The sequence below is a fragment of the Nyctibius grandis genome, chromosome 9, assembly GCF_013368605.1.
Source record: "Nyctibius grandis isolate bNycGra1 chromosome 9, bNycGra1.pri, whole genome shotgun sequence".
NCBI classification, from domain to species: domain Eukaryota; kingdom Metazoa; phylum Chordata; class Aves; order Nyctibiiformes; family Nyctibiidae; genus Nyctibius; species Nyctibius grandis.
Genome location: NC_090666.1, coordinates 11537922 through 11682100, shown reverse-complemented (window position 1 = coordinate 11682100; position 144179 = coordinate 11537922). Strand labels below are relative to the sequence as shown.

General features: G+C 39.1%; 3 protein-coding genes across 4 annotated transcripts; 1 reads left to right on the top strand and 2 right to left on the bottom strand.

The window, feature by feature from the left end:
• Positions 1-29919: 29919 nt before the first annotated feature.
• On the top strand, positions 29920-67313 carry ITGA4 (integrin subunit alpha 4). The gene is made up of 28 exons (XM_068407654.1): positions 29920-30104; positions 30199-30320; positions 37257-37363; positions 37461-37590; positions 38923-38990; positions 39667-39796; positions 43295-43380; positions 43717-43776; positions 43869-44006; positions 45033-45144; positions 48191-48285; positions 48663-48753; positions 50128-50173; positions 50556-50710; positions 52185-52339; positions 55560-55709; positions 56571-56647; positions 59344-59494; positions 60182-60280; positions 60716-60795; positions 61119-61205; positions 61761-61851; positions 62554-62661; positions 63412-63531; positions 64940-65059; positions 65580-65678; positions 65888-66007; positions 66879-67313. Exons 1-28 carry the CDS (start codon positions 29920-29922, stop codon positions 66969-66971), a joined length of 3075 nt encoding a protein of 1024 aa, XP_068263755.1. The 3' UTR covers positions 66972-67313.
• Positions 67314-70987: 3674 nt separating this feature from the next.
• Positions 70988-132596, bottom strand: CERKL (ceramide kinase like). Of its 2 annotated transcripts, XM_068408137.1 has the most exons (14): positions 132554-132596; positions 132284-132466; positions 102250-102492; positions 94279-94410; positions 88225-88288; positions 83728-83870; positions 77570-77644; positions 75943-76120; positions 75598-75666; positions 75224-75252; positions 75031-75139; positions 73258-73354; positions 71852-72027; positions 70988-71069 (listed from the first exon to the last, which is right to left on the bottom strand). In XM_068408137.1, exons 1-14 carry the CDS (start codon positions 132594-132596, stop codon positions 70988-70990), a joined length of 1623 nt encoding a protein of 540 aa, XP_068264238.1. The 2 variants fall into 2 exon arrangements, with proteins under 2 accessions (XP_068264238.1, XP_068264237.1); XM_068408136.1 differs by having other exon boundaries at positions 132284-132596.
• Positions 132597-142770: 10174 nt separating this feature from the next.
• Positions 142771-143851, bottom strand: NEUROD1 (neuronal differentiation 1). The gene is given in 2 exon segments (XM_068408012.1): positions 142771-143202; positions 143204-143851. Coding segments are annotated over 2 exon segments (1080 nt in total).
• Positions 143852-144179: the final 328 nt, after the last annotated feature.

Here is a 144179-nt window from a genome sequence, read left to right as displayed (position 1 = left end):
ACAAAAGAAATATTACAGGATGGCATATGCTAGTTGTAATGTTCTGTGCACTGCTAAACATATTCAACACATTTTAATATGAGCTCACATTTGTTTTTATAATTCTCTACATAGCAAATAAAGAAATGTACAGTAGAAAAATAATGCTCCTACCATTGCAGATGTCTAATGGCAAAAATTAATTTTTTCATCTAGTTTAGTGAGGATGAAATAATTATAACAGTTGTAATTTTGTGGAACTAAGGAGAATCTTACTCTTCAGGGATTAAAAAAAAAAATCAAGAAAGGATAAATCCAGAAAACAATCCAAGGGAATCAAAAAGGACATGTGGATTAATACGGAGCAAAATTAATTGGAGCATTAAATGTTAAAGAAAGCATGAAATGGATAAACAAGAGAGATCTCTAACTTATCATGTTGCTCAGGAATTTATGTGCGGGTCTGCTTAACCATAGCCCAATTCATGGGTTTAGGCTCAGTTTCTCTTGAGTTTAGGGTTAATTCTACGGTACATTTAAGAACCCCTACTAGGGTTACAGCACATGTGAAGTGTCAGAGAGCTGGTTGAAACAGTACATTTAAAGGAGTGTGGAGTTGGGAATAGAGATGCTGTAGTGAAAGCCATTGCCATGATATTAGACTGTATTTGAAACTGTCTCATGGAAACTGAGTTGACCATGCCAAGCTCACTTATACAGATTGGTGTTTGAGATAATTAAAATCATAAGTGGGGTTATCACTAAAACTAACTCAGGAAAGAGTGAAAAAGAATTCCTCATAGTCTGTAAACCATATTTACACACACAAATTGGGATCTTGGGAACATATTTGCTACTAACCCAATTAGTACAGACCCTCATCTCTTGTTCCCTTGCATCACAAGGAGGAAAGTAGCCTGCTGTTCACAATCTCCTAGTATATCATATACTAAACTTTTCTTGTTTTTTGCATGCATCTGTGTGTGGGTAGATGACTGAGAGAAGTCATTCCTTCTAAATTAATTCAAAATGACTGAAGCTAACTTCATAGTGAAATGAACTGTGGAAAAGAATTTTGGCACCAAAGAAATGGTAAAATATGTCTGACACATTTTTCTTTAATGTCCAAGCACAGCTGAACTATAATAGGGCAAGCCATTAACTATGATTAAAAGGTGATGTCATTAATTTTTTTAGCATATAGGAAAAAACACATTTACTCAATGCAAAGGAATTTTTAACCGACTGAGTGTTAGAGCCTTGCCTGTCCTCTGCTGCACAAAAAGCATCAAAATAACTCCAAAACAGGAAGAATAATGATCAGTGCTTTACCCTGAAGGAGATTTCACACCATTTTCCCTTGATGAGGGAAAGCTTACCCTCATCATGTAGCTTGCTTCTCTTCCAGGAAAAACAATGAAAGCCATTAGCCTAATATCCCTTCTGAGACATACTGAGGAAGCAGGGCACTGTCCCCAGAGGGCATGAGGGGCCAGCCCTAGGGAGACAAGAAGAGGAGGCAGCTGCATGCCCTTATGAGCAGCTAAGAGTGGTTCAGTCTGCTTCTTGTCATCAGTGGCATCAACTAGGCAATAACAGACAAGAGCTTTATGAAATAAAACCACCTGACTCCCTGTTCTCCGTATTGCTGAACTCCATATTGCTTTTCTTAAATAATATGCTCCAGTGACAGGAATTTGTCCAAATCTCTTTGCAGAGCAGTCCCTAGTTGGTGGCTTTGCTGCAAGCCCCAACAAAACAAGTAATAATGTTTTCTTTATAGCAAACCAAGGATCAAATAAATTTACCTCATCTGGTCCATAGCTCCTCTTTTCATTCCTCAGAGATGATACACCTAGCCCAGCTTGCACCTGGTGAGTGGTGAGGATAGGTAGGGAGTCCAGGATCACCCATAGACACCAATCTCTCACATTCTCAAGAGATCAGTGCTTCTAAACTTCATCACAGGGCACACAAAAAAAGTCCTACTTCAATTTTCAGTATGTCTGGAATGTTTAATTTCACCTTAGGAAAAGCAAGGGACACAATAATGTATTTCCTAATCCTTGTCTATTTTTATTTATAATTGTTCTGCTCTTCTCACTCCTCTTCTACTACTACTCCAAACAGCAGAATGCAGCCTGGTTTTTTTAAGTTAAAAGAGTTTCAGCAGATCACAAGACTATTGAAGACATGAACAAAGCCTGTCCAACTTTGCAAGCATGGATCCAACATTTCTAGCTTAGACACACCTCAGATTTACAGGGCTGGAGCTAGGAGTGCACCATTTGGGTCTCTGATGTGACTGCTCGGGGGCAGATCACCTGAGAGCACAATCCAGGCAATTTTGGAGAGACCTTCACAGAATCTTTTTTCTTTCCTGGCCACACATTTTCCTGAAAGTTAGAGGGGTTTCAGGTTTTGTGATTCCTATTCTTCCAACAAATAAAATATTTAAGTTTCTCCTAAAACAGCAGGCTATAGAATTTGCAGTAGAACTTTTTTTTTAATTAACACATACTACAAATTAACATAGTCCATTGACTGACATGCACCTTTTGATAACTAATCCCTTATTTACAGTGTTGCATCTGCTAACCAGAGCGGCCTCATTGACACATCTGGTCCTTTATTATTGTTTTATTGCATGAGTACTATTCAAACTGCAAATTACTATGGAATGTTACATCATGTTCATCTTTTCTAAATTAACGTACTTCAGTATGCCTCTTTGGTTAATGCAAGGAAGGCACGGATTACAGTCTTTCCCATTGGGTATAAGAAGGGGAATACTTCGTCATAAAATACCGGTCTGGAATGTATTTGGCAGATTTATGGTGATGACTTTGGGAAATGCTGGTTTAGAAAAGTAATTTCCAGCATTCTTTTCAATTCAAGCAACTTGGATGCTCTTGGGAATTTCCTCTTGTTAGTACCAATCTTGACTGTATGAACTACAGGGAACTGGGAGCAAATACTTGGATGTGCAAAAATGAGATTTCACGAAGGCCGTATAAAACAAGCTATTGTCACCTTATGGTTGTAAGTAACAGCATCAGATTTGATATTTATTAAATGTGCTAGATCCAGGGGAACGTCACATAAAACATCCTTGTGGAGGGATAAGAGCTGTAGGATGGCTCTGCTCTGTCATGACCCTCAGGCTGATTTACACAGGCTCTGTCCATGCCACAATTTATTCTAACTTGATGGCCAATGAGATCAGTACTGAGACAGCAATAACAAAGCTATCATTGCTAAATGCCTTTTTTCCTTGGGCATTCCAGCCTGGGTGGTTGAGGAAACTTGAAGAGAAATGCTGACTTCTTGACTTTCCAGTTTCTTGTGTTCAAGTCAAGAAGGGAAACAGAGAAGGAACAACAAAAATAGTGTATCAGACAGCAATCCTCTTAAGTAGAAGTGGCCATTTAAACCCACCCTGGAGCTGGCCTGCAGAACCAAAAGAAGCTGAATGTGCTGGAATATTTAAGAGGAGGATTCAAGCTTATCTTTAAAATGTATGATTGATATTTGAAATTGTTGTTGAATCATGCAAGCCAAAACTATTCCATGTTTCTAACACTGCTGGAAACTAAACCTTGTCCTTGTTTGGAATTATTTAAATTAACCAAGTTGTTTCTTTAAATACATATATATCATTTATAAAGACTTGTCTATCATATTAGGTTACTCTAAGATTCGAGGACAATAAGCAGATGCTTGCCACTGTAGGTCTGTCTCGGGTTAACAGGAGTCTGCATGGTTAAATATCACTCATTGCTTTGACAGTATATAATGCCCTTAATTCTTCACACACAGATCAGATGTTGGTAGTGGAAAACATCTGTTTCTGATTATATATTACAGAAAAAAACCCCAAAGATTCGAAATTGGTAGCAGAGTTGCAAAATTCTGGCTCAGAACTTAAGCAATCATAATGCTAGGAGTTTCTTCTTTCCTGGGTTGCCTGGGCTTTATATTTTTTTTAATATTTTAATAATGACCTATTGTTTAATTCTCTTTTAAAATTAAGCAGCAACAGATATTCTTGCTAATATGGAATGAATATATTTCATAGTTGAATTGTTTGAAACTTTCAACAGGAAAATAAGATATTTGAAGGTCCATTCAGTCCAATTTAGGAGCATCAGGTTATTTCAATCTGTCATGGGGCGTTAAGAGAACAGCAGTAGCAGGAACCAAACCACAGCACTCAGTGGCACAAAATCTCCAATTTGTCTACTAAGCAGAATGGGTATAGCAGGTAGATGGCTATTTCTGTTGCAAGATTTCTGTTCCACAACATTCACACACTATGTGCAGACACACAACAGCCAAGGCCTTGCCCCATGACTCATCGGAGCATGAGGCTTGCTCCAACATGCAACACATATACATCCACTCAGACTTCCAGGCATAGTACTCCCTCCTCTGGCTCAGCCTTCTGCATAGGGTTGGACCTCTGAGGAGGTATGCCCTTGGTGAACTATTTTTCTGTGATTTATTGATTTCTAAGTTGGATGGTCAGGAAAAGCCACCAATGGCCTTATTAAACCATTTGACCACCTGGCATGGTCATTAAAGGGGACAGGTAGGAATCCATGGAGCAAGGGCCTAAGGATGAGGTAGCCCCATCAAGTGAGCCTTTGTCTCAGCAGGCCACTCAGCTCTGCAGGCCTCCAGCCCTCCCACTCAGAAAGGCAGCAGCTCTGAGGTGACCAAAGTCCTCAGGACACACAGGGACAAGCCTCCTTCAGGGACGAGGTCCCTGTCTTTGAGGCAGCCCTGGCTCTGCAGTGGCTCTGCTAGGTGACCAGGCAAGTGTTCAAAAGTCCAAGGAATTGCATGTTTCTTTTTTATTTCCCCAGTGAAAATGATCATGAACACTAAGAATTTCAGTTTGTTTGACTGAACTAAAACTGCACTTCTCAGCAGAAAAGGATTCTGACGGAAAATTTCTGGCCAGATCCAGTAACTTCAGCTTGTGACAGAGACAGTTTTTCTTTCTAGCTTTTCCATGTGACTTCTGAATTCCTTTTTTTATTAATTTATCCATTACATCACAGTAAAATTGTTCTCACAACAGTGGTAGTTTCATATGACATTCTTTTCCACATGTATGTCATGGATATTGATTTACTAAATTAAGGTTTTTCAGCAGTAGCCTAGTCTCTTTTGAATTCAATGAGAAAACTCCAGGGTCCCACCTCCACCATTTATCTGGATTGTTTAAACAATTTAAAAACACATTATTACATACTGTATGTTCTATTTATCACAAATGGTAGTAAATTGATTTAATACTGTAGCTATCCAGTTTGTATATTTTTATAAATATTTAAAAAATTATCTTTCCAAAAGTGTTCATGCTGTTTGTTCTCATTAATGTTTCATTGCTATGAAACTGTTGATTAACATAATAAAACAATTGTTATAGCAAGCAAGAAATTAAACATTTTATTAGAGGTATCTTCTGTGAGTAAGCCACATATTACCTCCTAGATAATAATTTATTTGCAGATGAAATACCTTCTTGTGTGTCCTTCATTCCTTTTTCCACCTAATGCTACTGTATCGTACTTACAGGAAGAAAAAATTGCTACAGATAACTGAGGAAATACCGGATCAGCCTCAACATTTTCTGTCCTTTTTTTTCTGTATCTGATTCCTATTCAGTACTACAGTCATACTTCCAGCAGATGTCATCTGGACATTTTTCATGTAAGGTAGAAGGTTATCATGTAGATAACCCCACCTAGATGTAATAATGCACATACCTCAAATTATTGCTTATATAATGTCTTGTCTTCAGAGAGGAAATGCACCAGTGTAGGTAACTGGGAACATTTATTGAATAAACAAGCTGCGTTCTTTTATTCTAGTTCAAAACCAAAACAGCTTGCATAGTTTTAGATTTATTTCACAGAATCACAGAATCACAGAATCACAGAATGTTAGGGATTGGAAGGGACCTCGAAAGATCATCTAGTCCAATCCCCCTGCCGGAGCAGGATTGCCTAGACCATATCACACAGGAACGCGTCCAGGTGGGTTTTGAATGTCTCCAGAGAAGGAGACTCCACAACCTCTCTGGGCAGCCTGTTCCAGTGTTCAGTCACCCTCACCGTAAAGAAGTTTTTCCTCAAATTTAAGTGGAACCTCCTGTGCTCCAGCTTGCACCCATTGCCCCTTGTCCTGTCAAGGGATGTCACTGAGAAGAGCCTGGCTCCATCCTCTTGACACTTGCCCTTTACATATTTATAAACATTAATGAGGTCACCCCTCAGTCTCCTCTTCTCCAAGCTAAAGAGACCCAGCTCCCTCAGCCTCTCCTCATAAGGGAGATGTTCCACTCCCTTAATCATCTTCGTGGCTCTGCGCTGGACTCTCTCTAGCAGTTCCCTGTCCTTCTTGAACTGAGGGGCCCAGAACTGGACACAATATTCCAGATGCGGCCTCACCAGGGCAGAGTAGAGGGGGAGGAGAACCTCTCTCGACCTGCTAACCACACCCCTTCTAATACACCCCAGGATGCCATTGCCCTTCTTGGCCACAAGGGCACACTGCTGGCTCATGGTCATCCTGTTGTCCACTAGGACCCCCAGGTCCCTTTCCCCTACGCTGGTGTCCAACAGGTCTGTCCCCAACTTGTACTCATACATGGGGTTGTTCTTGCCCAGATGCAGGACTCTACACTTGCCCTTGTTATATTTCATTAAATTTCTCCCCGCCCAACTCTCCAGCCTGTCCAGGTCTCTCTGAATGGCTGTGCAGCCTTCTGGTGTGTCAGCCACTCCTCCCAGTTTTGTGTCATCAGCGAACTTGCTGACAGCGCACTCTAATCCCTCATCCAAGTCATTAATGAATATACTGAATAGTACTGGTCCCAGTACCGACCCTTGCGGAACTCCGCTAGACACAGACCTCCAACTGGACTCTGTCCCGCTGACCACTACTCTCTGGCTTCTTTCCTTCAGCCAGTTCACAATCCACCTCACTACCCGATCATCCAGACCACACTTCCCCAGTTTAGCTGCGAGGATGCTGTGGGAGACCGTGTCAAACGCTTTACTGAAATCGAGATAGACCACATCCACAGCTTTACCATCATCTATCCACCGGGTTACATCCTCATAAAAGGCTATCAAGTTGGTTGAGCAAGACTTCCCCTTGGTGAAGCCATGCTGAGTGCCCCTAATGATCCCCCTATCCTTGATGTGTCTAGAGACAGCACCAAGGACAAGTTGCTCCATCACCTTTCCGGGGATGGAGGTGAGGCTGACCGGTCTATAGTTACCCGGGTCCTCCTTCTTGCCCTTTTTGAAGACTGGAGTGACATTCGCTTTCCTCCAGTCCTCAGGCACCTCTCCCGTTGCCCACGACTTTGCAAAGATGATGGAGAGTGGCCTAGCAATGACTTCCGCCAGCTCCCTCAGCACCCGCGGGTACATCCCATCAGGGCCCATGGATTTATGGACGTCCAGGTTGCTTAATTGGTCCCTCACCCAGCACTCATCTACCAAGACAGATTCCTCCTCTATCCTGACTTCTTCTGGGGCCTCAGAGGTCCGGGGCTCCTCAGGACAGCCTCCAGCAGTAGAGACAGAGGCAAAGAAGGCATTCAGTAACTCCGCCTTCTTTTTATCCTCTGTCTCCAGGGCCCCCACCTCATTCATCAGTGGGCCTACATTGCCTCTAGTGTTGGCTTTACCTGCAATGTATTTGAAGAAGCCCTTTCTGTTGTCCTTCACCTCTCTTGCAAGGTTTAATTCCAAGGAGGCCTTAGCTTTCCTAGTTGCCTCCCTACATCCTCTGACAACAGACTTATATTCCTCCCAAGTGGCCAGCCCCTCCTTCCACGATCTGTACACCTTCTTCTTCCACTTGAGTTTGCCCAGCAGTTCCCTGTTCAACCATGCAGGTCTCCTGGTACCCTTCCTTGACTTCCTACTTGTTGGGATGATCTGATCTTGAGCTCGGAAGAAGCAGTCCTTGAATGCTAACCAACTATCTTGGGCCCCCTTACCTTCTAGTACCCTGTCCCATGGGATTTCCCCTAGCAATTGCTTGAAAAGGCCAAAGTTGGCCCTCCTGAAGTTCAGGGTTGTGATTCTGCTAGCTATTCTGGTCCTGCCACATGAGATCTTGAACTCTACCATCTCATGGTCACTACAACCAAGGCTGCCCTCAACCTTCACCTCTTCAACCAGACCCTCCTTGTTAGTGAGGATAAGATCCAGCAGCGCTCCTCTCCTAGTTGGCTCATCCACCATTTGCATCAGAAAGTTATCATCAACGCACTGGAGGAACCTCCTGGACTGGGGATGGCTGGCTGAGTAGGCCTCCCAGCAAGTATCAGGGTAGTTGAAATCCCCCACAACAACCAGGCCCTGTAATTGAGAGACTGCTCTCAGCTGCCTGTAGAAGGCCTCATCACCCTCCTCATCCTGATCCGGTGGCCTGTAATAGACACCCACAACAGTATCACCCCTGCCAGCCTGCCCCTTAATTCGCACCCACAAACTCTCAACTCGCTCCTGATCCGCCTCTGGACAGAACTCAATACATTCTAGCTGCTCACTCACATAAAGAGCAACTCCACCACCTCTCCTTAGCGGCCTGTCTTTCCTGAACAGGACATAGCCATCCATGACCACATTCCAGTCATGCGAGGCGTCCCACCAAGTCTCTGTAATTGCCACTAGATCATAGCCCCCCGACCGAACACGGATTTCTAACTCCTCCTGTTTATTCCCCATGCTGCGTGCATTGGTGTACAGGCATTTCAGGGAGCGAGCTGGGCACACCGATTTCATCCCAGATTCACCCCCTGATTTCACCCCAGGGGGATGGGGGGCCTCCTGGTCTACCTCAACACTAGAGCGTTGCCCCAGTGGTGCAAGCCCAGCTACCACCCCATCCCCCTTCGAATCTAGTTTAAAGCTCTCCGAATGAGCCCTGCTAATTCCTGTCCCAGAACCCTTTTGCCCCTACGACATAAACCTTTCCCATGTATCACTGTCACGCCTGTTGTCTTATAAAACCAGCCATTATCAAAGAACCCAAAGCCCTGCCTGTAGCACCAGTCTCGTAGCCAGGCGTTAATAGAGAGAATCCTACTATTCCAAACAACGTCATCACCTGAAAATGGAAGGAGGGAGGAGAAGACAACTTGTGCTCCAGACTCTTTCACCAACCACCCTAGGGCCTTGTAGTCTTTCTTCATCCCCCTCAGACTACGGGATGCAGCTTCTTCCCCACCTGTCTGGAAGATCAGCAGGGGGTAGTAGTCTGTGGCCTTCACCAGGTTGGGGAGTTGTCTGGTGATATCCCTGATTCGGGCTCCAGGCAGGCTGCAGACCTCCCTGTGATGGGGGTCAGCTCTGCATATTGGGCCCTCAGATCCCTTTAGGAAGGAGTCTCCAACCACTAAAACTCTTCTCTTCTTCCTTGTGGAGGAGGTAGCTATACGCCTGTCAGGTTTTTCTGACTGTGGTGGGACCTCTGATATAGGTTGCCTCTCCACCACATCCCCATTGGACCGGCTGTATTCCACTAGGGTTTCATATCTATTGCTCAGAGGCACCTGTGGAGGCAAGGTAGGCAAGGAGGGCACTCGCCTTTTGCCACGGCCATAGACTTGCCTCCACTCACTCCTCTCCTCTAGGTTATCGTTTTCCACCTGAGAGGGGCAGAGTACAGGGGTCCCTCCATCCTGGGAGCTCTCCGGCAGAGAGAGCTCATATACTCATGCAAGCTGATATCTCCGTATATTTTAGGGGGGCTGCTAGTACTGAAGCCTTTACCTCAGACTACTTCCACCTAGTTCCTTTTCTAACTCAGGGGTATGTGACATGCCCAGACCTTTGGGTTAGAAAATCGTTCCTGTTTTTTCAGACCATGTAACTTCATCCTAATTTCTGTTGATAGCAACCATAATTGTATCTAACAACCACTCTGACACAACCTCTGAACATACCAGAAAAAAATATTATATATCAGAGAGCCTGACCTTCTTCCTCTACCTCTTTCTCCCACCCATTTTTTACTGTGTCCTTCAGAAATCAGCCCACTTTACCATTTACGTACAATAGTCTCTTTGTTCTTCACTGACTTCATATATAACTTTCATTTATAAGCACTTTCTCTGCTCAGTACTATCTATCTAAAGGATTTTAAGCCTTCTTTTTCCCATAGTCAGCAGGAAATAAATATGGTACTGATTAAGAAATCTTCTCAGTATTTTTATGTTCTTATTCAAGACCAGTAAATAGAGTATTGGTTACACTTTCTTTTCTTTCTCTGTGATAGGAGAATAATCCTTCAGATATGCTTGGTAAAACTTTCAGAAATTGTATGTTTGCATATTGTAAAAAAGTTCTGCTGGCAAGTACATTACACTAGAGACATAGAAAAGAGTATATTGAATTAACTACAAGATTTTCAAGAGCACTTGAGGGATATTAGGCTGTATGTCTAAAAAACTCACAGGAGCTAAAGATGTGGTCAAAAACAAGCTAGAAAATTTCACTCTAAATATTTAACTAGAAAGTAATTGATCTTATGAGTTGGAATGTAACATAGCAGAATTTTTCCAGTCATATGAAATAAAATAAATATTAGTAATAAACCATAACTGTTTTTCTGAAATGTCCTAACCCTTTCCAAAAGCCTTCCTTTGCTGTCAGGATCCAACCGTGGCTGTAAATGGAGTCCCTCACAAAGCTCTCCTGGTTTGAGCTGTGTTTGCATCAAGCTTCCGGTTACCATAGTCTCTGCGGAAGGGTCTTGTGCAAAGCATTGCTGTTGGATTGTGAAACAGAGCTTTGCAACGGCATTAAACTGATACTGAAAACAAATATAAGGGGAAACAAATAAAGGGGAAAGAAGTATATCTTGAATTTATCTACTTACATGCACTAGATTTTATAAAGAAAATGTTCTTGTGATGTCAGTAAGTCAACTAAAATAAGATATGCAACTGGATTTTGTACATTTTTCAGCTCCTAGGCTCATTTGAGTTTATGTTCCTGAGAGTATCAAATTAAAACTAAAATCTAGTGAAACTACTTATCCTCTAACAAACCATCCAGATTTATGGCTGTTTCATGTAACTAAAGTCTCACAGTTACATCCAGGCTCCTTCAGGAAATTTTATCTCACTCCCAAGGTGTATAGGAATGAAAATGCTAGCAATCCCAGTCCTCCAAATCCCCCAGGCCTTGTGGAAAAGTGGAATGATATCTTTTCCTTGGATCTCTTCAAGAAGTACTCAACTATGCACACTACAGGGTGGCACAGATTAAATTCTCTCAGGGCATAGTTCAAGGTAAAACAGAAGACAGTAGGAACAAAGAAATGCTAATAAGAAAGGAGAAGCATTGGTAAAAGTAATCTGAAAAAGGATATTCCATCGCTTCTACTCCTTTCTCTTAGCAAATGTCAACAAAACTGGAAATAGAATTCTCCTAATTTTTTTTTGTAATGAAAACTTTCTAAAGAAGATGGACAATTATGTTGTATTGTTTGAAAACAGCAATTCCCGTTGCAAAAATACTGCTATACTCAAATGGGAGTTTTAAGTCCAGGTGCTTCACAATTTCCCCTGCTTTGTATCGGCTGAACTGCTGATTTGCCTGCACCTTCCTTAGTGCCTTTTATGTTGTTTAGTGTCCTCTCACTTTGAAAGAAGGTGTTTGCAAGACAGAAGCCTTTGTTCTAGAACATCACGGGAAACATAATCTAGCTAGTATCTATGCTTATTTGAGCATGAGGAGCTTGAGGAAGTCAAACCACATCTTTTGAGGAGGCCAGAAAGATCTATCCAAATGGAAATAGTTCATTTCAGCTGCTGAGAAAGCACATGTCCTCTCATTCCCCTCTGAGATGGTTTGAGTATTGGCAAATTCAGCTTAGAAAAAGTCTGATTACAAAGACATTAGTTCCAGAACCTAAAATACTAACAGTGAGCAAGCAGTATTTTTCCACAAGCCCCACAGAAAAATTAATCTTGCTTTAAACATTTTCAGGAAGACCAAAAGAAGCATGAACATTTGGGTATTATATCCTCCAGATGGCTGTGGTTTTGCTGGTTTACAAGTCAAACTTAATTCAGTAAGTGCTTGTAGCTTTGGTTCTGTTGCTTTAAATATACTCTGCCTAATAATAGACGAGAAAAGTACTGTAACATACCAACGGAAGATACAAGTTCATCTTCCCTTCTTCTGAGCCATCAAACTGCAGAAGCTAAGATGCTTAGATACAGAGCTAAGATACTAAGTCCTTTCATATTTCCCATATGCATAAGAGTTATTTATTATTGTAGTTGATAAAAAAATCCCAAATGCCTTACCTTCCTGGTGTTGCTGTACTAAGCTATATGGTCTGAGCGTGAGTGTAATCACGCTATACTTCAGTTAGTAGGGAAAAACATAAATTTGCAGTGAAGTGAAAAATATGCATCATAGAATACAATAAAGAGGCAACCTGCTTTGTTTTCTATTTTATGCTGTACTTTCAGATCAAGAACTTCCTAATCTTTACTGAAAGAAGATCACAAAACTGAGGACTGTTTTAGTATAGATGAATGACTTGATAAAAAACACTTACTAGCAGAAGTGGTGCTTTTTCTTTCAGAGGAATTTTCCCCAATTCATTCAGCTTAAAATTTGTATCTGAGTAAAATTTGCACTAGGGTATAAAAATTGGTAAAAAACACACCATATTCTATCCTAATAACTGAGATACAACAGTGTATAGCACCCTTCCACTGGAGGACAGGAGAAATCCCATTTCTATGGAGTTGCAGTTGATACTTCTGGAGCTGAAAGCAGTGCCTATGCGAAGAAAAACTGATTCTGCATGGATATCAGAGCACGCTTAACCTTGGCGTCATCCAGGAACAGGGTCCATAAAAGGAGCAGATCCCTACCATCTGCTTTTTCTCTAATGCGAGATGATAAAAAGGATTAAGCAAAAGTTTGTCATGCAACCAGCCTTCAAGTCAAGGGTGGCTGAAGAAGAGTTTTGTGCTATTCAAAAGGTGAAAGGGCAGACTTGGGTAATATGGAACAAAAGACAAACAACATCACTAGCTATTGGCTGAATGTTGTATTCACTGCCCATACTAATTAAACAATGTTAACAGATAATTTATGCTACTGTACACCTCTCAGGTCCTAGGACTTTCATTCTAAGTTTCTGAAATGTCAGAAAGACACTACTTAAAGGATGTCAGATAATTTGGAGTGCTCTCCAGTATACCTTGCTCATGGAAACAAAAACCTTTAGGAGATGAAAAGTGGAACCATGTGAAACTGACAAGAAACGCAAACAAGAAAACACTATACAACCGGCTTTTTTGGATTAGTGCTGTCACCAAAGAATGTTTTATTGTACACACCGCTAGAGTTGCTCACGTTGTAAGGGAGAACATTCCTGACTTGCTGTCTATGAGCAATACAGAAATGAATTGCTGAAAATGAGAATAGAAACCTTGTCATCTTTTCCCTGAGAAGCCTTTTAGTAGAATTGGATGAACCGTTCAAAATTAACACTCTGTTTACGACATGTCATTTTCCCTGTTAGAAATGAACCACAAACCAATGATGTTGCAGAATTTGCTCGTTATTCATCACTGTTCACTGACACTTGTCCAAACAAATTACTGCCTATGGATTATCTGAAATGTAAGGCTATTATTTGCATATAATTATATGTGATAGATCACCCAAGTCACATGTTATTTAGTTGTTAATTAGATGATCTCTGTTTCATAAAACTGAGCATATCTGAAAATCATTTACCTTTAGAATCTCTAAGTGGTTAGACAGAGATCTAATTTGAGGAATATTTTTTTTTCTGTTACAGGGGAAATCTGACTAACTAGAGACATCTTTGCTGGTAATACATGGAGACCTCAGATTTCAAAGCTCATTCTGAGTGAGCTGCCTAACAAAACTTTCGTTTCCTTTTTCCTTGACATTCAAGTCTCAAGTAACAGTGGAGACATGTGTTTAATGCTGTTTATATAAACTGTCCACAGAGCCTCATCTCACTTTGCCTGTATGTGTACACAGGAATTACTATAACCTTTCTAAATAGCACACTATTTCAGACACCTGTTTCATGTTTGGCCTGAAGCCACTGGCCTTTGTATTAACTTGAAGAGTCATACTTAATGCTGTTCTTATTTTTGCTCATTTTCCATCTCACTACACATGCCCTGCATAAAAAACCTATATGTAGTGGTTACTAGCCTAATGGGTGTAGCCCAGTAGTGGTTACTGTACTAGTGGTTACTAGTTCCAATGGCTGTAGCCCAGAATCCTGCTGGAGCCCTGGGAATCCCAAACAGCAGCGATACTCCTCTCTTCCTGCTAGTCAAAACTTCAGGGCAGAAAAAAGGGAAAACCTAGTCAAATGTTAGCTTTAAGATTCTCTCTACAACAAAATAATATCCCCAAACATGGTTTTACTGATGAATGGCTGAAGTCTTTTCAGCACCTATTTATTTCTTCTTTTCAGCAATCACCTTGAGGATGGGATTTTACTTTGGATCTGCTGCATGGATCTGAGAGGGTTAAACATAATTTGTACTTGGAGTTCCTTACAGTTGTGGGACATTATATTTATTTTAAAGTTACTGTAAGCAGTCTGTTTCACCAGGCATTTCATTCTGCTCCCTCTGACTTTCATCTATTCAGGCAAAACATTCACTTCAGTCAATGATACTTTTGTGGAAGAGCTAAAAGTATGAGCCCAACATGTAGCTTGATGAAGATAGCCTTCCTTCCAGGATGTTACAATGGTGTGTCTATACTGCAGACGTAAAAGAAACACAGTTTTCTTTCTTCTTGATATGAAGAAAATTGAAGCAATTTTGTAAGTTCCTTAACATAAAATAATGCAAGTCAAATCCTAGTACTCGTTTAAGTGAATGTCATTTACATCTTTTATATGGAGGGTTGATTTGATGTTTAAAATCATTCCAACATGATTTAAGTTAAAACTATTCTGACACAAAGATTTCAATATATTTCTTTAAGTATTCTCTACCTGTAATATTTCTTCTTCCTTAAATAAAAGATTCAGTGGCTACATGCTGTGGGCATTTCTTCTGATTTTTCAGAGTCATTTCCAAAGCTATGTGATTATTATATGTGTATGGGATAGTGATTATAGCATAATAGATTACTGAAATACAATTATTTTTAGACTTCAGGGAGTTGTACATTGTTCCTGACTACATCTGTCAAGATCCTGTAAAAACTGAGCCAGATGCTGCGTGGTATGCAAACACTCTGAGTTGCAGAGATCACATGTGCAAAGACTACAAAAATACTCTCTAAAAAGTAACTGTGATTATGATCAACGTGATAGGCAGCTAAAATTGCATTCTGTCCATTTAAATTGCATAGTCCACACAAGTTTATGGGAAAACTTCAGCTGTCACTGAAACTAGCCCTACTTGTGACAAAATTGCCCTCAAATATTTAATGTCAGCAACCACTGCTGAACAGGGGCAAGTGGAGAGGAAAACATTTTAGAAAGATAAAAGTATATATCTACTGCTCAAGGAGTGATTGGAAATAATTCACCACACCACATTCTCAGCTAGTGTAAACTAGTCTAACTCCACTGACCTCTCATCCCCCACCATCCCTCAGGCATATACTATTTAGCTTTGAGACATGGAATAAAAGTCTGCAGTCTGCCTAACAAACTGTATTGCTGCATCTTGAAGTTTTTAATATATGATCTGCATGATTTACTAGAGCGTATTTCTCTGCAGGTCACAGCTCATTATAAGCTCTGCTGGCTGTTACGACCTAAGATGGCAAAGAGTTACTTACTCCTACACATACATCTATTGAAGTCAGACCCTGTGCTCAACTGATTAGATCCAGAGCTGTGATTTTGATCCAAATACTGGAACTATGCATGACACTTCCTTTGTGCTTACGAATCTGTCGTTCAGATATCACCCCAGACTTAAACAGGCTTTTCCTCACTCGTAAGTAGCACAGTGCTTGCTGCATTCTCTCTTCAGTGGTTAGAGCTCTTGTTGAAATGCACATTTTGCCATGTTGTAGATTTTAAATGATGCATAGGCACCAGTTTAAACCCTTGAAAGAATAGTATTTTCACCTTCATGGTTGTATGTGTGTGTGTGTATACATCCATATCTATATCTACGTTCTACATCTATCTTCCTGTACCTAAAGGACTCATTACAGTAACAGACTCCAAACAATCAATGATTATAAGTGAAATGCTTTTGTTTCCAGAAGACTTTTTTTTTCTCTGAAATTTTAATGCTAATAATTCTTTTTGCTTTATCTTTTGTACAAATGAATATGAAAACGAAGGAAAAGCAACATCCCTTGTGAATAATTACCTATTGCTTATATTTAACACTTAGCAGGCATAAACAATGATTAATAGGAAAAAAATGAAAAGTTCATCTCAGAAAGCAGTTTCTAGAAGAGCAAACAAAAAAAACAAGCTTCAGGGAACACTAACATTCACACTGAGTTTCCCGTCAGCCAACTTGTTACTTTAAACATGGAGACATTTGAAAAGCTGTAATTCTTTTCCCGTGTGGAAAGCAGCCCTCTACTACCATTAACTTCTGGGATTGTTCTATTCTTCTCTATTCATCTACCATAAGCCTGAAGTCCAACTGTCATTGCAGTCTCCTAATGATTTCAGAAGCACTGGATTGCCCTTTCTATGGAAAAGCCTCATGGAGATTTCTTTAAGAATATTTAGCATTTTATGAGTATATTAAACTGAGTGACCATGAACATTGGACCCAAGTATATTTTTTGGAGCAGAACTGTACTACTGGACTGACACATCTGGCTTCCTTAATTTCAAAACACCAGGCCCCCTGGAAATACATAAAACTAGAGGTATTTGATTTCACAGTCTTCATAAACTGCATCCAATGACATTTTCAAGATCTAAACCATGAAAGATGAACAAGCAGCCAACACAATGTGAATATTCAAAAAGCTTCTGAAAAAGGAGATGACACAAGTCTATGTTTTGGATTTTTTTTTAAAAGAAGTAGACCTTACAGGTCTTGAAAACTAGAAGTATGTGAAAGACTGGATCTAGACAAGAAGAAAAATGGAAAACAATGCAGACATCTCTGCACATGATCGAGTTGGGTTCAGAAGGCTGCAACTATATTCATTCATATACTCAACTCATAAGCATTCCTATTTATAAAATGTGGTCGATTGTCAGGTTTGCTTATGTAAGCCTTACTTACGGTTTCAGATAAGCTATAACTTTGAAAATTACTAAGTGGCAAAATGGTCAAAATTATTTGGAACAGATAAAATTACCACAAGCAAATTCACCCTTTTTTTAAAAAACCTGATGACTGCCTTTTTAACTCTATGTTTTCATACATTTTATGTTTGTAAAGACCTTTACTCTTGACTTTGACAGTTTTGCTGTCAACACATCGATCACTGGGACACGAGGGGGGCATGTTTAGTGACTTATTCCTCACAGTAATTGCTATACATTTATGGCAGAAACAAAGTTTGTTCAGAAAGAGATGCACAACATTACACTTCATTCTACTTAACAAGAAAAAAAAATGTAACTTCTTTTTACAAAACAGAAGGTTGATGATACTGATACAATATAGCAAAGACATTAAAACACACTGTATCATTTCAAAATAGATCTTGGGAAAACTCATTTAAATAGATAATCTATCTTTCATACATTGTGTCAAGTATTTATGTAATCGTATTTTAAGTAAATATGCCAGAGTTTTTGTGGGGGTTTTAATGAGAATATAAATTTTCATTAGCCAGAAAGCCTAAAAAAAATTCACACTGCAAAGCACATTAATCTGATTCTATCTAATGATTATGCTTCAGTCTTCACACAGTCCCAGACAAATACACAGATGGGCCAAAATGTAGCCTAGTTGAAAACAATGGAACAACTCCATTAGCTATCAAAAGAGCTAGAATTTCAAACCGAGTCTAATGTTAAATAATTAATAGTACAGGCAGCTCTCTTTGCTTTATTAAGTAAGTGAAATGCCAAACAGCTTTTATGACTACTGAGTGTTACAGAGACATGGCCCATTGCTGAAGATATTCAGCATTTGTTAGCTCTAGATCTGAATTTGTTTTTCTGAGAAACACAATTTTGTCTTAGCTACACAAAATACATATTCAACATCTTATTTTTACCCATCTGTGATTACACTTAAATTCTGTTTTACTTTTCTCTGAACTGCCTTCTGTGAGCTCAGTAAGCAGAAAAAAATTGTTTAGATAAGCAACACTCATTTCTCAAAACAGATATTATGTCTTATCCCACAGGCATGTCTATGATGCAAACTGCCTGCTCATTTATGGTCAGTTTGCATACATGAAATAATCACCTTGACTGTGAGAATAAAGAGAAAACTGTGGTTCAAATATGTCACAAGAAAGAAGATGGCTCAGCTATTATTGTTCTCTTCTTATGTGGTAGGTTAATACCCATATCACTTTTATATAGAATTTTAAGTGCTATCACATATGGCTTATAATGATGCTTAAATGTAAGTATGGGGTTTTTATTAGTCCATCTTTTCACTTGCTCTAAAATTATGAGAGACCATAAAAAGATAACTGTACCCTGCCTAAAATAAGAAAATCCTTTATTCTTAAAATTATGGTGCATTTTCGTATCTCTAATCATTATGTAATAAATACTATGCTGTGGATTCTTCACTCACCTTAACTGAAACTGATACAAATTCACATATTTAGGACAAGATCCTCAGCCCTTTTTGAACTCTTCAACCCTCTGTACAGCCCAGGGAGGATTCTCATGGGGAACACATGGTAAGGAAGGGTTATCAGAGGCGAGATCACACAGTATAATACTGAGCTTGTAATAGCTGTCAACCCCAGTGAGATATCTGTGTAACCAAGAGCTGGATCCTTTGCTTATATAACATATGAGAAATTCCACATCACTTTAAAGTCTGGAAAAATCAAATAATGTGTGGTTTCTTACCGCTCAGTTATGAAGAACTAGCTTGACTCTTCCGCAGATACTAGACCTTGATTAAGCCTTCTTTCATTGTAAGCTGCACCAAAAAAGTTAAAAAAAAAAAGCCAAATCAAGTTTTAGGAAAGAGAGTTAAACAGAGAATATTTACATGCTATTATATAAATCCACTCACTTATACCGTGAATATTGCCCTGAATATTGATTATACCTCGAATTTTACAGCCCTAGTCCCCTTTACACTGAAAGCAGTACAGTGGAACTGGAAAAGGTCTGGAACTTTTTGATGGGCTGACCTTGTCAGGCTGCCAGACATCCACCCAGCCGCTCTCTCACTCCCCCTCCTCAAACAGGACAAGGGAAGAAAGTATGATGAAAAAGCTTGTGGGTCAAGATAAAGACAGGGAGATCACTTACAAGTTACTGTCATCAGGAAAAGAAGAACTGACTTGGGGAAAAACAATTTAATGCCAGTTAAAATAGATTTGGAGAGTGAGAAACGAAGACAAATTAAAACACCACCTTCCCCACCACAACAAATTTTTTCCCCAGCTCAACTTTACTCCTTAATTCCCAGGTCCTCCACATCCCCCGCCCATGCCCAAGAGATGCAAGGGAGATGGGAAAGGCAAGGTTACTGTGAGTACATAACAGTCCCCCTCTGCCTCTCCTTCATTCTCACATTTTCTCCGGCTCCACTGAGTTCTCTCCATGGGCTGCAGTTCCTCTCCATCGGCCCCAGTTCTTGTCAGGAGAACCTGCTACAGCATGGGTGCAATTCCTGTGAGGACCACTTGCTACAGTGTGGGTTCTCCAGGGCCACAGTTCCTGTCAGGGTAAGCAGCTCCAGCATGGGCTCTCCATGGGCCACAGTTCCTGTCAGAAGAACCAGCTCCAGCATGGGCTCTCCATGGGCCACAGTTCCTGTCAGGAAAAATCTGCTCCAGTGCAGGCTCTCCAGGGCCACGGTTTCTTTCAGGAGAACCAGCTCCAGCACAGGCTCTCCCTGGGCCACAGTTCCTGTCAGGAAAAATGCGCTCCAGCGTGGGCTCTCCAGGGCCATGGTTTCTTTCAGGAGAACCTACCTCAGCGTGGGCTCTCCAGGGCCACAGTTCCTGTCAGGAGAATCTACTCCGGCATGGGCTCTCTAAGGCCACAGTTCTAGTCGCTACCTTGTTATAGTGTGGGCTCTCCATGGGCCAGAATTCCTGTCAGGAGAACCAGCTCCAGCATGGGCTCTCCTTGGGCCTCAGTTCCTGTCAGGAAAAATCTACTACAGTGTGGGCTCTCCAGGGCCAGAATTCCTGTCAGGAGAACTAGCTCCAGCATGGGCTGTCCAGGGCCACAGTTCCTGTCAGGAAAATGTGCTCCAGTGTGGGCTCTCCAGGGCCACATTATCTGTCAGGAAAATATGCTCCAGTGTGGGCTCTCCAGGGCCACAGTTTCTGTCAGGAAAATATGCTCCAGTGTGGGCTCTCCAGGGCCACAGTTTCTGTCAGGAGAACCTATTCTAGTGTGGGCTCTCTGTGGGCCAGAATTCGTGACAGGAGAACCAGCCGCAGCATGGGCTATCCAGGGCCCCAGTTCCTGTCAGGAAAATATGCTCCAGTGTGGGCTCTCTAAGGCCACAGTTCCTGTCAGGAGAAGAGGCCTCAGCATGGGCTCTCCACAGTCTGTAGTTCCTTCAGGGCACATCCACCGGCTCCAGGGCGGGGCCCACCGTGAGCCCCAGTTTGGATATCTGTTATGGCGTTTTCCTCTCCACTGGCTGCAGGGGAGTCTCTGCTCTGTCACCCGGGGCTCCTCTTCCCCCTCCTCCTTCCCCCACCCTGATGTTCACAGGGCTGTTTCTCACTCTTTCCCCCTCACTCCTCACTGCCTGTGCAGCGTTTTCCCCTTTCAGAGGCGCCTCCTGCCCCCTGACGGGCCCAGCCTGCAGGGAGCCCCTTGAGGAAATGGCGGGAACCTGCTGGAGCCGGCTGTGTCCGCACAGGGCAGCCCCGGGCCCCCTCCCGCAGAGGCTGCCCCGCAGCCGCCTTGCTGCCAGCACCTTGCCACGGGCACACAAAATCACCTTTCAGCAAGCACCCATTAAAGGCATGACGGCTTCCGTGCAAGGAGTTATGAATTAGGCCAAGCCGCTTCAGCCTGGGGAAGAGACAGGGGAGCAGAGCGTGGGGAACACGCGCAGGCCCTGGTTACCCCTCGAGCCTTCCAGGACAAGAGCTCCAGTACAAATACAGCTGGGGGGAACCAGCTTCAGAACAAAGGTCAGGAGCTTGTTCTTCAGGCATAATCAGGAGAACCCTAAGTGGAAAATATTTTTGGGTACTGAGATCAGGAAAGGGTCTGTGGGGGAGTATCATATCAGTTTTTCCTGCCCTTGCCGTGGTCTGCCCCAGCAGCCCCTGCAGACAGGAGCACTGGCTGGGGCAGACCCTTGGTCTGAACCAGAACATCCATTCGTAAGCATTTAAATGACTAGCAGATTTCACCATCTATTAAAATAACGGTGGTCCCAGGTGTGCCAAAAGCCAGTGAAGCTTGGATACTCCCAAAATTTGCACAACTCAGTTCACGTATCAATCATTTATTAACTCAGCTGGTTTTCCCCATTTAGTAGAAGGCAGGAGAAGTGTAGAAATGGGTCATCTAGTTTCCACGCATGCAAAGCTGATTTGAAAGAACTAGCTAACACGGTTCACTGCAACACTCTAGAAAGTAAAAATCTCTGTAGGTTTTTTTAGAAATTAAAAAGGAATAGATTTCAGCTCATAAATTAGGCAATATTCTCAGTATTTCCTGTGAAATTCTCTAAACTGTACAAATTCAGTCAATGAGTCTCTAATCAGGATATTCACGGATGAGTAGAACTTTAAGTTCACTAAAATTCAGGACTCTGCTACAGCTGAACACATGCTTGCATGGTCTTCCAGGACATGAGTGATTTTCTGAATCATTTGTGTTATTTGAGCTATTAAATAATCAGTTTCACTGTTCATTCTGCTCCTATATAAACATTTATGCATTTGGCATAAAATAACTGATACATATGTCTTTATGGCTCTCCCCTACAAATAAAAATATTATCATGCTTAGTTGGAGGCAAACCACAACTATGTGGGAGACAGACATATGGCCTTTCCTTGACTTTTGGAAGTACCATCTCATTAAAAGGAAAAAATATGGTAGATCTTACTCCTTCCTTAGGAAATCACCGATGTCTTAGAATTATAATATAATCTTGTTTTTATAAGAAGGCTCTTTTGCCAAAGCTTTTCTTTGTTAAAGCACCTTATTGTGTTGCGGTAACATGCAATTGTTTTGGAAGTGATATATTTTAGCAACAAAGAGCTGAATATCAATATTCTTTGATAACAGGAGGAGCAATGCAGTCAGGGTATTCTCTTCTCAGTACAGGCTATACTGTGGGGCAGCTGCTCAGGTATGACAAGCACTCACTGAAGAAGGAGAATAACTTTTTTCAGACCTGATTCCTTTGTATACAGGGTGTGCAAATTTTTAGAGTAAGTAAATGAAGGAGTATAAGAGTATGCTATGAATGCTCCAGGTCCATTTTGCAACAGAAGACATACCCATGGGAATATGAGGTTAAAATACATATATACATAGCTCATACATGTACTCTGGGTGTTGAGTCTGTAGAGCTTGCAAGCGTGCAAAAGGCTACATATATTTCAAATACATCCAGCTATGATTACAACAATTCAGAAAGAAATTGAGAATTGGGACATGTCAAAACTAAAGCCTAAGAAAGGAAATATTAAAGCTACTACATGTACTCCTCAAATAGAGCCAAGCAACTCAGGGAAACTTCTCTAAGTAGGACAGCAGCTGATTGTTTCATTTCATTACAGGTTTTATAGCAACAACTTGTAACATCGTTGATGGTACCTGTTACATAGATCACTATACATTAAAAAAACCCAGGTACATAGACACAGCCTACTTCAGCAAAAACCAGGAACCAGGACAACTTAAGTTTACCTGTAAGTGGGTGAACTCTTAATAGTATACTCTCTATATACTTTGTTTTCTGCCTAAGTCTCCATATTCCTACATTTTTCTTGAATATGAGGCTGTAACTTTAAAAAACCTCTCTTGCAGACTACACTACAGTGATATTCAGATTGGTCTTGTTCTGCAAGCCAAGAAAAATTCTTTACACTTAAAATGTGAGGGTCTAAACCCTTATTGGACCTGATTACTAAGAAATCACAGATACACAGCTAGTAAATAACTACTTATGAAGGTAATGCCAGTAGCAATGACATTTAAAGTCAACATTTTAACAAGTAGAGCTCTGATAGCTTGCCAGGAAGTTTTTGTTTTCCCTAATTTTTAAAGAGGTTAATAAATCCATGAAAATGCATTATGGGTAATGGTTGGTTTTTGTAATGATACTAAGAGTATCCATGGAAGGAGGGCTAGAACAACATTAATATACATACATAACAAGCTAGAACAACCTCTTTTTTTCCTCTCCTCTGAAAAATTCCAGAGGTCTCACATTGCATACGGCTATAGAAAATCACTGAATTTTCACTGCCTTCTATCGTAATTCCTTCTTATCACAATTTTGTCCCGGGTTTAGGCTCCTGGTTAGAGATGCCTGCTTCCATCCTCACATAGATTCGGAGTTTGTGGTGTAATCATTTTTGTGCATATCTAGGATTCCATATTAGCATCAAAGAAACGACCAATGAATGAGAAATAGTTCTAATTTATTCTCTCAGGAAGCAGAATCAGACATAATGATTACCATGCTTCATAAAGGTGGCCTGGAGTCCACATTCAGAGGTATGATCTCATTGTGATGTTGTCTGATGAAGCACAGTATCACATCCTGGAAAATGTAAGTTATGGTATCCTGAAGACAAGATTGAAATTGGACTGGTATTTCCTCCAGATGTTTCCTTTCAACAGTTCTCTTCCAACAACAGTTTTGGGTTTTTTTTCTTGCAAGAAATAAGGGGGTCTTATGAGTTTGTTTCCTATCTGAAACATAGCCATCACTGCTGAAAGAACATGCTCTGCACACAACCAAAACCTCCATAGTTTGGGGTCTGTTCTCATAGTGCTCACTTTTCCTGTGGAGCCAAAGGCTTTCAGCCTCAGCATCATTTGACCCACAGATTCTAAACTATTAATTGTCCAACTTTCACCAATCATTTACCATGACTATTTTTTGTTACAGATTATTTTTAAAAATTTAAAAAAGAAAAGAGAGAGAGAGCAAAGAACACCCCCACTCCTCTCAAAATATTCAGTCATTCAAGCATCCTTGAATGGACACCTTTGGAAAATAACAACTACTAAGGCAGTCCTGTGTAACATAACAGTCTCATTGTATTGACATATGCACATACTCAAAGGCTGATACAAACTGAAACTATCATATGTCCAAGTGATTTTGGCCTAGTGATGACAAGTGCTATATAAATTCATACCTGAGTACAGAACTGATGTTTCTTGTCAGCAAAACTAATACCCACTTTGGTCTACTTTGGTTAAATAACCAAAGCTTGTGCTTTTAGCTTGTCCTCTGGTTTATATTGCCTACCAGAAGCAACAGACCAATGTTTAACTTAAAGTTGCTTTGCAGCTAAGAAATAAATCTAGGCAAAGTCCTTATGGATTCTGTTCCATTCTCATTGCACTCAATCTCTTCAGCAAACATGTGGAACCAATGGAAGAATAGAAATACAAAAAAACTAGAAACTCGCAGTATCAAGAGATGGTCAGGAATTTTTCTCTGGAGAGATTAATATGTTGAAATGGAAATTAATTGCAGGAAAGGGTTGACTTAAATAAATTATTCATTTTGAAAAAAATGAAAACTGAATAATATTTTATGGTTAAATTCTCTGAACATACATATTTGCTTTTCATGTCATACTAACTGTATCAAACCTAAAATATTTGTTTTAAAATGTGAAAATAATGAAAAATGCTACAACTGTGCTGATCCAGACTTTTGCAATGGAAGACACAGAGATGGCACATTGAAATGCTCTTTGTTTGAATTTGAGATGGGAAAGTTTCAAAAGCTCAGCAGTTCCTTTGGGATGGGAAAAGAGGTTGCTGCCCAGCTCCACTCAAAACTAATTATTTATGGTTGGATGTGGTCTTGCAACTCAAAAATCTTAGACAAAACTCTAAGAAAGAAAAAGGATAGGCAATGCATTTATCACACATACACACGTAATGATTGATTTCCAGTCTTACCTATCTATAAATCAGAATGCAGTCAATTAGTTAAGCTGTTGTTAACTATAATGATCTATTGCTTTCTTCTCACAGTCAGGTTGCCATAGTCATTGTCTGTATGACACCATTATAAGCTTAAATATTTGAAAGCTCTTTTGGAAAGCCTGTCTTTACTTCACCAACACAAGAGTTCAAGGGAAGAAAAAGCTTCTTAAAAGTATTCCCTAAAAAGACATCATGTGAGCATGAAGATATTATTGGTCAATTAAATGAAAAGCTTCTTCTTCTTTAACTGATTCTAAACAACATTCAGTTCTCTAAAGACAACATAAGCAAAACGATAAAAATTAAGATCCTTGCTAATATTAGCTGCTTTTTGGTGCCTCAGACATCTGTGCTTAATTATACTTGTCAGTGGACAATATATCCTCTTCGTGCAAGCTCACATATATCTTACAGCAGAGGGAAGATGAAGTTTCTTGAAGAGAATCTTAGGGGTAAGTGTAAGAGTATATTTGCCTTCTATAATTTCTCCGATGACAGCATATGAATAATAGACTTTTTGGCTCACTGCCATTGTTGGGGGGAAAAAAAAAAGCTTACACAAAAGCAAGACATAGTTCTGGTCTGACCAAAACCCTAGATTTTCCATGTTTCAGTGAATTACAAAGGTTTAGAAAATTTCAATTTGAAATACCAATATTTAAGTACTTAGACAATTTCAAAATGAAAGTTTCAACTCTTTCTAATTAGGAACAGGAAATCAACTGCTGATCGTTTTTATTTCTAATTGAGAGTAGATTTGGAGACAGTCCTCCCTAAGCAGTGGTAGGCTTACATCACACAAAGGAGAACAAGGACAGACACAGCTGGAAGCAGGCATATGCATGAAGATTTTCAGGAACGTGTGTTTTCCCTCGTATTTGCAAACCAGGGAAAGCACTCATGTAATCAGGTACCCAATGTCAGCCCGTACACAGGGCTTAATTTAATACAAGTGACTTCCAAGTTAGGGAATCAAGAAGGGAGTAGCACAGGTTATGCAGAAGAAAGCTAATGGCAGACATTCAGAATGAATATGTTCTTCCTATGGTGATTCTCTTTCTTCTCACCAGCAGTGGGATGTATTACAGGTAAGCAATGCTGACAGTGATTAAAGATCCAAACCATCACTTTTCCCAAACTGAACAGCTATGGGGAAGGCAAGTTGGTTTTTTTCCCAGCAGCTTCCTTTCATACACCTTTCAAATGCGAAAACTAACACATGAAAACCTCAGCAGTGGTTACTACCTCATAATTTGAAACATTAAATCTTGAAGGAGCATATATGATCCTGTATAGAACTGTATAGTCACCTTCTTCACATGATGTTGTATGTTGACATTTATGGCATCAGTAAATCAGGTTTACTCTAATATAGCTCTTTTTAAGCTGGACCCCTCAGGCAGAAGAGTATTTGGACCAAGATCCCTGAACTCCAGCAGGATATCAGTGCTGGGGAAAATGATTTCTGCTTCCTTTTTAAGGTAGATGTGTAAGCTTTAACTTTGCAGATTCTTCCCACTTCTTCTAGAAAGTTAAGGCTGTTGCCTGAGAAAGCTCCTAAAGTAGCAGCACCAGCTTAAACCACCCTACTAATACAACCAATACAACTAGCCAGCCACTCAACATATGCACTGCAAATCTGATCTAGGTTTGGGGGTTTTGCTGGGTTATTTTTAACCCAGATCACTCCTCTGATCTGGTTGACTGCTCAGACACAGAACAGCATCAGTGTAACAGAGGCAGCAGTATGATTCAAGAATAAGCAGCAAGAGAGGAGGACAGTCAGATGAAGTGTACGCATCAGCTATAAAAAATGCTTGTAAAACTGTGTACTAACATACTCTCTCATTTAACAAACCATCCCAAGACCTTCTCTGAAATTGCCTTAGATGGTGAACCAATGTCAAGCAGAAGAGCAAGTCACTGTGATATTTTGCTTCCGGTGTTATCAGCCCACAGAGGACTATGGCAGATGTGCTGTCCAGATTGCATAGTGGCAAGATGTTTTGGGAAGAATTTCTTTTTATTATTTCAGGATAACTTTATATATATATAAATATATGTTTTCTTTGTAAATACAGGCACTTGGCTTCCAGTGTTGGTCCCACCTTTTCTGCAAGTTCTCCTAATCAAAAATAAAGCTCAAGTTCTCTGCCTGGTCCTGCACCTGATCGGTACTAAAAACCTCAAACATTTCTCAAAATACATATTTCTCACACTCCAGTATATTTATGTTCCACTGATTTCATTGATGTCTGGTGGATTATGATCACATCTGCTCTAGCACAGCCTAGGAGACAACAAACATGTTCCCTCCCGACAGTTCTCATCTGCATCACATAAGCAGCTATTTATGTGCCAATAGCTGAATACCACAGCTTTATGATCTTCCTTTTCCTATCAGCTATGATCCCTGCTACCAGCTCGATGCCCTCTTTAGCAGCCCAGGGGCCACTAGACTGGAGGTTCTACAAAGCCCCTATAACTTTCCTCAAACTCTCCCAGCAATATTAGTCTCAAGAGACAGTAATTTGTCTCCGAATACCATAAGCAGCTTGCACACGTTTACCCCTTGCCTATATGACACTCACTGATAAGGTACAATACCGAGTGTGAGGAACAAGTCATCTCATCAAGGGTTAGGGCGGGGTTCTCTCAAATGGTTACACATACAGCTGCAAGGAGATTGCTCAGACTCAGCCGCATCGTGCCCGCATCAGCTACTTGCAAAATGATAGACTTAACATCGGTCTTGAGAGAGAGCAGAAAGAACAGAGATGTTTAGGACATGAACTTGTAAGGGAAAAGGAGTCTGGGGAACTGTTCCCTTCTACGCCATTTATGGGATAGAGCTTTGTGTCCATTTTTGTGAGTAAGAAATGAAGCCAGGAATTGTAATGATCTCTTGGAGAGAAGCCTGAAAGTTCCCCAAAACTGGCTAAGGTGGTCAGGGTGGCGGCGAAACAATGTTAAGACTTCCCACCAACTAAACCACAATTTAGCATTTCAGTTTTGAATCATGCTTGTTTTGCTGCTTTCAGAATGACGGTGAAAACTTCTTGACTGGTCGAAATGCAGATTCACAGCTGCTGTTGATTGTTGTAACTCCTTTGATGTCAGTAGTTGGAAGGGAGATGAATAGCAGCTGAGGAGCTGTTTAACTCCTTTACACGAAACAGCCACTGCTCCACATCAGTGGGATCCAGGGAAGCCCTCTGATGGTTCTAGAGATGAGGACTTAAAATAAGATACACTGCTGACCGACTGACAAACTGTCAGGTCTTGTAACATTCTGATCTCATTCCAGGAGCTACACATCGGCATGTGCTTCGGATGACAAGATGTATAACTCCTGAGTTGCCTCAGTGTCCCGCTGTGGTAGTTGCTCAGCATTTTGCAGAAGTGTTAAACTTTCCACATTTCTACCAACGGAATGGAAATTAAAATGGGGTTTATTCCAAGAAGTTTAAAATGCTATGTTCTGAATTTCCATTAGGGGATGGTACTCTACCATCTCACAGTGATTTCTAATGTGTATAATATTCGATAGCTGAAATGATACTGGATTTGTCTTCCACATACAAAAAGTAATCTTTGCAACTAAATTTTTCATTTTGAAGAAGTGCTTATGTTCTTGTTGCTCTCGCTCAAAATACTGTTATACGTAAGTTATCCATACAGGTGGATTGCTACAGCAGCAGGGAAGCCCTGGTATTCAGGGGGGCTCAGGGCTGTCCTCTGCTGCTAGGGCACTGGTTTTGGGCCTCAAATACCCCCTGCTGCCCCAGAAGGGGGTGGCAGGGAAGGCCCCCTCAGCACTGTGGCAGTGTGGCAAGGCTTACAGCACAGGGGTAATTGGTGTTTTTTCTACATTTGAAAGGAAAACGCGAGCCTCGCCACACAGTTTGCTTCCCAGAAGATGGGTCTGTGCTTGGCTGGAGCTCCCCGGCTGGTGCTCAGGGGAGACGGGCTCCGGGAGCAGGCACTGAGCTAGCTGGGCCCGGGCACTTCACGGGCAGCTGCGGCGGGGAAGTCGGCGCGGAGTTTTTAGGGGAAGCCTGCGGCTCTCCCTTCCCCCTCCGCCGCCACCTCCTCCAGGTCGGCCCGGCACGCAGGCAGCTCTCCCGCGCCGCCCTCCGGGCAGGTGTACCGGGGCGGAGGTGAGATGGGGGACCCGACCCCCTCGCTGTCCCGCCGGGGGCGGGGATCGGGACGGCCGTGTCCCACAGGGCCAGGCCCTGCCCAGGGATCCGGGTTCCCGGGGGCCGCATCCTCCCGGTGCCGGCGGGCCCCTGCGGCAGCACCCCTGTGGGCGCGGACAGGGCGGGGAGAAACCCGACCCCCAGCGCCTGGGAAGGGAGAGCGGCTGCCGCTGCGCGGGAGGAGGCGGCGCGGCCGAGCGACTCCCCCATCCGCAGGGGACACCCCCGCCCTGGGCTGCGGGGAGGCCGCCCGGCCCGGCCCGGCGTGGCCCGCCGGTAGCAGAGGCGGCGCAGGGCGCGGGCTGCTGCCGTCCCGGGGCAGGGCAAGGGCGGGGGTGCGGCCCTGCCCTCTCGCCGAGCCGGGGAGCGGAACGAGGGGGGAAGCCGGCGCCGGGCGCCCGTCTGCCTCCGGCCGGCCGGAGCCATGCGGAGCTGCGGGAGGGCGAGGGGGGCTGCGGGCTGGGCCGCCCCGCTGCTGCTGCTGTGGCAGTGCCTGCCGACGGCGCGGCCCTACAACCTGGACACCCAGCACCCGCTGCTCTTCCGGGGGGGCAACGGGACCTTCTTCGGGTACTCGGTTGTCCTGCACCGCCACGGCGAGGAGAGATGGTGAGTCCCCGGCCGGGCCGCCCCCGTACCGCCCGTCGCGCCTTCCCCCGGCTCCGCCGGCCGTGGCGCCTCACGCTGTCGTCTCTGCCCGCAGGCTCATGGCCGGCGCCCCCCGGGCCAGCTGGCCCGCCAACAGCTCGGTGGCCAACCCCGGGGCCATTTTCCGGTGCCGGATCGGGAGGAACCCCCGCGGGCGGTGCGAGCAGCTCCAGCTGGGTGAGTCGGCGGCGGGGCGCGGGCGGGCAGACCCCGGCGCTGGGCCGCGGGGGTGCCGGGGCGGGCGGCGGGACGGGACGGTCCGTGCCCGCCCGCCCTGCGCGCACCGCGGCTCCGTGCCGCTGCCTTCAGGGCTGCGGGCGGCCTCTCCTGGGTCCTTTCCAGATTAAACTGGCGTTTACCCTCGCTAAAGGGCGCGATCAACGCTATTGCCGCAGAGCAGCAACGGTGGCACCTTTCTGTAACCAGAAAGAAATGCACCAAAACTTGATTTAGAGAAACCGCGTGTGACAGCTCCCGTTCCCACAGTTTTTTTCACACCTTTCAGCACCCAGTTCAAAAGCCTTGTGAGAGTTTCAGTCTGTCCCTCGTACTTCTCAGCAGAAAGCTAATTCAGTTTTCACCGCAGAGGATGAATGTAATTAGCTCGGAGATGGGAGAGGGAAAGTATGTGCCTAAATTGTCTCTTCTCAAAGCCTTCCCTTTGGAGAAGCCACCCTAAAGTAACTCCGAACCAGAGTCGTCTTGCAGATGGGTTCTCCCTGCTTGCAGATTTGTTGAAAAGTTGAGTTTCTGGGGAACAAAGCTATTTTTGACTGAATCAATATTTCCAGCTCCAGCGTTTAACCTAACTCCTCTCTACCTCCCCAGTCCCTGTGCTTGGGAGGTGTAACCGGATGCACTGACACAACTTCCAAGTGTTTGATACTTGTTGAAAAGAAGAACAGTTTTCAATAGGTTACCGTGAATACACATGAACTCCTTTGGGCTCTGTTCTTGTCCCCCTTGCATACAGTGCCGTTCATTCTATCCCTGTGCTATGCATAGAAAACTTCCTGAACTTTCTATCCTGCTGTGACCGAGACCATCCAATCCGTTAAAACTATGAACTTGCTGCCCAGTAAGGATAAGAAGCGCGGGAAAGGGTTTTCAAAATATTTGAAACCAATGAAAGCGATAGCGCACCATGAACGGATGGGCTTTTGGGGCAGAACGCAGCGTTCTGTGGCCAAAATGTTAAACCAATCATTTCTCTGCACATCTATGCGTAACACTTAGAACTGACAGATTCTATCCATTTTTTTCCTGCAGATAGAAATAAGAGTTATTTTTTGTAACTAAGCAACAAAAACCTAAGATACTTACTTAAGTGGTGCTTTACTTGTAGCCACATAAGGAAAAGACAAGGAGTTGCTCGTAGAAAGAACTGCCATTAAATTTATGCCAGCCCAAGTAGGGTTTTTTTCTGAGTAATTTCATTCCAATATTAGATCTATTGAAAAATCATATATAACAAAGAGCTTTTTTCTCTAGCTGCTTGTTTGTAAGAGGAGGTTTGCAAAAATCAAAGTAGTCAACTAAAGTGGTGAAATAGCATATGCTAAGAGGCAATAAACCCCTACTCCTGGACTGGAGGTAAAAATAGTCCTTCACTGCATGGGGGAAGGAAAGGAGGGGAAAGGTAGAAAGTTTCGGGTTGTTTAAAAACTACATACATCTGCAGTACTTCTTGACTTATTCATTTAGCCAATGGAGTAACAAAAGCTCTAACGAAGTAACTTGATGGGCTTTCCCTCAGTAGCTTAGGGGATTCTAAATGAAATGATGCAACAGGTGAATGAAAATGTTTCTGTGGTTCCAAAGGCTTAATTTGACACAGCTTCTATTCCCGCGTTTAGAGGCTGCAAAGTTACACAATGGTTTACTGTCTTGTCCTGCACTTTTAACAACAGTGATACCACAAGAGATTTATTGCAAAATGTTTGTTTTCCTTAGTGCTAGATGACATCTTTACATCACTAAGGTATGTTGGCAGTATTTCTGAAGTTAAATAGATACCGAAAAGAAGTGCTGTATTGTAAAACAGGTCAATGAAGAAGCCAAAGGTGGCTGTGCGTATGTAAATGAAGTAGGATAGTATAGGAGGTTTGTTAAGCCTCTGCCATCCTGCCGAGCGGTCACAGAAATACACAAGGGAACTTCCAATTGCAAAGCTGAACTTAATTATCTCTTGTCTAACTCATTCAGGCTGTCAGCAACTTTTGGACATAATGGTTTTATCGACGCTGTGTCTTTCAGTCAGTGACCTCCTCGTTCTTCTGCTTGGATTCTTGCCAGCGACAAGTTTGGGTTCTGATCTTGTAGAACAGGGTAATTTCCTTTGAGAAATGTGCAGGAATATATTACGTTGCTGGGTCAGGCAAATTGAGAAATAGCTGTTTCTATCTTTCTCTTAAATACTTGAATTCACATTTCTTTCAGTAAAAGAATCTTTGAGGTAATAAGTGTCTAATTATGAGTCACAGAAATGTAGAGGTGACAACAGGCAAAAGAAGTGGATTTTTCCAAATGTTGGGACTCTCTAATAAAGGGATGTGAATTACTTAGAGACATAAAAACATGTTAAAATACTTTGTTGCTATTTATCACTAAAGTAGCCTTGAAACTGGCATAACTAATTAATGAAGGATTCATGCACAATTAGGAAGCCTCTGATCACACAAAACTGCTGTTATATTTTTTATGTCACACGTTCCTATCAGCTTCCTCAGTAGAGAAAAGAGTGCTGGGAACAGTCCTGTGCTGCAGTCATCCCAGCATCTGGAAATAACTCATCCAGGCATACGTTAGAGAATTTTAATGTTGTTCAAAGTGTTGCAGGGGCCTGGGCTGGTTTAGGAGCTGAGAGGCACCGTGGGATACACTAGCAAATCTTTGTCTTCCCAGCCGCTCACTGGCATTTTCAAATCTCTCTCTGATTGTTGAATAGAGGAGTAATGTTTTGAGAGTTTCTTTTCTAGTTCTAGTACTTCTGTCAACAGTGTCAAGTATTCTAGGTTGCTGATTTATTTGTATTCAGAGTATTTTTAAATGATGACTTACGTTAGATGCAGAGGCTTGTGATGAAGCTCAAATACAATGCTTCAGGTTTATTATTTGGAGCACTAAGTGTCCATCTTCTACCAGTCTTCTACTCTTTCGAATTTCAAGACCTCGCACACGTGAGTTTGGGTAGTCATTGCAGAGGGAGTTGCACAAAGATCTTTAGATGTTTTGACCTATTACATTTTGGACTTGCAAAATGTTAGAGAAATTCTTCAACAAAATTGCTCCCAGGTTTGAAACAGAGCAATTCATTGACTGAAAATACAGGAAACGACTTATAACATTTGCCATCCACTCTAAAAAAAAATAGCTTTAACTACAAATGTACACAGTGAATTCAGTGCATGTTGTTTAACATAAGGCCAGAAAGCTCTATCCATGGTTTCAGGCTTCCACCCTTCCTTTAAGTCCCTGCTACAATTAACCTATGAACAAATTGCCCTCTAGCTCCCCCATCTGAATCATTACAAAGGAAAAGTGAACCGTTAATGGCTTTCCCCAAAAGGCTGACCTGTGTTTGTTCACCTTTGATTTCAGGAAGTTTTGCCTTTGGTAGTTTGGCTTTTTGATCTCACTTGAATTGATCATACCCTGCAAGTGATCTCCTTTGAAACAGCCATACTGTTCCAAGGAAGACAGGACCTTCTGGACCTAGGTCTGTTGCAGAGTTGTGGAAACAGATGGCACTTAACTAGAATGTTTTGGGTAGAAGTGGTTTGAGGGATGTAAGAGGGATAAGACCTATCAAAGCCCTAAAAAGAGAAAAAATTGCCCTCGACAAATGAAAAAGAGTCTGATGAGGCCCTGACATCCAGGAGCAGGGTATTAGTAGACTTCATAGTTTTAATCAATTAGCAACAGGACCAGAGGAGTTCTGGGAGGATAAAAAGCATAATGGGAGGCTGCTGGGCATGGAAAGCACTGGAGCAAGTTGTATAAAACTGGTTTCTCAGATGACATTGCAAACATCTGTATTAGAGTCCTTGAGGCCAAAGCTAGAAGTGGCTTTGTAAGTTGTGACCTTATTTATATGCGATTGTGCTGTTTCTGCGGATGCATGCAGCAGGGATTATAGCAGAAGTGTATCTTCCAGCTGTGTAATGTACACAGGCTGGGCAATTACTTATCTCTCGGTGACTTTATGACAGCGCGTGCTCCTTTTCCCTGAGGCAACCAAGCTGCCGTGTCCTCTTGAGCTTATGCAATGCTGCTCTGTTCCTTGTGCAGAACACAGTATTTTCTCTTCTCATTTGATAAAGCTTTTATAATGTCATACCCTGAGCAGGGGCTCATCATGGTGTCTGGGACATCAAGCTCACGCTTCTCTCGCCCACAAAGGCCTATCATTTCCAAGGTGGTTGAATACTTGCCAGTCAGAGAAAGAGAGGAGACATAAGACAGCAGGTCAGCAGAGGGCCAAAGTGAACCTGAATCAAGCACGTATGCTGGAGCCAAGGAAAAGGGGAATGCAATCCAATGAGCATGAAGGAATGGTGGTGCTTTTTCTTGTTACGGACCTCTGAAGTAGGCACAGGAATGAAGCACTGAGACGAGCAAAACTTCCTCTTATCTCTCACGTCATCATTATCTCATCTTGTTTGACTTACTGATAGAAAGTCTCAGAAAGCCTCTTGAGATCTAAATTTATGACACTGGTGTTCTCCACTTCTTCCATTTCCTGCAAATCCACATATACTATAAAGCAAGTCCCAGGTAAGTCACTGTCATAAGAGGATGGAAAGCTTTGCTAGAAGGGAGTTACCAAAAGTGCCTTTTGTGATTTAAAGCAGGATTAATTCTTACATGTGAGAGTGTAATGGAATTTTGTTTTCTGAGGCGATTTCAATCAGACTAACATGCTCTATAATTCATGCAAACCATGGAAATGTCTCCCTTAGGAAGTGAGGAGTTCTACGTGACGTAACTCCAAAATTAAATTCCAAAACTAAATCCAAACTCATATCTGAAAATTGTATATATTCAGTACACGGAAGTTCATGTCACTGACGTTAGCCAAGCAGGAGGATTTGGAAGCTTATCGCTTAAACCTCAGTAACTGAGAACCTGCAGGAAAATCTTTTTAGTAGATTTTTCAAATAAGTCATTTTACTTCGTGCTTGTCTTGGAGTAAAAGCCCACATGTTGTTAATTACTGTTCCTCAGGTGACCTACAGTAATTATTAAATTTAATATTTAATTAATAACATAAAATCTCTTGGCCCAAAGACAATTGAATGTGTTGTTATTGTGAGTGTTTAGGTTGGTTCCTGTTTACTTGGATTTTGCATACTATTTCCTTGATGTCTTAGGGAAAGGCACATGGGGGAGGAAGTGGTAAAGAAGAGATGAAGGAGGGTCAGATGCTTCTTGACCCTGTGAAGCATGTTATTTTTGGAAGAAGGTAGAGTACAGTTGTGGTGCGCAGGGTGCGTTGTCCTCCCTGCAGTATGGTGAGGGATTCCTGACAGCACTTCTCTAGTCTTTCCATTGGAGTAGGGAGAAAGCGTGATGTTTGGAAAAAGTGAAGAGGTAGTATGGAAGTAGAAGAAATCAAGGCTCCAGCAGTTTCTTCAGACAAATGTCAATTGCTAGGCCTGTCACAAAACAGTAGGGAACAAGCTCTGAAATAAGGATGGTTGTTGGGTTTTATTCCTACAAATGCTGCTCCTGACATTTTCTTACCATGTGATAATTATCTTGATTGCATTATTCTGGTATTTTTTCTCAAAAAGTCCATGACATCCTAGGTATAAAATCATTTAAGTCAGTGTTGGTTGTGAGAATGTATGTAGCAAAGCCCACAGTCATTCATCTTTCTCCTGGCTACTAAATAGACAAGGTGTATCCCTTTATTCTGTTTCCATACTTAATCAATATTGTGCAGTTTTATGTCCTGTAACAGGAATTCAACAAGTCCACTAAATTGGGAGTGGATTTATTCAAACTCTCTCATGTATTGGACAGTGATAAATTTCAGCTCTGGTGCGAGGACAGTTTTGGGGGGTGTTGTTGTATGTGTGTTCCTCTCTGACCGTGTCCCGGCAGTGTTGGCACTCTGTGGTCTCTGTTGGCGTCCTCTTCTGGGTAACTAAACCCCTTAAACCTCCAAAGTTTCGGGTTCACCAGTAACTGCACTGAATCTGGGAAAGTTTTAAAGATCATGCAAAAGAGCTTGTTCAAATGACATGATGTGTTTCCTTAAGAAGTTTTTGCATAAACTGTGTCATGCTGATACGTAGAAAATACTGGTTCAATAATTTGGTTAATGCTTGTTCATACGAACATCTTACAAATTAAAAACTTGCTTTATATAACTTAGAATACACTTAAATGTGTTGCTTCCCCTTACCATGGGTACCGCTATTGCTTTCTAGAAGGCAGCAAATTTTTGCTAACTTGGCAATACAGTAGCCTTTTGGGGGAGTTAGAAGAAATTTCACTATGTTCTCTAAGGTTTTAAAAATTAACTCTCCTTAAGAACAAAACCAAAGAGCTACTGCTAAATAATTGCAGTAGGGCAAGGAGTACACAGGACATGCATACATAATGATCTGATATCCCCAGTAGAGACTGCAGTTACACACCCTTTATTTGATAGCCATTTGCAGTTGAGGTCATGTTAAGGTCTGCTAACAATAGGTATGTAGTTGGAGAGATGCTTGCTTTAGGCTAGAGTTTAGGTAGCACTCACGAGTATTACTTGTGTTTCTTACGAATTTTAGGCTGAAGAATACTTGCAAAGCCAGCCCTTCATCAAGTTGAGTGTGGTGTCACTTTCTATCTTAATTTCACTAATGATGGAGAAGCCAGTCCTTACTGCCAGCCTATCATGTTCAGAACCAGTACGCTCCCTTTGGCTACGTGCAGTTGTACCTCTGTTCAATAAGAAAGTGAAAAGTCTGCGTGGCCTATGTAAGACAGAGACAGAGGTCAAGTCCACCAAACCTGAGTTACTGCAATCTCTCTGCCGGGTTCTTGGGTGCTCCTCTTACTCACCATGTGGCCCTTCAGCTTGTCCCCGTGTTCAGAGCATTGGTCTTTGTGTCCTAGGCAACCCCATGGGAGAGCGCTGTGGGAAGACTTGTTTGGAAGAGCGTGATAATCAGTGGCTGGGTGTCAGCTTATCAAGGCAGCCAAAAGAAAATGGATCTATCCTTGTATGTATTAGCCGCTGGAGCTGCGTGTCTGTCTGTCAGACTCCTTCACTTTTCCTTTGCTTCTGTGTCAAACGTCATGTTTGGTTTTTATCCATAGGCTTGTGGACATAGATGGAAAAATATCTTTTACGTAAAAAATGAACACAAACTCCCACACGGTATTTGTTTTGCCATCCCTTCTGATTTTCGAACTGAACTGAGCAGAAGAATATGCCCATGCTATATAGGTAAGTGGAATGCTTGGGCCCTTTGTAAGGGAAGGGTAAGATACATAATTGCATGGTGCGGAGTTTGTGAAGAGTCTGTGTTGCTCTGAGCAGGCTTTCTGCAGCCAAAGGTTTGAAGATTGAGTGCTGATGATACGAGCCTAACTTACGATGTAAATTTATTAGCAAGATGTTTATCACTTCGAAGAAAAGCTGCTTTCAACAAGCAAAAAATTAGTTTAAATAGGCCATCAGAATACTTGCTCCTTGGACTGGATCACTGAAGGATGTGTGCTTCACAAAAAATAGGCCAGTAGAGGACATCCTTCCTTTACTCTGTCATTTGCTTGCTCTGCTCAGGAGAGTGCCTCACAGCAGAGCAGCAGTAGTACCTGCAAGTGATTGTTGCTGTCCCCTCCTTAGCCTTTGATACAAAGCTGCTGTGGTTCCTCGACACAGAGTGTGTCCTTGTTCCTTACTGGCCTCCTGCAAAGGCTGCTGCTGTGGTGTGAGACCTTCAGTGGTACTTCCTCAGAGGACTGCAGGAGCAGAATAAGAGTCAAGACCTGAAGCTATCAAACAAGTCCATCCCTGCCTTCCCTTTCATACCTCCCTCCCATCCAGGAGAATGATCTCGTGACCCTGTCCCTTGCCAAGGCAAGGAAGAGCTGACAATCTGGCCTTTCCATGCAGACTGATAGAGTAACACCATCAAACGTCCCGCTGCTGGCTTCAGAGACTGTTACGAGCATTGGTGAAATCATGCTTTTATCTTTGGTGACTTTTTAAGTGAATGAATCTATGGATGAGACAAAGGGAACCCTGATGGGAGGCAGTTAGCAAAAAGCAGGAAAACAGAGCTGGGAGAGCTGGATATAAAGACAACTGCTAAGGACAATAGATACCAATATGTTTAAGATAGCCATAACACAAGCCCTTCAGAGCAGTAGTGAAGCATCTGAGCGACTGCTATCAAGATACCTAAGCCTGTCGGTCCAATTATGCCTGAATTATACAGAGTGGAAGAGTTAAGCTTATCTAGCTGTGCTGCTCAAACTATTTGTGCTATTTCATTCATGGAACAATGTAAAAAGAAAAGTATAGCCTTTAAAGTCACAAGATTGCAAAGGAAGCTGTGATCAGGTGATACATAGTGCTTTGAGTTTGTTACAATACTATGTTGAAGCTAAAGGCTATACAGTGGAAACCAGTGTTTTTAGTTTTATTACAGAACTGAAAACCAACGTTGTTTTGTTTTTTTTTTAAATTGTCTCAACTTCTGTTGAAGACCTGGTAACAAATTCTGAAACTACATGCTTCTTGTCCTTTTTAATATTTCTTGCCCATTCCCAGATCATGTGCGAAAGTTTGGAGAAGACCATGCGTCATGCCAGGCTGGAATGTCTAGTTTTTACGTTGAGGTGTGTATTAAAGATACCAAACTCCTCTCTCTCTCTCCATATATATATACACTTCCATATATGTATACATACATAAAAGTGTATAGGTAAACGCAAACTTTAACACTTTTTTTTGTAGGAGAGAAAAAGCAGACTTTTCCCATTTCTTTTTAATTGAATCTCGAGAAGACTTACATGATAATTCCCAACTAGTACTTTTACTTTTTATTCCCAAGAATGCTTTTACAGCTTACTAAATCAAAAATTACTTTTCACCTGGAAAAAGAGCATGAATATAACAGAGTATGAGGTTTTATTATTCCCTTTAAAGTAACCTGTTTGATGTAACATTAACACTAATAACGCTTAGCTTCTTGCTTTACAGAGTAATATTCTGTGTTACTTAATCTCCATTTCACCCTAAGGTTATGATACCTAAAAAACTCTTAAGAGAATATCCTGTTTGTTACTCTCTTTTAAGTTGTTCACAGCTCAGTGTTTAATGACCATATTTTTTGAAAGTCTGAAAAATGTTGTCTGTGATCTAGTGGTAATACCGCAGCACTGAGCCAGATGCATCTCCAGTAGCATTTCATTGAGTTCACGGGAGATCTAAAGAGAAGCATTTGACTTGTTTTGCTTATCTTCATGAATATTTAAATATGAATAACATGGCTTTGTTTTATTTTTCTTTTAGGACTTAATTATCATGGGAGCCCCTGGATCATTTTATTGGACTGGTTCTGTTTTTGTATACAATACAACTGCAAATACAATCCACGCTTATACAGATTCAAATAACCAAGTGAAATTTGGCAGTTATCTAGGTACTTAAAAATATTTAATACTTTACAAAAATATAAGTCAAAGAATTAGCTAAATAGCTCATCTTGAAGTGAGTGCGGTGTTTATCAGTGCTTTCTTTATTAATCCCAGAAGCGATGGTTCTAAAGATGTGTTCTGATTTTGTTAAATATAATTTAATTATAAGGCTTCTGCTCTGTTTTTTTTACATGGAAGCTTCTCAAACATTGGATTTCTGGTTTTATCATCTCTTCACTGAGTTTCTATAATTTCTTTATTTAGAAGGTAGAGAGATGCTTCTCGTTAGCAATGGTTTGCACTTCACTGTTAAGTCTGAAATGCTGCCAAGGGCATTTATAGCAAAAGACATAATGATTCACATATAACAGAAATATGAAAAGTTACTTACAGTGAAAGCTGCAAGGAAACAAGTCTTAATTGCATTGTTAATACGGGGGAATGATCTTAAGAGACAGACTTGCCTCTAATCGTGATTTTTTTTTTTTTTTTTTTTTTTTTTTTATTCCAACCATATCTTGGTCTGGATGCATGGGAAGGCAAACCTTATCTGCAAATGTCTGCAGAGCAAGCCATGAAGCTCCTACTCACGTACCTATATCCAAGTAATTAGCTAGATTTAGTGCTAGAATCTTTAGGGGTTTGTGCCAGAACCATCAGCAGCTTCAGTTTTCTCACTACACACTAAGAAAAGCTTGTCTGTGCTTCCTGAACTCCTGAGCAAGAATATTTTTTGCCTGTGACCATTGGGTTTTGCATTTTCCCATTCATAGATCTGGTTCACGTGGATAAACGTTTCCGCTTTCTGATTTCACTCTTCTGACCATAGGAAGCAGGCATACATTATGAAATAACTGTTATGAAATACAAAGTGGCTAACACTTCAGAATTCAGTACTGATCCTTGCAAAGGCTGCAGTTGAGCTCTGCAGGAAAGTCAAGCAAAAGAGATGCTGGGTGGTAAAAGGTGATCAGATACCCAGGTCACTGTGGTTAACCAGTCACGTTTCTAACCTTTCATAGGACAAATGAAAAACTTCAGACAATGCTTGCTCCAGCTTTCCAGTAACAATCAACAGAAAAAACATTGCACCTGTCTGGGGAAAAAAGCTCATTCCAGATTTCTGCTCCTACAAGTGTAAGAGTGAGAACTCCTGTAATGAATGAGTCAGGTCATCAATGGCCAAAAGCCAGACATAGGCAAACGGGTAAAAGCTTGCATAAGGACTGTTCTGGGGAGGGTGCAGGGAAAGCCTTCCCACACATGTGTGGGCTCTCCTAGTTCCCTTGGCCATCCAGGCCCTGAGATCAGCTGGAGTTTGCTTCATAAACACTTGTCCAGTGATCTGGTGCAACCCTAACAGCCAGTGCACTAGCCTGGCAGAGCCATGTGTCCTCTAAACTTGCCCTTTCTACAGGAAAGTGAAGAAAGAGACCGTTGGCTCATCTGTGTGTCTCTACAGTAGCAGCTATGATAAACTTTAAATTTTGCATTCTTCCATGCTACTTAAACCTTCACTTCATTCCCTCATAATAATACATAATGTGGCTGAAAGAATGTAAAGGTACCTTCGTTCCCCTCTCTCAGCTTCTGTTCTGTCCCATCTTTGGCACTGTTTAAGGCCAAAATCTATTTAGGGTTAATTCTGTTACCAAAGATTTTTTTTTTTGAAGACTGAGTTTGCCTCTCCCTTAAATAATGAACAAAAATATCCTTACCAAGTGGTGAAAGTATATTGTGACCAGAGTATAATTCAAGCACATGACTAGACATAATTATCTATTTACACCGTCCTCCTTCCAGCAGGGACTGAGAAGTTGGCTTCTTTATTTACATTTTTCATTAAATTGATGAAGAGTAATAATTAACAAACTAGAGTTCACAGGAAGAGTGTGCGAAAGTATCTAAACATTTTCCATATGTTGGAACAAACAAAGCTGTTTAAGTACCAGACAATTAAAAGACAGAAGAAAGAGAAGCTTGTAGTACATAATGTTTGGTAGTATTTCCTCGACTACTTCAGAGTGTCTTGGAGACTAATAACTGACTTCTTGAAAAGGAACTAGATAAGTCAGTCAGTCTTTCAAATCAGCTGGGCCTGGTGAAAAAGTAACCTTAGGCACTTAACAAACTGCCTTAAAGAAATTACAAAGTAATAGATAGTTTCTTTTAGGAATCTGAGAACAGCAAGTGACATTTCAGAAAACTGAAAAACTGTAGTAATGGTAAAGAGGAGAGAATTCTGGGGTTGGAAATAAAATTTCATTTGGCTATGCCTTTAAATTTAAATTTTAAAAGTCAATTACCACAGTAAAAATGAGGACTGTCTGATTACTTTCTTTTAGTGTGTTTGGCTTTTTGGGTTCTTTTGTTGGGTTTGAAAAAAAAAAACAAACCACAAAACCAAAACAAGTTCATTAGAATTACCACTGCTTACACTTCAGCAAAACCCAAATAACTAGACAATAAAGGTCAGAGGAGGTAAATTAAGGTTCATCCACTTAAGCTTAATTTTTTGTTGAATAAGTAAAAACTACGTGTTGAGCTTTTAATGGTAAATGGCCCCATGCACCTCTTCTAGCTTAAAATATGAAAAGAAAGAGCTGGCTTCATGAGAACTTGAAATTTAGACAGTTTCATCTTCACAGATGAAAGATTTCAGACTCATTCTTGTCTGATCCAAGGTGATTTTTCCATTTTCTCTGTATGCTGTGAAAATCAACAGTCATACAGTAAATGCAAGAGTAGCAGAATATGTTGACTGTCTTCCCAGTTTCAACTGAGCCATAATGTATTTTGGAAAGAGTAAGGATGACTCATGTAGCTACAGATTAAGGTGTTAGCCTTCCGTTTGCAATTCTGTGGCTGGATGTCTGCACCAAAATATGGTCCTGTTTGTTAAGAGCTTTGTATGTCTCCACATACAAAGATCATTTGTTACGTAGATCTGTTTACAAAAGCTGATGCAACATTTTCTTGTTATGTAATCAAGCTTTTGCTCCAGTTTGTTCCTGACATTTTCATATGTGTATATCCACAATGCTGTATGTGTGTGTGTATGTATATGTGCACATGCATATAAGTAGCACGACATGTCCTTTTTGTGCAGTCCAGTTACAACAATTGTCAAAGAGTAACAATTGAATCAAGTGTTTCCACATTGCACTGTACAGACGTTTGATGGTTTTTATTTGTATTACAATATGGACTCACTGAACAATTGTAGAATATGATTAACAGAAAGTGTTTGCAATATATTTTATTAGCTTTTAAAGAAATGAGTGTTTCTGACGCTTGTTTCTGCTTGCTGGAACTTATTGTTTGTATTGACTTTTTGCCTGTATTTCAAAAATTTTCTTTTCTGTTTTAATTGCTAACTTGCATGAGGTCTGAATGTCAGACTCACAATAATTTATGGTGTTGACAGCTTTTATACGTCATGCTCCCACTTTTTTTCTTTATATAGCATTTCCAGTATTGAATAGTGCATTTCTAATTTGCAGGATACTCTGTTGGAGCTGGACATTTTCTGACATCGACCAGTACAGAAGTAATTGGAGGGGCTCCCCAACAGGAACAGACTGGTAAAGTAAGAGATTGTCTGTACTATTGGTTTAAAGAATATACCCCCACATACCCACCCATGATTTTCCAATTTAGGTTAATGTATTACAGACATGTTTCAGATACATATGATTTCTAATGGGGAGAAGAGTCAAAGAAGGAATGAGGGAAGATAGTCTAGATAACATTGCTATGAACTATGGTGTTAAAGAAGGGCACAGAGAGGAAATGGTAAATAGCTGTACCTTGTGACGTTGTGTGTTGCTTTGCTGATTCTCTAGCACATGCTGTAGAGAAAGCACAGGAAAGTATTTCAGATTACTGTTGGCTGAACTCCACTTAAATTTTCTTTTTGTTTCAGGCATACATTTTTAGCATTGAGAAGCAACTAAATATTCTATTTGAACTAAGAGGTAAAAAGGTAAATCTTTTATACTACTTTTCCACACCTTAAAACTTCTAGCATGTCTTCATCAAAATTAAAAAATAATGTGATTTCTTGTTTGCACACAGCTTGGTTCTTACTTCGGAGCTGCAGTTTGTGCTGTGGACCTGAATTCAGATGGCCTCTCAGACTTGCTAGTTGGTGCTCCAACGTATAGTACCATCAGAGAAGAAGGAAGAGTTTATGTCTATATCAATTCAGGTTCTGTAAGTATTTTCTCTTAAAAACACATGGTAACACAATCATTCTAGTATAACAAGCTAAGAAGAAGAGATTTCCTCTCTCTTATCGTACAGTATGTCAGGATATAGGAAAAACTCTAGAGCTGTGGTGACAATCCCAGCAGGACTGTGTAGCACACCTGCAAAGGCTAGCTGTATAAACTATAACGCTGCGTTACTTACGCTAGTGTTAGAACTGAGGACAGACTGTTTTTGTTTCATAGTAACTTCAGGTGGTGACAGCCTGCCACTACAGCCTCTTTGCAAGCTCTCCTCTATTACCATCCTTACCACTGAACTGGCATGTGAAGAGCAACTTACTTAGCACTTCAGAAACAAACAAGGAATGAAAAATTTGTGTGCAATTAGTGGTACCAGTCAGGAAAGAGACTGGCAGTCCTCGGTTTGGCAAATAAAGTAACTGATCAGATCATGCATGAGAATTAGCTTCCTTTTATTCTTTTTAAAGATCAGAAGCAAAAGTATAATCACTGTTTTTTGTGTGCTTTTGAATTTGTCTGGCTTTGTAAATTTTATCTTCATATCTTATTTCCCTTCCTTCCTCTCCACACTGATACATATATATTTTCTTATGCTTGCAATTAACATTTTCGTAACACATTTCCCTCACAGAGAACTACGTCACTCCAGGATACCTACAACTTAACTAAGGCACACACAATACCTTTGAGGCAGCTACTGTTTACTACCTTTTTAGCAAACACAGTTTTCACAGAGCAATAAGCCCCTGTATTCTGATATAAGCTTGCTTCTGTTTACAGGTGTTTGCTATGGGAACACATTACTGTTCACTTTCTTAAAGAACATCTTTCTTTTTCTTTATTATTCTTATATGAAATACTGTTAAATCTTTGATAACGCTTGCTTCTGCACCAAGGAATTCAGTAGGATTATATATTGGCGTCCAAGGCATTTTTAACATTTTGAGTAATATTCCAGGTCACCTGGAAGACGCTTTGTTAATGTGCCATTGTCTCTCTTTTCCTTCAGGAGGCAAAGATGGTAGAACTGAACATAGAGCTCAGCGGGAGTGACTCATATGCAGCCAGGTTTGGAGAGTCCATAGCCAATCTAGGAGACATTGATAATGATGGTTTCGAAGGTAAGTATATAAAAAACCCCACCCTTGGGTTTAATTCTCTCTGAGCAGCGGACTGTCACGATAAACAGGAGGATTATGGAAGTCTGAGAAGACTTTCAGGTGGTGACTAGACCTTTCTTTACCAGGCCACTCATTTGAAATATAGCTGTTTCACAGTCATTGATGTGTAGTACCAAGAAATTAGGTTCTGTTGCTTTAGAAAAGAGCAAGAGCATAGGGTGATAACATAGTCTGTAACTTTGGGTGCTGGACCTCAAGTGGAATCCTTAATCCTGTTTTAGACATCTGAGACAACGGTTGGGGAACAATTTGGCAATTCTGTAACATCATAAATAAAAATTACACATTGAATCAAGATCTGCTTCCGTGTTACCAATAGGAAGTAGTAAACACATGGGGATATGGAAAACAACCTGCAAGTTGGGAGACTGTCGTGGGAGTACTTTCCACTCAGGCCCTCAGATGACTCATGAATTGCCTAGCATGGGCTTCCAGTGGGGCTAGGACGGAGAACACAGGGAAGGATTTCGATGGCCATGTCCCGATAGTGAATGCAAAATGTTAATGGGGCTCTGAGGGAGCTTTTTCTTCCTGTTGTCCATACAGGAGGATCTATTTCAGGCACAAAGTTAGATGCCTAAACAGAAACTGAGAATATCCTCCCTTCCTTCCCCACTGCCCAGGCTGAAACACCCTCTCTAAATATGGTGAGATATGGGCTGAAATTTCCCTTGGTGTTGTTCAGGTGGAACCTGCTTAGAGGGTAGAGAGATTCAGTCTCCAGACTTGTGTCTAACTTCTGTAATAAGCATAAAAGTAATAGCCAGTGAAAACAGAATGCCATGTGAAAGTTATAGATAAAAGGTATTTCAGTTAAAGAAAACAGAGGAAAGGATGCAGGATGTGTTAAAACATCTAGAACTATTCCCATGGCTTTCTACTTCCCTTCTGCTTCTAGTCGGGCTGCCTAAAATGTATTTGCTACAGAAAGTCCCATGGGCTACTGCTCTCGGCTTCTTTCCTTCCAAGACCATTCACTAGCTGTTAAGGTAGCCTGCGAAAACACAGCTGACTGGGAGGCCTCCAGCTAGACTGAAGACAAGCAGAGGGGACCTGGCCCAGTGGCTTCATCCATCTTGTCATGGTTTCAAACAAAGAGGAATGGCCAGTATTCCTGTCTGAAAAACTGGCGTGTGCTCCCCTCCAGCAGAAGGGCAGGCACAACGGGCTGTGTAGGGACAGGATAAAAATACGACAGGCGTTTTCTACTGTTCAAAAATTCATAAATGGTTTCAGTTTTTCCATCATGAAAACTTGGACTGTATGCAGGGAGCTAATACCCTTTCTGCAAAAACTGTCAGCTTTTTCTGGGCTGTATCTTTAGCAGGTCCACGTCTTCCTTCGCGCTTCTGAATTATCCTTTTTATTTGCAGTTACCGTCCAGGGTTCTCCTTTCAGTCTCCCCTTTGTCATATGTTTTTGGTCCTGTTCCATAACCTGCAAAGCCTGGAACAGTCATTCTCATCTGGTCTCCTTTTCCTTAAAGTAGTCTTTTTTTTTTCCTTCTTTATTACCTGTTCCTCGAACTCTTGTTAAATTTCATTTCTCCTGTTTTGGATTACCTTCACAATTTTATACACAAGTTTAAGGTTTTGCCCCAAAACATTTGCAAACTGCAAAGGAAAACCATATCCAAATGTAGGGCTAGGGAACAGAGAAGTAAAATCAAATTAATAGCAGCATAGCAAAGCAGATATATGACACAGAATATAATGTAAAATGAGCATCCTAAAACTGCAGGGGGAGGCAGAGCAAACAAGTGGATTAGCTTTTGAAGGGAGCAAAAACACTGAAAAGAAAAAGTGGATGCAATATTGAGAGTGGCAATAGGAAAAGAAATTTTGTCAGAAAAACAGCTGGAAGCAAAATATAAAGAGAAATTGAGTGTTAGAAACCATTTGTCTGTAGTAAGTAATAAAAAAGCACAGCAGAGCCAACTTCTTCGATGATCTAAACCATCAGTATCAGCCCTGTGAAGATAATGGCGTGCGTGTTGGTGTAGAATCTGACCTCCTCAAGAACATATGTGTAGTTTTAATTAGCACAACTTGGCTGTCCTATTTTCATTTCACCAGTAGAGACACATATTTTGTGTGTTTTAGTCACCAAAATATGGATTCAGTCAGAGAATTGTTCAGTAAAACCAAACCGTCAAAGCTTTGCTTTTCTTGTGACTTTGGTTTGGTGCAGCATACAGTATTTCTGATTTGCAGATAGTTCAGTTTTGCTTATTTGTGAAGGAAAGTTCACAATTATTGATTTATATAAGTGAATTTCAAGATGATGTAATTCATCTCCCTCTCCCTTCCCTCCGCTTTTTGGTTAACAGCCTCTGGCTATTTGAACCATGGGGCTTTTTGGTAAGGGCCCTTGAGAGTGGGTGGGTGGGGTGGGTGGTTGGTTGATGTGTCACCACACCCCTCTGGGATTAAATCATCTGTACATAAAGCATATCCCTTTGTACAAACCAGCTACCTTCGTTTCCTTGTCAAATGCCTGTTCGAGCCTGTTACCAGCTGTTAAGGACGTTTCATAGAAGAATAAATGGTTCATTTCAGGCAGCGTAATAAGAGCACTTCTTGTGTTTCAGTGATTTAATCCATGTGGGAACAGCAGAGTGCAGGAAAGTCATCATAATTCCATGAATACAAGGCTCTTTTTTTTTCTTTTTTAAATACCATGATCATTTTGGCTATTCTCCATGATAACCTCTGAACCTGTTAAGGGTCAAGTTCAGTATTGGTAGGAACAGACTTTGTCTTGAAGAAAATGGCTGTATTTGGCCCAGAAACATAGTAGTTAAGGCAGAGTCAGATTACTGAGTTGGTCTGTATTGTTTCCATTTGCTTTATATCTACAGCACTAGTTTTGAATTTAGTCAAATAAATTTGGCGTGGCATTGCATGCATCGTGATTTGGATTTCTTTAACTCTTCCTTGTTCATGTTTCCTAGTCAACTGATTATTGTTAAATTGTTTTTCCACAGATGTAGCAATTGGGGCTCCACAAGAAGATAATCTAAAAGGGGTTATTTATATATACAATGGCAGGGAAGATGGAATAATGCCATCATTTTCACAGGTACGCTTTTTCAATGAAAAATAAAAAATCCAGAAAAACCTTAAGTTTAAATTCAGGAGGGTTTTCCCTTCATTTAACACTCAGACCATCTGAGGTACTGTAAAAGACTTCAGAAATTTTTTACGTAGTCTATGATTTCCAGTCATAATATAACCTGTAACAGAAAAATACATTGTTTTGGATGCCTCAGACAGGGTTTATGGGATAAAACATTTGCAGTAATTGAGGAATATTGCTTTCAGAAGTATACTTTCACATGTAAGCGTGTAACTGCCTTCAGCAGCAGGATAGTTGTGCTAACATTTTTCATTGGATATTGTAACTCAAAGATTAGCTTTCCAAGAATAAATTTCTCTTCTGTTTTTTTTCCTCCTCAGAGAATACAAGGACATCAAGTCAGTAATTCTTTAAGCATGTTTGGACAATCCATAGCAAGTGGAGTTGATGCAGATAACAATGGTTATCAAGGTGAATTAAACAACTTTGTTTATTTTTCATTTTTAAAAGAGTAGAGATTCATAGGGAACAACCCTACCGTGCTACTTGTTACTTTTAACAGAAGCAAAGTCTGTTATTAAGATGACATGTCACATCTTGCATTTAGGGAAGGAAAAAAAAAAGAGGTAAAGCTGAGGCTAAGCAGTCAGTTTTCATGGTCATCTAGCTATTATTTAAGGACTGAGAATGATGTAATAGTAAGATCATAGTGCACAAGAAGAAGAAAAACGTAATTTTTATTTTTATGGCAGCCATCTCATCTGCTAACGTCACAATGAGCTAGTTTGGGCACTGGAAGCATGTTTGTTGTCCAGACTAGCATGCTAAACTAAACATCTTACTGGTCTTCACGTCGTCTGGATTTTGCCAGGAGCGACTGAGCGCCAAGACTCTCAGTCTGTGTGAACAATACGTTAACCTGAGTCACAGCTCAGAGCATTGGATTAAGACTGTTGTGGAATTCTTGTGGGCATGACACAGAATTGCTAATTTGGTGTAAAACAACTTAGCTGGTTCCAACTGTTTCCAGCTATCCATTGTTGTATACATATTGTCAAAATATTTTGACATTATGCAGATAAGTGTTATATCAGGCCAGGTATTGTCGGTCCTGCCCCTGTGGGTGTAAAAGCATGAAGTTATCATGAACTGCGTGTTGTATGCTCTGGCTACGTCAACAGAAAAGTTATCCAGGTTAATTTGTAATGCTGGGCTAAGAGGTAGTGTACAAGTAGTCTGCTGTCAGGTCACCTGTTGTTTGCTAATTCGGGAGTCACATCCTCAGACCCTTATATCATTTAGACTCATCTGACAATTCACTTTTGCTACCTCATTTTAGAGATATATATATACTGTAGATATTTCTTTCCTTATTGCATGAATAGTTTTCAGTTAGTTTGGAATAAATTAAGTAATTTTTTTCTATCTATATGTATAATTTCATACATATATATAGTTATATATATAACTGAATTGTTTATGTATACGTGTGTGTATAGCAATAATGAATACTTGGATTAAAAAGAAGGCAAATACCTCCTATTTAGCTGAACTCTCCTTCAGTATCAGCCACTTAAACGTGGAACAGAAATCAAATCATCACATTACCAATATCTGCAAGTCCAGCAAATTAGCACACAGCGTTAATGGACAGTGGACAAGTATTTGAGGAATCCTCTTCTAGATGGAGAACACCTCCTTTGAATATTAGCAGATGTTTTCTAATAAGTAAAGGGCAAATGGTGTTTTAATGCTGACCAAAAGGTGAATATGCTACAAAATGCTTGTACCTGAGAAGTAATTCCTGCTGACAAATGATGCTTACTGATCTATTTTTTTGTACAGATGTAGCAGTTGGTGCATTTCTCTCTGATTCTGCTGTAGTGCTGAGGTGAGATTGCTACATTTCAGTGGTTTTAAAGACCATACAATTTAACTGTACTTTTTAATGCAATTTAGTAAAACTCAGTAGTATTTTTTTAACCTTGTGATGTTCTTCTTGGTGTCTTGAACTTCAGTCATTAGGCTCTAGAATGCTCTACAAGTGAAATATTTAATTAAACACCTTGAAGAAAAAGAAAATATTCTGAAACTTCTTGAGGCAACAAATGATGTGCATGCAACTATTTGGATTCCGAAAAAATGCAGATAGCTTAAAAAATTGTAATTATATAATATAAAAATAGATTCTATCAGAGATTGTTGGATTCTGCAGAGATTCTGTAAGCTATTTCTGAAGTGGTTTGTAAACATTAGCTCTTTTCTATTCTTAGAACAAAACCGGTGATAATTGTTGAAGCTTCTTTAAAGCATCCTAATTCAATAAATCGAACTAATTTAAACTGCATGGAAAATGACCAACCTGCCATCTGTATGAATTTGACGATTTGCTTTACCTACACAGGACGAGAAGTACCTGGTTATATTGGTAAGCTACATATACTTCCAGTATATGTATTCCTTTTAAATGCACCTATTTACAGAATAATGCTATTGATATTTAGTGGACCATTAATCTGAGTCCAGTATAAAATGAAAAATTAAAAACATGGATACATTTTTTACCTCATAATTACCAAATAACATTGAGCCGTTACACTTGTATTCAATTTAGAAAAACAGCACATCGCTGTTAGGACTACGGGAGTTTCATGACCTAGAAGAGATAGTGATGTTAAAAAGGTGAGATATTGTGAGGATGAAGGTAGAACTCCAAGTTGTCTGTTGCATCAACGATGTAACCTAAAGTTCTGATGGCAACTGGTTTAGACAAACAAAGACTAATTTTTAGCTGGCTAGCTGGGTTGTGACACTGAAGAGTTCAGCTGGGGCTGCGCACAACCATTCAGTAATATTCTCGCATGGGTTTTGCAGCAGTACTAAAACAGTACTGTCAGAGATGGGCGATTTCCAGTACCTGAATTAACTTACCTAGCAGTGGTGTGATTAAATTCACACTCACACTTTTGAACTACATTGTAATGATGCCATTTCAGATGGTCCCTTTCATAGCATCCTAATGACTAGATCGGTCACTTTGATAGGTTTTTGAATGAGATAGTATGCCGTTAGGGTTCACAAAAAATAAAGCGCCCTTATTCTGTGAACACTTTCTTTTACAAAGTTCCCCAGGGACCACATACTGTTTTGCACAGGGCCCAACAGGAATGTCTGACAAGTTTCTCTGAACTTTCCACGTGCAAAAGTCTGGGCAATTAGGTAGGGAATTAATGGTGGCTGAATGTCTTGTCTTAATGTAGAATCGAATGAATTATTCAGCATGGTATTCAGATGTCTTCTAAAAGCAGTCTTCCCAGACATGGACCAAACCATATGGGACTGCTGTAGGATGTGGTCTTCCAATTAGCAATAAAGAAAGGGCATCCCCCTCATAAAGCAGCTCAAGCACCTGATCGTACCATTATGGAACATTATGTGAAAGAGAGGGAGTCCCATCAATAGATGCTCTGAAACTTATTTGCAATTTGTTATCATAGCAATCGATGCTAACTTAAACAGAAAAAACTGCAAAGTTAAAGAATATTTGTCATTGTCTGTTATCTGTTTGTTGAAATTTAATGCCAGCCCTGTAAGTAACTGAAGCAGGTTTTCTTTAAATAGATGCTGGTAGAAAACTATAAATATAACTTGACAAAACTCTCTCTGATGTAAAAGCACGTATCAGGGATCAGTTGTGACGCAATCACTTTTCAGAGGGCTAGAAGCTTTCATTAGGTATGGATTTATGTCAGAGAATTTTTAAGCAGAGCATTTCAAAACGGGTATTATGGAACATACTTAAGGGAGTGAGTCAGAAGATGTAATTTCTATCATAAACTCATGAAAATTGTAACACTTAAAGTTTTTATAACTTTTTATTTTCCCTGGGTTTTATTTTGCAGTACTGCTTTATAATCTGAGTGTTGACGTGAATAGAAGAGTGGATACACAAGCAAGATTTTATTTTTTCTCCAATGGAACATCTGATACAATATCAGGAAATGTAAAAATTTACAGAAAGGATATTGCCTGCAAAGATCATCCAGCATTTATGAGGGTAATGTAATGTTCAGTATGTATTGCCCTGTAAATCCTTTGTTCTCCTTTGAAAAGCACACCTGCTGCAAAAGAACCTATTTTGTTTACAATTGCATCACATAATTTTGGAAGTAAAATATTTGTGTTCATAACTTCCACAATTAATATATTTTAATTCTGATGCTTTCTCAGCTTTCTGTGGGGAAGTCAGTGGGTCTGCCATCTGTTATGTTGGTGAGAATGTGCATAATAATAACAATCACAGGGATTAAGTTGGACATGAGCATTCTTGACATTTTTCACCCTTTTTTATGGATGCAAGATCATAGATTGAGGCCAGTTTGGAGCAACCAAGAAGATATTGTATAACATACATTTTCTGCTGAAAACTTCTGATGGAACTTTCCTATGTACTCCCGAATGCAAAAATCTTTAAACTTGTAATTACACAAAGAAAATGTTTGTTATGTTATTTTTTCATTTGTAACTATTTCAAAGACAAATGTATGGTCTTGCTCCCCATTTTATTGTGAGTAGATGAAGTAGACTTACCTGATAAGAACCCACTCCTGATCCATAGGAAGTGAAATGAAGTTGACTGCTAGAAGAGAGTCTGTAGTTCGAGGTTTATAGTGTGGTCTGTTTTGGGCATTTGTTGCAAGGAGCCAAAGGCTAACGGGGCATGAAGAACACTTGCTTGGAATTGTTTGATTTCGCTCTGCAAGGGACGCAGCACTTGCCAAAGGAAATACTCAGAGAATCAAGAGGTGGAAACGGGGTAGGAAGAGCACTCCCAAGAGTTTCATGAATGAATGTAGAGCTGAACAACATGACAAATGCGCACTGTGCTGACAAAGTTATCTCTCTGCTCATGAAAGTGAAGCCTGCACAGATATGTCTTTCTCTTGGACATATCAGCCTGAATCCTGGATCAGATTAGTAGTGAATGTGGTTACAGTTCTCTGTCTGTGAAGGTGTAGAGACAACTTTGTTGTAGAAGGAATCTGCTGGTTGAAGTTCTTCAGAGGAGAAGCCACAGAGATAGAAGTGCTGCCAGGGCAAGTGGGGGTTCAGCAGGAGGCTGTTGGAGACCTGCAAGGTGTCAGCTAGCCAGGGAGGCCTGCACCAACACCAATAATAGAGATGGTACCAGTTACTCAGCAGAAGGAAGTTGGCTGTTGGCTTCTCCAGAAGTAGAGTTTGATCCAGCTGTGGCCATCCTTTGAAATTAAGGATGGTACTGACTTGGAAATAAGTTAGTAAGAATCTAGTCAGTAATATCCTAACTCCAATAGTAGTCTCCAAGTCACTGTTGCCCTGGAGGAAATGAACTGTCATATTCATGTTTGATGTATCCCTCTGAAGGATGAATGAGGGACCTGTCTTGAAAGTAAAAACAACTGCAATCAAGACAACAATATAATATTTTTAAGGCCATTCACTGGACAAGAAAGAATAAAGTTATTCACTCTATCAAACATCTTAGAAGCTTGTCTATTCCAATGAAAATTTTGGAGAATAAATGGGAAGAACTTGAAGTCCTAAACCACAATCAAATGATAAAAACTAGCAGACAGAGAGGAACCATGTTTTATTAAACTCAGAAAAAACAGACTTATCTCCTTTAAGACCTTAGCTAAAGGGGAAAAGAATTCTTTAAAGAAATACTAAGGACAGGGAATATTTAGATGTAAGGAGAAAAAAGAGTAATAAAATAATGGACTAGTTTGCCTAGCCTTTTTTTTAAAATCCTCAAGGTAGCAATTCTGTCACCTTTTGAAACAAACATCTGTTAGGATGACTGGTGCAGTTGATCCTGCACAGAGGCTGGGAAACAGACTTAATTTTCTACAGCTACAAAAAACCTGCAGGGAAAAAGTCTTCCATGTATTTTTCTTCTTCCTTCCTTTTACTTATGTTTTGTTTATGACACCATTAGAAGCCAATTCTTCATGATAAAGCTTCAGGGTAGAAAGGAAAGCTTATGTTATCTATTGGAAAATTGCCCAGATGCATCTCAACTGGTAGTTGCACCTAAGTGAGTGTTACTTACAGGAGCAATGGCAAATTGCCACTTACATATAAGAGTTTCGTAAGCTAAAGGAGATCTGACTGACAGCAGACCTTGTACAGATTGCTGTACCGGCATCAGCAGGTATTTGTGTAGGAGGAAGGATATGATTTGGCTCATCACTACCTATAGTCTGTCGTTAGTATTTTTTCCTCCATATAATTAAATTTTTCTTGTTAATTCTTAATTAATAGCATTATAAGCATCTCCTTCCACCCACTGAGGTTTCTGTACTTGTACGAAGCTCCTAAAGTTAAGTAAGTGTGAATGTCTGTCAAGTATAGCCCTTGCAAGAGACTATGTACGTTTTATGTATTTTGAGTAAAGACTAATTAATATCTAACTAGTATAATGGAAGTAATATAGAGCAGATGCAGAGAAGACCTTGTGGAAAATTATTTTGAATCAGATAATATGTGATTTGGCCAAAGCAAGCTTGCAGATAAGAATTAAAGTAGTGGCCATGTGGAGGGACAATCAGTGTCTGTCTATCTCCTACACTTAGGGAATAATTTATTCAGGTTTGCTATTGTTAGTACTCAGTGCTCCAAGCTGTTCAGTTTTCACAAGCAGGTAGTTGGGGCTCTGATCTGCAACATTCCCACACAGTCAAGGCTTTGTGTACAAAATGGTCATTTATTGAGGAGCGTAATAATTTTTAATACAGAATAGGAAATAAAGAGGCAGAAAAATAAAATGCAGTCATGACCTGATTTAGTAGTACTGTGGGAGAACTCCTTTTGATTTTATACAGAAATATCCATGGGTTTTGTCTGGCATTACCACACATTAAATTTCTTCATTTTAGCCAACTTTTGCCTATTTTTCTGTTTGGGCAGTACAGCATTTCACAGGTGTGTAAGGCAGTATTACTGACAGAAATAGGTTCACTAATCAATAAGACTTATTTTAATAAACGACTCTTCTGTTCTGAAATGCCCAATGCTGTCATTGAATTGTATTACGCTTTTCTGCATTTGTGATGACCTCTTTCAGCGACAAAGACGTCTGGACAAGTGTATGAGCCATATGGCATATGAAATTATTTTACATGTAAAAAATAAGTGTTCCTGTTTAAGTTAGTTCTAGGGAAGCTTGTAATCTTTAAAACATAAGCATACATGTCTTGTCTTATATGATTAACTCATTAGGTTTCAAATTTTCATAGAAAGATGTAAGGGATATCTTGACCCCTGTACATGTTGAAGCAAGTTATCATCTGGGGCGTCATATTCTACAGAAAAGAAATGCTCAAGAATTTTCACCACTTCAACCCGTTCTTCAAAGGAGGAAAGAAAAAGATGTTATAAAAAGCAAGGTTAGTGTATGAGTTCTCTTTTTCAAATGCAGTAAGTAATATTCACGTTTTAATATTCAGTTAAAAAAAGCTTCACATGTGTATTCTGTATCCTTAAATGAGTATGAAATTAACTTTTTCCCCAAAAAAAATCATTAAGAGTTAATAGACTTTGACTTAAGCAAAAGTCAGGATGCTCTGAATTTTTAACTGCCAAATGGTCATAAACACAACGACTTTTCACAAACAGTAAGCTTCATGTAATTCAGATACAGCTGACTGTCAGAACTCTGAGATATATAAAAGCTCCTTTTAAATGGCATACTTTTCCTTTTCATCTTCATTCAAAATGTTGTTTTAGAAACCATAGAGTTAGAAGAGAGAGTGTTGTTGAATATAGTGACATAAATGTGCTCTCTCTCATATTGATAACCAAGGCACGGACACATGCAATTTCATGGTGTCTCTAGTCTCATGAAACCTTACTAATAGTGTGATAAGTAAAGTTTGTGTAATGAAACTCTCTTGCAAAAGCTAATGTGCTGTATCATAGGAGAAACTGCAGAGACCTCAGTTCTGGATCCTCTAAAACACTCTGCCCTTTTTATGTACTACTTATAAAAAATCACCTGAACTTACACCCTCTGGTTTAACTGTGAGAGACTGAGTGCGGAAAGCCTCTCTGTTGTTATTCTGGGTGCGCAGAATCTGTTTGGAAACTGGCAAATCATAGCCTGATTGAATTGTTTTTAGGAGCAAGAGCTATTAGCCAATTCCAGACACTTGGTAATAAGGTAATAGGTTTCTTTCTTTGGAAATACTTTTAGTCACTATAATATGCATAATACACTAAAGCACTTTTTTTTAATTTGTGTTTTATAGTTTGTTTTTGCAAGATTTTGCTCCCAAGAAAACTGTTCTGCTGACTTGAGAGTTTCTGGAAAAGTTGCTTTTCCAAAGTAAGTATAATGTGGCTTTCATTTTTTTGAAAGAGGTTCAATTCCTTTCTAAATTATTCCTTAATCTTTTGTATGTAAAGAACATTAATTTGCAGAAGTAGACTATGGACTCCCTGAGAAAATATGAGGAGTAAAGCTGTGTCTAGTTGAAGAATATTTTTAAATCATAAATCTTCCAGGAAATGTAACAGAAATTTATATAATTGAAGAACTATTCTTGCATAATTAGAAGACTTCACAGCTTATAAAATATATCTTCTTCACAAAAAGGTAAACGTGTATTCTACACTTCATATATAACTGGGCTAAGATACAGCGCACAATGCATACTCAATATGTAGACATCATAACTACTGTTAAATTGACAAGCTATCTATGATTTCTGCTGCTATTATGAAGATACTGTACATGCACTGTACAAAGAAGATACTTCAGTTCTGTACTAAGATATTGTTATTTTTATTATTTCAATTATAAAATAATTAAGTGGCTCTTTTTCCTCACTTACTTAAGAATATTACATCTTCAGTTTTATACTGCTGATTGAGACACCAGATGGTTGAGTATTATGTGAGGTTTAGATTTCGTTTCCCTACATGAATTAGCGTGCATTTTCCAAAATTAATTTTGGTTTGTGATTTTTCATTTACATCCTTACATTTTTTGATATACCCTTCAGTATGTTTCAGTTTTTCCCATTCCTTCCAATTACGTATCATGTTTAAATCCTGTTATTATGCAAGATTTTCAAAGTATTTAAATACAATTATTATTGTCTTGCAGAATCTGTATTACACCAAGCAATACTTTGTGAGATATACTTCTGTTTAGCATCATCTTTGGAAAATTTTAAGCCATGTACCATCATTTCTATTCAGAATGGATTCTAATGATTTAAGTTATATTTTATCATCACAACCTTTTCCTCTATTGAATATTATACTTCAGAGCAAGAAACATGGGTTGTTGGTGTGCAAAAAGAGGAATTGTACCTGTTGGGAATTTCAGCTAGTTAGGTATTTTGTGTGTGACCTGGATTTTTTTGTGTAATTTATCACTTTTAAAGTTGATTCTAAGTAATTGAGATACTAGGTTGAACAACCTAAAATGACACTGAAATATTATGAATATCACATAATGCTGATTGATCACACCTGTGTGATTCGGAACACAAGCTTTTTCATCTTCATAGATTTCAGAATAAGATTAGTATCTTTCTGCCTACTTTAACGCGTGGCCTGTAGCATGAGTCTTAAGTCCTTTCATTTTCTTAGGCTTGAAGGTTATTTTATTTGAACGATCATAAACTTTTCAGAAAGAAAGATGGTGCAGTATTTCCATTCGTGACATTAGCAATGCAGTTTTGTGAGTACTTCAAAGCTCTAAGAAAGGAAAACAGATTGCAACATACCTGCTTGGCATTAGGTACCGGTAGCAGATTTTCACTGTAAATAAATAGGCTAAATATATTGATAAAGTGTGAAGTATCACCTTCAATTACATTGTGCCCCTAGAATCTCGATTAAAAACTAGTTAGCTGTGAAGCGTTAATTTATTTTGTCTAGACAGAATGCATTCATTATCCTTGAACAGCAAAGCAAACACTTTTAGTCTTAAAAGAATGAAATCAAATAGGGGTGTCAATGTAACGCTTTACTTACTGAGTTATGAGTCTTCATGTGTACACTATCATGTTTTGTTTAAATTGCTTAGATTTTGGCCTGCTCTGTAAATTTCTAGTCCGCATCATGCATTTTTTAATGAAGAATGAAATATGATTACCAGGGAAAAGCTCTAGTTCAGCTTTGTTGTAGTCCCAGATGTGCACCTGGTGCTTTTGTGTACTTGTGTGTTAAGCTGGGAGGCATCTTTGTGACAGCGTCTTGTTAATGAGCTTGGCTTTAATGCATACAAGAGGACTTATATGCAGTAGGCATATAACTAGTAAAACCACTTTAAAATGTAACCTAAACTTAATCAAGCTACTGAAATGTTAACATTGTGTTTTTCTTTAATTCGCTTTTGTCTTGGAAGCTATCTGCTTATGCAGTGCTTTTACCTTCTGTTGCTTTTCTAAGTGCCAGCTTCTTTCCCAAAGGTGTTCAGTGACTAATGCTTTGGTTTCAAGCCAGAATATCTGATAAATGTCTATTTCTAGGCAGCCTTTCTACAAGTCTTAATTAAACTTTAATGTCAAGCTGAAGTTTACTTTTAGCCCCCCCATAGGGTGTCTGTACTTGTAACATGATTATAGAACATTATGTAGATCATAAGATAGGCATGTCCACTTGCCCTCTTTGTGACCTGTTTCGTATTAACTCAACCATATACTTTGAGTAAAGAGTGAGTTTTGAAATAATGTCTGAAAATATTGTTGCAGTAACACATTGCTATTCCCATCTGTAAAGGAAAGGACCTATCTTGTAAAAGCCAGAAGCACAACTGGTCTGATAACAATTTTCTTGCTCTTGCATTAATAACTTCAGGCCTTAAAAAGTACAATACCGGAGCTGACCATCATATAACTGGTGTAGTACCTTCAGTGACAGGACTGAGGAAAAACTTCCCTAATGATCTCCAGCTGAGCTTTGTCAGAACCAAATGAAATTCACTGGAAGAGCAGTTGCAGACAATTTTTGCATACGAGCTGTATATAGAATTACTTTTCACTTATATTATGATAATTATTTTTATAGGCCTTATGAGAAGAAAACTTATCTTGCTGTTGGAAGTATGAAGACTTTATTGTTGAACATTTCTCTGCTTAATGTTGGAGATGATGCATACGAAACTGTCCTCCACATTCAAATCCCTAAAGGTCTTTATTTCATCCGAGTTTTAGAATTGGTAAGAACAAATAAATCTGTCAAACAGTAATCCTCTGATATTTTTCTTTTTCAGCCAGGCATTTTTCAAATTATGTTAACGGATTGTTGAGTTTCTTTAGATACTGACAATTAACCTACACACACAAAAAGCTGACAAAACTCCAGTTTTTAAGTTCTCGGACTCCTAGCTACCTAAACCATATGCAATTTAATCAATACAGGTGACTTAAATAATTTCAGTAACAGGATGTGATGGTAACAACTAAAATTAAAAAAAATTGTTTCTAAATATATTTTAGGATGTTACTGCTACTTTTTGTCTGATTATGATGTTTTCAGTGCTCACAAAGATCTCATTGAAGCTGCTCTTTTTCACAGATCCATAGTCTCATGAAGAAGTCACAAATCTAATTGTTCTCTTTCTGCCTTTGTAAAATAACTGTTCTCTGTGTAGAATCCCCTGACACCTTTCAGAGGTTGGCTTTAAACTTACTCAAGTCTGGGTGCACACGCTGTAGTTTCACTGTTAGCAAACAGAGGATACAGTAATCAATATATGTTAAAGTAGTCATGAATAATGAGTGTTCTGTATATTTGCATCAGTGAAATATAAACCACCCAATTTCAGTGTTTGCATGTAATTTGGAATATCTGAAAAAAAAAAGCAGTTTTATTTTAATCATTAATAATTTGTCCTTTATTTTAGGAAGAAAAACAAATATATTGTGAAGTATTAGATAAAGAAATTCATGCAGTGAAACTTGAGTGCAGTGTTGGTTATTTGTATGTAGATCAAAAATCCAAGGTAAGCTATGTATGAAATTCCTGGCTTTAAAACCACCTTAAATATGTTATGAGGATTTTCAGGGGGAAAATACCTTGTTTTTCAGAATCTCTCCTTCATTCCCAGCTAAAGTCTTTCATCATGTTGGTATCTGAATCTCACTGCTACTTTTAAAATTAGTTGCTTGAACAGTGTCTGGAATAATTCATTAAGGGACAACATTGTTTGTATTATGTATGTGTGCTTGGTTTCCTAGACAAGTGAGCTGACTAAGGCTATGAAAAAATGTGTTAGGTCAACAGAAAGGGAGTAGAAGATAGAAAAAGCAAGTATTTTCTTAGTTCTGGATTTTTTTTTAGAGCAGGAAATTCTAAATTAGTTTAAGAAAATATTTTGATTTAAACTGCGTGAAGACATACTATCATTTGCTATAAAGAAAATTTTATTTGTCTACAGCTGGATTTTAGTTTCCTCTTGGATGCAAGCTCGTTTACCAGAGCAGAAGATGACCTCAACATCATCATTAATGCTACCTGGTAAAGTCTAATGAAAATTGCTCAATGAAAAAATATTACTAGCTTTGGAAAACACAATAGGGAACACTGAAAAGACTTAGCAAAGCATTGCAAATCTGTAGAGAAAGGGAAATTACAAAAAAACCCAGATAATAGCTATTTAAATAATGAGCAGGTTTCTGCCTCTATAAAATGGGGTTTTTTTACTGCCTGACATATTGTTACCAATAAAATATTTTTGTTTTAATAGGCTGAAAGATCTGTTTAATATTTGTTTATAGAAATGATGCATAGCATATGATGATGCATTCAATACTCATTTTTCTCTCATTGCATTTTTATAGTAAAAATGAAGATGGGAACATGTTGCTGGATAACACGCTAACTTTAGCTGTACCTCTGAAATATGAGATTGAGTTGAATGCTCATGGGTAAGTCAGCTTTTGCTATACCTGCACATCCAGAGAACTGTTGTCTTGTTACTATTCTAAATTCCCAAAGCTTTTCAGCAGCAGCATGATGTAGCTGAAAAATCCTGGGAATGAGATGGCACAGCTATCCTGGCGTCTGACCCACACACTCCTAAGATCTTGTTCCACTACTGTGAGATGAGACCAATTATAACTATGGGGCTTCAAACTTGTCTCTTAAGAGACTAATATCTTTTAAGAACTGGAATATTTTGTATAGAAAGAGGTATTTAATAAGAGCATAGCAGATGAGAAGAGATTCCTCGCTTAACATGGGCCCTGTTCTGGGTTTGTTGTGGGGCATTCATGGTGCATAGTTTTGGGTGAGGGTTTATGACTTTTTCTGATTCATCTGCCTTTTTAAGCGGAAAGAGGACTTCACAGTGTTCCTAGATTTACCTAAATGCAAACTTGGGTATTTTCTTAGAACCAATCTTACTGGAGATAGCAGGAGCAGAAAGTTATGCTAATAATATATAGCAATTCTGTTAATTAACAACTTCTAAACTGTTGTAGATTTGTATCACCAGCTTCATTTGTTTATGGAACAAATGAGGACGATTCACCGGTAACATGTATGAAGGAGAATATCAACTTCACTTTCCATGTAAGAGTTTTTCTTTGTAAACCCTACTATCCTTGTTTTGAAGGCTAATGCATAGATTGCCAGCGTATCTAATGACAGTCTGCACAGTCAATAAGGGAACTCTTTACACAAGGCAATGGTGAGCAACTTCTGTGCATTAGTGATGGGAAGTGGCTGTTAATCCCTCTTTGAACACTTTTTTTTGGCCTGGACAATCTTCCACTGAATGGTCAGAGAAAAAATACTTAGCACAAGCAGGATTGAAAGTGGTAGAGCAGTTCTGACTTGCCACTTCTTTAGGACTTGCCACTTTAAAAGGAATTACCCTACGGTAAGCAAAAGGAACTAGTAGCTCCTTATAAGAGGATCTGTAGGTATCAGGTTTGTCTCCAATGGATTAAAAGCAGGAGTTAGACATTAATCTCTCCGAGTTCCTTTTGCATATTCTGCCGGAAGGCAGTCTGTATGACCTCAGGGTAGTCAGCGCAGATTAGCACTACTTACTCATTGGGTTCAGAGAAGTAAAGGGTTCAGTAAGCCTGCAGAACGTATTAAGCAAAATGTTACAACTTCTAGCAGAATCCACTTTCATGACAGCGTAACAACGCAGGTGCTACCCCATTCTGTGCAGTTTTATGTATTTATACTTTATATATATATTTTTGTTACTTGAATAACTACCATGAATTCAAGCTTTAAATGCATAACATTCTCTCCGACAAGGTTATCAGTGCAGGACCAAGCATGGCTCCAAATACAAACTTAGAGATAATGATACCTAATGCTTTTCCACCCAATGACTTCACATTATTCAACACATTGGATGTCAAGGTAAGCACAGGTTACTCAATATAATTTTATTAGCTATATGAATTCTATGAAAGAGAGAAGCAGAGCATAGCAGAACTAGGTACTAAGTATGTGTTCAATTTCTATCCATTTCTTTCAAACATACCTAATACTTTAGGTCCTTACTAGAGTCTCACTGAATTCAGCGAATCCATCGGTGCAAGGCTTGATCCTTGGCATGCATCTGTATTTGTGTTTGTCAGTTCTTTCCTGCTGTTAAGCAGCAGAATACAGTGTATTAAAACAAACCAAAGAATTTCTGCATTGGGTAACTCTTTAAAGACTCTAGTCCATCATTCTTAATTATTTCATATCAAACATAACATTCATTGCTATGCAGAATATATAGTATAGTCTTTCCTCTGTAGAACATGAATAGTCATAAGAATCAGCTAAAATAGGGTGCAAGAGATTCCTTATGTCTACAAGATGTCTAAATATGCCTACAGTAGTTGACTCAAATGAGCACAAAAACCTCAAGCCCCTTTCTGGTTTAATCATATCTACTTTCTAAAACATTCTGTGTAACTCAGTGTTCACAGGAGTGTACAAGTCTGTTAGCTGTGGTAAAGCAGAGTGAACAAGAACAGGATGATCTTCAGCCCCGTGTGCTTTAGAATTCTACAAGTGAAAGTTATGTTCCTTTTGAGTTTCTTGCCTTTCAGAAGTCTGTATTCTGATTATTATCTGATGTTTAAATTCTAACAGTAATTATGTTATTTTTATTTCCAGACAACAGTTGGACAGTGCTCCTATAATAAATACCCCAGAAACTGTAGTGCGGCAGAAAAAAATGAAAACATATTAAAGGATGTTGTCACTTTCTTTTCAAAGCCTGCTAGGAGACAAATGGTAAGGTCTCTCTTTTGGCATCAGTGGGAAATAAATGACTGTGTGAATGAGCGTTAAGACAACGGTATATCTTATGTAATGAGGTCATCAGAGCAGTCTTCCAAGGATTTGTGGTGAGACTTGTGATACATTCAGCATAGTCATAAGTTACTTTAGTGAAAGAGGTGAGAACTGAGATGAGACAGTTGATTAATGGCAAGTCACTGAAGTCAGTGTGGATTACAGTCACCTACGGAGAACTGCCAAAGGGTTACATAACTGAATGAGTAGGCAAACGGAATGGCAGAAAAAATTCAGTAATAAATTGAAAATTATGCATGTGGGAAAAACAGTGTTAATTTTAGTTACATGACATATGCAGATCAAATATTCATTGCCTTTTCCACATCAAAAAAGTGCCATCAAATGTAACTAATAGGAGCCAGGTTCAAAAAAAAACAAAAGTAGTATTCATGGTGGAACTTCTTACTGAAGGGCGTTATGAATGCTAAAAATAAGGGAATTCCAAGGGAGACTGTACAAATTAATGGGACTGAAAGTCATTAAGAATTACAAAATATATGGAAATCACTTTTGGCTCAGGAAGTTTTTACTAAAAATATTTGGGAGGCTGGGAGAATATTCATATATGCCTGGCCTGTTCAAGCTCGTCCCTCTGTACCTGCTTAAGGACCTTGCTGGAGATCAGACACTTAACTATGTGTAGTGCAAACCAGAATTGCTGTTCTGGTGTTACAGTTTTGAGGGTTTGTTCTCACAGAAGTCTCTGTGTCGTGCAGCTTGTCTGATAAAGTACAGTTCTGTTCAATAGTTTCACCTTAAAAGGAGCTGGACATTTTTAAATATGTTAATTTGGGACTTTAAGTAAGCATGTTACAAGGAACATCAACCAATGACGGAGAGACAGCCTGCACTAGAATATCAAATCAGAAATTAGGCATTGCAGTCTTGGACAAAGAATATAATCATGTATAGGCTTGCTTTTTTGTCTTCTCCAAAGCTGAGTGAAATGGTGCTAGCTGTCAGTGTACAAGACTAAGGATCAATCAATTATACTGTTTATACTGGATATCATATAGTCATTGTCATTTATCATTCTTGATAAAAGCTAATTTGAAATAACAGTGTAAAAAAAACATATAACCAAATTATGAAAACTCTTATTTTTCAGTCTAAAAAAATTTGAATTTTTAAGAAAAATTACCTGTTGTCTTCTATAACAATGAGGTTATCCTTTGTACTGTCCCTTTAGCACCTATGGATTGACAATGATGGATGACAACCTAGAGTTACACCTTGGCCTTTCAAGAACATGGATCTTTTTGTTTTACTCTGTTACTGAGTGTCTTTAATACTAAGATGATAAAGTTGATAAACTTAAGTTTTAATCTTTTCCTCCCTTCTACAGTACTGCATGAAAAATGACAGCCTTTGCTTACGAATATACTGCAAGCTTGGAAACATGGAAAATGGAAAAGAAGCAACCGTTCAGTTGCATCTGGAGGCTACCCCTTCACTTTTAGAAATGGTAACATTAATTAATTTTTCATACTTGAGGGGAATATTTCAAGGCATATTTGCAGTATTCTCTGAATATAAATTCTAGGTATTAATATATTTTTGCAAACAGTATGATTAAATCCAAATCTTTTAGGTGTTACCTATTTTATGGTTTTGATGCTAAGTCTCAAGGTGATATATGAAAAATGAAAACCACCGAAAAATACGTGGTTTAGATTATCACTTTATTTTATAGTATATATTGCTGTGCCTGTTCTGGCTGGGTTATGTAGGATTGGGATTTAATTTCAACTCATAATTGTACTTTTCTAAGAAAAGCAGCACGGATGTGGACTTAAGTAAAATCCAGCTGGGCTTCATTCCAGCTTCTGGTACTGATTTGTGTTGTGATCAGAAAAAGGCACCATTGTGTGTTTGTGTGAGATTCTGTTTCTGTGAGCAGCTGTGTTACCAGTTTTGCTGGGCAGGAATTAATGTGTTGAAGTGATTTTTTTTAAAAGATAGGATTTTTTTTTTCTTCTAATCAGGATGATGCATCAGCATTGAAGTTTGAAATAAGAGCAACAGCCTCACCAGAAAAAAATGCAAAAGTTATTGAACTACATAAGGACAAGCAAGTTGCATATGTAAGAATTCTCTTAATGAATTTGTGATAAACTTGTTAAAGTAGAAAAATAAACAGCAATTAAAATTGTGGAATTCTATACATATCTATACACAGGCAATGAATATAGTGTTAATTACTTAAGAATGTAATTAATTTTCCTAGTTTGTTTTCATATGTTTTAGGGAAAAAAAAAATCAGTTAGCACTAAACTTATTTTCTGCTTTCCAGGTCTATTTGGAAGGAGTGCACCACCAAAAGCCAAAATACCATGTTACTGTGCTAATTATTGGAACAGGCTTAATAGTTGGTGTTACCTTGTTTTTGGTTCTTTCATTCATCTTATGGAAGGTAGGTTTTCAGTATTACTCCGTTGTTCTCAAGTCAGGAATTCACACTGTTGGTGGATCTTTGGATTTGTTATTGCAGGTTAAAGGATAAATATTTTATTACATTTCTTTAGAAAGGACAAATCATAATTCCTCCTATAACTTGTGTTTTTTCAAAATACTTCTCCATTTTCCTCCATCTTATCTTCTGTGTATTCTACACCTTGTGTTATTCAACACCATAAACCCCTTCTCATGTTTTATATGGCATCTCATGTTTGCAAATGATTTATATAATTTAATGATATCAAATGAATCATTTTTGTGGGATGGTGCTCCACGTTTATTGTCACTTGACACATGATGACTAACAGTCCACAACATAATTTCATGCCACAATAAAATGTTTTAGATTTTAAACTGCAATATAAATGCTAAAAAAATCCTGTGCATAAGTAACAAAGAAAACTTATGAAGGAAGCAGCTCCTCTGACAAGCTATTAAGAGACTGTTAACTTCTTTACCTACATGCAGGCTTTCTCCATCCATTGTTTTTCACAGGGAAGTGTAGAAATGAAACAAATTTAACAGGAAAGTTTTGTTACCATTTCACATTAAAAAAAATACTGGATTCTCTGGACTATTACAGTTCACAAGCCCACATGTCCTTACTCCCTGCAGGAGAGTATTAGCCTCCCAAAAAGTAAAAGAAAAAGCAAACTCACTTTTTTGATTGATGAGTAACACTTGATTATGTGATATGACAAAGCAATAGCAAATACCATTGTTCCTAAACACTATATATATATTTTTATTTTATTTTATCAAGTTTTATGGTTTATATTTGATAACAAAGATGTGCTGACAACAGATTCCAAAATTATGTATTTCAGATTGGCTTTTTCAAAAGGCAATACAAACCAGTCCCTCAAGACAAGAACAGAAGAGACAGCTGGAGTTTTACAAGTGGGAACAAAGATGACTAAGATGGCAAATAAACATTTGACTTTAAAATGAAGAATTTAAGATTCAGGTTAATTCACAGGAGAAACATCGGTGACAAGAAAACTGGTCTTGAGCTCATTCACTCTTACAAAATACACTTTCTTTCCTTGAACTGTATGGAGGATTACACCTTACTGTTATTTTTCTAATATGAAAATGGTAAAACAGTTTGTTTTGAAGTCTCACAGTAATATTTGAAATGCCATATATGTATCTGGTCTCAAACAGACAGAAGAACACTAAAGATAAAGAGAAGAAGAATTACTTACCGGAAAGAATTTCTAGAAAGTAAAAACGTTTGGCCAATCCTGGAAATAAGATCTCAAACACATTACCATGAGTTATTCTATTCATTTTCACATTTCAGTAATCTTTTGGTTAGCCATTCAAGAAGAAATCCTCCCTCATCTTGCTTTGGCAGTTTTGCAAGGGTGAATTAGCCTACACCAATAGAAGGACCGTAAGTAAAGCGCATGGATGTAGAAAACAGCTATCAGAAGCTCTCTTGGGCTTCTGAAGGTAACCTTGTAAGCTTTGGCTTCACAGGCACAGCCACAACACTGCAGAGACTTAGACACCCAGGAAGGTCAAAGGTGGATTCAGAGCAGGGAATTCTGTGGGGTAGGCTGGAGATGCAGCACAGAATCCTCTCTCAGCTGTGGAAAGAGTAATGTCTTAGAGATCATAATTTGTAGCCACCTTTAACATAGTACTTGCAAGCATGACAGTTGTTTCATCCTTTCCTCAGATATTGGTGCCATGATGTTTTGGACCTCTCCAATGAAATATTTCTACGTGGGGTTTTTTTTAAAGCAAGTATTTATTTTTATTTATTTGAAGATGTTTCTATACTACCTTAGCATAGTAGTATTTAGTACTGGCCGCCTTCCAGGACCTGGAAAAAAAAAAAAAAAGAGGACTTCACATGATGACAAAACAGAGAAACACAAACCCAAAAGACTCCAAATGCCAACCTAACTGGGCCAAATTTTACCTTTACCTGTGCCACCCTTTACCTGAAAGTACTTAATAAGGAAGTCATTTGGAGAGCTAGCTTGGGTTCTTGTGAAGTTTTCAGATAAATACCATCCAAACAGGCATCCTCAGAAGCCACTCAGCAGAAAGGCAAATGACTGAATAAGAAACATGGTTCAAACCACTGCTCTGCTACTGCAGGAAGTTTCTTCAGCTAGGTAAGTTTGCACTGCCACCTAGCTTTGGTGAAATAGAACAAGCCAGGGAAAAAAACTATTACTTTGCTCCCCAGTACAACTGGAGAATGTCCAGCTTCTTCAATAACGGAATGTATTGCAAGAGCAGCACGCAGTATGGCCTTTCTTGCCGTGCCTTTGATGTCTTTCTGAACTGCAAGGAGAAATGAATGTAATATGTACATACTCTTTGAAGCTGCACCATCCTACAGGAATTAGCCTGAAACTCAAAAGCCATACAGCGTGCCTTCCACAAGCACTTTTGCTAATAGAGTATCTGATGCCCTAAAAGCCACATTGTCCACAGATTCTAAAGGTACTGGGGACTCTTCTGTAATTTCCTTTCACTTCATTTGATGCCAAAGATGTGGATCACTCTCTCTAAAATATTCTGCAGTGTAAGGACAAATGAATGTGCATATATTTTTTTTAAGAAAATCAAAACAAAGTATGTGAAGAATGAAATATCTTCTTGCAAGTCTATGAAATGGTTCACAAAATGCTTATCTTCCACATGGCTTTAGTGAATTTTTGCACTTTAACCGAAGTATCTTTGAACAGAAATTAGTTCGATATTACAGCATATTGTGAAAAATATACCTCAAATACTGGAAGAAGCATTATCATTCTTTTTAGTACAAACAATGCAAAGAAGTGAAACTAAAGCATTTTATTTATCCTTGAAATAGTGATAAAGTTGCTTTGGAAATTGTATACTTCCTCTTCAGATTTTACTATTAACATGTAAATGTTGGCTGCCTGTTCTTAGGATATGAAGCAAAGTCCAATCTGCTTTTATAAATCAATCAGCTTTATATAAATCATAAATCATTTTTATGACAAAAAAATGAATGTACAATGTCCTCACGGTGGCAAGGTTATAAAGTATCACTCAATATCATTTTATTAAAAAGAACCCCAACAAGTTAAGCACATGAATGCTGTTTCTTCTTCAAGTTAAATTATTTTGTTAGTTTTCAGTGATGTACTAAAAACAGTTAAATCTCCTTCTTAGACAACTTTAGGAAGTTTAGTTTGAAGGCTTAACATGTTAAAAATATTTGACGTGATTGATAGAGTGTCAATTATAGTAGTTTAACTGGAGACTACTCACTGCGACTCAGACTATGGGTATAAACTAAAATGAGAGGTTCCAACAGGACATGAGGAAAAACATTCTCCTCCTGAGGACAGCCAGGCATCGGAACAGGAGTGCAGAGAGGTGGTGTTGTCTCCATCCTGGGAGGTTTCAAGGCTGGACTGGATGAAGCCCTGAGCAACCAGATCTATCTCATAGCTGGACCTGCTCTGAGCAGGATGTTGGGCTGGAGCCCTGCTGGGGCCCCATCCACCCCAAAGGATGCTGTGACTCTGATCCTACCCTGCAGCCACTAACTCCCGTTCAAAGACCAGAACTAGCTGTAACATTCCTCTAATAATTGATTTCCTATGAAGCAGGCATTTGATTATCTGAATTTGGCCTTTACTACTGCCCAGGTTTGTCCGCAGAAGCTGCATGAGCTTTTCCAACAAGTAACAGCTTGTTCTTAGGAGACAAATAATCATCTGCAGTACTTTAGGTGCGGTACTTCTTTGTCTTGCGTATTTATCACAGGTAAGAATTTTTCACAAGTAGTATTTAAAATCAAATAAAATATAGTAGCTCTAGATCCCATGTAAAGGCTTGGGGCCTTGATTTAACAAAATCATAAAGGACAGGATTTCACATTATACTCGGCTGCTTACTGAAGAAAGAACTTAAAGCAACTCATTCTAGCCATGAGACAACGCAGCTTTCACACCATTATTTGTCAGCTGCCCTCTGAGCGATTCATAGACAAGTGAACAGGAAAACATTCATTATCCCCGTGGTCCTGCAGACGGACAGACTTGTCAGTCTGCTATTTTTCATCATCTCAGAAAAAGCCAATTCCCAGAAAGAATATAGTCTTAATTTGCTGTCATCTCAAATAATTGTATTAAATATTTAATAATTCACAAAAAAAAGCAAACACTCAAAAATTATGTTTATGCCCTATAAGAAAGTTATAAAAATTTAAGTCAACTCTAAGTTATTTATCATAACTTTATTCTCAGCAACAACAAAAACTATGCTGAATATCATTTCAGTTCTAGAATAGATAAAATATTTTTAAATATTTCTTTTGTACAAAGAGTATTCTTTAAAACACATTTCAACAAAGAAAAGCCATATAAGACATCAGCATATTATTTTGTATCACTGTTTGACTAGAAGCAATTTGAAAGCAAATACATTAAGGCAACATTAAAAATGCTAACTAGAAATGGAAGTACTTGATTAAAAAAAAGAAATAATAAATCTATATTTTGCCACCCTTCTTCAGCGTGAGGTGGTACCATATCCCCAATCACCAGCTCTATTTGAACTTGAGTTAGCTAACACCATGGACAGCAGCAGCAGACTTAGAAGTATCTCATACTATATTTATTTGAAAAGCTAGAATAATTTTAAAGAAAAAAAAAAATTTCTACTCTGATGGACACTTCTTGAACCCCAAATTTATGAGACCAATATAATCAGTTTTCATTTTTTCTTGTTAAGCCTAACAGTTTCTTTACAGTTAAATACAACCTGATAAAAATATATAACTTGATAAAAATTTAAAATCAGAAATATTACAAACATCCCAGTTAAGCTTCTGCTACAGCAGCTGAATTCAGTGAGTGAAAGACTGGGACCTTGGAAACCTGCGCATAGAGGTGAGACGAGGATGCTTTCATGCAGAACTTGCAGTGTGTCCCTGCTATATGCAATTGCACGTTGCTTGGGAACTCTCCAGGTCATCAGTGTTCACCCCATAGAGATTGATAAGTTGAGGATGCACCCTGTGAAGCGAGGAAGTCAAACTTTATCAATTTCATTAACTCTTGCAATGGGTGTGACACTTTTGGGGGGCTGGGGGAGAACAAATAAGTATGAACTGCTACATGGAATAAAATCAGGTGAACTACGTTTTGACAATTCCTATAAGGTAATCTTTAGAAGTATGTATTTTATATCCTATAACACAATCTGCCTTTTATTTTACATACCAGACTCTTACTCTGAGCTCTATGCCTTCCTGTGTGCACTGCAGAAGAATGAGCCACTGCCCATTTAATTCCACTGATTCTCTTTCCTCTGTATTCATAGTCTCTTTCTTTGATCCTAGATATGGAGACTATTCTCAAGCAGCACTAAGTTTCCCACAATTGAACAACCACATGTTTTCATTAAGGTTACACACAGGGCTTTCCCAGCAGAAATCCTCATCCCAAAAGGAGCTCCTCCCAGGAGTCACAGACCTCTATATATATCTGTTCTCCTGTAAGAAATAGAAGGGTAAAGTAACAAGGAGCAAGAAGAGAAGAAGTGGAGCTGGAAGCTGACAAAGCACCCGAAAGGAAAGGCCACGTGGGTCATAACAAGCCTTTCCAAAGATGGGCACAAGGCAACATGGCGGAGGCCCGAACAATGGCAGAAGGGCCAGACCATGCAGTGCACAAAAGCACCATTCCTATAGTATTTACAACACCCCGTTCTGGTGTCGTCTGTATTAGATACATTTAAGATTGCAGTGCTAATCTGTTACAGGTATACAGTCCATAAAAGTAATACTTAGCCTCACCGAACATGAACTTCTGACGCTTCTTCCATTAAGTCTCCATCTATATTCCAAGGGTAATTTCCTTCTGAAGCAGCAGTGTTCAAATGTGTATTTTCTTTGGCATCAAGCCCACTTTTAAGCCTTGGTTGTACTTTTACTTCTTGAACTGTGTAGGTCTCAACAAAGGGAAAATTGAACTAAACGAAAGACAAATACATATCAAATGAAGATGAAAGATACAGGTGGTAGCTTAGCAACAAACTGGATTACTTGAAATTAAAAAGCTTGCCTTTTTTTTTGTCTTAAGTAAATGGGAACACTTAACTCAAGCTTTGACCACATGAGGCATTATATAATCCAGCTAGCATTCACAGAATCACAGAATCACAGCATTTCTAGATTAACATGCCATTTTTATCCTAAACAGTGCCTCAGAAAAAAAGGTAGTCTTCCATTTGCATTCCCATATCAGACTTGCTCAGTTTACAGGTGAGGTGGTACAGTTTGCACACGCAAAACTGGCACATGCTTTCAGAGTATGTGAAAATCCCAGCAGATTTTTTTCCTGTGCTCTGTTCATCATTACCAGTAATCCTGTCCTAAACAATGTTAGTTAGAATTCCAGTAAATGGTGATCTTAAGTTTAAAGGAGGGTCCACATCTCCTTGTCTAATTTCTAGGTACAAAGGCAGAAAGAAAAGCAAAGCCTTCCTCCAAAACATAACTGGAAAGCATAAACTATTTCCTAAATGCAGCTGTTAGTGTTGTTACATGGAATTGTCATCCCCCTCTCCCCCAAACTCTGACTGTTGCCGAATTCAAACCTAAACCTTCTTGTAAAAGTGTTTTCACATAATCCTGACACATTTGAGTGAGTACCAGGGTGCTTAGGCTATGCATCGGGTATTTAGGATAGCAATAAGGCACCGTGTTTGCATGCTTCGTTTTTCTCTTCAGAGAGAGAATAATGACCACAATTTTGAAATGCAGTCCTGCAAACATTCACAACTAGGTGGAATGCACACCTGCTAAAAATCAACGGTCATCATCCACTGCTACCAGCACAGCATGCAGTGATCTGCTGAAATTATGGACTGTACCTATTTCTTACAGAGCTGCATCATGCCCCCCCAGACTGTGTTCTTGATTTTAACACAGCATACATTTCCTTTATTGTGATGAAAGGGCTTTACACCCGTAAAACTATGATACAACACAAATACATTTTAAACCACAACAGATGGGCTGAAATAGGCTAATCGGTATTAGTCTAGTGACTTTAAAAAAAAAAAATCAGATAAAAAGGGGGCTAATGTATTCTGACAGGAAGCTAAGTCTCCTTATGAGGATGCTAACATTAACTCTTGCAGCATGTCTACCTTCACGATTAACTGTTGTTTTTGTAATTAGAAAGAAATTAACAGTACCTGATTTTTTACGCTGGCGTATCTTTTCAGGTGTTTTATAAACTCTGTTCGAGAAGTATTTTGTACAACAATAAGAGCCATGCTCCCATTATTCAACCTGAAAAGCAGACCAATTTAGTTCCCAAAAGAAAATTCATTCATTTGGAAGTTTAACAGGCCCTTCAAAAGCCTAGATTTAAAAACAAAGCTACCACGAGTAAAGTAATAGAATAGTCTCTATGGTTTTTTAAATCTTTTTGAAAAAAACCCCACCCTCTGTAGATCAATATCAACTATACAGTTGAAGTTATTTAGCATCTATATATTTATAACAGATACTGTAATAATAAAGTTGTACTCCCTTATCAATATCCATAATTTATTGAACATAATACATATAATTTTAAAAATGTTTTTCTACTTAACAGATGCTTTTTAAACACTGGGAATCACAAATTTCTTTACGCTTTTCTCTCCAGCAAAGCATAATGATTACCATAAATGCTGTGAGGCAGAGCTTTGCCAGGAAACCATTCCCATGGTGCATGCAAGCACATCCCCACGACATAACCCAGTGCAGATGGGTTCCTTCACCTCCTCCATTAACACTCATGCTGCCCTAACATAGATCCTGATCTTCAGCTATGCTGCCATTCAAACTCTCTTAGCAATTCTCAGTACAGTTCTACTTACACATTTCACAAAGCACAGAAAAGCTAAAACCAAAGAGAATTTTGTACAAAATAGAAGAGTCATATACTAGAGATTAGTCAAGAAAAGAGCCTACAGTGCAGATACTCAATGGTCCTGGGTATCCAGTCGCCACTGATATTTTTGCATCTTTGAGAATTTGGGTCAGGCAATGAGCAAGTATCAATTCACAGATTCCTTAATGCAACTGTACCTTGCCGCAGAAGCTAACAACCTGAATCTCAATGCAATCATGCCTAAGTAAGTCCTGTTTAAGTTACAGAGACAAATCAATGTTCAACAAGAGTATCTGATGATCATGACGACTGCTGAGATCGTATTTTATGTATAGGTGATGTATTTCATATCTTCTGACTATATATGCATACATATATATATTTATTTATTCAGCATGTATGCTTGGAAAATATGTTAAGTATGTTTACAAAAAATACTTCCAGCCTACCATGACAGATCTCTCCCTACTCATAGTTCTCTGGCTACTGAACAACTGCATCAGGAATGTTCTCAGACTACGATACAGCACAATCTGGGAAGATAATTTTTTACATAACCATTAAACAAGTCACCTGGCATAGCATTAATTTGCTGATTTAGAAAACAGTGATGGCAAAATTGAAAAAGTTGCCTCCTTATCATATTTGCTGCAATAAAAGCGCACAGCAAGCTACTGGGCAATGCATTCAGCACTATGGCCTTCTATCATCAGAGATGACTAAGAATTCTCATTAATTCTCTTCAAAGTCCAACCTGCAGCAAAACACACCACCTATGTTGTGAGAAACAAATGTCCCACATGGCTCACACAGCACAGACAGTTAAACGTAAATCAGTCTTGCCAACTAATTTAATCGCAGCAATTACCCACTCATTATTCTAGTTAGACTGCTTGACCTTATTTGCCTGATCCAAAAACTGATTACAATTCTTGGGATTATTGAGTCTCCTGCAGTCCATGCTCCCTCCCCCAGACCAGAGGGTCTAGACTACCTAAACACAGGCTCGTATTCTCGGAAAAGCCAAGGTCTTAAGGTAAGATGTCAGAATTTATAGACATGACTAATTCTCTAAATCCCTACTGACCTCGTATTAGGTGCCAAGCCTCTTGGTGCCATTGAACACAGACAAGGGATTGCCATAATGCTCACATTCAGGAAGTGACCCTGAATTTTGTGCCATTGATCCTTGCTACCTAAATATAACAGAGTAATTCTATATTAGTCCAGTTTAACCCGTCACAGTTCGCTTTTAAATAATCATAAAAGCAAAAACTCACCCTTTTTTTTAGTTTTCTCTTTCTTCTTTCTAAAAAGGTGGAAACATGTAGGTAAAATAATTTAGTCATTTTAGCACATTTAAACAACATCTACTTTAGAAACAAAGTAAGATCCCAATGGAAGAAAGGATTAACGGAACTGAACAAACCAGTAATACTGAGCAGAAGACTGCTTTGTAACAAATCCAGTATAGTCTATAGGGAACGTTTTACAAAGTGTACGAGTTTGCAGTTGTCAAAATAAATCTTTTTTTTTTTTTTAAGATTGTTTTACCTGATGATCAAATTTGAACAAAATTCAGAATTTGTACAATTTTATCTTCAAAGACACATATTTTTGTAGCTTTGGAATTGTTTGACTCAGTTTTACTTACCTGTCATTCTCATGAGGGTCTTCCTGTGGAACTTGTAGAGGTAGAAAGGATAATTCACATTCTTCTGGCCTAGAAAAGTATTAATATTTACTATCATGTAAACCAATATTCTGACTGCTAGACAGTCTTTTATCCAAGTTAAGATGATTTTAAGGAGATGCTGAATATACAGCATTTATCTCCTCTTAACTTGTAAGAGGGATATACATCACATCTGAGTTAAATCTGACTGCAATTAAGAAGTCAAGATAGCTAAACTACTGTTGTCTATATTTTTACACTAATTTTTGCTTTCTCCTCAAGAAAATGAGAAATACTAGAAAAATATAACAGCTCATGGCATACTTGAGATCTGCCAGTGTTTTGATAAAAGCAAAATCCTTCCGCTGATTGGAGGGCATCCAACGGTGCTTTTCAGCCAAAGCTAGAGTCCTTGCACCAAAACCAAACATAGCTGAGAACCCAAAGCGCAAAAGCTTCCTTGGAGTACTGAAAGTACAGACGTCTACTGGTTGAATATGTCCTAAAATTCCAAAGATAAAGATCTGAAATTACAAATAACATCTGTATTTCAAATGGAATACAACTTACCATTTCTTTTTCACCTAATTTAGCTGCAGGAAAAAACTCCAGACTCTTCTCTCTTTAGGAAGTCAAGTTTTACTAATGGAAACCAGAATCAATCTAGATATAATTAAGGCTCTGTAAGTAGTCACTTCAGAGAACAATGTTCAGATATTTAAAAAGTTGTGGTGAAAATTCAGCTACTTCATCAGGCTGCAAAGGGTCTGACTCTTAATTCTATTCAAATTTTCAACAATTAGTATTGAAGAAAATGTAATATTGCTACATAAATATTTGCAACCATTTCACCAAATATTTGTAATGACTGAACATTGTACTGGAGGAGATATGGGAGCTCTTAAATAGAGGTCTGAAATGTATTTATGTTCACAGTTACATAATTTAGACATCCAATTCTGTTCAAGATAGGGTATATAATTTTTTTCTGTAATAGAACCTGTGTGGTTTCCATTAAATTGAGTGTCTCTGATTAAAAAATGACAGTTTTAGATTTTGCCTGTAAAGGCTTCTGTATTACTGTCTAAGAAATAGAATAAAGGCTCTTACTGCTGACTGCAAGGTCTAGAAAATAGATACTCAAGATGGACCTTCCCCATTATTCTCTTTTTTTTTTTTAATTGGAAAAAAAACTATCCTAAAGAAAAATTGCTTTGAGAGGAATATTAACATTGTGCAACTAAGTATTTGCTATTTCCTAAGACCTGAAAATAAGGTTTGCACTAGCAACCTAGTTTTTCCTTTTAGCATAATTAGGTTTTCACATTCAAAAACCTATTTATTGTGCAGAACAAATGGCAAGTGATACAGTTTTTCCTACTCATAAAGCTTTCTTATGGAAACTGTCAGTATTTAAAAGAAATGCACCTGGAACTAAAAAAGATGAATGATACTTTCTTAGAAATATGACAATACTTTCCTGAAGAGTCCGAACCTAATCACTTCCTCAAGCTGAAAGTACTGTATATTTTCGTATTGTCTTCAGCAGGTACATTGAATTAAAATAATCAAGTGATTATGCAACAAATCATTGCATAATAACACACACAGAGTAACACGATTCACACAATGAAGTCTGGAAAAGGTTACTTTTTGCATTAGAAGAACATCAGTAATAGGGCACAAATGCCAAAATCAGACATTATTCCATGGCAACTTTTAGTCACCAGAAGATGAGGTCCACAGCCTTTGCTACTAAACTACACTGAAAGAATCAGAACCTTTCCAGTACGCTATAAACCAGGACAGAATCATTTGGGTTTAAAAGTCTTACAATATAGTTTACAGTGATGTAGCATAATGGTGTGCCTTTATTAAACCACTGGTTATGGCAAACTTCTAAACTCCGCTTCATTATTTAAAATCTGATAATGTATGTAAAAATATTTACCCATTACAATGTGCAACGTTGCAGTCACTGCATGCTTAATACCATAGAGAGTGTGGGCCAAAATATTAGTAGTACCTGTAAAAGCCAACACAAACTATTGTAAAAATAAGAGAGATACACATTTTATAATGAAGAAACTGAGACATATACTGCATTTTCAAAAAAAGAAAGCTTCCCCACAAATTATTTAGTCTTAGTAACAGCAGAAATGCTGAATAGTACAAATTAAAACCATTAAAACTTCCAGAGGTCTATAAAATCCTCTCTGCAAATTAATTCGTAAGTGCCATAAAAACCAATGGGAGGGGGAGAAAAAAAAAATCTTTGCAAAAATTGCCTTTTTTTTTTTTTTTTTAAACCATCATCTCCCTAAAAATCACTTCTTCTATACCTAAGTGCTGTACTGAGGAACTGTACTAGAAGGCAGATTATCTAATAAGATATATTTGGGAAATATTTAAGTTGGAAAAATAATATAACACCCAGCCAGTGTAAAACTGCACGTTTCCCAGACGAAATTCTACTAGATCTAGTCTAAGATAGCTGCTGTGCCTCTTGCAGGCTACGTTTCAGATTCTTAGAAGCAATAGAGAATAAAATTAGTTACTGCACGTCAGCTTTACATATGAGAACACATTAATGACTGAAAAACAGAGAGAACGTAGAATTTGACACGTGTCTGAAAAATTGTTGACTTGCATTCAATGCATTAAAATTGACCCATCTAACTTGTCTTTGCCATTGCCTCGACATTGGCACAGCAGTTGCACTACTAGCCACTGGAGAGAAGAGATTAATTAATTTTGAAACAAGGGAATAAGTAGTAAATCACCTGGTAATTAGGAAAAAAAAAGTCAAGAACTAGCAATGTGAGCATGGAGTTGGAAGAGAGAGTGGAAAACTAGCTATCAGTTTGTAAAAGAAAGAAGCGTGGCTCTGGTTTGGTGGTGACTGATATGTCACGTCACTTGTGTAAAAAACATGAATATACATGTAAATTTTGCCCTTCTGCTTTAACATATGTGACATAAAATAGTCTATCAGCTGACTTTTAAACATCAATTTATTTTGAAAATCCTGAACACGGAATGGTTGCGTCTTTCCTAAATGTGTGTAGTTTTAACAGAATTTCAAGTTGATTTTTCTCACTGATCACATCTCTGGCAATTCTTAGCCAAGCAGCAGGACCATAGGATTCACTTCTGCAAAAATAAAGAGCCAGGGCCTGCCACCAAGCAGGCACAATACTGAGCTTCTTCATATCACTGATTAAGGGATGAATAATTCAATAACATATTAATTAAAATAACAAAAATTACAAAAGAACAATTTAGAGCCTAACATTCCATAAAGGAATGAGTTCAGTTAGATTTTCACATCATTTTCTTGTTGCCTGAATTATTTAATATGTTACAGCAGCAACAGACAATTCTGGATGCTAAATTTGCCTTAAGTTTTATGGAAGCATTTAAACTTGTCTTTCAAAAGTGAGGGAGAGAACAGCGGAAAGGGAGAGATTATCGCATTTCAAACAAGAGGCACTCAATATTTAAATAAGCACTTTAAAAGCATCATGTACCAGACTGAAAAATTATGTTCATCTCAAAACTCTACAATCTTTGATGTCATATCAGTGGTAGAAAATAAAAATACTAAATGTGGAAAGATTGATGTACATAGTTACAAATCTCCAAAGGCATCTTGTCATTCTTACTCAGGAGTATATGCTTCGATTGTTTTCAATAATTTCTCTCAGTAAGAATTTGTAACATAACTGGGAATTGTATCTCAGTATCTCACAGAGCACCTTAGTCTCTGAAAGTAATTCACAATACTCAGAACCTCATGGAAAGCCTTCATTACATCAGAGAGAGGAGCTGAGTAAAGCTCTCAGGGTTCCTACTATGTGAAGGAAGGAAGTGAGCTACATCTATTAAGGTAAGAGATACAAAATATTCTTTGAAGTTTACATCTCTGGTGGTACATGGAGGAAATCAGGTTATGCACAGTTTTATTCTTTGAACAATTAAAAAAAATGTAATTTCATTCACATATTTCTCAGAATTTTATAGGTGACTATACTACTAATTTCTTTCTCCTTTTCCTAAAAAAAAAGCATTGTTTAAATAAACCCATCAAACTGGGATTATTAAGTATTTTGAAAGAAGAATAAACCAACAACTTCAAAAGCTAAATGCAAGTCTTTGCTTTTCTCTCCCAAAAGAAAGTCTCTCTAGACACACTACATGGAAGTCCAGTTTATTAAGAATATTACAATTTCAACCATTTATATCCAATAACTTATAATCCAACAACTCAACTAAAAGTAATTTGAACTTTCCTTTCTGTACAATATGCATAAAAAAGAAAAGGCAAAAATGTAGCTCTAGATACCATTTACTATGCAAAATAGTGAGGTTTTCAATTCAGTGAATATAAAATAGAGTTCTATAACAAAAATTCAGGGACAAAAAAAAATTAGGTTTGACCTAAAAAGCAATTCTTCACAGAATAATACAGATATATGCCCAACACCATTTCATATTTGGACAACTTATGACATTTAACCTTTAGATTCAACTAATTCTGCTTAGCCAGTGAAGCTAGCTAAAGTAGCTCAAAAAAATACTCAGATATTTCCTTCAATCAAATTTTTCCAACTCTTATCAACTTTTATGAGAACCTCTCCAAAACAAAGGAAATCACACACACAAAGAGCAGATCATTACAAGTCATACAAATTGTGTTTATTTCCTGTAAATTGACAACAGGGAAGTTGTTGTTCTGAAAAAATATTTTTCCTTGTCACTGAAGAACAAAGTAATAAAATGGAATATACTTCTGAAGATCAGGCTTGATATGTCTTAAAACTGGGATTCCTCATTTAAGTAAGAGTAATTTATCAATACAGATGGCAGCAAGATAACAAATGACCACAGCTGAAGTCAATACCAATGTTCATACTGACTTTAATGAGAGTTAAATCTCATTCTTACTAAACAGGATAGGCAGAAGTAATTGCATCCTTCTCTTAAATCTGTGGAGCTCATTAACATTTGCAGAAGTAAACAAGGCAAAACCCCACCCTTTCATGACACCTGGGAAAATAAAACAAGTCCTGTCTGTGTTCAGAAACATAAGTAATACATCCACCCTTCCACAAGTTGGAAAATCTAGAACATGCACAGTTTTGCAGTAGCAAATACCATCACCTTCTCTAAAAAACTCTTAATATATGTCCAACAACATTCTGATCCCAGTAATGACTGAATAATGTGTCTCATTACCTACGTCCTGTATGAGCAGGATGCCATACACAAAAAAAAAAGCTTATAAACAGAACCAAAACAATGAAAGTTATTATACAAAAAATATCAGAATATAAGCTTTGCTGATTTACATGGTTATTCCATAATAGTGGTTTTAATGCCATTATTCATCTTCCCAAATCATCTAAACCTTTCTCTCCCCTATGTAAGCTCAGAATATTAGAATATTATTTACCAATAACAAGATGGTTCCCCTGAACACTATCGTATTACTTCAGAGACTAATAACCTTCTTTGATGCTCACATATGGGCTTGCACCCCTCACAGGTTACTAATAGTCACATTGTTAGATCTCACTCTAACTACTCAATTTACTGTAAAAAGGTTTTATCCATATAACTCCAGCATCTCTGTCACCAGCATTTTTTTAAACAGCAACAAAGAAGATTTTGTTATGCAAAAATATAATTCTGTACGAAATATTAACCCATTTTCCTGACATTACAAACAACTTCCTACAACCTCCTTCCTATGAAATGTACAAAAGCATCACAGTAAGGGCAAAGTATCTGCAGGTCATGTAAAGCATGACTGATGAAGGTACCAAACAGAAATTGTAGAGAAAAAAAACGTCCTTGGAAGTGCAAGCACTTCTGCAGTACAATTAACTTAATTAACCAGACAACATGAATATTCATAAGGCTGTTAATGTCTCCCCCATCCAAACAGATAAATGTGATGTAATGACTTCCTAGTCAAGCATAGCTAAAATTCTGATGAAAACTGCACCAACATTTTGGTTCTTTGCCTGAAATATCACAGAAATTGACAGTCCCTCAGTAATATTTTATTTTCTGAATTAATTGGAAAGCATGAATTTATTTAAAAGAACCATTTAGGACCAAAAGGTTCCCAGTCATCAGATATAGATTGTCTCTTGTTCTGTAACAACTGGATAGCTTTTTTAATCTCCTTCCAGTTCCCCCTCCTCTTTCTCCCATTCCCTCTCCATACAGTTTCTTAGCAGTAGTTCCCATAGCAACACACACTCTTGCTCATGGCCAGCAGTACAACTGCACGCTTCCCCACATCTCATCCATTTGATCTGGACCAGAATAAGGCAGCTCAGCAGTGGAGTTTAGTAAAAACACACTCCCCTCTGGACGTTTCTCTTCAGGAGGCAAACTGTTTCAAGAGCAGCTCCTTCCCATCAAGTTGGTTGAAAGTTCAAAATGCTCTCTTAACTACTTATAATAGAGGCTAAAAACAGTTCTTAAGCCACTTAAATAATGCTGTCCTGTAATACAGTTGCTATTCTTACTCAGCTGGAGAATCCTAATAATTTGGTACAGTGGATTTCTGGGGAAATAAACATTAATTGACCATTGAGTTCCATCTTCTTCATGTACACAAGTATAATACTTATCTGTTTCCTAACTGACTACTTTTTGGAATATCAATAATATGGAAATAAAATAAGCTATAGATTATTTTTAAGAACCTATTAAGGAGTTTCTCACACTATCATTCTAAAATTGTTCTCACCCTCTTTTAAGTCAGTCTATGGCATTCTGTGTAACAAGCCGTTTAGCATTCTTTTGGGTTTACAAATCCCTTTTATCATGACATATTTGTCTTAAACTGAAGAGAGTAAGCATGAATGATGAGGCACAGTGACCTAAGCACGCCCAAACAGCATGGGGTCAAGCGCTGGAGAGATTCCGCCTCAACACCATCAAGATATTCATAGCAACTGAACTGATAAATGATGGTCCAACTGCTGTACTAAAATTCATTTGCTTCATGTCTTTGAGATTACTGTATCTTTTACCAATACATTTCTAAGTTTATTTTAACTTGAAAATAGTGTAATCTTCCATTTTTACAAGCAACTAGTCCCTGTATTAATGCTGCTTTTAGAAGTGCAAAGCAAGTCAGAGCACTTAAAATCTGCTTGCTCAGTTCAGAAGAGACTTGCTCCTTTTTTTCTTTTTGTAGAAAACTGAAAACAACAATTTGCTGTTTAACTGGCTGCAGGAATTTTTTCCTTCCTAGTTAAAAACATCTGAGAAATTACATCAAGTAGTCACAACAACACCCACATCAGAGGGTAGTGCCCATGCAAAGATACCCCTCCTCTTTTAAAGAGAAGTGATTCATATACCAGTCCAGAATCAACCCTGCCTGTGCTAATTCTAGCTAAGCTTCCCTGCCTGGCCCAAGTTATACTCCGAGAAAGGCAAATACAAAAATTGGGAGGAGACACACCACCACCCCCAAACCAAACAAAATCACACCACAAGATGCAAGTACAAGTTAATAAGGAGCAATAGGATTTTTCAAGAGATGCATACATTTTCAGGTCTGTAAAGGAGAGAGAAAGCAGTTTTGTGTGCACAGTATTTTTTTTTTTTTTTACATAATCCACAAAACATATTCCTGGGACACCATTTAAAAATAGACCCTAATCATGAATCCAACTGAGAATCCTACCAAGAAAACTGGAGGGAGAAGAGAAAAAGCATGGCTTATATTAAGGAAATTCTAGAAAACAAAGTTTTCATTTGGTATCATTTCTGGCAGAAAATAAGGGCAAAACTTCATCTTTGCATGGATCAGCTGAAAATTATTTTCGTTTTCTTCTTCCCGAGCTTCTTCCTTTAGGCAAAGAGCTCATCTGTGCCATTACTATAAATTATCATAATGATTTAAAATCTAGTAATTTCTAATCAATCTAAATCACTAATTTAGGACATTTATTCAATAGCTCCCTTAAGTAACTGAAGCTTTAACACCAAGAATTGCCTTTAGTAGCCAAAACTGTAAAACATGCCAGAGGGACTTAAAACAGATGACTTACAAAACGTAACAGTACCTTTTAATCTCACCTGCTGGTATTACTCCAAGAGGAACCGGTGCTCTGACAGGCGTTGGTATATAGTCTGTGTCTTTTCCAGCATCTATCTGGGCTTTAAGTAGTAGACCATGAGCAACTTCACTGACAGATCCGTCTCCACCGACACAAACTACCCTATTACAAAACAAAAATGCTAAACAGTTCAAAATAAACTCTTCCATAGCTGATCAAACAAGTGGAAAGCACCTATCACACACCATATACATAACGGTATTTCAAATAGCTAAAATCCATCCTTTCTTTAAGAACAAGCTAGGGCTTCACTGTCAGATCAGTGAACGTTAACTAACAAGGTACAAGCATCCTTATTTCTGCTTTCTTCTATCTGAGTAGGAGTAAATACATTTAACAACTTACAAAGTATTTCTTACCTTATCACACGTTATGCATGTGAACTGATCGGATGGAAGAGTTAAAAGCACATGCTCAAGTGCCTTGGTGGAAAAGTTCTTTAAATCCTTCAATGCTGACCCACACAAGCATTCCAATGCTTTTTAATTGCCTTTATAGTAACAACTCACCAAATATTACAATAAAATTAAAAATACTTGAAAACAGCTAATTCCACACACTATGCAGGCAGCTGAGGGATTTAGCAAGGTATAAAACCCTAGTGCCAGCAATCCTTTGCATGAAGGTACTTAATCACTGCTTCTGGAGCATATAATTGAACTCCCACCTGCTGTGGCTATAGAGAGGAATGCATTTGTCCATAAAAGCTCTGTTACAGCAAACGTCTTTTTTTTTCTCCTGCTTTCATTTAAGTAACTATTAAAGTGATTCTCCAAATTAGTAATGTTTGAAAGTTAAATGTTTTTAGGGTAAACACATTTTAATGAGAAAAACAGTAATAGTACACTCCAAGCATTTACAATATAAATGTCAGATTTACTTTAGGAAGCACTTACTTAAAATATCTTCTTTTCATATATCTATGTAAACGCAGTTGTGAGACTATGTCCAATAATTCAACCAGATAAAACTGGTAAACTCTTTATAAGAAAATACTCATTATGTTATTAAATGTTTAAATCAAATTATCTCAGCTCCTTTAACATTTTTCTTCAGTTCCTATTATTATTTCCTAGCTATTTTTTAATTTTTAAATTTTTAGGAATGTCTCTTCTATCTAGCTAAACACTGCCCACATTAAAAAAAAAAAAAAAGAGTATATTAGCAAAAGTTTGGAGCACATTTTCTTCCTGCTCATAATCAGGAGTCATCCCCTGGTTTTTGTTTCATTTTTGGTTTAGATTGGTTTATTCCTACGCTTAAAAGTTTCTGCCACAGCAGCAAAAACAGTTAATCTTTGTAGTCTGATAAACTGTACACTTGGAAGGACTTATGTGGATTGTCTTCTGGCTATTAAAACTTTTGAAAACAGATATATTTTCTTCTGATTTTGAGGGGCTGTGTTTGCTATTATTGGAAATAGATGAAAAGTCGTCCAAGGAACAACATAAAAATGCTGCTAACTTTAATTTTTATTAATTTAGAGTTAATCATCAAGAGTTGCCTTTTTGGCTGAAAATAGAGATACCGTCATGGACCAGGGATTCCAAAGCTAATTAGCAAGAACCTGCTACACATAAGGAATAGAAAGTCTACAGCAAACAGATTTGACTAAGGCTGTGAAGAAGGCTTCTTAGAGGAAACATCTAACCATCGGTCTAACCACCAGTCACAAGTTCTTAATCAACTATTCACTAAAGCCTGACTAACCCGGGCTACTCTAAACAATATCCATAATACCTTAGGCTCCTGATTAGGGAAGAAACACATGCATGTATATTGTGTATTTCTGTCACTGTACAAACAAGAAAATGCAGCTGAGATAGCAGCATCACAAATGCACTCTATTTGTCACCAAGGCTTGGCCCCAAGGCGGGGAAAAAAGCACACGGCCAAGTTGTCAAAGTACCTAAATTTCCAGTGTCGGCAATAAAAAGAAAAGTGGATAGCAAAAAAGGTCGAATAGAGGAGATACATGACACATGCCTATGACCTTGCAAAACAGAGTGGGAACTGGAGAAATCAGAGAAAATAAATTATCTATAGAAACAAACAGCTTTGACAAAGAATTAAAACATAGCAGTATTGCTTACAGAAAGCACTGAGATACAAACTTCCAATTTACTACTGCAAATCATAAGCTTCAATTTACTTCATATGCTATATAACATGTAAGGAACCATAATTCTCTTTGAGAGAAATTCAAGATCAGAAATTGTGTGTTGCTATAATGCTTACCTACTGTAATGAATAAAAAACTGTTCTGTCTTGCCCTTTATACGTTGTTGAATTAGCTTTCAGTTCATCTAAAATAGGCAACACATGAAAAGCACAAGCTGAGTTAGAGCAGCAGACTAATGCATGCAGGCAAGGCCTTCAGTCCACACCTAACTCGCCTCCAGCTGCTTCCGAGCTTGGGCAAGGCAGATCGGGTCTACGTGAACTCTGCCATGTAGAAATAACACAAAAACTACCTCACCTCTTACCACCACATACCCTGCCCTCCACATCTAAAAGGAGGTACAGAAGTGCTATTCTATTTTCTCAACAGGGAACTAAGTGACAGATACAGTATCTGACTTGAACAAAACCAGACAGGAAGCCAGGGCAAAACGGGAAAGAACTGAAGTCACAAGCAATGCTGCTCAATAAACAAGTAAAACTTCTCAAGACTTAATGGAAATAGTGAAAAGACATTCTGTCAGGTGGCTGCTAGAATTGCTAAAAGCATGATATTTCATCAGTAGGACAATTTCATTGTTGTGGAGTTAATTTTCAATTCAAACCAGATTCCATACATTTTCTGGTTTAATTTTCAGTAAACCAAAATTGTCATTAAAATTTTATTTGGGAAACATTGAGGTGGTTTTGGGAGCCTAAGAGATATTTATATCTATGGCAAAAATTCTTAGGCTGGACAGCAACGGGGAAGTCACAAAGGACTTCACCGGAACATAATCAAAAGTACACCATAAGCCTTAAAACAATTTGAAAAAGAAAATCCCAATTTCAAATACTCTCTTCCTGTTCTTAAGAACAATTCTAAAGATAACAGAGAGAGACTAGTGATGTTTCATAGCTTCCTTTTTCAAAGTATCAGTCCTTTAGCATAATATGAATGCTGACCTCATCCTACCAGTCTCTGTAGATTTTACTTGAAAAAAACAATTAAGGTATCTCCAGGTACATCACTGTAAAGAGTTACCCTTGCAACTCATCTTCCCTATGATCTTATATCAAAAAGCATTCCAAGTTAGCTATTTAATAGGATGTTTTTCTGTATTGTGCATTATTGAATGAGTACATAGATGGAGGCCAGGCTATTTGAGAAGGTATAAACCTCATTTTTCAAACACTTCAGAAATTTCATTTTTGGTCATAACCTCTGATAATAAAAGCTACTTAATTTCCACATGAGGAAAAAACCCCACCACTTAAACAGCTAACTTAGAAGGGACAGGGATCTTTTCACTTCAGAAATCCCAGCATCTTATTGACTTAAGGGTTATTTTCTTCCAGCTGCTTTTGTTCCTATTTGCCCTTAGTTTTGGCTACTGGAGAGAAGACTTTCAGGGGAAGTACTCCAGTGCCTCTACCCAATGATCAAAGATGAAACAACACAAATATGACTCAGAACAGAAGGGGTTTGTGCAAGAAGATACAACCCAGGCTTTTTCTTCTCTGTCTTCATATCTGCTTCCCAGGACAAACCAGTTCTCCAGCTAGCACCCCAAAAGACACGTCTTAATTGAAAAGCAATTATCCTCAGAATCTGGAATACATACATACATTTTCAGATATATTTTCTCACCTAAGTCTGTGAGTTTCTAGAACTAATAGAAATTGATAAGACTATAAAACACTATTTAAGACTTCTTGTATGGCTCCCTGCATATTCAAATAAGAGTTGTAAGAATGCTGTAAGACTTCCACAGTATGCAAAACTACTTTTATTTATTATTGAATCTTAGTATTGAATGATTACTGTAAAAATACCAAAGATTGAAGGATTAATCCACATGGCAAGGTCTTTAAAAATGACTGAACAACCATTTTCAGTCTTGACTTCAATTGTTTGAATGATTTTTTTTTTTTAAATGGAAAAAACATTCAAGTTACTTTTAGAGAAAATGTTCTCCTTGAGAACTATTTGAATGGATAGAGTGAAATACAAGGCACTTGTGCCATTCTTGCAAATACGGAGACTGAAGCTTCCATGAAGCATATTTAAGAAAGCTTTCTGTTTATTTACCATTATTTATGAATCTAAAATACATACCTATTGTCAACAAGTAATAAAAAACAAAGCGTCTAACGAGAACTGATTTTCTCGGGTTTAATATATATGTGAAACAGAGTAACCCATGAAATACCTTCTAGCATAGTTTTGGATGGAATACAAATAAAAACTAATGAGATGAGGTTTACTAACATTCACTGTCACTAACCAACTTACCCATCAAATGCCTGGAGTTCACATTCTTTAAGTACTGAGAGAGCATGTCCTTCATATTCAGTTACTGTGGAAAATAACATTATTTAATTACCAGAAGATTAGATAATTTAAAAGGGTTTTTTAATTTTTTGCCCTTCTAACATACAGTAATTCAGTTCAGGTTATGTTTTTAAAATCATTAAATGCATTAAAAGTATGAGGAGGTATGTTTTACAGTTACACTATCTAAAAGGCAAGACACATTAAGACTCAGCTGCCATCAGGCACATGGCTATTTAGTGCATTTAAATTCAGAGAATTAGAGAAGATGTTTGTTGCATCAAAATGCAAGTTTTAGCATTGACACAGTTGGTAAACTTCAGGAAAATGTAAGCATATCCTCAGTTAAGACTGAATTATTTCAGTATCAATCAAATTTAATTGCCTTTGTGTTAGGATATGCAAATTGCTAAATGAAAAATACGAGGAGTTAGAAGTATGAAATCAAGCCAAATACCAGTTACAACAGAATATAACACCCAGAGGAAGGTGGCACAAGTATACACCAGAGTTCACAGCCTCTGGAGGAAATGAATCTGTCACTCTACATTGATGTCTCTGTGTTTGCTGATACCCTATACAGTACTGTAAATGCCAGTGAAGCCAGGATAAACTGGCATACTACAGATGGCACAAAGCATCATAACTACATTTAGCATTTTCTAGGCCAGCTTTGCCAGAAGAGACAGCCCAGCTGCAGCCACCCATCAAAGATTTTTGCTGACTGACATGACACTTGCAGATGGATTTTTTGTGTAAGAATGTGCATCATTATATGCAAAATTACATTAATCTTTCATGCTTGTCTGTCCCTGGTGCTAGCATAGTTCAAGGCTTTTCTCCAGTGTTTCTAAACACTGTTAAAATTATTAGTCTTGGTGTCTAAAACAATCATTCCGTATCTGTACCTGTTATAACAGTATTTCTACAGACTATTCAAATGCTGCTTACAAGAACTGAAAACACCTCTCTCTCTCCCTATATATATGTATACACACAAGAATGTGTGTATATATAGTGAGTGTAGATATAACTTTTCTTTAAAAAAAAGAAATCAAAATAAAAGTGATAAAATTTTTACACTTCACACTGAACAACTGTATATCAGCATATAACTTCAAAATCTCTCAACCAGTATTAGCAAAGTTCTAGTGTTTGGTGTTTTGGAAATTCTTAATTAAAAAATAGAGTTATTTTGATTATATCAAAGGCAGAGAATTATTTTGCTACAGAAATACCTATCACTATAATAGCTTTCAGGAATTATGTACAGAATTTACTTTCATGCAGGACCCTTTCTGGAAGATCAAAGCACAATATTTAAGCTATCGTACTCAGTTTTGCTTTTACTGATGGGAACCATCTTTTAATCATCAGCTGTAGATTGTGAAAAAAGTGAGCAGTAAAACTGTGCATCATGCAAAAATGCAGGAAGGTGCAAATATCTCACCATTGCTTATACTGTGAAAGAAACTCGTCCCATGAAAACACACAGTTGGTTACCAGGTTACATGCCTTTTTAAATGAACATTACGACATTTAGAAAGTTATGAGTACAGCCTAATTAAAATGGCGCAGTAAATAAGATTTTATTTTGTAAAAGAAAACATGCTCACTGGTGTTCTAATGTAATATATGTGAGTTATGTTTACTATTACAAAATTAATTCACTTAAAGAACAAGGACATGAAAATAAAGAGGACTCATGACTACAGAGAAATCAATAAAGGCAGTAAAAATCACTAGTGTTAGCCGGATTGATGGGGACTCCATCCTCTTTGCATCTAATAGCTTAAGTTTGGAAATTATACAGGAGGACTACTGCAATGCTTAACACTGGGGGTAATGCCAAGAAATTTAAAATTTGATGAGAGAATGACAGAGGTACACAGCATCTATTTTGAAACATTACGACAAAAAGGTAATGAAAAATTGAAGCTTCCAGGAAAAACTTCATGAAAACATATAGCAAATCTATCAAGTAGAAAAAACCTGGAAAAATCCAACGAAGGCATAAAAAGACCATGTCTAAAAAGTCTTCTGCAGGCTTGACAACCTCCAGAGGGACATGTAAAAGTCATTCTGATAGCTGGAAAAAAGCTAGATGTTTGAATATCTGGTCCTGTTCTAATTCAGAGGGGAAAAAAACAAAACCAAACACAAAACCAAAAAAAAAACCCCACACAATAAATTTTGGTAAGAGGAAGGGTTTCTTTCACCATTTAAGAAGGATTCAGATTACATATTTGGCAAAAATAGTATCACAAAAATATTATGTAATGCTTTTTGCCAACCATTTCTAACACATAATTGAAAAAGTTCTACTTTTTCAAGGACATTTTGCTCTCAACTTGTAAATTCCAGTACACATTAAATTTCAAGTTATAGCATTCTGAAAGAAGGGCACCGACAGTGTACCTCATTTGAACAGTGCCACACATACTCCAAAACACTGTAACACCCTACCTCACATAACAAACAAGAAACTAAGGGTTCAGCCCCTACATATAGAAAAAGCAACATATAATTAGTTCAACACTTCGAAACGTGGGACACTTCCATATGACGCATATAAATACTGGCACTCGTGTCACAGACTAATGTCAATATGATTAAAACTGCTAATGGTAACAACAGATTAACTGGTGTTGACACTGGATGAAAAAAATTAATGTTATTTACTGTACAGTACGTTTAAACCAATATTATTTGTCCAGTTCTCACTCACTCTCCTTTCCTTTGTGATTCTGCCCTAAAAATGAGGGTGTGGGGAAGGCTGTTGTTTTTGCCTAAATGTCCAGCTTGTAATTGTGCACAAATGGAAGCAGAAGAGTCAAAACTACAAAGAGAAGTGAGATCAGCTAGGAGTCTGCTGGTGTTACCTTTACTTATTTTTCTTCAGTATGTGTAAGTTTTTGCAAGATACTCATATATTTCTAAAATACTAGTTCCAATTATCCCTTTTTGCCAGTACTTGTAGGTAACCCAAATGTGGAGCGAGCTTTTGTTGAACTGGATTTTTAGAAGAGCCACCGTTCTTCTCCTAACAGCCATATCCCAGCTGCAGCACTCAAGATTGCCAAACCCTTAAAAGACCGTATAAAGACCAGTTTTTAAGTATTGCTTAGCCTTAGCTACAGTTAAAGTACTGTTTCGGTTTAAATTTGCTAATTCCCACTTTCTACTGCACTAAGCACTTCAGAGATTTGTTTATTCCATGTAACAAAAATAAGGCCAAAACCCAACAAAACACAATCCACTCTAAGGCCTTTGGTTAATTTCACTGAAATGAATACATCTGTAGTGTGCAAAGTAATTTGGCAAAAGAAAATTTAAAGATAATTGGAGAAAGTAAATGTTATTTCAGAACTCACTTATTTACATACATGCCTTTTGACTGCTGTATATCCTTGAATGGAGAGAATACCTCCAACTCCAAACTTCTAAATAAAAAAAAAGTTCATTCCAACAGAAGTTACAATGAAGAATAAGCTCTGGCAAGCCTGATCATGTAGGAAGCAACAGCAAACTATCAAAATACAAGATTGAATGACGAGAGCTCTGTCTTTCAGCATTCCACTGTCAAAGTTTGTTGGGTCTTTTTTTTTTTGCTAACCTGCAAGTCTTATATTGTGTATGCACTGGAAGTCACTTCAGAGGTTCAAATTTGCTTTAAAATTTTTGTGCACAATGAACTTTAAGCTTTAAATATGTGTATGTGAAAAGACTAAGTAAACTATCTTCAGTGTAAAAATTGTACAAAAGCCTTCAACCTTTACTACCTAATACACTTTTGTACACCAGTATGTATGTAAATATTAGCCATGTTTCAAAAAAGCAGTAACAGAAATATGCACACTCCAACTTCACAAAATCCAAAACAATTATGGGAGGAAAAAAATCTATTCAATTTACTTGAAATGAGGCACCTGGTTTTATTAGAAGATGGTACCAGTAGACAGGGCTTTCACTCAGCACCCACCCCCCCCCTTTTTTTTTAAATGCATAGATCTTAATTTTTTAGTTCTCTACTAGCATTTTAAACTAATGTAGTTTTCTCATTTTGCCTGTAGGAGGAGTGTTAGGCAGCTAATAAACACAACAGTATTTGGACATTGCCAAAATAACTTCATTTTAAGGATAAGCCATTAAACATTTGTCTGGCTAAAAATAGAATTTTCTTTTTAAAATTTAAAAGAAAAATAATAAAAAAATAAACTTTAAATTGTTTTTATTCAATTAGGAAATATATTTTTTAAACCATTACAAATCATATTCATAGCTTATATTAAATTCTATTAATTAATCTAAAAAACTATTGATACAGATTTGGCTTATTAGTTCAGCTTTAGGATTCCAGGCGACATTACATAGCTAAAAATGTAATCTGACACAGGTTAATGATAATGCTGCCTTTAACAGAGTCTAACAAACAAGGCTATGCTCACAGTAAAGATAAAAGAAACACTAACCAGTAGCAGGGAATAAAATTTTAAGACGGTAATTTTCTTTAAATAGTTGTTTAAAGTAAAGTAATAACTAATTTAACAATATGACATAGTCATCTCTAAGGTTTGCATGACAAAAAAAGCTTTTGTAAAAAAATTGTGACCAAACAAGGCTAAGTTCAATTTCTAAGCAGACAGCATTATTATTAATCTGTTTACACTATCATCTGTGCTTTGCAGATGAAGAATATGTCTGTGAGAGTCAAAACTTAGATAAAGCTGCTGGCATTCCCTTATCAATTAAGGGAAGTTAAGAAATTATCACTACAGAATTCTAACACAGACAATCTTTTTCACACTTATTCTCATGCATCTTTAATCTTCAACTGATTTTACTCTAAATTGTATTGCAATTTAAAAATACATAGATACAGGTAATAAAATTAGCAAGATAGATCTCATATACAAACACTTACTGCATTATTATATCCTCATGCCCAAATCAGATTTGCTCAGAATGATTTTTTGCCTGCAACCTGAACTAGTCATGATTTCACAAGAGGTTTAAGGGACAACTGTAGAATGAGTCCTCTGTCTTATAATTTGTTTAAACTGGAACAGATTATTTTGCGAGCCAATTACAACAGAGGAATGTCTTGCATCAGAGTTTACACTTCACATGGATATGAAATGCATAATCAAAAATTAGCAGTGCATTAAAGGGAATTTAATACTATGGATAAAAAATTATTTGGAAAGGAGAATATGAATACCATTTCTCTGTAAATTTGGGTGGGTTTTGGGAGCAAATTTGATGCAGCGTAAGTTTCGGTCTCTTCACAGAAGGGAGCAGAAGTAACAATCAGATCATTAATATTTTACTGCTTTAAGAAAATTGTTTCCCCGTTCAATTTCTTATAAAAGTCAATCAAATGAAATAGCCAAAAGGCAAATTCAGGACATGAAGCAGAACTGTGGCAGAAATTGGGGCCTTAAATCCAAACCTGCTATTGGGAACCCATTGTTGAGCAGAAGGCAGCATCACTACAACATTGAAGTTGTACCTTCACGCTCTCCACACATCAAGTCATACCCGTGTGCCTCATAAGAACTGCCCTTGTCATCACAGAACTTAATCAATTAGGCTTCCAGGTCATCCCTGAAACTGAGTCAGTATCCAGAAATAATGTGTCCTTCGGATAAGCCCCTCTTATGATGTCAGGACAATAGGTGTTCTCAGAAGTAATATTTAAGGACACGTGTTCATCAGAATGCAGCAACAACTCTTAGCAAGCATATACAAGACTGTCAGACAGTAAATGCTTGTTTCTTTTTATAGAATGCTTGCTTTAAAAAGTACAAAAAATATATTATTAGTATTGATAACCACAGGGGGAAAATATTCAATGAACAACATAAGTACTAAAACATTTTTTGATTAAATAAAAATATAACAGTTCCAAACTTGCAAGCAAAGCCAATAAGGATTAACAGTAAATTCAAGTTGTCTTGCATCCTTAAGTACTAGTTTCATAAAGGATTAAACTATGCTTTTGAAGCAACTTACCTGTGACATCAGTTTTGATGTCAGCAAGCTTAAAAAGAGGTGCAACTTGTTCATAATAAACTTGAGTGGCTTCTCTTTTGTGGCTACTTGGATTAACAAACACTTTTAAGGATTTTGGTCTATTTTTAAAGCCTAAAAAGAAAACAAAAAACATTTAAGATTACATACAGCCCAGCTATTTTTACAGCTTAAGTGAATTTTTAATATTAGAAACATTACCGTACTTTGACAGGATAAGTAAATTACAGTCTAAAAGAAGTCTCAATTTCTTCTCAGATGTGCGCTATTTATCTTAAAATTACAGTACCGATTACTTTTGTGTGTACAGCTAATAAACAGTAGAAATTAATCACACTAACCAAAACATCGTAGGAATCGGGGGGAAAAAAAAAAAGTACATTTCATAACCTAGTTAAACCTTGATACAGGAGCAGGGTGAATGTCGAGAAGTTACAAGACTGGGCAACAAAATAACCAAATATCAAAACATATTCTTTTTGGAATTTCATATGAAACACTCCCAGCAGGCATATGACAATAACCTCCAACAAAACTGATGCTACAATCCAATACTTTTGTTTCCTGAGATTGCAAATCAAACAGTGTAAAGGAAATTCCTTCATCTTGAAAGAGGTCTGAAGAAATACAAAGAAATAGAAAATTTGGTAATATCATTCAGAAATCTGAGAATTATTGTTCATTTTATTTTTTAAAAAGTTACATTTAGGTCTTCAAAGTAAAGAACTCTGAGCAAACACCACTGAGAAATACTGCTATGCAAACAGTACCTTGTCTTGCACGTTGATCCCATGAAGTAATTTTATTATTAGGAGTATGGCATTTTGTTGAATAGCAAATAATTCCTACTAAAACAAATAACATTACTTTTCAAGTTCTCTTTTCTAGAATTCCTACAACTGCCATGACTCAGTGAGGTTGATTTGCTACAAAAAGCAAGTGGTGGCATGCAATACTGCTGTTTTCTTTTGTAGTTATTTAAAATACATGATTTGAACAATTTTGTATTCAATTAATTAATTTATAAATTCTAAATTTTCTTTTAGTATCAGGTTACACTATCACTTTCTTAGCCAAATGAAAGCTAGAATATCTGGCAAGTATACTGCTTTCAACATTCAGGAATGAAATTAGCAGTAGACAACAACTCCAAAAGGAACCAAGAGTGATAGTGCATTTGCCTGCCCCATGTAGAGTATCACTTCACTTTTTACAGCCGCATGTACCATCAGAGTGTCAGCTGGGACTTCCCGAAGCTCTTCCCACTTACTGTACCTCAACAACTAAACAGGAAGGATTCCTCAAAGAAATTATAGCTAAATACTATTTCAGCATCAAAGGGGAAAGTATTCCTTAAGATCAAAACATAATAATTATAAGAGTCCCATAGATTATTTTTTCACTTATTTAAACACATCAAAGAATCTGGAAATGAAAACTAGCACTTTATCCAATTTGTGTTAGTAAATCTTAGAAGATTTCTTAAAGATACTGAAAGAAATTACTGGATCGGTTTGCTGCTATAACCTGAAATCATACATAAACTCCAAGATTTCTAATTACATTTATGGCAAAATGTTACACACAGCGCCATGTCATTGCACGGCAAATTAATCCTGATGAATCCTTAATGCCTGATGAATCCTGAATGTCTTCAGTAATAAGCCTTAGTACCTGTATTTAAAAGTATCTCCCTTAAAAAGGAGATAAAAAGAAAACAGGGAACTTGGTGATGACAGCAGATGCGCTGGAGGGCAGGGCTGCCATTCACAAGGACCTCAATTACCTACAAGATAGGTTTGACAAAAGCCTCACGATGTTCAATAAAGACAAACACAAAGTCCAGCACCTGGCCTGGCAAAATCCTAACAGTGCAGGCTGGGGATTGACCAACTATGCAGCACCTCTTCAGAGAGCATCTGAAGTTCCTGATGGACAAGGAGTTGAATACGAGTAAACAGTGTGCCATTGATGTCATGCAGGCCAAGGGCTTACTGCACTGCACTAACAAGACGATGACCAGCAGTTCAAAGGATATCATTATGTCCTTGTATTCAACATGTTTTGAGCCTGAATCTCAAAAACTGCATCCACTTTTAGCCCCCCCAGCACGAGACTAATCAAGTGGAGTGAGTCCAACAGAGAACTGTGACTACAATGAGGGGCTGGAACAGGCCACATACAAGAGGCAGAGGTAGCTGGCCTTGTATAGCCTTGAGAACAGAATCTACCTAAATGTCATCCTTAAGTACCTATTGTGGGAGTAACAAAGACCACCAAGCCAGACTTCTTGCAGGTGCAAAAGGACAAAAAGGCAATGGACACAAGTTGCAACAAGGAATATTCCAATCTGAAATAAAGAAAAACACTCTTCACAATGAGGGCAGTTAAGCCATGGATCACATTGCCCAGAGAGGCTGTGGAATGTCCATCCTTAGAGACTGGCAAAACTTATCTAGACATGGTTCTTAGCAACCTGATCTTGTTTAGAAGCTCACCTGCTCTGAGCAGGAAGCTGGAACAGATGATCTCCAGAGGTCCATTCCAACCTAAATTATTCTTGGTTCTCTGGAAACAGAAACAAGCACTGCAGGTATGTACTGTAGTGTAATTTCTAATCGTAGGAATTACAACACAAACAAGCAAGACTACACAAAAGCTCCCAAAGAGTATTAAAACACACAAATCATCATCATAAAGACCTTATAATAATCGTTATTGAAGACACTTAATGGAAATCTGCTATCTGGTATTGTTGCAGTCTTTTAGAAGTCATAAAAATATTAAGACCAAAAAAATAATTTCTGTTATTTGATATTTTGCCTAAAGTGTCAATAGAAATTAAATTGAAAGCTACAATAATAAGGACTCCTGATTTAAAAGAAAAAAGATTTAGCCACATTCATAAATGTGCTGTCATGTTTCTTTTCTTCTGTACAGGAACTCCTACCTGGGATCAGCTGGCCCTAAATGCTCAACCCCCACCAACACCCAGAGCCACAAAACTGTAAAAACTGACTACAGTGTCTTTGATTTGTAAGTAAAGCATACCTTTAAACTTATATATATGTATATGTACTTATAATACACAAAGCAGAGGGAAAGAATAGGAAAGTACAGAGTTTGTAGAAAGGTGATGAAGCATCATAAATCCTGTTACCCAGACAGCACGAGTTACAATACTGCTAAACCACTATTAGGAGAAAACTGAAGGGAAAAAAGCAAATTTTGGTATCTCACTTAACTGTTTTTGAGTTTTAGGTGTAAAAATTTCAGTCCCAGGTGGCAATATAAAGTTTTAAAAGAAAGCATAATCAGACAAAAGAACACAGACTTTTCAATTAGTGAGGAAAAAAAACACTAAATTTTTTGGAATTTTTGTGGGGTTTTTTTTTCAACCAAAAATTCATTCATTACATTATTCTAAACCAAGAACTGCATTTACAATTATATCTGTTAGGCTATTGTTGAAAAGTAGATCAGAGTTAATACATAAATCCTAGTGAGATTTTCAAGAACCAAATGAATTCACAGGATAAAAGTGTTAGAATATTCTCTTTATGACTACCTGAACATCAATCCAGTTTTTTTAGAGAAGTAAACTATTTTATATATAGAAATAGGTATCACAAACAAGGCATTTGAGCAGAGATATGGTACACTACTGATATGGTTTTGTTTGTGCCAAGTGATTGCCAACTGACATGAAAGGACGATCATGACAAAAATTACTATTTATCATTCCCAGCATGCACTGGACATGTTAACACACCAAACAACTGAGTTTAATGAAAGAATACCCAATAACAGTGAAAAATTAAACTTTCACACAATTATATAGTGAAACTTCTTTAAAAGTATTTTTAGATAATAATCATCTTTTAATTTTCTTTAAACAACATCTCAATGTTGGTTAAATGACTCAATCTCATTTACTACAGTCTGCAACTGATGTCAGTCTGTCAGCCTTTTGGTGTTCTCCTAACTGGTATTCTGTTATTGTTTTCTGTGGCTGCTCCATTTGAAATGAACCAGCAGCCTAAAGCAGGAAGGCCAACTGTTCCTCTAGTACTAACAAATGTGCTAATATGCACTAGTTTAAACTTGATCTATCAAGTGAATCAGTGAACCATGAAGGGTGGTGGGTCAATCAGGGTGTTCGGAAAACAAAGGCTCCTAGGGCAGCAGAGACGCTCTGCTCAGACATACATCTGTGCTGCTTTCAGTTCTTAGCTATATGAAAATGGGTTTATGTTACAAAAGTTAAGAGCCTGGAATCATGTCATTATTGCATACATTTATAAATACTTCATACAACTTTATACATATATTATATGTGAGGAAAACTAATAATATGAGACAGATTTCTTAATGTAACTATGGAGACACCACTGTTAATATTAACTAACCAAAGTTAATGTTTAACATTAATGGTTTAATTAAAACTTCATGCATGATGTTTCAGACATTCATATCAAGTCCCACTGTGAGAGATACTACAGAATAGTAGATAAAAATAAAAATAAAATGCACTTCATGCATTTTTTTGCTACTTTATCATTTCTTCTTAACCATATTTACTGTCTACTGATAGTTTACAGAGTTTTTAAGTAAAACTTTTTCAAATCAACTGCTAATAAAAATAAGTCTTATCTTGCTAAAAAAAATTTTTTTTAAATGGATAAGCATTAATAATTATGCATTATCTCTCATTTCTGGGGCTATCTTAACCCTTTAAGTAACACTGGGCATTTGCACGCACAGAGGATTTTAAATTAAACAGTGAATTCCACTGATACAGTATGTCCATTGTACATGCCTGTTAAGTCCAGTACAAAAAGATGTGATGTATAAATGGAAATCACTGAAAGTCAGGCGTACAAGAGGTCTGACATGAGATCAACAGCATACTAGAATCTGTCCAAGCTGCCATTTGGGGCTTTCCAGGGGCCAGTCCAGAACCAAGGCTCCATCGGTGCATGCCTTAGGATGGCAGCGGTTATCTCGCATCAGTTTAACAAATACACGATATACAGATTGGTTTTCCTGAACCCCCTATCATTGAGCAAGCTCTTCATTTCTAGCTGGCATGCATCTGAACAGCAGCAACGTTAGGTGGAAAATAAGAACTTATTTAAAAGTGGGAAGATGGTAGTACATGTGCTTTGTTACCCTGTCACACACTCACACAAAAAGCCATAATAGCAGCCCTTGTAACTAAATTCTAAACTATATTATATCTGTGTGCTCACTTATATGATGTCAGGCTTCATAAAAAATTATAGCCTAGCTAGACTTTAAATTGAAGTACTCTGAACACAAATCCAAAGCAACAGATACTGACTATGAAGAGAGTAAGAATGAATGGGGAAAACCATGCAAGAAACATTTGTGTCAGACACAAAACGCAGTAGAAGGGAAACTGTGTACGTGGTATTTCAGAAAAAAATGAAATCTTCACTAGAACAAATCTTCAGATAAAACTCTAGCTCGTATCATCACTGATAAACTTGCTATTGTTGTTCCTTAATTATTGTATATGCATAAAAATCTAAAAACCTGTCAAAGAGTAAGGTAACCAAATAGAAATTGCATTTATTTTCATAGGAGACACACCTTTTCATAATATTTAGCATTTCTGACAAATTAAAGTACATATTTACTGACAGTCATACCCAAACATATATTCATTCCACTTTGGTAAATCACCTGCTTTTAATTTGCTCTAGCCTAGAAGCAATAAAAAAAAAAAACCTTCCAGTAAATAATGCAGCAGTTAATGAAAATTTACTTTGTGATCAGATAGATTAGGAAAAAAGATACATACACTTAAATTTTGACTATTTTAGAAGAATGAAATTCTAAGTTTATCCTGCAGTTCACAAGGAAACCAAAAAAGAAGCCAGTTTGAGTTAATTAACAAAGATGTTACAAGCACTATTAGGAAAACAAGCTGAGGCAAAAGATACAAAAATTCATCACTGTTTCAAGCAGAGATACATCAATGTGCCTTGAGATTTCAGTTACTGAGGGATCAACAGAACTTATCTGCATTTTATACGTTTAGTTCAGACTGGAATCTCACTAGGAACTTCCTGCCAATGTTTGGTACATTTTAAATAACAAGACCTTTGTTTCTGAATTATACCATTACTATACCATCATTGTTTAAATTACTGATAACGTGCCTCTGCCACATTGAACACAAAAATGCTGCTGCTTTTTTGCTGATTTTCTGGATAGAAAGGCAGTTTGAATATCTATTCAGTCTTCAAAATGTAACAGTGTAAAAACTACTTTTACAATAATTACAGAACTTAAAACAATATACACATTAGTTAACTATATTTTGGGGGTTGTGTTTGGCTATTTATGCCCCCTCTGAGTCCTGATTATTCCTGAACAAAAAAGGAAAGGAGAAAAATGTACTGATTAGAGATAAAGAAAAATCTGTGCAAGGTTTGAGCTTATGGAGAAAGAGTGAAGCTGAAGGGAGAACTAGAAACAGCAACATTGCACAGAATGCTTTTTTCAGGTTCAGGTGGCTTCCAATTACCAAGCTATAAAACAGAGACTGCACCTCCAAGTCAAGGCAACCTGAGCAAGAGATACTGCAGCTTTTTTTCTGTGAACATATGGTATCACTGCTCCTGATGGATGGAGAGTAATCTGGGAACAAAACAGACATTTGCTCCTTATGCAAATGTCCTTGCCTTTATGGCTAGCTGGAGATCTGCAAGAATCTTGGCACTTCTGCAGTTTTAGATATTTCGTGATAAATCCTTTCAAAAAGGGGAAAGGGAAGGCACCTTTTTTTTTTAAACATTTCTGTCTGGAAAATCCAAAGCATATTGTAAGCAAACAATGTAAAAATGTACCATTAATAACTCATTTTACTTTCTCTAGTATCTGCTTTTGACAAAGTCACTTTACTAGAAGTACATGATAAATCACTACTGAAAGTGTTGTTACAAACACTACAGATGTGTAAGATTTTAATTCTGTAATCTGGCTCAGTATTAACAATTCAGCTGGAGTTTTAATAGTCTATTACAAGATAGATTGTTTTTCTTCTGTAATAAGCAAACTCATTTGCCACAGTCTGTAAACAGAGACACATTTTGGAGCTAAATCAGAGAGTTTGGGTGAGGGGGTGTTGGTTTTTTAAACCACAAGTGTGCTACATTCTGTGTCTTTCCAACATTGATGGTATTATATTACAGTGAAAGGCTGTGGTTTGTTGTTTTTTTTTTTCCCTAAATGCTGAATATTTTTTTCCTTCAAGTTGATACAGCTTCCATGAAAAAAATGCAACTACCATGGGTTAAACAAAGCATCCTGAAACTGGCATTGGCCCAGGCAAACACAGAAAGATATTTTTAAAATAAAGAATTGCCTCTCAGCACTAGCTAGTCAATAATGTTGTATCAAATTATACAATAAGAATCCTACAGAACCTTAAGAGCACTTCCACCTGTGAATTTATGAAGAGGAGGAAAGCCTCTCCCATTAGTCTCTTAAAGAATCTGCAGGTCTCAAGTGGGAGCTCCTGAACAGTCACTGGGAAGTCCCTGAAGAGTGCCCAGGACTGCAACAACTGTAGTACCATCAGACGTGCTGCAATTCCAAGGGAAAATATCAACAACAGATTTTATCTCTTTAAGAAGCAGATTTCCCAGAACACTCTTCAGTCAGAATACAGTAAGCTACTTGTTTTCAGTAGCTTCCAAAACACTTCCAAAAATAGCACCAATTTTTACAGAAGCACTAGCCAATTCTTGTCACTTTCCTAAATTTTACACTTAACCATGTAAAACTTCAGTATTAAACATTTCCCAGCAATAATATTCATATCTGTGTGTCTTAATTTTTCTAAGCTTCACTCAACCTTATGTATTGCCAATAGAAACAAGTCTGAAATAATAATGACATCAACCCCAATGAAGTGCTTACCATTCAAAATTTCCTTTAGATGTCTAAACCATAAATGACAATGATCTTCACTTAAGTTATTTAAATGGATAGCACAGTCTGTTAGTTTATTCTCTTCTTTCTTCAGGCATTTAAAAATTGTGATACCCAACAAAGTACCACCTTTTTTCTGCCCTACAAAACGACGACGTTTCAGTTTTACTGAAAATACATCTTTCATTTCAATAATCTCCTCTTGAGCCTGTAAAACCATACTGGAATCACCTGTAGGGAAAAAAAAAAAAAAAAGAAAAAGAAGTGTTATCAATATGATTATGCCTAAAAAAATACTGTTATGGCTTCATCTCTAGCTTCACTTGTTGCACCTGCTCATGCCTATATTGAAGCTTATTGCATATCATTTGCCTCAATCACTGGTCTTATATTTTACTACTTTCTTTTATTTAGGTTAGGTATCCAGTTATACAAACAACATGTTTTCAACGAGGTTATTTAATCCCTTTTCTGATATTCAAAAAAAAAGAGTAAAATTGCAGACTCTAAGAACAGTGGACAACTTTTTTTTTGTATTTGCACTCAAAAAGCAAATTCTTCATTGCATTCTCCTAAATCATACCAATCAGCAGTTGTATTCTCCTAAAAATCATAGCGCAGAAAGTGTGCTATGACCCAAGCTCACTATATGCTCAATGTATTTTTTCATTGGATACAACTGCTGCCTTTTGGGTTTAGACTAGAAACCTATCAGAAAACAGTTAAGCAAAAATAGAAAAATAAACCAGAAGTGTGTCACCCATCTTATATTTCATTTTTCCATTATGAATTTACTTTAGAAGACAAGTGAAAGAAAAAGAGTTTCAAAAGTTCTTGTGACAGTTCAAGACCCTCACCCCAGGGGAGATATGTGCTAGGCTGGAACACTAAGTGAGAGTTTTCTTATCTCGGAGCTGTTATACACATGGACACTGTGGCTGCAGACACTATCACTTCAGTGACACCAGTTCCAAATGCCTTTTGGAGATGTACCAACTGAACCACTGTGTTACAGGCTGCTGCTTCTGCTCTCTTGAGCTGTGAAACATCTGATTCCTCAAAAACAAAGGCAAATACATAGACTGAAAGAAAAATGTCACCGTTCCTGTAGGTTCCAGACACTCTGGATACAAAGTTTCCCTGCTTTCTTTGTAATTACAGCAGATCCGATACGCTAGACCAATAAAGGTCCCTTTGCAGCCCCAGGAAAGAAAAGCTCGAAACCAGAAACCTTTTCTAAATCTAGCAACAGCTCAGTCAAGTGGTTTCTCAATAGCAAAAGCCTAACAGATTCTGTTTGATGAATATTTGCTGCATGCTGTACTGAAGTCCCAGGGAGATGCTACAAAAGACTATTTTAACTGTCTTCCTGGAGAAGATGGACAACACTGCAGGTGTGAGATTGCAAAATCAAGTATCACCTATTTCATTACACCACATGAAGCTGAGGGCTTTGGAAAGTCATACTTTTTCTGAGGAGAAAAAAGAAGCCTGGGTCAATTCTTGTAACAGTTTGACGCTGGCATTTCTCAACATTATTTCTTGAATCAGACTATGCAGGGATCATCTTTCTATACAGAAACCCTGGAAGATTACACCTCAGCACTGCTAACACAGCTAAAGCTCGTCAGTATTATCTCTCCTATCAATTCTCAACCAACCCATTTTTTCCTGTTCCATACCAAATAACCTACTGCAGATAGAAGCATGACCTTATTATACGTCCTGCATATTTTTCCAACTTGTTACATTTCACCATCTTAATTTCTGTATATGTCAGCTACTAAGGTGTAAAATTGGACTAAAATCATTCCATTCTTAGCAGGAATGTCTTACTATGACAAGTAAATGTTTGTGTGCACTGAGATAGTACACGGGAAATTGTTTGTAGTGCAGATTTTCAGAAGTACGCAGCAAATAAACAGGAGGAAACTCACCAAACAATATAAAACGAAACAAAGCTTAATGTATTGTAATGGTTGCTGTAAAAGTATTTTCTATGAGATACTTTGAATGAAACCAGGGGACTGAGAGGGAAAAAAAATGTATGATTCCATTTGAACTATGATTTTGCATAGACTCAAAGGGTGAGTGGACATTGTACAAGCACCCTTAATACTAACATTACCAAATCAGAGATCTTGATTTTTTTTTCAAACTTTGTATTGCTCTTCTAAAACATTTGGGGTTAAATGCTAATGTTATGCATATGCATCACAAATAAATCACAAACATTAGCCTATTTGTCCAGCACAAATCAAGTAAAATGAACACCTGTTAAAATACCTTTTATTCCCCCACTAGCTTTCATACAACAACATTTAGTCATAAGCCGGGTAAGGCTTGTCTTGTCTATTCTTTTCATGCTACTGTTTCAGCCAGATTTTTATTTGCCTTCACATCTTCCTCTTACTCTGTATTTGTCAAATTCTTGTGTTGCTCAGATGCACATCAAAACTTTGGAAAATGAAATAATCCATTCTTACTAGGCAGCACTACACTTTCAGAAGTAGTATTTGACTCTAGTTGTTCTACGGGAATACTTTTTCAGATACAGCTTGGAGAGGCACATAAACTGTACGAATACTGAATCGTACACAAGCACCATCCTCAAGTTTTAAATTGTAGAGGAAATATTGAACTAGCTAATAGGACAGCCAGTTTTTACTAAAGTTGAACAGAAACCTGCATAAAAGTCCGTAGGCATATTCTATAACTTTCGTCTTCTATTTTTACTAAGATCATCGCAAATGCAGTAAAATTTTATAAAACAATTCAGATAAAGAAAATTTAAGTCATGAACTACATTTATAAAATATTTCTAGTATGTGATAACAACCATGTTTACTTTAAGAATAAAGTATATATTGGACTAGCAACTTTTTTAAACTTCAAAAAACCTATTGGTTCATTAGTATCATATTGGTTATTGCTAGCTGTTTCAGGACATTAACTGTCCTCTCACATTACTTAGAAAGATATTGGGTACCATCTGTTCTTGCAAGAGATTTAAGTATACATCTATTAGATATCATGCTATTTATTTAATTCAGTACCTACTTCCCATTGTTGTATCTTCTGGAAAAAAAAAAAGTCAATTTAATTACAAGGAATAAAGATAATCTCTTCTACCAGGCTGCTCTGTCATCAGAAGAGCAGAGAGGGAACCTGTATAAAGTAGGTTACAGGCATTAGGAAGAGTAAAACTAACAGCACTTAACATTTAACGAAGATCTAACAAAAACAGAATATATGGCACTTAAAAAAAAAAAAAAATTACTATAAGCCAAGGGCTTGTCTAAATCAATCTCAGCACATCTGTCTGATGTAGAGTGTAAACAGGATTAGAGTTGGATTTATCTGCTTGACGCTAATTGTACTCACAGTTTCTGCACATGTCTACTTTTTTTTTTTTCCAAATACAGCATGGAAAAAAGCCCACCTGGATATATGAATTTCTAGGAAGTTTTATGCCTCTATTTATCCTCTCACTAATTTCAAGCAATGAGACTATCCTACATTTTTCCTATTTATGGTGGTCTGATCTCTCGTTTAATAAAATTTATGTCTAAATACACCACACTGAGCTAAATCAAAGGGTGAAGGACTAATACACTCAGAGTTTAATTGTAAATAGCAAACCAAATTTTAATTAGTTAAGAGTGTTAAACTAGGCTTTAAACAAATAGATTATCTCATGTTTACAGCAAAATTGATGAAAACATACACAAAGAAAAAAGCAGTACTACTGAAAAATAGAACAGTTTGTAAAGAGAAGTGTGTTATTAAAATATAGACTCCAACACTTCAACAACGAAACAGTTGTTGGACTGTTTTCCTACCATAGAGGCCCAACGTCTAGAAGTGGTATTTGAGGACTTAATTTCCATAACAAATACCTGGAGTACATGGAAAACGGTAGGAAATGCACACAAAATGTGACTGTATAATTCAAATACAAGAATTGAACATGAAGGAAAATGCGTTATACTCCCTTGGTCACAAATTCTTCCTATGATCTTTGGCAAGACACCTAGCCCCACTTAACTATATTTAATAGATAAATCTCTTACACATTTTAGGCGCTCTCTGTCCCATTACACTCTCAAAGTTTACTTCATTAATAATTGACTGCTATAGCTGAGTACAGTGTAACATAATAGAAATAATTAGAAATAAAAATCATCAAGACTACACCAAAGAAAATACAGTGATCAACAGTAGTTATTACAGAACTGATTACAGATCATCCTACACTGTATGAACACTATTTTCAGAATTCAGGATATACAATAAAATATAACTGCATTAATATAAAACCAAAATGGAAATAAATAGAACCAAAAATGAAATTAGTTTTGACAATATGTCTACAAATTTAGGCTTAGGAATATTTCAAATTAATATGTTAATGTCTAATGCATATAAACCAGCAACTATTAACCCATTAACTATTAAGCCCATTTTTCCCTTACTGTAGTCTGCAAAGCGCAATAACTAGCATGCAACTGATTCATAAAACCTCTACAGTTTTCAGCTACAACTTTGATTAAGAAGCACTGGCAATGAGAAATATAAAGGAGCAAGTATGATCATTCTTGCCAGAATTGCTGAGAATCACTGTATAGCTCATCAGGCTATTTAACATTAATTTAAATACTCTCAATATGAGACAGAAAAGCTATTTTCAGAACATCTGAACTTTCAAGGTTTTTTTTATTTCAAAAAGACAAGTCATGCAACGCTTTTGGCAAAATTTGATGCTATGCCTCTTACTCTCTTCTGCAAGCAGAGAAACAAAAATTGTACTTTCTGCTTGCCAAGAGTATCAAACAGTAAGCTGAGGAGAAGGAGCTACAGCAAGGGCTAGGTTGGGGAGGGGCTGGTTTTTCTTTGAAGATTACCATTACGCTACTCTAGTCCTTTTAAATGGTGTTGTAAGAGAAGCATAAGACAACCAAGGCCCTAGTCTAGAAAAACGTTTCTCAGACTGCATGTAATGGCCACTTCAGAAGCAGCAAGGTACTGAAGAGATGCATCTCAGTTCCTCCAGAGCTGGAGAGTAAAAGCAGGGTGTAACTACTAACTTCATCTTTTAATGGCAGCTATTCACTTGCAGCAACAGCTGTCTTCCTTCAGGGCAGAAAACTGAGCTTAAAAACATCTGGCAGGAATACAACCAATTTTCATTCTCCTTCTCTACAGAATCTGGGGGTGAAGGGATATATTTTGCCAAGCCAATGCAATACCTTGCCACTAATCCCTCTTCCAATACAGGCACCTATCCTCACTCACCTGCCACGACTATGTAGTCCATCCCTTTTCCTTATGTCTGACACTTGGCAAAACCAAGCTGAGTCAATTCAACTCCCTAAAGTAACATAGATTGTCCACTTAATTTTTATTTTTTGTGTTGGCATAGTCTTCTGACAAGCTGTTTAATATAATCAGATCAACACAAGTCCTACAAAACCAGAGATGCTTCAAAGTGATAAGAAAATACACAGCAGGGAAGAAGGAAGGGCTGGGACTGTCTCCTTTCATCAGCAGGAAGTCAACATGGTTTGAGCCAATCTGCTGTGCATTTTCACCTCCAATTGCGAACTCCCCAAAGATCACACAAACACAGATCAACAAGGGCCAGCAAGAATGGGGAAAGATGCAAAATGGTTTCTCTTAATTTTTTAGACCTCTATTTACATCTTATCAATTAAAAAAAAAAATATAAGTCTCAGAATAAAACTCCACTTTATAAACCTATAATGGGACATTAAGTTAGTTTCGCTGGATAGGAAGTTACACACTATTTTAATACAGAAGTAAAAAGCATTATTCACCATTCCAGCTTAGAGAAGTCATCTTATTTTAAAGTGCTAGCATAGATAGGTATCTCTAAAAATAAGATTATTATCTGTACTTCAGGCTCCAATTTTTCAACTCAAACTCAGCCAAAAAAAAAAAGAACAAAAAAACCACCCCAGTAATTTTCCAATGCAAATCCCAGATCATGGGATAAATGTTTATCCTAAATAACAGACATTACATTATTTTATTTCTCTGTTTAGTAATTCTTACAAATAATTTTTAAAAGACAAAATGTGGTAAATATAACAATAAAAAACTGGCTTTAATGGTCTTATGCAAGTTCCAATGCATTCTACAAAAAGTAAAAAGATTTTTCATTCTTTGCTCAGAGTATTTCTTGACAATTTTACTATATTCATAGCATGAGCAAACACGTCTAAAACCACAACCTTCTATCTTTCATCCTCCCCTCTTGTCTCTCTCCATGTTTCAAACTGCTCTTTCCCCCAAGACCCTTTGACCAGCTGATTCCGATCCCTGTTCCCTACCATATCTTTTAAAAATTAATCCTCATTCTTCTGAACATCCTCATCAAACCTAAAGGGCTGTTGCAGATACATGCCCCTGTGCACAGCACCATATCTTCACAGGAACTGCACGAAGAGCAGCTTCAGGGGATATTTGGCGTAGTCCTTGAAGTCCTGAGTTGGACCATGCTCAAGGACTTAAAATTTGGGGAAGTTTCACTACACCTTTAAAAGATGGCTACAGGCAAATTTCTGACAAAAAACAACCACTGCCAAACTGCCTGGTTCTGGCTGAATCAAAATGAAAGATGATGCTGGCAACTGGCAGAGCAAACATGGGAACAGTTCAATTAATCCCATAACATAAGGGCAGAGTTTAGTACAGTTCAGAGGTCGTCTTTGCTGGAGCTGACTCCCCCTGGAGAGGAGCCAGACCTCGGGACTTCCCCTCTGAGCGTGACCAGATCTCAAGACTGACACTTGCACCCAGCATCCTGGGTCTCCATGATGCCCAGCAGGCCATGGACAAGGCCCATCTTCTTGTCATGATGCTCATTAGACATCTACCCATCAAGCTTTCACAGAATCACAGAATGTTAGGGATTGGAAGGGACCTCGAAAGATCATCTAGTCCAATCCCCCTGCCGGAGCAGGATTGCCTAGACCATATCACACAGGAACGCGTCCAGGCGGGTTTTGAATGTCTCCAGAGAAGAAGAGTCCACAACCTCTCTGGGCAGCCTGTTCCAGTGTTCGGTCACCCTCACCGTAAAGAAGTTTTTCCTCATATTTAAGTGGAACCTCCTGTGTTCCAGCTTGCACCCATTGCCCCTTGTCCTGTCAAGGGATGTCACTGAGAAGAGCCTGGCTCCATCCTCATGACACTTGCCCTTTACATATTTATAAACATTAAGGAGGTCACCCCTCAGTCTCCTCTTCTCCAAGCTAAAGAGACCCAGCTCCCTCAGCCTCTCCTCATAAGGGAGATGTTCCACTCCCTTAATCATCTTCGTGGCTCTGCGCTGGACTCTCTCTAGCAGTTCCCTGTCCTTCTTGAACTGAGGGGCCCAGAACTGGACACAATACTCCAGATGCGGCCTCACCAGGGCAGAGTAGAGGGGGAGGAGAACCTCTCTTGACCTGCTAACCACACCCCTTCTAATACACCCCAGGATGCCATTGCCCTTCTTGGCCACAAGGGCACACTGCTGGCTCATGGTCATCCTGTTGTCCACTAGGACCCCCAAGTCCCTTTCCCCTACGCTGGTCTCCAACAGCTCTGCCCCCAACTTGTACTGGTACATGGGGTTGTTCTTGCCCAGATGCAGGACTCTACACTTGCCCTTGTTATATTTCATTAAATTTCTCCCCGCCCAACTCTCCAGCCTGTCTAGGTCCCTCTGAATGGCTGCGCAGCCTTCCGGCGCGTCAGCCACTCCTCCCAGTTTTGTGTCATCAGCGAACTTGCTGACAGTGCACTCTATTCCCTCATCCAAGTCATTAATGAATATATTGAATAGAACTGGTCCCAGTACCGACCCTTGCGGAACTCCGCTAGACACAGACCTCCAACTGGACTCTGTCCCATTGACCACCACTCTCTGGCTTCTTTCCTTCAGCCAGTTCACAATCCACCTCACTACCCGATCATCCAGACCACACTTCCTCAGTTTAGCTGCGAGGATGCTGTGGGAGACCGTGTCAAACGCTTTACTGAAATCGAGATAGACCACATCCACAGCTTTACCATCATCTATCCACCGGGTTACATCCTCATAAAAGGCTATCAAGTTGGTTGAGCATGACTTCCCCTTGGTGAAGCCATGCTGAGTGCCCCTAATGATCCCCCTATCCTTGATGTGCCTAGAGACAGCACCAAGGACAAGTTGTTCCATCACCTTTCCGGGGATGGAGGTGAGGCTGACCGGTCTATAGTTACCCGGGTCCTCCTTCTTGCCCTTTTTGAAGACTGGAGTGTCATTCGCTTTCCTCCAGTCCTCAGGCACCTCTCCCGTTGCCCACGACTTAGTAAAGATGATGGAGAGTGGCCTAGCAATGACTTCCGCCAGCTCCCTCAGCACCCGCGGGTGCATCCCATCAGGGCCCATGGATTTATGGACGTTCAGGTTGCTTAATTGGTCCCTGACCCAGCCCTCATCTACCAAGACAGATTCCTCCTCTATCCTGACTTCTTCTGGGGCCTCAGGGGTCCGGGGCTCCTCAGGACAGCCTCCAGCAGTAGAGACAGAGGCAAAGAAGGCATTCAGTAACTCCGCCTTCTTTTTATCCTCTGTCTCCAGGGCCCCCACCTCATTCATCAGTGGGCCTACATTGCCTCTAGTGTTGGCTTTACCTGCAATGTATTTGAAGAAGCCCTTTCTGTTGTCCTTCACCTCTCTTGCAAGGTTTAATTCCAAGGAGGCCTTAGCTTTCCTAGTTGCCTCCCTACATCCTCTGACAACAGACTTATATTCCTCCCAAGAGGCCAGCCCCTCCTTCCACGATCTGTACACCCTCCTCTTCCACTTGAGTTTGCCCAGCAGTTCCCTGTTCAACCATGCAGGTCTCCTGGTACTCTTCCTTGACTTCCTACCTGCTGGGATGCTCTGATCTTGAGCTCGGAAGAAGCAGTCCTTGAATGCTAACCAACTATCTTGGGCCCCCTTACCTTCTAGTACCCTGTCCCATGGGATTTCCCCTAGCAATTGCTTGAAAAGGCCAAAGTTGGCCCTCCTGAAGTTCAGGGTTGCGATTCTGCTAGCTATTCTGGTCCTGCCACATGAGATCCTGAACTCTACCATCTCATGGTCACTACAACCAAGGCTGCCCTCAACCTTCATTGCTTCAACCAGACCCTCCTTGTTAGTGAGGATAAGATCCAGCAACGCTCCTCTCCTAGTTGGCTCATCCACCATTTCCATCAGAAAGTTATCATCAATGCACTGGAGGAACCTCCTGGACTGAGGATGGCTGGCTGAGTAGGCCTCCCAGCAAATATCAGGGTAGTTGAAATCCCCCATGACAACCAGGCCCTGTATTTGCGAGACTGCTCTCAGCTGCCTGTAGAAGGCCTCATCACCCTCCTCATCCTGATCCGGTGGCCTGTAATAGACACCCACAACAGTATCACCCCTGCCAGCCTGCCCCTTAATTCGCACCCACAAACTCTCAACTCGCTCCTGATCCGCCCCTGGACAGAGCTCAATATATTCTAGCTGCTCCTCACATAAAGAGCAACTCCACCACCTCTCCTTAGCGGCCTGTCTTTCCTGAACAAGACATAGCCATCCATGACCACATTCCAGTCATGCGAGGCATCCCACCAAGTCTCTGTAACTGCCACTAGATCATAGCCCCCCGACCGAACACGGATTTCCAACTCCTCCTGTTTATTCCCCATGCTGCGTGCATTGGTGTACAGGCATTTCAGGGAGCGAGCTGAGCACACCGATTTCACCCCAGGGGGATGGGAGGCCTCCTGGTCTACCTCAACACTAGAGCGTTGCCCCAGTGGTGCAAGCCCAGCTACTACCCCATCCCCCTTCGAATCTAGTTTAAAGCTCTCCGAATGAGCCCTGCTAATTCCTGTCCCAGAACCCTTTTGCCCCTACGACATAAACCTTTCCCATGTATTACGGTCACGCCTGGTGTCTTATAAAACCAGCCATTATCAAAGAACCCAAAGCCCTGCCTGTAGCACCAGTTTCGTAGCCATTTCATTAATGTCTTGCTCCATTTCTGTTTTAGAGCAGTGAAGTACCTTGCTTATTAATCACAGGTTAACAGCAGAACTTTGCCAGAAAAACATACCAAAACTGGTAGCTTGAAAAGAAGCCCAACAGCTTCTTGAATAAATACCTGCATGGAAAACTGTGATTAAAGCTTAGCACAAGGCGTAACGCCGTTCCAGAAAAGAAGCGTCACCTTAAGGAAGAGTTTCCCCTTCATTTTCCAACAAAGAATTTGAGGAAGATGATGAAATGAAAAATAACCCCCCTAACAAGATGATCTACTGGGAATAATGCTGTACAGAACACCACCACCAGCTGAAAGGAAGGAAGGCAGGCAGTTAGTGATACTGCACCTCAAGCATTTGAGAGGATGCATGCAGCAAAGACTTTGCTTTTTAATAGTTACATTTTCTCATTAACACCACATCAAGGAAAAGGTCACTGAAAATAAATTTACTATAGAAAGCTCTACATTTTATGTGAAGAGTATGGCCCACATACTGCCTAATTTAATAATATGATTAGAAAAGTAGCAGCAAACCTTTTATCAAGTGCCTGAAACTTTGGGGCTTTTCATGTAATAAGTGAAAGCAGTTACATAACAAACTTCGGAGTAACAACAAGGTAACAAACATCAATGATTTCACCATTTTGTAAAACCTCTGCAAACACAAGCATCAGATTAAATGACTAGTCTTACATAGACCAACAATACAACCATTGTATAATGGAATTCATTAAAAGAGAGATATTTCTGAAACAGAACAGAGGACTGGGATCTAATGGCTTAAATGATTTAATACAATGGGCTAGCAGAGTTGAAAGATACTAAAGAATCCCCAAAGAGGAAACTTTAGCTCAATTGTACATTCCTTTGAAAAAAAATCTCACACATACACATCGTTTTGTACCTACTAATTCATGTCATAATCATGGCAATTACTTCTGTCATTTAAGAAAATAAGAGAGGTGTGTGGAATCAAAATAGCCTCTTATGGCCACATGACATCACTGAGTTTTATCAACCACAAGTTAATAATTAGTTCTACTTAGACTCTTACTGGCACAAGATTTGCTTCAGCCTCGAGTACAGATTTACAAACCATCCATAGTGCTAAATATCAGTGTCTCACTTTCAGGGAAATCAACATGCCTCAAATATCTGAATTTTGGTCTTTTCTGGAAAAGATTTTCAAGTCAACATTTTCTTCAGGAAAAAAGAACAGACACATCCCATTCTAAACACCGGACAATTTCCTTCCGTAAGCTATTGGTAATTCATGTCTATTAGCAATTCATGCTTTTAGGTACTGAAGCACAGCTATCAGCTGCTGGATAAGCTCATCCATGAACTTCTCATTGATTAACAGCTACATGTTTGGCTTTATCCTCATTGATCTTTGGTCTATTTTTTCAGGAGCTTTCTTCATAAACTCTGCCATCCTTTGTATCATTCTGTCTGCACCTTCTACATTAGCCCAAGGGTAAGAGATGGCAACAGCACCACCAGAATCCTCTGACAAGCATAAAACCCTTCCCTCGCCGCAACGCTCTTCAGCTCAGTTCCCACATAGGAATAGGAAGAATGTAAGCTACACCACTTTGCCTGCAGGGATGAATGAATCCTATTGCATTCACGTGCACCACACTTGTAACAGACTTAAAAGAAAAGCAACAAAAAACCCCACAGAATTTGGTTAGACAAGCTTTATAACATACATGGTTTTTTTCCCCCTTCCTCTTAGGGGAACTGTTCATATTTCTCTTTGTAAAATATTTTGGCACATTAAAAATATAGTTTATACTACAAGATATAGGTATACTACAAAAATGACTTAGAACACAATGCAAAATGTAAGGTATACTTAGTCAATTGTGCAGTGTACAAATTAGCCCTCCTTATAAAGAGAAAGCTTACAAAATGCAATACTCCAGAAGCTTTCTGGTATTACAATTATTGTTATTATATGGAATTGACTACAATTGATGCATAATCCTGTGACTGAGGAAATTACGTTCTCAAACTTTCATCAATTTTAAAATTTGGTTTGTGGCTTAACACAAAGCTCTCACAAAAGATTTGATACCAATATGATGTGACACAACTGAACCAAACCTTAATTTCACTCACAGTAAGAAATCACAGGATTAAGTAACACTGTGCAGTCTTTTAGAAAAGTTTATTGCTTCCAGATGGATGCAAGTTTCCTTTCAGCACTGATTGTATCTTCTGTACACAGGGTGCCAATGTTACTATAAATATAGACAAAAGCAGTTATAAAGATAAATTATTAAAATATTGACATAAACAGGCTCATACAATACTGCCTCTCTCCACAAAGTAAGGACAACTACATCAGAGTGATGTGTGTATGACAAATGTTCAATATAAAACATGCACACCCTTTTCAGAAATTACAGCCCGTAAACGAACAAGCAGAAATTTACAAGGTATCCATAAAATGACTTCTAATTCAAGCTGCGTGCTCTTTGCCCCATGTCGTGTAGTGCCATGTGTTTCACCACATGGTGCATACTACCAAGATGTCCACCTGTGCCCGTGTATCTGCACAGCAAGCTAAGTATATGCTTACTTCATTTAGCAGCAGAACTGTTGAATACAAACTGCAATATGCTTATGTTGAAATAAAACTAAAATTGTAAATAATAGATGTTTTTGAGATAATTTAAATTTCAAACCATGTACATAAGACACTGGCAAAGTGTATCAAAAGCTCTACAAAATGTTTTCCAGAAAAAAATTAATTCTGGGGAATATCTGATTAGACTATAAGAAAATTATATATAAAGCTATTTTGGAAATCAAAATACACTCAAAAATTATCACGTAAAGCCAGTACTTAGAGTTGTTTTAATATTTTATGTTGTAAACCAGTTCAGGAATTTTAAGAATAAATGGTAATGAGTCATTTAAAACACATTATTTGAAATTTTCATGAGATTCTCAAAAATCAAAAGATCTCCATCTTGGTTTTGATTTGTGTAATGACCAGTGCATAAAGTAGAATAAGTTAATGCATTTTAAAGAACATACAGAATCCATAAAATGCTTTCTGAATAAAATTTTAGCATTAAGTACCATGATATTCAAAATTCACTATCAGCATAGAAATAACTTTCACATCAAACTACATTAGTACACTAAGTTACATGCACAAACCCACTTACTTTCTGACAGGCATATCAACGGCTTCAAAACAGAGCCACTAGTCAAAAAAACACCAACAGAAAAACCACCCCAAAATTTTCCGTGATTTATGCTCTTCATCCTTCCATGCACGAAAAGCCTCAAACAAGCAGTCTCCTCTCTATTTTAAGCACATTCCTTGACATCTCCTGTCTACTCCTCTTAACTCCAGTACGGTAACTGTAGCTACATACCACATTTACGTCTCTATTCCTAGTCGCTGTCTATTCCTAATCCTAGTACTAAGAAGTACTAAAATCAAACAGAAAGACTACCGATTGACATATCAAAAATCCCAATTTCAGATGAGTTTTCACTGATGGAGAAACACATGCCAGATGACAAAGATACAATTCAAACCTCTCATAATACATACAAATTTTTACTCCCCCAAACATTTAAATGCCAGCATTACACCAAATAGACACATATGCACAGAGATTACCACTATGAGGTTGAAGTAAATATCTGACTTGCAGATCCTAAGAATTTTACTCACAGCATAAATAACCTGCAAATGGTTGCAGGATCAGAGAGACATTCATATTCAAAGCACCCACAGAGATGTAACAGAGATATATCTTCAGACTGTCTCCAACAGGCACTTGCACAGTATGTGCGTATTGTTACTATTCTATCTAAATTTTTCTCTATCACAATATTAAACTTACCTTGTTCATTTAAAAGTAAATTTAAGAAATCTGGGTTTCTACACATATCCAGCCACACATTACAAATTAGACAATAATCTTTGACTTAGCCTTAAAGTGAATCAGTGCAGGAAAATTATCATCACCTGTTTTCAAGAATTAACTACTATAGATGCCTTGGCACACACCTTTAAGCTGTTGACATAACAAATGAATGTTTTACATTGAGAGTCATCTTATGCCCCGTGAACATCAGAAATCTGCTGAAAGAGATTTATAGAAAAATACCAGATAAACATATTGAAGGTTCACTTTTTCCTAATCTTGAGGTTGACTAAACTAATTACTCTTCTGGAATGGCTTGTAATGGTTTCAGACTCATATCCTATACAAGTTTAGCTATTGTATTTGAAATTTAACTTCCCTTGTTGACAATAAAAATAAAATAAAAAAAACCCAAGACTATAGTAATTATAAACATACATATGAGCAATATTTTCAAGGCAGTTATGGCTAAGAAATACAGGTTTCCTATACATCCTGCTACTGTATTGTAATTCCTATACAGTCTGCTACTGTATGGGAATTCTTAACAACATTTAATAAAATTAACCTCTTGATATTTTGTCAAGCACATTCTTTAAACTATATCAATCCACCAATAAAAATAAGTACCTTGCAAATAGAAGGCTAGGCAAACTGAAGTTCAAATTCTACCAAGAAAGCTTGCTTAGTAGTGCAAATACAGATGGAGTTACAGACCAGTGATGTGTGTGCTTCTACATAAAATATCATTTAAATATAATTTAACTGGTTTCTGGTAAGTAAGACCAGCAATACCAGATCAGAGCAAAAGTCCACCTGTCCCAGTATCTTATGTCAAACCATAGCCATAAGCAGATGCTCAGAGAAGAGAAGGAATAAAGCAAGCGTTTATTCTATTTTCCACCAATACTTTTCCACTCCCCACCTGTTTTCATTTGGTATACCCTGAACTGACTGCAGCTTCTACACATTTAACAGCACTCAAATGAGGCCTTACATCTCCAGCTGAATCTGCAAAAATCTTTTAGCATTAACAATGTGCTTTGGCAGCAAGTTTTGCAGTTTTCTTACTTGCTGCATGATTATTCCTTCTGTTTTGCGCCTGGTTCTTCTTAGCCTTATTAGATGCACCATAATTCTTATGCTGGAAGACAGAAAACCATTGCCATCTACTCTCTCCAGGCCGCGTCTCAACTGCCTCCCTTTCAGTCCAAAAAGTGCCAGCCTAGTCCACCCCTCTCATCCAGGAGCCACTCCTTACCGTTAATCATTGTCACCCCCTGAACCTTCTCCAGTCCCACATCACCTTTGTTGAGAATGCCAGAACTGCACACAGTATTCTAGATGGGGTTAAATAACCATTGGTTTATAGAGCATACAAACGTCTGTTTTAGTCTCCATTTATGTTCTAATGATCCTTCACGTAATAATCCTAACAACTATTTAAGTGACAGATGACATTTTCCACATAATAAACCTATGATCATATACATTAGGAATGGTCTAGCTAGAGCTCCTGATCTTGATCCCAAGCTGATGGCACTCAAGTAAGAGATCAATACATTATACTATGCTTAATTATATCAGCTCTGGGACTCACTGTCCCATTGCCTAGTCAAATCTCTAAAACAGCCATGTCTCTGAAGCTGTGCTGTAGGACACAACTGACAATCTCTAAATGCTTCTCCATTCCTATTTTAACAGTCCCCAAAGTCAGCATTTCTGCTTTTCTGCGTTTATTCCATGCCATTTTTTCTCTTCCACACTCCTTCCAGACCACATTGTTAATATACCAAAGATACCGTGAACTTTTCAGGCAGCCTTCACTCCATGAATCAGACAAAGAAAACAAACATTAGAAACATAAAACAAAGAGAAACATATTTAAGAACAGCTTTCTTTTTACTGTAAGTTCATTTTATTAGTCTGCTCCTGCATACAAACTAATATTGCTAAACTGTTAAACTTGCAAATGTAAAAAGCAGAAGCTGCTTTAAGCAAGACAAACAAGCATATATGTATAAATTACATTGTAATTTCAGTACTGAATTTCTGTCTGTATGTTCCACAAATGGCTTCCATAAAACAAGTGAGACCTAAAGACAAAATTTCAAAATCACCACCTGCTTGTTTCCATCATATTTTAAATAATTAACTCCTCAACAAATGTAAGTGGAAAAAAAAAAAAGCCTTTTTATTTCATTTTTGTTTGTACTACAGTAAAAAAAAACTACAAACATTTATCGGGTACTCTTCTCTTCTGCTAAGCATTGCTTTCTGAAGCAACCATAGTTATTACTACTCCTCCATCACAAAAGATCTATGGAATAGAAAAGGATCTGGAGGATATTCTTAGTTTAATCACAGCCTTGTTTAATGAGGGTGTTGCAGTCAAGTCACCAGGAAACATTACATTCCACATGAAATATTCAGAAGCATTCTTTTTCCTTTAAAAAAAACAGTACCAAGTTAAAAATAGACATCTATATACAACCTTCTCCTGGTTATTGTAACATATCAATATATTTAGGTTTTCTCTGGAATGTGCCAACTGCAGAATTTACTAAATGAAACCACAAATCTGTTCAAAGTTTGATGCCAACATCAGTTAACACTATCTATAGCCATCTAACTGTTAGTGTATTATTCACTGGTGCTATGATAATTTTGATGCCTAACTAATTACCTCACCCCCAGTTACACTACGTAGATGTGACAGAGCAGGCCTCTGGGAAGTCCAAAACCATCCAAGTATGAAATCTTTCAGTCCCTGTCTTGACAGAGCTGTTTGACAAGTCTCCAAAAGGCCCTGTGACAAACAGCGTACCAGGGAGAGGACTTGGACAGGAGCAATCTCATTTTGAACCATCTTCAGAACAGTCAACAGATCAGCCAGGCAGAGATGTGCTGTTTTCACACAGAAAGCCAGCAAGTTAACTTGAATTTTTTCCTATTTATTTTCAGGAATTTATTTACAAGAATTTTCACGTAAGTTAGAATAACATAGGCTTTTTTTTTAAAAAGCCCTTTTCCTACAGCATTATTTGAGAATACTTATTCTATTTCTACTGTACTGTACTAAAACAATACAGAAAAATATAAATACAAAGATTTTTAAACATCTGTCAAACAGGGTCTTAATAGAATGACAAGCATTTAATTACTCAAACTCAGAACACTATCCACAAAACAGCATTATATTTAGTCGTAAGTATTTATTGCTGTTACCCTTAGCTTGATCATTTGTATGTCAAATTTTGTTTTTCCAAGACTGTCTGCACTAAGTAAAGATCTGTTTCCAGGATACGTATAATTGTGCAGTACATAACATCTGTTGCTTTGCATTTTCTGAGCTTCAGAAAGCATACTTTCCTATATTCACTTGAGTGTATGGACTGACAGAAGAGATATATTGTCACAGTTCAAATAAATCGACAACTACGGCAACTACTCCATGCTGAAAAGCATTTAAGTAACTACTGTCTTACATAGCCCAAATAGATAAAAGCCAGGAAAACCAGAGTTCAGCATTGAATTCTGTTCATGAACTGACCATTTGTTTAAAATTGTAACACACAGGCAAGAAACAGCTACATGCTTGATTAGAGAACTGCGAGGTAAACCAAGTTACTGTATAATTTTTTTGTTAAGAGATTTAATATATTCCTACATCTACAACTAAACAAGAAGCCAGGCGTGGGAGGAAGTTCCATGAGATCTTAAATATAAGCAGAATTTTCTTTCATCAAATCCCTTACAGAAAGGCTGCCATACATCAAGGCTCACATGAAAATTCAGACCTACAATTTTTATCTTTTTAAAACACCTTTTATCGTCCTTTTTTTAAAATAAACATATTTATCTGTGTCTGTTACCACTAAAACACCATGAGAGAAAACAGCAGCTTCCATACTGCTAGTAAGGAAAACTAATTTTTCCTTGTAACATAAAGTCAATGGTAGGCATGGAAAATAACTTTTAATTCTTATACAAGTTATCCTGGGATCATGTGAATAATTTGTGATCCACTCTGGTTTCTGAGCTCCAATTTTACAAAAATTAAGTGTTGTGGCTTACAATCATCCTACATGCTCTGGCTTACAATCATATTACAAAACTTCCAAATTAAGTGTGGCTTGAAGCATGTTCTTGGTTTTTCAGTTTAAGGGCTTACATATTTATTGCATCAATTTCAATGTTGCTAAGAGCTATGTTGTCATCGATAGATACACATAAAGAGCTTGACATAAATTCTGTGCTTTGTTTTTGTTTTCTTTAATCTCTAACATTCATAAAATAACATTCAATATTTGGCATTTACAGTAGACACTATGTTGAAGTATTTCACAATATTCAGCTAGGACGACAAACGTAAATCACACAAAAAAAATTCTTTTAATCAAATACCCACCCATCAAAGAATAAACTGGGGATATTCATTAATCTTAAAAAGAAACAAACTAGGAAAATTTAGGGAAGGAATAAAATCAGAAGTACCCTCTCAATCTCTACATAAGCATTTTTTAAACACTCTCACTTACGAGCATGATAATGACACAAATACAGCTCAAGGCTCCAAACAATTGCATTCATCTCCAAGCACCAAGCTCATTCCCAAAAGATAAACTCGGCTAATACTATCCTACACCATAAACAAGCCGCTCCTCATAACTGTACCGAAATAATGGTGACTGGGATGTTGTGTGAAACACAGCTTATTGATTCGTCTCCAAAGAAGAGCTGCTGATACTGGTAATTCTAGTATCACAACACTGCCAGGTTTGTGGGACATTTCTGTTGCTCTGCTGGAGGGGGGGATGGTTTATGACTCCATGAGGAAACACAATAAGAAAACAGTTACCTTGAGACCTTACAGGAAGCAAAATGTTCTCATTCGATAATGCATTTTTAAGCTGCATACTTCGATAATAACAAAATACATGTTCATAAAGAAATCTAGGTTCAACCAAGAAGGCCACAAACGCATTTTAAATGAATTAACTATTTTTTTCCTTTAGCAGCATTGTCACTGAAAAGTATGAAGTCAATTACTTTTAACTTCAAAATCACCTTTGGAATTAATACAGTTTGGAGTCAAAAGGTATAACTAGATTACTACACATAGCAATAAATGAAGCTGAAGAAGTACTGGAAGCCTAATTATTTTTCAAAATATTAAGTCTCATGCACGCTTAAATACACATTTAACTTTTAAAACCACAAACAGTATTACGTGAAAGTAACTACTATCTCAATACAAGTATACATCATATGTTGGAAACAAAATAACTAGCCACTTTTCCAAATTACAAAAAAAATCAACACAGCATTTTTTCCTGCGGAGGGCCGCAGCAAAACAGTTGGATAGTAAAATCTTAAGTCCTACAAAAAGGATTTCTATGCTCAGCCAGAGCGCAGAAATAGGAAATACCAATATATTCAACTCTTCATTGTAACTACATAAAATCCAGTTACCAGGATAACATCTACATGTGAAAGAGACATTATAATATGTCTTGGTAAAAGATGAGTTTCCAACACGCTAAGAGCCCATTTTTAGTTGCATTTACAGGGTCATGACTTCCCTGCCAGCTGCAGTGCCACATGCACAACTGAATTTCAGTTGTGTTTGCAATTTCACTTATTCAGCTACGCTTGAAGATATGATCCTAAACTGGTATCACTGTCCAAAAGATATCATCTGCACTTCAACTAAAGGGGAACGGTTCCCAAACTGCAAAAGGTGGAGTTCCGAAACTTCTTCCCTAGTGAAATAGTTTGAGAAATACCATCTTTATACTTAGTCTGCAGATACAAGTATTTTTGAGACCACCTAAACAGTTGGAGGGAGGAAGTTCTAGTAACTATCAAGCTAGCAGTTTAAAAAAATTATCATTAAATGGTATGTTTAAAGGTTAATTTATTACAGTTGCACTCAACTCTGTAGTATGTCAGAGAATGGTGAAACCAAATTAACTCAAAAGATTGACAGTTAATGTCTATGAGACAGGAATCAATTTAGAAAAGGATCTTAGTATAATGCAATTCTATAGCAGTCCCAGTAGTAAATGACAAAAAGGTCACATTTTGAAAGGAAACAGCAGATACCACTACAAAACTAGCAGATGTTCCTAAAGGATCATCTGTACAAAAACATAAGCATATGTGAGAGAAATCCAACACTATCACGAAATCAGTCGGTGTCCAACATAATAGCAGTTCCTTATGGCAATATGGTAGTACGTGTATCACATACTCAACACATTATGGTTTTTTGTCTGCACATACTGTTACAACATAAGTCATAAAAACCAGGACCATTGATTTCCTTGAAAGGAAAACATTAGTTCTACAACCCACTAATGTTAAGGTACACAAAGACAATTCAGTTCTTCAGGTTTGTGTTCTCTGGTTTTCAGCCACTTAAGCTTTTTCATAAGTTGTCTAAGAAGGATAAAAATATTTTGAGAGTACTACATGTACTGAAGTATAAACTTCCTTCTAAAGGCAGTGCATAATATAGTTGGATATACCTAAATGAAACAGCAAACAAAAAGGGATTCTTTCTATCCAATACTTATTTGTTTGGGTTTTGCATAATTGCAACAACATCTATTATTTACCAGCTGCTATTGTAACATACATAGTTAACAAATAAGATACCTACAGTGAAAGGAAAATTGTTTATTTAAGTTTTGTTTATTTTGACTCCAACAAGAGCAGATGACAGACTTTCTTGCTGTATTTTTATTTCTATTTTCTGACTGTAAAATAAAGACAGAAATGCCTTAATGTGAGCATGTCTTTTGCCAAGATAGAAAATAAGAAAATGCAAAAGAACATCATATTCTGAATTCTAACCCATTTATTACCATGAACAGTTACAACTATGGAAGCAAGCTTATATGGATTTACCACAGCAGAAGACCCCATTAGGCACCATGATCCCCACAACTATCCCACACAAGGTGCTACAGAACCACATCCTACACACAGTCCAAGGAGAGAAACAGACACAGACAAAGAAAGTAGGCAGCAGTCTCAGACTCTGAGTGGCCAAGCTGTTCATCAGATTTTGTGTTTGTTTCCTGTAGACATTACAAAAAAAAATAGGAAAGGATTTCAGGAATGATGTAGCTTCTTGGATGTTTACAGAGCACTGCTTCTAAACATAAAGGGATTGCCTGAAAGAAAACACACATTTTCCAATAAACGACACTTGAACGTCAAGGTAAGTTGGCAACATTTGATGCAACAGAAAAGATGTAAAAGATGTAAAGTGCATGGTAGAGGGGTACAAATTCAGGGATGATATGGTAAAATGACAATCAAAAAAAGATTACAACAGGATCTAGAATAGGAAATAAGGGTTAAAAAAAAAAAAAGTAGTGTTTCTCAAAGGCTGAAGAACAGGACAATTCAGAAACTGAGATACAAGATTTATGCTTAGATAAGGGATTTGACTGCATACTGGTTTTAATGATTGAAAGAGAACATTAATTTACACTGAGGAAGGGACTCTTAGCCCTATAGATACGAAAATAGCACTAGTATGGACGTCAAAGATTGGTTAGTATAGCAGCTTCTTTTTAACATATACTTTTGGATTCTTTCCATCATACTATATAACCAAGATCATCAATTTACTGTTGCACACCTTCGCACAGAAAGCATAGTCAAAAGAGCTGGCAATTATTCTATGAACAGGACAATTATGGAAGTTTGATAATATTTTTTTTTTTAACAAATGCATCCTACCTCTCTTTACCTCACCACCTTATTATGTCTCCTCTGACTTTCCAGGGCTTTCCCTACCCTGTATCACTCATACCCCATGCACTATAGTATCACCCTGCATGTCTTCCTATCTGGCCAGCGACAGCTTCAGTTCCCGCTCCGTTCACAGAATCACAGAATGTTAGGGATTGGAAGGGACCTCGAAAGATCATCTAGTCCAATCCCCCTGCCGGAGCAGGATTACCTAGACCATATCACACAGGAACGTGTCCAGGCGGGTTTTGAATGTCTCCAGAGAAGGAGACTCCACAACCTCTCTGGGCAGCCTGTTCCAGTGTTCGGTCACCCTCACCGTAAAGAAGTTTTTCCTCATATTTATGTGGAACCTCCTGTGTTCCAGCTTGCACCCATTGCCCCTTGTCCTGTCAAGGGATGTCACTGAGAAGAGCCTGGCTCCATCCTCATGACACTTGCCCTTTACATATTTATAAACATTAAGGAGGTCACCCCTCAGGCTCCTCTTCTCTAAGCTAAAGAGGCCCAGCTCCCTCAGCCTCTCCTCATAAAGGAGATGTTCCACTCCCTTAATCATCTTCGTGGCTCTGCGCTGGACTCTCTCTAGCAGTTCCCTGTCCTTCTTGAACTGAGGGGCCCAGAACTGGACACAATATTCCAGATGCGGCCTCACCAGGGCAGAGTAGAGGGGGAGGAGGAGAATCTCTCTTGACCTGCTGACCACACCCCTTCTAATACACCCCAGGATGCCATTGGCCTTCTTGGCCACAAGGGCACACTGCTGGCTCATGGTCATCCTGTTGTCCACTAGGACCCCCAAGTCCCTTTCCCCTACGCTGGTCTCCAACAGCTCTGCCCCCAACTTGTACTGGTACATGGGGTTGTTCTTGCCCAGATGCAGGACTCTACACTTGCCCTTGTTATATTTCATTAAATTTCTCCCTGCCCAACTCTCCAGCCTGTCTAGGTCTCTCCGAACGGCTGCGCAGCCTTCCGGTGTGTCAGCCACTCCTCCCAGTTTTGTGTCATCAGAGAACTTGCTGACAGTGCACTCTAATCCCTCATCCAAGTCATTAATGAATATACTGAATAGAACTGGTCCCAGTACCGACCCTTGCGGAACTCCGCTAGACACAGACCTCCAACTGGACTCTGTCCCATTGACCACCACTCTCTGGCTTCTTTCCTTCAGCCAGTTCACAATCCACCTCACTACCCGATCATCCAGACCACACTTCCTCAGTTTAGCTGCGAGGATGCTGTGGGAGACCGTGTCAAACGCTTTACTGAAATCGAGATAGACCACATCCACAGCTTTACCATCATCTATCCACCGGGTTACATCCTCATAAAAGGCTATCAAGTTGGTTGAGCATGACTTCCCCTTGGTGAAGCCATGCTGAGTGCCCCTAATGATCCCCCTATCCTTGATGTGCCTAGAGACAGCACCAAGGACAAGTTGTTCCATCACCTTTCCGGGGATGGAGGTGAGGCTGACCGGTCTATAGTTACCCGGGTCCTCCTTCTTGCCCTTTTTGAAGACTGGAGTGACATTCACTTTCCTCCAGTCCTCAGGCACCTCTCCCGTTGCCCACGACTTAGTAAAGATGATGGAGAGTGGCCTAGCAATGACTTCCGCCAGCTCCCTCAGCACCCACGGGTGCATCCCATCAGGGCCCATGGATTTATGGACGTCCAGGTTGCTTAATTGGTCCCTCACCCAGCCCTCATCAACCAAGACAGATTCCTCCTCTATCCTGACTTCTTCTGGGGCCTCAGGGGTCCGGGGCTCCTCAGGACAGCCTCCAGCAGTAGAGACAGAGGCAAAGAAGGCATTCAGTAACTCCGCCTTCTTTTTATCCTCTGTCTCCAGGGCCCCCACCTCATTCATCAGTGGGCCTACATTGCCTCTAGTGTTGGCTTTACCTGCAATGTATTTGAAGAAGCCCTTTCTGTTGTCCTTCACCTCTCTTGCAAGGTTTAATTCCAAGGAGGCCTTAGCTTTCCTAGTTGCCTCCCTACATCCTCTGACAACAGACTTATATTCCTCCCAAGTGGCCAGCCCCTCCTTCCACGATCTGTACACCCTCCTCTTCCACTTGAGTTTGCCCGGCAGTTCCCTGTTCAACCATGCAGGTCTCCTGGTACCCTTCCTTGACTTCCTACCTGCTGGGATGCTCTGATCTTGAGCTCGGAAGAAGCAGTCCTTGAATGCTAACCAACTATCTTGGGCCCCCTTACCTTCTAGTACCCTGTCCCATGGGATTTCCCCTAGCAATTGCTTGAAAAGGCCAAAGTTGGCCCTCCTGAAGTCCAGGGTTGTGATTCTGCTAGCTATTCTGGTCCTGCCACATGAGATCCTGAACTCTACCATATCATGGTCGCTACAACCAAGGCTGCCCTCAACCTTCACCTCTTCAACCAGACCCTCCTTGTTAGTAAGGATCAGATCCAGCAACGCTCCTCTCCTAGTTGGCTCATCCACCATTTCCATCAGAAAGTTATCATCAATGCACTGGAGGAACCTCCTGGACTGAGGATGGCTGGCTGAGTAGGCCTCCCAGCAAATATCAGGGTAGTTGAAATCCCCCACAACAACCAGGCCCTGTAATTGTGAGACTGCTCTCAGCTGCCTGTAGAAGGCCTCATCACCCTCCTCATCCTGATCCGGTGGCCTGTAATAGACACCCACAACAGTATCACCCCTGCCAGCCTGCCCCTTAATTCGCACCCACAAACTCTCAACTCGCTCCTGATCCGCCCCTGGACAGAGCTCAATATATTCTAGCTGCTCACTCACATAAAGAGCAACTCCACCACCTCTCCTTAGTGGCCTGTCTTTCCTGAACAGGACATAGCCATCCATGACCACATTCCGTTCAGTAATATCCCTCTCCACAGGACCCACAAATCCCTCCCACATCCATATGGCACTTCGCCAAAAACCTTATATTCCCTTAACATATCAGCTCACCCCCACCACAGTATTCTTGATTGCTCTTTGATTCCAGCCTATCTTTCTTCAATTGGCCTGTTGAGCAGCCAAAAAACCAGCACCAGCTACGTCTGGCATGTTACTGGTGTGCCAACTGCCTGATGATGCATAATACCCAGCCAGCCACCGTCCTTTGCTCGCCAGGCAGGCAGAGGAGATGAATAAAGCAGAGCATTCTCCTATCTGTAATAGTACATGGCAAGGTGTATTATTACATAGTGCAACAGGAGAAATGAAGGGGGGGGGAAAAAAACACCAGCACAAAACCAAAACCCATCACCTTTAGGCAAGTCTAAAACTTGCCATTTTATGGCCTACAAGAGCTTTAAGATAACACAAACTACAATATCACTAATAGAAATAGTTTTGCATTAAAAAGAAAAGGCCATGAAGAAGAATTATTACTTTGTGTGAAAGCTAAATAAATCCTGTTATTTCAAACTCATGTAGCATCAGAATCCAACTCACTAATACACGTGCAGCCTAACATGTATGTAAACCCAAACACACACAAATACAATTTTCAAGACATAGTGTAGAAACTTATTTTCTGGAACAAAGATTTAAATATCTGATCTCTCTGTTTGGAGGCAGAGAATTAAAGTACGTACAAAAGCCACTATTAGACGCCCAGGGTATGTTAATCCCTTTCAACATAAGCAGAGAGGTACACAAAGATGTGAAATACAAGAAAAACATCAGAAAGCATGAAACAACGTAAATTGTTCCACAAATATTTAGCCATGAACTGATCTGCTGATAAAGAATAAAAGACACACAGAGAATCAAGACATTATGTCTAGAAGTCACCTGAAATAAAGAACAAATTTTAAGAGACCTTTAATTAGTATACTCCATTTCCTTAAATATTTTTAATTTTTCAGAAAAAATTGTAAATTAACAAATTCTTTTGCAGTTTCATGCAGCATTTATCTAAAAGACATTAACTTTATGGACTTCCTTGAAAAAAATTTAAGACTGTCTTACAAGTTCAGACACCATGGGATTTTTTAAAACTGCATGCTTTCTTCCTTCAATTCACATCTGAAAGCCATATATTAATGTGATACATGTACATCTTGCCCTCAGTTGCACTTCATAGTATTTATTTTTATGTCGCTTCCTTAAAAATAGTTTTCCTATTTGGACAATAGATAAGCCACTTAGAGAAATTATGTTTTCTACACGTCAGAAATAGAATCAAGAGCTTTAAATTTGACCAACGTGGAACATCACTAATTCACATTTTGTAACAGCCAGTTCCCATTTCCATTATTGCTGACTGACCGATAGACTGACAGATGTCTTACTTTAGAGATCCCAAACAGACTATTGGTATCTATTTCAGCCACATCTGTTCCTAAATAGCCTTGGCAGCAGGCCACTATGCACTCGGAATTAATTTTAAGTCCTTTGTTGCTAACTCTTTCACTGTCGCATTACATTGGTGATTTTTTTCCTTATTGCTGCACTTATATAGAATATTTATAAATCTATATTTTAGATTAATATCAACAAGAACTGTAGTATACTATATATAAGAATAGTATACTTAAACAACACATTGATCTTTTAAACTTCATTATGAAAATATATATTCAATAATACATTAACCTCTGGATTGCTCCAGAGATCTTACTTTCTTATTGGTCAATTAAATTAGAATATTATGTTCAATTACTTATATTAAAAAAGCAAGTTTTATCCAAATTACTATTATCCAAATACTCAGTCCAGCCTCCATGCTGTCAGTCTGACAGAACTTCATATATCCTTCAGTCAAGTAGACTACACACACAAGAAACTACATTTATAAGAAGTTTCTCATAATGATCAAAAGCCTCTGGACTTCACGTACCAGTAAAACACTGAGCGAGTGCCAGTCTTGTTCCATTTCCTATCTGACAGAAATCTGCTGAAAAACTGCAGTTATTGTAAATCGGAAAATTCTGTGGCAATCTTTAAAAAAAGGCCTTAAAGAAATATCAGGATTAAAGTTCTCATTCAACAGCAAAAAAACAAGCCATATTGGAAGAACAGCATAAAGAAGACCGCAACACCCGCTACATCGTTAAAAGCAAGCAACCTGCTACAGGTCAGAGGGTATCTGGCTCCGGGGAACAGAAAAGGTTCAGCCGAAGCACACACCCGGGCTGTACCTGCAGCGTTTGGGAGAGGGCAGCCGAGCCATGCCTCGCACTGCCCACAATCCCACTTGACACATTCGCTCCCTCAGGCTCGACAGCCAGTTGCCTGCCCAGGCCTTACTTATGCCCAAAGCTTTGTTGTAATAGAGAACACACAAAATTCATAATGCGTCATGCTTATTTGAGAGGGGAGAGGAGGCTACTGGGGAGCTTACTATGAGGTCTGGAAAGTGAACAACAAAGGAAGCCATCAAAAATCCTCAGCGAGCACTGGTAGCCAAAACCCTCTAGGAGACAGAAGCTGCAGAAATCAAAGGGAGAGTAAAGAAGGATGTTTGCCTGATAATCATGCTGCCAAAAGCTCCACTGAAACAGTGCAATGGGGCAGAACTACGCATACATGAGCGTGACACGGTCAAGCCCAGGCACCGCAGATGTCAACTGCTTGGGAACTTCAAGCTGGAGCTTTGAGTTCTATTTAGGAGAAGCTGAAGGAGCCAAGGCTGCACTAGCTACCACCTGTAAGAACATATGATTGGAACTGCAGAACTGCAGGTGACAAACGACAATTTCAGCAAGATAGGAATACTTTGGGGGAACTACTGGGGACAGGAGGTTAGGGAAAAGGGGAGAAAGCGACCACCTGGTAGGTCTCTGACTCAAGAGATTGAAGTGGCTGCCATAGAAGAAAGATCTTTTCCTAAAACAGGAACTGCAGAGGTAAAACCATCCTGACCTACTGTATCTGAGATGGAAGGAAAACACACAAGACTTTCATTGGATTCATCCCTGTGAGGCAACAAGCCCTACACGGTGAAATTTTCAGCTCCTACTCAGCTCATCTGCAGCCACACACAGAGCCATGCTGGCCCAAAGGAAGAAGTCACGAGTGTTCTTCTGAATGGTGCTCAGGTAGACCCTTGTGTTCCCATCACAACGTTGTCAGAAGGATAGAAGGGTTTCAGAAACAACCTAACAGTTTTCCCTTTAAGATTATTTCATTCTCAAAGAGATGCTGGAACAGCCACAGATGACATAGTGGTGGCACCTGTACTAACAGTGGAACTGAAAATCCCGTTATCTTCAATGTCAGTACTTGACATTTAAGAATTTGGAAATCCTATAGTAAAAACTCATAGCCTACCACAGACTTCAGAAAAAAAAACAGCATTTGGAAGATGCCACTGCCTTTTCTACTGAAGCTAGTGAAGAAGTAGAACATGAATAGCTGCTCAGAACCCAAAATATTCAACAGCTCAATGCTACATAGTACAAATTCGAATTGTCAGAGACAAAGTAGTATCGGCATATATTTAATACACGTGCAGTAAAAGCCCAAATCCTGATAAAATTGACACCAACTTGTCAGTGCTGCTTTCCATAAGACTCCTGAAGTTCTGCCATCTGCAATATGCCTTACTTTTAGTACTGTGTACTTTATTACCTCACAGGAACTAAGACAGAAAAGTTCCCGATGTTTGTGTGAGTAATCTAAGGATGAAAAGATCTTACGCAAAGCAGCAATTTAGGGGGGTGGATATTTCCTAGAAAAAAAACAAACAAACAAAATCCAGAATATATTCCCATCGGTGGAAGCATGGAGCAATACACACTGAAATTCATTCTTCTTGTCTGTACCTTAAAATCCTTCACTGGTGACAGTCATGGACTCTAATTCCTGATATATGGCAATTCAAGCTACGTTAAAGTAGCCAGAACATAAAGTGGCAAGCAAATTAGAGCACTGCACGCAGAACTAAACAATTAATAAATCACACTTTAGACCATACACACAGAGCCTGGCTACTTAATCCCAAAAGGGAAGGAAGAGAGGCTACAGCGTTGTGTAACAGCATTACTAAGGCTCCACAAGCAGAAGGACCTTATGCACATCAGTGTAGCCACCATCAGAACTCAACGGTCCTGCAGCAAAACCAGGTATTTAAGTCCGAGCACGACACTGCATTAACACGGTTACACTATTCAGAGGATAAGAGTCAATAGCTGTGCATGACACCATATTAGTTTGATTTCAGTAGCTCTGGTACCCCAACACGTTCACATGAAATGAAGCATAACAACTTCAGCTGTGAGCATCTGAGTATTTCTCTGCAGCAGCACTGGAATCACAGGCTTTCACACTGCTCTCGAGCCTCTGCAGCGTACAGACTACCTTAAAGAGGAACAGATTATCATCACACAGAAAAACCGGTAGGTGGAAGAAACATTTCTCTGTATATTGAGCTTATGGCTGTTGGATCTTACCCATATGAAGTTTTAAGTTCTGTCCAAAATAATACTAAAATAAACCTGGTATTTTAGGCCTGGACAAGCTAACCGTGCCATACCACGAGGCAGCTGCACTGCACTGTCTGGAAACTGCATTCCTGAACGCACCTTTGATTTCTCCTTCACATAAGCACTGGGAGGTCACCGCAGTAAACAAGCACTTTTTAGAGTGTGTATGTAGTTTTTGAAAGTAAGTTTATATTTGCACAGTTTCTAGGAGAAAAAAGACTATTTGGATAAGTTTAAGGAACATTTCTTTTCTTCTAAAACTTTTGTGCATAATTTGTTTCACTTGATCAAATTCTTTATAACAGCGCTTTTTCACACTGTTGCTTTATCAGAAAAGCACAGAGCAAGGACAACCTGCCACAGAAGCCCCATCACAAAACCCAGGCAGAGCTCACAAAACCGTACCCACCTATGCACGTTCTAGTTTTATGTACCTGTCCAAGAGAGTAAGCCAAGAAAAGCTGACGCAGCAGAAACAAAATCAAATCCTCTTACTGGGGCTTAGAAGCCATAAAAACACCATCTCTTACATTTCGTCCTTTTTGTATCACCCGCCAAGAAGTGAAGGCTCTTGCCAGAAGAGTTGGTTCAGACACAAGACACTCATTGCGTTATGAACTATTCTTTTTTTAATGTCCAGCATAACCTCGAAGGGCAGAGACACGCCTGACACCACTGACTTTAACTAGTTTACTGTAATCGCGTTTTAAGGCAACTCTCCACTGCCCTGCCCGGAGAGGCCCCAGCCGCAGCTCGCCTTTCCCTCGCCGCGCCCCGGGACTGCCAGCTCGCCCCGGGCGACCCGCGGTGCCTGGGCCCGGCCCCCGCGCCGCAGCGGACACCCCCCGCCCCGGCCCGGCCCACCTGTGGGGCTCTCGGGCAGGATGGGGCTCCAGCGGAGCCGCCGGGCGCTCAGCACCACGTCGCAGCTCCTCTTGCTGATCTCGAAGATGCCCCTGAGGAGCGGCTCGTCTCCCGCCTCGGCCGGCGGGGCCGCCGCCTCCAGCGGGGCCACCCTCCGCCGCCGCTCCTCAGGCGCCGCCGCCGAGGAGCGAGCGCGAGCGGAGCCAGCGGCCGCCGCCTCCGCGCGCTGCCCCCGCGGGGAGCGGCCGCCGGCCGGGCGCTCGGGCCAGGCCCGTCTCTGCGGGCGGAGGAAGGGGGCCGCGGCGCCCAGCATGGCGGCGGCACCGCCGCTCCGCGCGACCGCCCGCCCGCCCGCGGCGTCCCGGCTGCTGCCAAGGCAGCGGCCGCCCCGCCCCGCGGGCGGAGCCGCGGCCGCCCGGGGGTCGGCGGGAGGGCGCCCGTCCCGGGCCGGGAGCTGCGTCCTCGACGGGCGCCGCGCGCAGGTGCACCGCGGGCCCGCCGGTCCCCTCACAGGCGGCGGTGGGAGAGGAGCGGGCCGGGCTGCCCGGGGCCGCGCTGGGCCCCTCCTGAGGGAGACGCCTCTCCCGTCCGCCGCTGAGGGGGAACTCTTCGCTGCCATCACCGGGGCAGCGCTCCGCCGGGTCGCCTGAAAGCGGGCGAGCGCAGGCTGGCACCGCGGCCCTCTGCCGCCCACCCAGGCCTGCCCTGCCGCCCAGCCCACCCTGGGCACCGCACAAACTCGGGACCCTCAGTAGGAACGGTGCTTCACAGCACAGCCGTGAGAGCGGTGGAAAGGCACTCTGGTACGGGTTTGTGCTCCTGTCACTTGTACTTGCCCAAGGACAGCAATGAAGGAATTCTCTGGCTACAGAAGGTCATTTTCTTTGTCGGAGTCCCCTATGTCTTCTGCTTTCCTGTTGCCATTAAAATATTATTATTTAGCTTCGGAAAACTATGACATGATGTTATAATAACCTTTCATACTAAAAAAAGTCAAGTCTTTCACAGGTTTTGTCTGTGGCTTAGCCTTAAGGTAAATACCATGTTGACATTCATTTTGCAAAACAGGATTATCCTAAACCTAGGTGGAGGTATCACAATTATACACACACTTTGTAACAATTGAGGAACACAATGACTCAGAATCTGATCCATTAGATTCTCTATCAAGTGGGCCAATGCAGAAAGCGTACCCAGAAGGTTGCGTAGTCATCCCTCACCCCCAAAGCTTAAATGCGGAGGAGGGAGACACACTGCTTTGCTCCCACTCTGTAAATGATAGATTTCACTGTTTGGAGGTATGACAGCTTTACTCACAGGTGCTGTAACATTCACTGATGACAGTCATATTAGAGCTCCAGCATCAACTCCAATTTATAAGGTGCTACTGAGCTTGTAAGGGCTTAACTTGAAGCAAAACAGCAAGGGTTTTTTTTAGTTCTGAGTTGTATAATGTCATGGTGGCCTACTAGTGCATGAGGACCTTTTTAAACGAGCAGTTTAGTAATTTTATCTTTCGTATTTGTAACAAGACAAATAGACAGCATCCCTCTAAGAAATGAAGCAATTAATTAAAAATATTGCCTTTTGCAGATTGATACAAATTACAGTTCAAACCGCATGTCAGAACATCCAAGGCTCTTCCTGTGATGTTTGTCTCTAGAAATGCTGTTACAGGTAAGGAAATCTCATTGTCTGCAACCAAACCAGCAGTCCATGAGATGATACATGATTTCACGATTATTAAGCAGCCTTCCTTAATAGTTTCTTAAAACCCTGTACCAAGCTGCTAATTATGTAGCTGAGAAGACAGTTTTAAGACACCTTAAAAGTCACTATGGTACAGCTTTTTAACAGGTATTTCCATCTATCACTTTGCCAAGTTCAAAGTATGCTCTGAATATTTGTTAAACATACGTGTAAGTGCTCTTCAATTTGCATCGAGCCATTGATACAGTTTTCACAGAAACGTAGCCCTCCCCAGTTTGCCTTTCTGAATCGTAAGCATGTGAAGTTTCTGCTTGCTTAAAGCTGTTAGTGTCAATAGTCTTATTCTGACTTTAATTGTGTCAATATTTTTTGTTCCTTAGATCTTCTTTGTTGGGATATAAATACCTTGACTGTAGAGTAATCAGATACAATAAAGTGTAAACAATTGAAATTATGTGTAAACTATGGAAGTTTTGTGCAAAATACATTTTTTTGGCCTAAAGATATCTGAGGGGCAAGGCAGGAAAAACTGCAAGCCAAACAAGCAAGCTTGCCTTACCAGTTTATCATTCTGGTGCAACAGTAGATGAACCGATTAAACTTGTGTCTGTTATTTGGCATCGGTGATGTTTAATGTGTTTGCATGGATGTCATTCAAAAGGAAAGCTAAATCATTAACCAGAAGATAAAGCACAACATGAAACTGGATATAGTTGTATCAATTTTGAGGCTGTATGCCCTTTATAACCCCCTGCAGTCATTTGTATTTTTTTCTGGGACCATTTATTAGCCTATCGCATCTATGTATGTTATATATTGTCACCAGATAATTTCTCATAAGGTACAGGAAAGGATAAGCTGATAACTGTCTTAGAACCATAAAATAATACTATTTTCAGTACCATCAGTGGAAGACTATTAGGTTCCTAGGAGACTTGTAATACCTTTCAACTGATGTCGTTAAAACTTCTAACACCCTTTTATTGACGTTACTTGAAAGGAGTATTAAATCACTAACTGTTAAAATACTAAAATGTAGTAGATGATAGATAAAAAACACAAAATAGTAAGAGAACTGTATATAGTAACAAAAAACATAGGAGGAACATACAAGTCTGTTCACAAATCCTCAACCCCCACAATCCTTTGTAAGTCTGAGACAGACACTTTTTCCTGGAGGAAAAAGAAATAATATTCTTAGCAAGTGTACTCTAATACACTTTTTAAAAATATCATAACTTTCATCTTTGTACATTGAATTTGGAAAAAATATGGAATAGTCCAGCAATATCATTTTATCGGTTTTCCAGACTATATCTGGAACTCTTACACATAGAACTTCCTTGTCCTTTCTTGTAAGAAGGGTTGTGTGTATTAATGATCCCATGTAGTATCTGGTGTGATGTTCCCAATTAGAGAAAAAAGTGAGACACAAGACAGAGTAAATGTGTAGCAGGAATTGTATAGTCAGCAGCCAAACAGCATAGAGCACTGAACCTACATAAAGTAACTCTTTGAATTTAATATACCTCCTTCAATTTAAGAGTGACCAAATACACAGTGCACAAGGACATCTAGTTCATCAGCAGTTCCCTACATGACATAGCTAGTCTCTTTCTAGTGATAAGTATGGAAAGTGTGCATTCTTACAGCTCACCAGGAATAAAAAAAAAAGACATAGAACAGAGTCCACAGAACAGTTTTGTGCTGTGTTTTATAGTTTGAATCACAGGTTACTCTATTACTCCATTTTACTTACTTAGAGAGCCATTGGAGTCACCTTAGAAATTGTCTTAATATTTTTTGTTTGTTTTGAGCAAATAGCTCAAGTAAAGTATAAGGGGCAAAAAGACAGCAGGGGGCGACACACCAGGAAGGGAAGCAAAGCCATTGTCAGAGCACAGCAAGGGCCAGCTGCTCCCTAAGAGCCAAGGACCAGCAAAGGGGGACCCCAGGGCGAGCAAGGCAGGGGCCTTTCTGGCCAGGACCTACCTGGTGGTACCTGAGCAAGGTAGCCTGTGGGAGGGTGCTAGGATCACCCAAGAATCCAAATCATCAGGCATGTTCACAGCAATGAGGCAGGGCTAAGGCCAGGCCAGGACATCAGTTTGCAGATCTAGATTAGCAGGTATCATAGCCAGATCAGGGCTACGGATGAACTGGAGACTACCATCCCACAGCATCTCTAAAGGAAGAACTAATAGCCCCAGGCTGAGCTTAAATAGAGCTCCAGGCCCTTGGGTGGAGTTGGTGGGCGGATTGCAGGTGAGGCTGGTCAGGGTTTTTAAGGCTCAGAAGTGCCCTCAGGGTGCTAGCAGCCAGAAACACTCAAGAGGAGTAGCAAGGAGCAGTAAGGGTAGGCTGTTCTATAAAGGGAATAGAGCTGAGAGTGACCACTAGTTAGGTAGGGCCCCATATACTTGACCAAGGTGAGCAGAGCTGTGTGTAGCCAAGTTCAGCTGAGAGTCCAGCTATTAGACAAACCCATTGCAATGAGGTAGGTCCAACACCAAGCTGAAAAGCAGAGTCAGCAGGTCAGGGTTGGGTCTGGTGACAGGAACCAGTGTTAGTGTTAGCCCAGCTGCTAGGAAGTCTATACTGCTAAGGCAGGTCCAAGGTCAAGCAAGGATATCAAGTCTGTGGGGAGGGTCATGATACAGCCAGGTACAGGTATGGCTGCAGTATCATGAAGGTAGATACTAGGGGTGAGAGCCTCTTCTTAAACACAGTTCTTGAGTGAGGGAGGGGAGATCCTCACTGTGGGTTCTTAGAGGTTGTTCTCAGCAGTCTGGACCTGGAGGAGATGTTGCTCCATGCCAGGGTGCTGGCCTTGCGCACAGGCAGCTGAATTAGGAGAGGGGAGCATCTTATGGGCCTGGACAAGAGATAGTAGGAAATGAGGAGATGAGTTAACCTCTCCTTGACTAACAGTGTTTCTCTCTGGATGAAGGAAATCATCTATTGCTGTCTAGATGCTAAGAAGTAGTGGGGTTCTCAGAAGTCTTTTCCCCAAGAACCCTGTGAAGGAAGAGAAGAGGTAGGACAACCTCTGGCAGAAATAGCAAGTGAGGGAAGTTCAGCTAGTGTTTACTGAGGGAGGGCAAGCGGGTAAAGCATAAAAAAAAAATTAAAAAAAAAAATAATAAAAAGAAAATAAATCCTCTCCCCTTGAGAAAAATGTGTAGAAAAATGCAATGAGGTGAATAGGCAAGAAATGGGAAGGCCGGTTTTTGATTCGTGGATAATGTGATGCTGAAGGTAAGGAACAGGAATTAAGACAAGAAGAGATGAGGGGATGCTGTGGGGAAAATACCTTATGTCCAAATTGGAGGATTCAACTGGACATTTCTGGTAGCTGGCTTGTTTCAGTGGCAAATAGAGATTTGCTTCTGGAGAAATCTGAATTTTGAAATTGGCAGCATACCCTTGGCTTGTATGTTTTTCTGGCTACAGTGTCTGTTTATACAATGAAGGTTTAGTGTGTAGTCAGTTATACTTCAGCTGTTCATTCCCAAATATTAGCTCTACTAAGTATGTTCCCCTCTTACATTGCTACTCTAGAAAATAATCTTTTATAGTTCTCAATATTAATTCATCCCTGTTGTACTGTTTGTCCTCCTCTTCAAAGAAGAGACATTATGCAGAACACCAAACTTTTTATACAATAAGTGAAATCATAAATTATTCTGAAGAAAAATGGCACTAATAGTCTATAGAAGCGAGCATTACTATTACTATACATCTTTCTATATATCTGAAAAGGAGAAGGAAAACATTTTAAAAAGAGAGAGAAGGAGGAGCAGTTAAAGAAAAGGAGGTCTGAAGTTGTGGAAATGGACCAATCTCTGCAAAGAGGAGAACAAGAATGAGTGAAATTATTATTCAGGAATAAGAAGCATCAAGAATGGAGTCTGAAGTTGAAGTCATTCCTACATGCACCAGGAGCTGAAACTAATTTTATTCAAAATAGAGGGAAATAGAGGGAATGTGATAACGGGAAGGAATATAAAATGAGAATGTGTTGACCAGAAGACATCTTGTTTTTTCTTTGCATTAAGATTGATATACTATCTTTTTAAGGTAATAGTTTTACTCTGAATCTTGTTTTCTGTTGTTCTTTCACCAAAATGTTGACAAATAGTGTAAATCTTAGTTGCCTCTTTTATTTCCTACAAAATGCAGTTAACTCTATGCTGCAAACTACTACAAGCTAGGAAACTGAAAGCCAAGGCTGATATTCTGTGTTTTACATACCCTGTAGGCAACCTAAATACTTAAGAGAATGCTTTGAGAGCATTGTCAGTTTTAATTTTGTATTGCATAGCTTCTGACAGTTTGTTAAATACATATATGAATTATTTAAAAAGCACTTATGTACATATTTAAAGAACAGTCTATTTGTAGATCTTCAGCTCACTGTTTCAACACGTATTCATGTACTATGTTTTTCAAGGCTTTTTGTAATACGGGATTTTCAGCTAACGAAAGAGTGTAGACCATTTCTAATTTGTGAAATAATTACAGTACAACCTGTCTTGGTCAATAAGAAAAAAGACTAATTTCTGCATATTTTCCTTGATACAGCACCAGGCAGAACTCCAAGTTTTAATTTCTGTGAGTTCTTCCTTGACAGGAATCAGTGAGGACTGAGTGGGTTTTGTTTGTTTGTTTTTTATCTTTAGATACTATATATATAAGCAAGAGAACTCAAATTTAACTCTGTAATTTCTATAGCCGTTTGACAAAATGGCTTATAGCCATTGACAAAATGGTTCTTTGTACAGAAGTACTGTGTTTTGTTTCCTTTTTTTTAAAAAAAAGGAGACTAATTTTTAATATGTCAAAAGCAATTGTTCGGGTCATGGTGGATGCTGTTTTTATCAGTTACAATACTGAAATAATTGCAAGAATTTTTACTGTTACAGATGGTAGGAAAGGTTTGTCTTACTTTCTCTCAAGACTTTGTTTAGAATTATTTCTGTTAATCCTATTGCCTCTGGGATTGTGTGTTGCTTTTTAATATTACTTTATTGAAATTCTGAAACAGTATCTTCTGGCGAAAGCAATGCTTATTTTCTTCTGGTGAATTCAGGAATCTTGGTTCTCTTCAAATCTATTTCCCTTTACCTGGGGAGTCGTCTTCAAGGCACTGGGCCAAAGTCTGATGATGTTAAGTCACATTTTTCATTTGGGCTAGGTAAAACTTGAGGCTTCAGCCTCTTGGACACCCTGTGGATGTAACCTGGAATTCCACCATTTCAGACCCCTCCATCATAGCTGGGCCTCAGCTGTATTGCAGGCAATGATGAGTCTGCAACCTCCAAACTCTCTTCTGTTTCTTCAGAAAACCAAGAAGGGAAAAGCTGCAAGTTGTGTGTGTTACTCATGCACTGTACCTGAAGAGGTTTCACCGGGGTCTCCTCAAGCATGCACTGGTGGCAGAACAATTTCTGCTGTCAGAAGTATGGCATAAAGAAGAAGGGAAAGGCCACTGGTCCCAACAAGCAATAAAAATAGAGTCCTAGGCCTCTGCTGGCTGACCCACTATGTGTGTGGGTATGACTCAACCCCAGAGTTTCCTCCGCATGCGGAAGTTGGATAATCTTGCTATAGCCTTAGTTAATTAGCGATATGCTCATTGCAGAGGAACACTGTGAGTAATTCTTTCCTTTGAAAGAGACCTTGATAGACCTTCCTATGGGAGTCATGAGCAGAGATTTCAAGATTTGGCTTGATATTAACAGTAAGAAAAAATAAATATCATGGAGGCATCAGAAGCAGCAGCAAAGGGGGAAAGAAGAAAAAAAGATCTCCGATGTTTTATAAGAATGGGGGGGGGAAAAGCCCTAAACCAACTGAAATAACAAAATTCACAACAAGTGATTTGTGAAATGGAGCCTCTAGGTACCAAAATGCCTAATTAATTTTCCTTATTAGGTTGCTCATAACATTAAAATATTATTTTCTCTAAAGTATCACAGTAGCAAACATTCAGATAGCCTATGTAGATCTTCTAAGTAAATTGCATTGGCTAGAGGAGTTGGATTTTGTTATTAACTGTGGAAAAAGAAAAGGTAATTGAAAAGGTTTCTGGTGGCTTGGAAATGCCTTCCAAATATTCATTAAACATTTAAGCAACTAAATTTGCAGAATATGTTCCTGACATTGGCACTGGTTCTATGGTATTTCTCTCATCAGATGGAAGTACTGTATGTTATGCAGAGTGCATTCATGCATAAACAATATCATTTTCATAAATTAAAACCTCCCTGCAGAAGGAACATCTGTGCCTGCCTTTGAATAAAAGATGGTGGCATGTGAGTTGCCCCTTGACTGACTAGAAGAATCCTTATGTTTAAGAAGGCAGTGCATAACCAAAAGGCGAGCAAGCCTGGGTCAGCTTTTTCAATTTTACCTGAAAAATTGTCATTCATTTCCCCACCTAGGGTTATCTAGGGCATATTTAGCTGTGTTGCCACTGACTGGGAAAGATTAATCGGGTGCTTGAAAAGTTGCCTTTTGCTTTCTTACTTTCCTGATGCAGCAACAGTTTTGGACTACGGAGCTGTGTGCTCGGGCAAAACACAGGGAGATACTGCAAAATGCATCAGCCGGCGTCGCAGTTAATTTTCAGCATGTTTTTAACATGAAAGCCTGGCTGTGAGGGTGCTGCAGTACCAATACAGGTGTGCAACGCTTACGCGTTAGATTTCCGTAGCTATAAACACCTTTAAAATAGCCGTCCTTAGCTTGATATCCCGTGAAAAAATGCCCTCACGCACAAGAGAGCCCGTTCATTTTTTTCTGGGTTTAAGTGAAATACTTACTAAATACCTCCGCTTTGTGACAGGCTTCGTATAAGGTATTTTAGGGAACCTCTTGAATCTGTGTCTGAGGGTCGGAGGCAAAGACCTGTTGCTAATTGTTCCTGGCCATTAGGGGAATTGCTCTCCCGCAGGTTGTGTCTCCGGGTTTCTTAAACCCCAGAATAATCAGCGAAGATTAAATAGCCGGGGCCGAAACGGCATTTTCCCGGTGTGCCGGTCCCGGCCGGTCGCGGGGAACCCCGTCGGTACCGCAGGACGAGGCGGGCTGGGGGACGCCTCCGCGGCCGCACAGGGGAGACCCGCGGGCGGCAGCCGCCGGGCCGGGCCTCTACGCCCGTGGGCCGCGGGTGCGGGGCGCAGCCCGCACCGACAGCCGCAGGTCCCAGGAGAGCCGCGTTTCTGTCCCCGTTTCCCTAATTCAACAAATCAGCATTGCAAATAGCCACTTTCGCTGTAAACAAACGAACGTAATCCGGCCCCCCTTCCCCTGGAACCCCCCAAGGTCAGTAAAGAATCCGTGTCCTTTTTTTAGTCCAATTTTATTCTACAAATAATAAGTGTTGCACCTTTCGTGAGCTATCCGAATAAAACAATAATCCCATAGGAATTACTTACACTAAGAAAAAAAAATAAGAATCACATTTAAGGAGAAATGCAACATTCGACCAAATGTTCAATACTATGTTGTTGCCAAAGGATGGATGTTTCTCTAAAATCCCAGTGTGCATTACACCATAATATACAGGATTACAAACAAAATTACAGTACAGATTGATTCCAGTTGAACCAGCGTTACATTTCAAACAGCACTTATTCTGGACTGCATTGTACATGCAATAGCTATTGTTCTAATTACGGATTAAATGGTTTGAATTTGTTTCAAGCTACCGTACTAATCGACTACAATAGGTATATAGCCCGACTTTAACAACCTGATTAGTTTTAGGTTCCGATTTATAAGATGAGCATATGACAACCACGGATTGTGTGAACATGTATAAAATCATGCATTTATATCGCCTTGAAACATTAACATCTTCAAGTTCTGTTCAAAAAAAACCCACGGAATGCCAAAGGGATTCAAAGACTAAAAAGAAACAGTGCAAATTGTATGTGATAGTCAAGCAGCTTTCAATTTAAAAAGGGTGTTGGCATTTGCTTATAATCTTTATATACAAGTTTGTGCAAGTAATGTGTTGAATTGATATGTTTTAATAGAAAATAAGTCTCTCGTTCTTATATCTTCTCAAGACCTAGGGGATCTGGTTCGTGTTGTAGGGGGGGAAAGAAAAAAAAAAAAAAAAAAGAATTTTTTTTTTAAAAAGAAAGACTTTCATGGGAAAGAAATTGCCCGGATTGTGCATTTTTTTTTTCTTCTTCAACTATTTGAACGGAAAGAAGTGCTAAGGCAACATAACTTCTCCAAGCACTTTTCTGCTGGTTTAAATTAGTTAAATTATTTTGTATAAATTAGATATAATTCTACCTTTCCAATAAGTATAAAAATTGATGAAGCTGCATGGTTTAAAATAGGAAATTCACATTATAAAAAGTCATTAAAAATTCTGTACAAAATCACAACAAAATAATTCAGCATGGGAAAGGTAACAAGTAGTAAAACGTTGGTTGAAAAATAGAGATTTCATATATATTTTGTAATTGGCCCATCGCTAGTTTAAAAATTGCATAGATCCTAATTATTGCTTGTGATTTTGTTATCCCGATCAGGTAATTGACGCGATCCCAGTGCCCCTACCCCAGATTTACAGCGTCGCGCCGAGGGGCAGAAGCAAGACAGAAGGTGAGCGGGAACGCGGCGGCCCCCGAAGGGAGCGGCGGGACGCGCCGGGCTGCCCCCTGTAAACAAGGCGGTGGCCGCCGGCGGGCGGGCGGGCGGCCGGGCTCGGCTCTTCCCCTGCCCTCCCCTCTCCTCCCCCGCGGGCGGGAGGCTCAGTCGTGGAAGATGGCGTTGAGCTGGGCGCCCAGGACCCGCTCGTGGTGGGGGTGGCCCTCGTAGGGCGCCAGGCCGTCGACCGGGATCTCGCAGCGGGAGGCGGCGGCCGGGAAGATGGCGGCGTGGGCGGGCGCGGCGGCCAGCGCGGCGGCGGCGGCGGGGTAGTGCATGGTGAAGGCGTAGCTCTTGTCGAAGTCGGCGGGCGGCTCGTGCTTGAAGGAGAAGTTGCCGTTGACGCTGAGGGGCGGGCTGAGCGGCCCGTCGAAGGCGGGGCTGGCGCCCTCGGCCAGGCCGCCCTCGAAGAAGGGCTCGAGCGCGGCGCCGTAGGCGTGCGGCGGCTTGAGGTGGAAGAGGTGGGAGCTGTCCATGGTGCCGTAGGGCGGGCTGGGCAGCCCGGGCGACTGGTAGGGGTAGGGGTGCGCCGGGAAGGGCCCCCCCCGCCGCCGCCACGTGGGGCGGCACCTCCGGGCTCTGCTCGGGGAGGAAAGTCCGCGGGTTGAGCTGCAGGCAGCCGGCCACCAGGTTGGTGGTGGGCTGCGAGAGGCCCTTGCAGAGGGTCTGCACGAAGGAGACCAGGTCCGGGCTCTTGCCCGAGCGCAGAATCTCGGAGAGCGCCCAGATGTAGTTCTTGGCCAGGCGCAGGGTCTCGATCTTGGAGAGCTTCTGCGTCTTGGAGTAGCAGGGCACCACCTTCCGCAGGTTGTCCAGGGCCGCGTTCAGGCCATGCATGCGGTTGCGCTCCCGGGCGTTGGCCTTCATGCGCCGCAGCTTGAACCGCTCCATGCGTGCCTTGGTCATCTTCTTCTTCTTGGGGCCCCGCCTCTTGGGCTTCTGGTCGTCGTCGTCCTCCTCCTCCTCTTCTTCCTCCTCTTCGTCCAAGTCGTCCTCCTCGTCCTCCTCCTCGCCGTTCCGCAGCGAGTCCTCCTCGGCCTCGCCGTGCAGACCCTCCAGCTCCTCCTCCTTCTTGTCCACCTCGTGCTCCTCGTCCTGGGAGCTGAGGCACTCGTCCGCCCAGCTCGGGGGCCTCTGGGGCTGGGGCTCGCCCATCAGCCCGCTCTCGCTGTACGACTTGGTCATGGTGAGCCTCTGCGTCGCGGAGGAGAAAGAAAAGAGCCGTATCAGCACCCAGACCGGCGGCCGCGGCCCCGCGCAGCGACCCGCCCGCGCCCCCCTCCCCAGGGAAGCCCCGGCTTCCCCACGGTGCCAGCGCAAACTTCTAATTGTCTCCGCGGTCCTGCCTTATAATTAAGTTGACATATGTTCAAATGCCGTTATGTAACTCGCTGATATTAGCGGGGAATATAAGCAGATTACGTGTGCGGGAGGCAGCCCGAGCGGCACGACGGGGACAGACCAAGACCCCATATTTGTCGACTCGCAGAGGGGCAAAGGCGGGGGGGCACGG

What these genes read in the sequence shown, in the direction of transcription:
- ITGA4 (XM_068407654.1), top strand. Translation starts at nt 29,920, where the DNA reads ATGCGGAGCTGCGGGAGGGCGAGGGGGGCTGCGGGCTGGGCCGCCCCG. An exon ending in AACAGGAACAGACTGGTAAA is followed by an intron (nt 43,381 to 43,716) that starts GTAAGAGATTGT and finishes TTTTTGTTTCAG; the next exon opens with GCATACATTTTTAGCATTGA. An exon ending in GATTCTGCTGTAGTGCTGAG is followed by an intron (nt 50,174 to 50,555) that starts GTGAGATTGCTA and finishes TTCTATTCTTAG; the next exon opens with AACAAAACCGGTGATAATTG.
- CERKL (XM_068408136.1), bottom strand. Translation starts at nt 132,596, where the DNA reads ATGCTGGGCGCCGCGGCCCCCTTCCTCCGCCCGCAGAGACGGGCCTGG. An exon ending in TCTTGGAGTAATACCAGCAG is followed by an intron (nt 77,645 to 83,727) that starts GTGAGATTAAAA and finishes TGGCTTTTACAG; the next exon opens with GTACTACTAATATTTTGGCC. An exon ending in AACGTTGCACATTGTAATGG is followed by an intron (nt 76,121 to 77,569) that starts GTAAATATTTTT and finishes TTGGAATTTTAG; the next exon opens with GACATATTCAACCAGTAGAC.